The sequence below is a fragment of the Muntiacus reevesi genome, chromosome 15, assembly GCF_963930625.1.
Source record: "Muntiacus reevesi chromosome 15, mMunRee1.1, whole genome shotgun sequence".
Classification (NCBI taxonomy): domain Eukaryota; kingdom Metazoa; phylum Chordata; class Mammalia; order Artiodactyla; family Cervidae; genus Muntiacus; species Muntiacus reevesi.
The window spans coordinates 56601028-56743791 of NC_089263.1; the positions used below are offsets into that span (position 1 = coordinate 56601028).

A 142764-nucleotide genomic window follows, 5' to 3' on the forward strand; every position below is an offset into this window, starting at 1 on the left:
TTCTCTGGCCCCACCCCTCCTGACCTCGCCCACCAGCACACTCATTAACCCTCACAACAGTGTTTTCCTTTTCAAGCCCAGCTTTTAAAAAGAGAGAGAAGTTCATTCTCTTTGCCCTGCCCAGAGTAATCCTCAAATTATGCACAATATCCGGAACAGAGAAATGGCCCCAAATTTAATTTTCTGGTTTCTTGAAGACCTGACTTAATCAAGCCAGGAGTCAAGGAGGGCTCCCCAGGGATATGCCCCAGAACAGTGGGGTGGAGGGGAACTCCCTGTTTAATGACCCATGAAAGGTCGCATGTGTCTCCGTGGGTCTGTGCATCCGTGGTGCGGGGTGTGCCTCTGAGTGTGATGTGTGTCTGCATCTGTGTGTCTGTGATGTCTGGATGTGTGAGTGTGCCTGTATGTGTGCATGTGTGTTTGGTACGTGTGTGACATGTGCACGCTGCCTGCAGGTGTATGTGGAGCATATGTGCAAGGGTGTGCAGGTGTCAAGTGTGTGTAGGTGTGTGTCTGTGTGGGCGTGCACGTGTGCCGCCCTGGCCCCTTTTCCCTGCTCCCTGCATGAAGGACGAACCGTGGGCTCCATCCTGCGGTTCCTCAGCCCTGCCTGGGGCATTGTTCTCTCCATGTGTTCCTTGTGAGGACGTGATCGATGGTCTGAAAAAGGCCAGCGCTGCTGTGGGCAATCTCCAGAGTAATTCACTCCCAAACTCCCCACTCGACAGTGAGGGAATGGAGGAGCAGAAGAGCTGCTTGAGTTAGCCAAGAGTCACAGAGCAAGTTAGTAGCCATTGCCGGGGGCTGGAAGCAATTTCTCCTGACGCCCCGTCCAATGTGCTTTTTCCCTGGTCCCCTGCAAGGGAGTCAAGGTCAACCTGCCAGGGAAACTGGTTTTACAGAAGGACCTGGATGGGGTTGTGTGTGTGGCAGGAGGCGGGTGGTAGTGATGGTGAACAGCCCAGATACATGGAGCGGCTGGATGGGAATTTGTGCAAGCAGTATCATGAGCAGGGGTTGAAAAAATACTCCTCTAGAAGGCCAAAATAGGAAATATTTTAGACTTTGAAGGCTAAGAGGCAAACGTGAAGATGTTACATAGGTGCTTATGTAACTATTTAAACATATAATTATTAAAAAATCTTAAAATAATTAACTGAAATTGACTCACAGGCCAGTCCCTGTTTTGGAGGCTATGAGCATCACAACAAATCTGAACTTATGGAACCAGAAACTGGAGCAAAGGGGACTTCCCTGGAGGTCCAGTGGTTAAGATTCCATGCTTCCAATGCAAGGGGTGAAGATCAATCCCCCGTTGGGGAACAAAAATTCCACATGCCGCAAGGCCAAAAAGAAAGAAACCAGAGCAAAGACAACAGAGTCACAGGAGCTGATGGAAGAGAGATGGAAACAAGAAACCAAGAGCAAGTGTAGGTGTTTCGTGAGAAGGTGCAGAACAATAGTCACAAATTGGTTTTCAGAGATGGAGCGTCAGGTCCCGGGTATAGGAAGCTCTATCACAGAGAGTTGTCATAGGAGAGGCTGCGTCCCAGGAGCACAAGATGGAGGCAAATTCCACAGCAAAGGCATTGCTCAAGGGTCAGAAACCTACCGCTTCATCTTACCATGAGTGGGAACCACACCTTGTCTGACCCCAGTGCCATGGCATCATGAAATTAAAAGACACTTGCTCCTTAGAAGGAAAACTGTGACAAACCTGGACAGTGTATTCAAAAGCAGAGACATCAACCTGCCAACGAAGATACATATAGTCAAAGCTACGGTTTTTCCAATAGTCACATACAGATATGAGAGTTGGACCATAAAGAAGGCTGAGCACCAAAGAATTGATGCTTTTGAACTGCAGTGTTGGAGAAGACTCTTTTTTTTTTTTTTTTTTTTTTGAGAAGACTCTTGAGAGTCCCTTGGACAGCAAGAACAAACCAGTCCATCCTAAAGGAAATTAACCCTGAATATTCATTGGAAGGACTGATGCTGAAACTGAAACTCCAATACTTTGACCACCTGATGCGAAGAGCTGACTCCCTGGAAAAGACCCTGATGCTGGGAAAGACTGAGGGGAGGAGGAGAAGGAGGTGACAGAGAAAGAGATGGTTGGATAGCATCACTGATTCAATGGACATGAATTTAAGCAAACTTCGGGAGATGGTGAAGGACTGGAAGCCTGGTGTGGTGCCGTTCAAGGGGTCACAAAGAGTTTGACGCAACTGAGTGACTGAATAATAATAATGCCATGATCCAGTTCCTGGATGAGTGCCCAGGCCTGAAGTCTTTGCCCACTGCCTTGTTTGGTCACCAAATGAGCCAAATGCTTGTGGTTCACACCCCGGGGCACCTACCCCTGCTACACAGACCCCTTCCCCTCAACCCACACCCCCATGGCCTCACCTGGAGGCTCCTATGACCAATTGTCTTAGGAGGAAAGGATTTGGTCTCGGATAATACATTGTTCCATAGGATCATAACCCTGTGGAAAGCTGATGATGAAAGACAGTGGGGGAGGGAGATTCCCACGTACATCTTTGAGCTGAATTTTCTTGTGAAGTCACTGGGAGTACAAATCTACAAGGATTAATGTAACAACCAGCACTAGAAAGTGAGCTCCAGGAGGGCAGGAGGTTAGTTTTGTTCACCATTTTATTCACACCTGACCTTAGGTATTCTTTACTTAAATATTCTTTCCTTAATTATTATTTTTTTTAATTTATTCATTTATTTAGCTGTGCCTGGTCTTAGTTGTGGCATGTGGGATCTTTAGTTGTGGCCCTGACCAGGGATGGAACTGGGTCCCCTGCTTTGGGAGCAGGAATCTTAGCCACTGGACCACCCGGGACGTCTGTGCATGTGTGCTGAGTCACTTCAGTTGAGTCCAACTCTTTGTGACTCTTTGTGACAGCAGACTGCAGCCCGCCAGGCTCCTCTGTCCATCAGATTCTCCAGGTGTGAATATTGGAGTAGGTTGCCATTTCCTTCTCCAGGGGATCTTCCTGACGCAGGAATCGAACCTGCGTCTTGTATGTCTCCTGCATTGGCAGGCAAGTTCTTTACTACTAGCACCACCTGGGAAGCCTGCAAGGGAAGTCTTCTTAACGATGATCAGGGGCTTGAAAAGAGTTTAAGACTGAGGATTGATAACAAAGAGGAGGGAGGAAGAGACTTGTGGGTCGTCCTTTCAGAATGGATATTGAGTATAAAGGTGTGGGTGGGGTCTAGGAATGTTAACCAAAAGTCTGTCTATGCCAAAGAGGTTCCTGATAGCCACGTGGACAATGTGGTCCATCTCGTGGACATCACGCAGCCTCCTCCTCCAGCTACCCCAGTGCCCGCTTTTGAACCACTTGGGCACGGTGGCAGGAATGAGGGTGTTTAACCTTCTAATTTAAGTTTCGGCCTCCAGGACATCAAGTCGAGATTATGAATGAAACAGGAAAAATGATAGCGCATAGAAATTTTTAAAAATGACTAGTGACATGTTGCTAAGCATGCCCCTGTTCATAAAGAGGTAGCTGCATTAGATGGAGTGTGATCTTATTATTTCTGCTATGGTTTCTGCTTGGAAGTTTAGATGTGGAAATGGGAGTGTACAAAGATATGAAGTCTCCAGAGGTGTGGACTGCGGGGCACTGAATGGATTTTGCTCCTTCATCACTCATTAGACTCCTTTGCAGGACGCCTTCCTGTAAGACAGAAAGGAGAAAGCTAAAATGACATTTCCCAACTCCTTTGCTGCCAGGTTCTAGATGTGACCTAGGTTTTTGCTCATTCAGATTCTCCTACACAACTCTCAGTATGGAAGGGAAGCATGGAGGAGACAGCCTGACATGGGGTATCTGTTTTGCCGCTGAGGATGGGATGGAGACCATGAGACTTCACTCAGCAGCTTCCTGGTTTGGCAGCTTCTTACCATCATGAGCACCTCTTTCTTCCTCATGGAAGAGGCAGAGAGGTTCCAGGGCCAAAACTATTCCTGGATTCTCAGACTGCAGCCCACTACTTCAATTTTTTCCAACAATTTTGCAACCCACCTAATTTTGTTGTTGTTTAGTCGCCAAGTCCTGTCTGACTCTTTGTGCCCCATAGACCTAATATCCCATAATAAATGCTTTCTCCTACTAGTTTGAGTGGATTCTATTGCCTGCAACTGAATCCTGATTCCAGAATCTCCTCCAAAAAGTATCTCTAGGACACATGCAAGCCTACAGGGGATACCCCAAACCCCTAGCACTTGTTACAGGTAAGTACTTTGGAATCAAGTTAAGTATCCTAGAAACTCCAAGTTCAGATGGCTAAAACATGGCACTTCTTCTGAACCTGCCTAGCATGACTGTGGAAGTCGCTAGGAAGGGAGTTGAATAAATAGCTCCCAATGTCAAGTATTTATTCTGTGCCAAGCCCCGTACAAGCTCTTCAGTATAGCCTCATTCATCCCACAACCACATCCCTTTGAATCACTCAGGAAGATTGAAGAACTTTCTCAAGGTCGATTAAGATTGTGATGCAGTTGCTAAGAGCCAAACATAGATCAGGTTGCCTCCAATCCTGTTCTGAGAACATAGCCATCCCCATTTTAAGCGTTCACATTAAGGGCAAAAAAGTATGCTCATATTTTTTTACAAGGCCATAAAAATCTATATTTTAAAAACATTTATTTTGGAATAATTTTAGAAAAGTGGCAAAAGAGCACAAAGTTCCCATATATCCTTCACCTGATCTCATCTAACACTCACATCTTATGTCACGTGGGAAATTTTTCAAAACCAAGACACTAACACTGGCCCAGTATTATTAACTGGGTTACAGACTTCATTTGCATTTCATCGAGTGTTTGGTCAATGTCCTATGATTATTCCAGGATGTAATCCAGGCTACCACCTTCCATTTGGTTTCCCTTTTTAAATTTTACTTTTCTTTTTGTCATCTCATCAGCTTATTCCAAAGCAAAGGGGCCTCAATTATTTGCACATGCTCAAGGATGGGAAAAATGTACCCTCCAAGTGAGAGAGGCCGTGTGGTAGGACAATTTGGAACAATTACCCTTGATGTCCATTGGTAGAGGAGCCCTCCTGTTAGAAATTGGCAGCAGAAGCCACAATGAAGACCAAGCAGGAGCCGGGAGCAGGTCCTAGGATGCATGAGTAAGGGCAATGGCCATACCAGTGATGGAGGCTTCGAGCAAGTGGCCCATCTCAATGTGTAATTGGGGGAAGCAGGGTGGAGAAAGGTCATGGCAGGAGCGGTTGGAGCCAGGGTTGGCGAGACGGTGACAGAAGGGGCCAAGGCCAAGTAGTGAATAATGTCCTCACCAAGGGGTTTCCACAAAAGATGATGAATCTCTCCAATTAAACATGTCACGGCTGGGCTTGGAAGCCACAGATGAAAACAGAGGTAAGATAATTACTTCCATAGCATGCCTGGTTGTGGGAAAAAGAAAAAAAAGCATAGTCATAAAAATGAGTTAATCACACAGCCAGGAGTAGGAGAGAGAGTTCTGTAAAAGTTTAGAAACCATGTGTGTGTTTAATGTAACTTTCACAGTGGGTTAGATTCCCCCAAAGGTGTGAAATTAAAACAAAAGAGACTGAATCTAGTTCTCCCACCAAATCAGTGTTTTAATGCTGAAACTTCCGACCGAAGATTTGAAGCCTCTGCTGTGGAAATAAACATGTATAGCATGCTTAATTACTATATATCATGCCCAGCATACTATTCCATTATGCGAATTAAAGCTTCTTAAAATCAGAAACACCATGACCAATTCTATTTTCACCTACGGGGCAAAGGATATGCTTTATTTTTTTGAGAACTAATTAGGAGATTAGGAGAGAGGGGCTTCTATATCTCTGTCCCCATGATTGTAAAGGTTTGTTCAAGAGTATGTGGCCAGGGCTTCCCTGGTGGCTCAGAGGTAAAGAATCTGCCTGCCAGTGCTGGAGACATGAGTTCGATCCCTGGCCCAGGAAGATCCCACAGGCCTCAGGGTAACTAAGCCCGTGTGCCACCACTACTGAGCCTGCATTCTAGAGGCCGCATGCTGCAACTACTGAAGCCAGGGCTCTGTGGCAAGAGAAGCCACACAATGAGAAGCCCACGCACCACAACCAGAGAGGAGATTGTGCAGCTGCGAATACTCAGCATAGCCAAGAAAAAAGAGGTATTTGGCCTTACTCTGAGACTAGCCGGTGGGTCCTGAGATGCTTGGTGGATTCGGTTCTTTCATTCTAAGTTCCTTGTAGCAAACAAATCTTGTTCTTGTTGGAGTCTGACAGTGAAAAGTCATCCTGTCTTTTGTCACTGGTCTCCTTTCAACAAGGGTGACCTGTGGCCACCAAGCACCCCCTCCGAACAGAACAGACAGTTCCATTCTTTGATCTTTGTCTGCAGGGCTGCTCTCCCAAGTCAAAAACTCAGATGTAGAGTGCAGGGAACTATACTCAATGTCTTGTAATAACCTATCATATGGAAAAGAACCTAAAAAAGAATATGTGTGTGTGTGTGTGTGTGTGTGTGTGTGTGTGTGTGTGTATACAGAATCACTACTATACACTTGAAACTAACACAGCTTTTAATGCAACTATAGTTCAGTAAACATTTTTAAAAAGAAGAAAATAAATTTAAAGTAAAGCATGTTAAGATCAGGGTGGGGGGAACCTCAGAGAGTGATTTCAACAAACCCTAGGGCATGTGCTGTGGAACCCAGTCTTGAATCTAGAAGGTTCCAGGTCTTTCTCATTCACTGTCTGGATGCCACTTAGGTTAAGGAAGAGTCTAGAACCTGGGTCTACCTTTTCCCAGCACTTTAGGAATGAGGGATTACAGACGCATCACTTCTCTCTGTCCTCCCAAAAGGTGAGGGAGATTTCTTAAGATAACAAATTAGAAAAACTATTACATGCATTATTAACACAATGGCAGATTTTTAAATTGTGGGGAATAAATTATGCAAGGGGCAGAGACTTTCTGGTTTTTTTCAGGGCGGTGGGGGGGAGGGTGTTGTTTTTCGGCTGTGCTGGGTCTTCACTGTGTGGACTTAGCTGCCCCGCAACATTCAGGGATAGAATCTGTGTTCTTTGTATTGGAAGGCAGATTCTTAACCACTGGACCATCAGGGAAGTCCTAGCCTTTCTGTTTTAAATCCTTCTCGTGGAACGTGTTCTAGACTGAAGTGCACACATCTGCCTCTGTCAGCAGATTCTGAACCTACCTTTCCCTTTTCTTGGCAAGCTGGGGCCCTAAATTAGGAGCCTTCATCAACTGGGTTTCCTTGCTGGTTTCTTAAGAGTTTTCCTAGAACCTGGGCTTGGGATTGCCCTTTTCCTGATTCTAAAAATGTGTCCTCTGCCTGAAGCTTCCAATGTGCTGTGGGTTAGGAAACCAGGTCCCGGAGCCTAAGAACGGTTTGTTAAACAAACCGTCAAATGGGGCTCTGATCCTGGGGGTTGGGAGCCGTGTTAGAAGAAACCTTCTGTTAGCTCCTTGTGCCTGGATCTGTTTGGGGCCATTTCTCTACTCAGTGTGCATTTTGGAGTTTCTAAAATTTGCTTGGCCTGTTCCCATCCCTGACCCTGTGACCCAGGAGGTCTGGGGAGATGCAGGCAGAGCTTAAGAAGATGCTTCCCAGCTGATGCAACTGAGAGATGCTATTGCCTTGACCCCGCCCCCTGCATTCGCCGGGCCCTTGTTCTGCCTGGAAATCAGGGCTCATCCCTCAGTCAGCCTTGGCTGCACGGCATCCTTCCCCTTATAACCTCTTCAGACACACCCCTTAATCTCAGAAAAAAGAAACTTGCAAACCACACAACGCTTCATAGACCAAAATAGAGATTTTTATTTCCAAACATAAGGCGGATACATTTCAGGAAACATAAAGCACCCACCAAGATGTCAAGCCATCGTTGAGAACACGGCCATTTCCAACTTGAACAACAGGAAGAGGACGGAAGCTTCACACGACTTTAAAACGGAGCACAGAGGAGAAATTCCAAGGGCCCTGGAGTCCCTCCCGGTCCCCAGCAGGGAAGGCAGGGAAGGCTCTTGGCTGCTTTTGGACTTGATATGAACCGAGATAAGACACACATGTTCCAAGGCAGTCACGGGGCTCCCCCTCTGCTTGCCTTCCCAGAAAGCTTAATTTGTTACAAATGCGTGTTTCACCAGCACAAATAATAGGACAGGAGTGAATATGGTCCCCATGCCTACTGTTTACATAGTAGGACATTTTAAACAACGATAACAAGTTAGTTTGCTTTTGATGACAAAACCCACGGACACCGCATCTACACACACACTCAGCTGACCGTGCCCTCACCTGGCTCATCCTGCATTAACCAGACCAGTCCAGCCACATGAATAGCTGGTCGGTACTAGGCTAGCGTCACTGGGTTTCAAGGGCAAGGATGGGCTGATTTTTGCCTCTGTGGACCTGACTGATGGTAGACCGACTGCAGGAAGGTGGTGATGCCTCCACGTGGGGTTCTGGGGAGTTGTGGGACCCTCTGGTTCCCGAGCCCCGACTTGGGAGGGTGCGACAAGAGAAATTAACAAATCTATCAGGCTCATGTGTTTGGGGATGAGAGGGTTGGTCTTCTGGACTTGAAAGGGGCGGGTGGGGAATAGTGATACCTCCAAAGCTCATACTAGAAACTTGCCATTTTTCCCGCTTCTGTCATCTTAGGTGCTCATCATAGTCTATGAACAGCCACTGGTTTCTTCCTTCCTTCATTTGGATCCCGGATACATTCTTTAAAAAATTAGCCAGTCCATTTATTGGTTAAAAATAGATTGTACGCTCAATAAACAGGTTACTGCTAGCCCTACAATGACCGTGTTAGCCATGTATACACTCAAATCTTGCCTTAAACCTTTCCTGAAAGAAAACATGGAATGAATATACATAAGCAAATGAAAAGAATCAAAGCTGATCCTTCCTCAGAGGAGTCCTACAAAATCAAACATAATTGAAAAGAGAACACAGAGTTAGTCATTCCTCATCCACATACATGGAGATCATAAATGTTTTAAGAAATAGTGGTTGAGAGCAGAAAAATGGACAGAAGCCAGCATTCTCGAGCTGTTCGATTATTATTTCTTGTTGCTCTTTTTAGCCTCTTTGAACATCACAGGTTTCTAATAGACACAGAGACACACAGAGTAAGATAGAAATGGGCAAACCAGGACCCAGTGAATGAAGTCCTCCTCTCCAAGCAGATTGTGTGCCAGTCCAATAAAAAAAGAAGGAATGTTTCCAAACCAGCCTCAGGGAGTTTTTCAGAAGGCAGAGACCTCAGGAGTCAGCTGACCTCCCCTTTGTGTGGAGACCAGCCGGTGGCTCCCCTTCAGAGGGCATAAAATGCTGGAATCAGGGGACACGTCCTGGCTCCAGCGTGGTCACCCTGAGGGTCCCAGAGACCATGGACTGGTGGGTCTGTTGTCCACCAGCCCAGGGATGGAAATAAGGGCTGCGCCGCTGTGCTTCTGGGTGGAGAGGAGTGTGTAGAACACACCCATTCCTGCCCCTCGCCACACACACACGTGTACACACATCATTACACATTCACGCAAAACTTCCTCTATCCATTTCTTCTTCACCCATGAAACTTCTAGAACATGCAAGGCCACTGTTTCTGCAGAGAAAACGCCTCTTTCTTCCCTCCAGTAGACGGAATCAGAACAGCCCTACAGGCAGCCACAGCCCAAAGCCGACCCTGCCCTCCAGCTACCCTGCAGAGGTGGTCTGTTCCCATTTTTCCATGGAAGGGAAGCACCCTGCCTCTGTCTCCTGGCACGTCACTCTGGTGTTGCCGGTTCCCGGCTCCCGGGAGTGGACATCAGAAAGAAGTCCTGCTCTGGGACGTTACCCTCAACTAGCCACCGTGAACACGCACTCAGTCGTATCCAACTCTTTATGACCCCATGGACTGTAGCCCACCAGGCTCCTCTGTCCATGGGATTTCCCAGGCAAGAATACTGGAGTGGGTTGCCATTGTCTTCTCAGGGGATCTTCCCATCCCAGGGATTGAACCTACATCTCTTGCGTCTCCTGCACTGGTGGATGGATTTGTTACAGTTGAGTTACCTGGGAAGCCCTTCAACTAGCTAACTGGCTGCCAAAGCTGCAGCAACCCAGGCCTGCGAAGGAAAGAAAAGCAGCTGAGGCTGAAGAGAAGCCTGGAGCCTATCATCCATCATCCAAGTCCCAACTCGACCGCTCAACCCTAGCTGGTTGCTTTTAGGCAGGCTGCTAACCCTCTCAGTGCTCTGGTTTCATCACCTAAAAATAAGACCAGGATTTCATGCCATGGGCTTTTGGAAGAAGTCAGGGTTCAGTTGCAGATCCTCAGTTTGTTTCTTCCCTCTCATTTCCATTAGAACAGGAAGAAGGGCTGCCTCCCTGAGCTCTGGTTGCCGAGCTTAGAAGTAAACTTTCCTGAAAGGAAGCCTGGGGCTTTTTGGGAAAACTGAGGTCCCTCTGTAGGATTCCTGTAGGATCCCGTCTGGACAAGGTGCTTGGGTACCAACCTGTAAGCAGCTGTCCCGTTACCATGACAACCAAAAGGCAGGCACCAAAGGATGCTGAATAGGCTGACTATTCTCAAAGGCTCTGGGTGCTCTGCCTGAAGATCTGCTTTTAGACCGGTGAGCTTTTGTCTCTTTAATTTCTTTAAAAAAAAAAAAAAAAGATTTCCCCTTTTCTCACTTTGACAAACAGAAGGCCTTTCTCTTATAATTGAAAGTGAGGGAGAAATGGTCTAAGTCTTTTGAATCTGCCCCTCTGCTGCAGGCGCGTGGGCTCCGTCAGGCGGATGCTGGGAGCCACCTGGGCTGTGTGTCCTCCCATGTTCTCTTTTGGGGGCTTAGTTGGAAAGTGGAGGGTGGGGGGAAGCCTGGAAAAGCTCAGAAAGCTTCTCTTCCCAGGATCTTTGCCCAGGAGTAACTCATGTTCCAGAAGAAATTAAAGCAACTATAAACTTCCTGGGCTGAATTCAAACACAAGTGTTACAAAGCTTATCCCTGTGTCTACACAGACAGGATGGGGTGGGTGCTAGGGGGACTGCCTTTGCACACACGCTGGTCAAGAAGTGTACTTGATTTATTTGCAAGAAAGTGGGTCTAGAAGTGTCCTGAGTACGGAGGAAAAAACTACAATGCCTCATGAAGGGGGAGGGACTCGAAGGACTCAGGGACCCCCGTCACTGGGGGAGGCAGGTGGGGGGCAGTGTTGATAAGGTCATTCTCACTCCTCATGATGAATGCCCCTGAGTTCTGCTGACAGAGCATGAAACCGAGACACAGAGGGTCTAGATGACTAAGACAGAGACACCTACGTGAGCAAGCATCTTGGGCCATGAGGTAATCATAAGGAAAAGAAAAGAGAGCCACAGAAACCTTGTTTCTGAAATCCTTGAAGTGAGGAAATGATGCCAACAGCTGCCCAGCTCTTGACTTCTCAGGATGAGGGATGAACAATATCCCCTGATTTAAGTCCAAGTCGGCAGAAGAGGAGGTTCTGACATCTGTGACTGACTCTAGAGATTCTGCCTCAAGACAGAAGCCCACCATCATCTTCCCAGAATATCTAACAATGCAAGTAGGGATGGGATGTTCCAGGGTTAATTTCCCCTTTTACCAGGGGCTGCTGGGAGGTGGCAAGTGACGCAGCAAAGGTCACAAGCTCGTAACACCAGAGCGCCCCACCGTGCCCAGACTGAGCAGGGTCACTCTGTCACCCAGTGGGTGCAGAGATCGACCCCCACCTCCTGAACGAATTCTCTGGATTCACTGGGTGAGCAGGAGCTCTCAGGGCCTCAGTTTTCTCATCTGTAAAATGAGCAAAAAGTTGGACCAACACAGTCTACACAAACACTGGCAATTCAGCACTCCCTACTCCGTCTGCTTTTCCGAAAAGTCCTCTGTGATAATTCAGCCCATTATCTGATTTCTGGGGTTGGTTTGTCTCCCCTAGGGCCTAGACTAAAGGGAAGTGATTGGGGACACCCTAATTTTAAAATGAAAAAGGAGGCCAGAACTGAGAGTTTTCTGAGGGGACTAGGATCGGGTACATGGATGTCAAACGGGTTTTTCTCTCATGACAAATGTGAGTGATTGGCAGCAGCTGCCTGGGCTGGTTTTGAGAAGGACAGTGAGGTCCTCTGAGGTCCTTGGGGAGGGGAGGGGCTTGGTGGCCGATTATTGATGTCTGCCGTGGATGCAGCCACGGGGGTAGATGCCCATGAATGTCATGCTGAACCTGCGCCCACCGCTCACAGCCTCATCACCTCTCCCCTGTTGCTGACCCAGACGGGTGCCAATCCGATTGGAGTGAGAGGAACAGGGGGAGCCCCAACTCCAGTAGCTGAGTTCCCACGAGAGAAGGAATTAGGGCACAATCCTGACGGGCCCAGGGATGTGAGAGCCTTGCTGGAGGTCACTGTGTTGCCCCTAGTGGGACAAGCAGATAATAGACCCTCAAAGGAAGCCACGGATTCACAGAGCAGGCAGGGACCTCTCCCCTCCCCACCCCACCCACGTGGCCCAGACCAGGCCACCCTGGGGGCAGGGAGCCCCGCATCAGGGGATCGAGAGACAGCTAAGGAGGGTGACGGCAGCTTTATCAGGCTCCCTGTGTTTCTGTCTTCCTTCCCCCCCTTCTTCATCTTCCTCGTCTCTCTCTCCCCCCGCCCCATCACTTTGTCTCTCTCTCTCTCTCCCCCCCTCTCTCTCCCTCTCTCTGTCTCTTACACACATTGCACGTATGTGCTCACACACACACACACACAGAGACACACACACACACACCACTGGGCCGGGCAGTGAACTTGACACATCTCACCACCTCTCACACTCCGGGGGACAGAAAAAAATAAATGCACGAAGGTCCCACCGCGACACCCTTCTCAAAAGGCACGTGAAAGCGCTTCGAGGTTGGTCCTCAGGAAGCTAGAACGTCATAAAATTCGCAATTATCTGCACCTACTTTTAAGCAAAAGAGATGACACTTGAGAAGCACCAGTTCACAATGGTTATGTCATATCACAACTGTCTTTATATGAAAGTAATGAAAATATCAATTCTTTTTTTAAAAAAAAGTTATGCAAACAAGCTCTATGGTATCAAAGTTTTAAAAATATAAGTTCATTCCCTCCCGCCGCCCACACATTACAGTTTCTCCCTCCCTGGCGCGTAGGACACGTGACCCAGCTGAATTCATGTCACTCGAGCCTTTGTGAAGTTACAGATTTGATGGGGGGGCCACAGTGAGCCAGTCACCACCCAGAGGCAGCAGTGACCAGGATCGGCTCTGGCCTTAGCCGCCGCCGCTGTGTGGCTCTGGGTAAGTTACCTCCCCTCTCTGGGCCTCCACCTGCGTGGAGATGTTCGAAGGTCCCGCCACAGTGCTGACCTTCTCAGGCTGGAATGACACAACCCAGCGAGGATCTGGGCTCAGCCGCCTGGGCCTGAGGTCTTGGTTCATGCAGCCCCAGATTTTCCCGTGGAGAATGGCCTTGTGGCTTGGTTTCTAAACATCTCGAGGAAAATGTGCGTTCTAAGTCAGCCTGGAGGGCTCCTCTCTGTGACCCTGTTTACCTGCCCTGTGAGTGTCCAGCCCTTTCCAGTTGCAGGGAGGCCTGGGTCACCGCGCCGAGCCCCGAGCAGGCTGGGCCTGCGAGCCCCAGACGGCAGTGTGGGGGTGGGGGGCACAGCACTGGGAGCCTGGGCCCTCTGGGGTCTTCAGCTTCCCCTCTGTTTAAAGGCCTTTCTGGGTCTGTGACACTGATTTCAAAGGCCCGAGGAATCCCTTCTTGGTCTCCTATGCATAGCTCAACAGACAAAATTAAACGGTAAAGAGTGGCCCTAAGTATTTTTAAAAAGGACACTTTAGTGTTGATTTGGGGAAAATAGGATCCAGGGATGAAACACTTAGGAACCGTTCCAGAACTCCCCGGGGAGGAAGGGATGTATTGGGTGGCCCAAAAGTTGGTTCAGGTTTTTCCATCAGATGTTACAGACAACCCAAATGAACTTTTTGGCCAATTCAATATTTCCAGCCTCAAGGCCCAGGTGCCTCATGGGCCCGATTGCCAAGCCCTCACAGATAGGACCTGGTTTGGGGTATCTGGACCCTGTGTCCCTTGTGGGCACGTGTGTGGGACATTCATGCCCAGAGGACCCAGCTCTCTCCAAAGTCCCTTCTGGGAGGAGGAGAGAACCCTTCAGACTGGCTGAGCCCTGTGAATGACCCCTCCGTTCTGTCTTGGACCCCTGATCTCTGGTCCCTGGTGGGTCAGATGCGTCCCTCTGTCCCTTCAGCTGGAGCCGCAGATGATGAAAAACTCAGCCTCAGTGCGACGGAGGTAACACATCTTTCCAGCACTGTCAGGCACCTGGGTGCTACACAGCATGCTTACCCTTCTGCGTGGGAATCTTAACAATGAGCTCCTTCTCCTTCATTTTCTCCCGGAGCAGAGCAGAGAACATGGGCAGCATGACCTAACCATTCCCTGAAGACTCAGACCATGGGCCTTCCTCACTGGTCTGGGCTACTGGAGCTCCCCGAGGTCCCCCTTCTTCTGTGCTTTCTTAGCTCTGGGTCTGCTCTTTGGAGTTCTTCTTTCCTCCATTAATTTCACTCAGTCACTTGCCACTTTTCACTGCTGCTCCTGGGCCAGCCCGGAATCAGCCCTTTTTCATCTTCTTACCCACAGCATCTAGTCTGCGGTCACTCTGAAGTCTAGATGAGCACGGCTGCTCTGACTGTGCCCAGACCAAGAGTCCCTGGGCTCTGAGTGAGGGCCAGAGCCGTTCTTCTGTGTCAACGGCTCAGAGTCCTCTTCACGAACATCTGGACGTGGGGCTTGGCTTCTTGGATAGGAGATGGCCATACAAGCGACATGTTCTTGTCTCTGCTTTCCAGGGCTGAATGCAGACCAAGGCCAAAATGCTACAAGATCCCACTGGACAAAAACACTGCTGGGAATTTTCCCAATGACAAACAGAGGTCATATGTGAAATGATACATACTGAGCATATAAAAAAAGATGGCTATGCATTATCCCCTAAGTCACACATAGTACACATTTAGTATAAATAGACTGAGACAATACTGTATAAAAAAGTAATTTTGTTCTGGGAACATCGATATAGTATTTACAGGGATGCAGCCCAGCGGGCTCTGGCCTGCCTCTGTTTCCAGGTCCCCCAGCATCCTCCAGGGGAGGCTGGGGCTGCTGGAAGTTTGGAGAAGGGCGTCCCCCAAGCGCCCCCGGTGTGGGGAGGGGGCTAGGTGGGCGGGGGGCCGTCGTAGCGGAGCATGAGCATGAAGGAGCGGGCAAAGTTGTTGGCCAGGAAGCAGCTGCGGTTCTCTTCCCCGACCGGGAGCAGGAGGAGCAGCAGCAGGAAGAGCAGCAGCAGCAGCTGCAGGGGGAGCGCCACGCAGCACACCTTCCGGCAGAGAGCGCCGAGCCCTCGCCGCTGCGCGGTCTGCAAAACCAAAGGGGAAGACATGAGTGGGCTCGGGGCTGGGGGCTTGGGGCCGGCACAGGAGGGGAGGGAAGGGGAAGGCCCCTCAGGCGACATGAGGAGCCGCACTGGCTCCGGGCTGACTCTCCAACTGCACCCAGCCTCGGTTTTCCCATCTGTGAAGTGGGGCTAACGTCTGTTCTCCCAGAAACAAAGATCTCTAGTTTTCTCAAACCACTCAAGGCAAGAGAGGAAGAGGATAAAACAGTTACAGGCTTTGTCCGTTGTCACATAAATCTTTGCCTGGTTTATAAGAATCCTGGGTGTGAATCTGAAGAAGGTCACTCAACCTCACTAAACTTCAGATTTCTCATCTATAAATAGCGGGAATATGGTACCTACCTGACAGTGTTGTGAGGATTCAGTGAAACAGAGCCTGGCACATAGGAGGGGCTCAAAGCTGCTGCCATTATTATTATGCATCATTACTGTAGTCATCTTCTTTGGTATATGAGTTTGGCCAATGGGGTGAAGCTACCATCTGTGAGGTTGTGACTAAAGACCTCTACGTCAGAATCCTTTCCAGGCAAGACCATACAACAGCCCTGCAGGGCCCCACCTGGCCTTGGATAGCCAGTGGCCCTCTGGGCTCACCATGCACCCCAATGCAGAGTCTCCCTCCCTCTTCCTGGGAAAAATGGGGTGCTGGTGAAAGGAGGCTGTCCCCTTATCTGTTACAGAAGACACATTCAAGGGGGGGGAAGTCAGCTCTTAACACAAGGGTTTGAAAAAATAACAATAAAAGAAAACAAAAATTATTGCCACTATCTAAGTCATGGCCACCACCATCACCACCATAATCATCATTATGATCACCATCACCACCATGACCACCACCATCACCATCGTTGCCATCAGGTTCATCACTGTTTTCTCCATCATCACTTTCTGCATCTTCTCTTCCTCTCCCTCTCCCTTTCTTCTTTTCCTCCCTCTCCTTGTTCCTCATCACCATCTTCATCATCAACAACCTCACATGTCCAAATACCTCATGGGTTTCTTTGCGGCAATATCCATGAAAGCAGTCAAAGGATATTACCCAAATTCTTGAGGGGCTGGCTGAGTTGTACCTTCATGGGAATGCAGGGCCAAGAGCTGGCCACTCAATAAAGTGGAGGCCCCGCCGTCAAGGGACAGCATGGTGCAGGGCAGGGGCCAGCTCTCAGGAACTTGGCCATCTAGGCTCCAGTGCAGACTGTCCCACAATCACTATGTGCCTTTGGGCAAGTCAATAACTTCTCTGAGCCTCAATTTCCTTCTCTGCAAAATGGGGATAAAACACCTACCTCTATTTTCCAGGTTTTGGTGAGGACTCAAAGCAAAGTATATTTATACACCAATTAAAAAGTATATATGATCTTATGACTAGTACTATTATTATAGAATATATCTACTAGCTCCATGAGGAACCAAAGAGTCATTTTCCAGGGTATCAAGTCAAGTGATGATGATGATGATGATGATGATACTGATGATGGTCATGAGGATGAAGATGACCGTGTTGATAATGGTGAGGGGGATGATAATGATGGTGATGACAGTGACGCTGATGATGGTACGTCTGTTGATATATCAGTGATGCTGAGGAGGATGATACTGATGGTGATGATGCTGGTGAGGATGATGATAATGATGGTGATGATGATGCTGGTAAGGATGATGGCAGTGATGATGATGGTGGTGGTGTGGTGGGCATGATGATAATAGGAAATACACAGGTGTTCCTGGGATGTTCTGACCTGAGAACTTCTGCCTCTCTCCCTCATGCCTGAACGGTCTCACCCATACTCCTGCCCCAGCTATCTCCTCCAGGTTGATAACACTTGACCCTATGCCTCCAGCTTTGGATGTTTTCACTCTACCAAAGATCCCAGACACTGATTTTGTTAAAAAAAAACAAAAAACAAAAAACAGAAAAAACAGACTTCCTATAACCCACACAATGGAGAAGCACTCCTGGCTGGGTTTATCTCAGCAGTGACTTCAGGAGTGTGTGCATGTGTGTGTGTAGTAAGTCGTTCAAACAGCTGAATGATGGCCACAGAGGAGACAGACTTTCCCATAGTCTGACCCTGACCAGCAGGGTCAGATCTGGCTGCCAAGGGCTCTTGACCCCACCATGGGGTTCACCTACTGATGCCTCAGTCTGTGGGTACTCTAACTTGACTGCTTGACATTTCAAGCTGACTTTGCCCGACTCCAAATCTCTGACCCACCCAGGAGAGAGAAAGAGGGTGATACACCCTAACCTGGGTTTACACTACAATTGAAAACCTGTAACTAATGGTCTCCCCAGTGGAGGTGGACTTCCCAGGTGCTAGTGTTGGTGGACTTCCCAGGTGGACTTCCACTAGTGCTAAAGAACCCACCTGCCAATACACGAGATGTAAGAGACATGGGTTCGATCCCTGGGTCGGGAAGATTCCCTGGAGAAGGAAATGGCAACCCAATCCAGCATTCTTGCCTGGCGAATCCCATGGACAGAGAGGATCCTGGCGGGCTACAGTCCAGGGGGTCACAAAGAGTCAGACCCGACTGAACTGACTTGCCAGTCAGTGGAGATCTGTGTCTGAGGGTCCTATTTCTGTTTGCCTCTCCCTGCTCAGAGCTACTACCTTGTTTATGTAAGTGACGGCTGTGCCTTGGCCACAATCATCTGGGGCAAACGTCTTTGAAGGTCCAAAGTTCTCTTGCATCTACAAGTGTTGACAAGGAGTGGTCTTTTTCAAGGACTCCTGCCACCTGCCATGTGTCTATTCACTTAGACCTCACATCTTCACTTGGAGGGACCTGGATTTAAAATCCCCTTTAAAATAGAAGGCACATTTTAATAGTATTATCACATGCTTAGAAAACACATATGTGTGTGCACACACACAGACACAGTTACACACAGACACACACATAAATAGGCATGAACTACTGTCTAAGAAGCCAACAAAGAAATTGACCATCTCAGCTCTTCTCAGATCTGGGAGCTTCTCTGTGCCTGAGTTTCCCCACAGAAAGTACTACGTGTATTCTGTGCAGTTACAACTATCCACAGAGAGAAAGGGGCTGAAACTTCCCTGGAGGGCCAGTGGTTAAGAATCTACCTTCTAATGCAGCGGGATGTGGTTCAATCCTTGGTCAGGGAACTAGGATCTCACTCGCAACTGAGCCCATGAGCTGCAATGACTGAGTCCGCATGCTCTGGAGCCCATGTGCCATGACTAGAGAGAAGCCCATGTGCTGCAGCAAAGGATCCTGCATGATGCAACTAAGACCCGATGCAGCCAAAAACAAATAAAGGAAATCAACCCTGAATATTCACTGGACAGACTGATGCTGAAGCTCTAATACTGTGGTCACCTGATGGGACGAGCCAACTCATTGGAAAAGACCCTGATGCTGGAGAAGATTGAAGGCAGGAGGAGAAAGATTGAAGACAGAGCAGGAGATGGTTGGGTGACATCACCGATTCAATGGGAGTGAGTTTGAGCAAACTCCAGGAGAAGGTGAAGTGCAGGGAAGCCTGGCATGCTGCAATGCAGGGGGTCACAAAGAGTTGGACACAACTGAGCAATGGAACAACAACAAAACAGAGAAGGGGCTTCTTCAGGACATTCCCCACTGCTTAGGGTGTGGAAGTAGAGGGTCGACAGCATGTGGTGGGGGGGAGGGAACAGGTCATATTACAGAGGGTGATTAAACACTTGAGTCCTTCAATACCTCCCATGAACCTGGGGCTCTAGAGATTTGAGGAATCCTGGCAGGAAGAATTTATCACAGCAAGGGTGATTGAATCTCCTGCCATTGATGAAAAAGGATGTGGGGGAAAGAAATGATTTGGAGTCCTGGGTTCTAAGCCTGGCCCTGTCACTTCCTAGCTGTGTGGCCTAGGACAAGTCACTCAGCCTCTCTGAGCCTCAGAGGTTTCTTCTACTGAGGCAAAGGGAGCCTGACATCTGCCTACCAGAATCACAAGGATAAATGAGGCAGCACAGTGACGCTCATATGCATAGTTGGTGCTCGGCAAATACCCATTCCTTTCCACCTCCAACTGATGGGACCCAGGGCAGAAGGGTGGCTTCTACAAGCCCCCTAAGCTTCCCCTGCACCTAGGTTCCAAGGACCAGATATTGTCAGCCTCCTTGGCCCCATCAGAGAGAAAAATACTGCTCTCCCTAAACACCCCCTCCTGGCCCCTTAAAGGCCCTCACATCCTCTGACCACAGGGCCTTTGCAAAGCTTACACTTTCCCCTGGAAGACCCATTTCCTTTCTTTCTCCAATGCATCTAGTTCACTCCTACTGATTATTCTTATCTCAATTGGTGAGTCACTTCCTCAGAGGGAACTTCCCTGACTCTTAACCAAAAAAAAAAAAAAAAAAGTCCTTTTACATATTCTCATGAGCCAACACCTTTCCTTTGGGTTACTGATTTCAAAGTCTGTGTTCCCCTTCACTCCCTGGAGGCAGGGTCTACACTAGTTTGATCCATTGCTGTATCCGCAGCAATGTTCGGTAAACATCTGCTCGATTAATGAAATAAAAGGCTCTTTAGGCTCTTTCCCTTCCTGGGCGTCTGATGGTCTGCTCCTCCCTTGATGCCGTGATGTGACCAGGCTCACACCCACTGACCTGTCTGTGAACTGTCCGCACCATCCCGATGGCTCCCCCAGAACATCTGGACTCCATACGTTAATGAACAACACCAAGCATGCTCCAGCCCCATGTTCAGCCCACCTCCACTCGTGCGGATTTCCTGAGCTGCTGCCCAGCTCTGGAGGTACCCTGTGCCCATTTCTCAGAGGAAGAAACTGAGTCCACAGGAAATAAGCAGCCCAAGGCCACAGGGACAGGCTCAAACCATCAGCACGGCTCCTTCTACCACCCTACATGGCACTTCTCATAAGAAACAGCAGCAAGGACTTCCCTGGTGGTCCACTGGTTAGGCGCCTGCCTGCCAATGCAGGGAACACAGGTTTGACCCCTGATCCAGGGAGATCCAACATGCTGTGGGGCAGCTAAGCCCGTGTACCACGACTACTGAGCCAGCGCTCCAGAGCCTGTGCTCCACGACAAGAGAAGCCGCTGCTCTGAGAAGCCCGTGCACCACAACGAGCAGGAGCCCCCGCCTGCCGCAACTAGAGAAAACCCACACAAAGCAATAAAGACCCAGCAAAGACAGAAATGCATGAATGAATGAATTTTTAAAATACCAGCAACAACGACCAAAGTCCCCCTGGGCCTCGAATGAAGCTGGTTTCACCCTGACCTGGGGCCCTGAGTGTGAAAGTCACGTGGCATCATCACTTGGGCGTTCAGGGTCTTTCCTGGGAACTGGCTGGGCCTCATTCTCCAGCTCAAAGATGCCTCCAGACCAGTGCCAAGAGCTCAAGGTGACAGGCAGGGGCCAGCTTTTCTCTGGCAATTCAAGATGGGCCCCACCAGTGACCATCACTAACTCTCACTTAGCAATGAGCTCAGTCCCTCAAGGTCCCTTTCACTGATGCGGAGCCACAAGCTGGCTGGCTTCCCCTCCCTGGGTTTCCTCTAGAACCCAGAAGGGGCATCTCCCTGATGCTCCAGGGAGTCTTAGGGCATCACAGACCCCAGGCTGGGCTCTGCCTACACACTTTGAATATCTTCTTCACTAAGTTCTCGGTGCCGAAGCACTGACTGAGTTAAAGCCCAAACTCACTTCCCAGGAGGGCTCAGAGGCTGTGGAGAGCTCCCACCCAGGGACAGAATGGTAGAGGCTGGGTGGGGCTGAGTTAACATTGTTTCCTCCCCGGGGGGAAGCTCTGTATGTGATGGTCAGGCCACAGAACTGTGTTATTCCAGCCCCCGGCTTGGTTTTGGGGAGTCTCAGGAGGTGGAGGGACATAGAATCTGCCTGCCAATGCAGGAGTTGCAGGAGATTTGGGTGGGTCAGGACGATCCCCTGGAGGTGGAAACAGCAACCCACTCTAGTATTCTTGCCTAGGAAAATCCCATGGACATCGACAAAAGAGCCTGGCAGGCTATAGTCCATGGGGTTGCAAGGGGTCGGACATGACTGGGCAACTGAGTTCGCATGCATGGCTTGGTTTTTGACCAGACGGCGGTGAGACCATCTGAGCTGGCCTTCTGGAGGCAGTTTGGTTCATTGAGGAGAAGAACCTCTGGATGAAACAATTGGAGCGAGGGGTGCTCTTGTCATTACTCAAACAAAAATGGAGCCCCATTCAGCAAAAGATATATGGACACAAGGCTCCCTTCCCTGCCTTTCCTTCCCTCATCTTTCCTCATCTGACATCCATGCACGACCAGGCTCTCCTGAGTCTAGGACAGAACTAAAGTCAGTGACGGTCCATGGTGACCCACAGGCATCCAGCTTGGAAGACTGTGTGGTCAGGATGCTTTGCTTATATGGAGACTGGGGTTGGCTGGACCCAGGGGACACAGTGAGCTCAGCTTCAGACAGGCTGCGTCCGAGCAGTCTCCCAAGTTGATGCCCTTCGGGTTTGGGCCTTGGGACTAAAGCTGGGAGGGAGAGATCTGGACAAGAAATGGATCAGAGAGTGTGAGAGGCCTAGAGTCGGGAACCAAAGCTGGCGGGAAGGAACCGTCAGGGAAAGAGTGAGTCATGGGAGGGAAAGAGGCCCTGGGGAAGCTAGAGGATGCAACCATGTAAGAAAGACGTGCTGTATTTCCAGGGTTGCTGAGCAGTTAGGACCCATTAATTACAAAAGAAATGAGAGCAGCTTCACAGGTGAGAAATCCCTGCAGCTACCACCTTAGTCACGTGATCCGAGTCAGCGTCTCCACTCCTGGGGGAAGTGTATCGAAATCGCACTCTCCCAATAAGATGCACCAGGAACACAGCATCACTTCTAGAACAGTCTTTTCAGAAATTCACAGCAAGGAAACAACCCAGAAACCCAAAACCTGAGGGACATTCTACAAAATATCTGGCCTGTACTCAAGAAGGTCAAGGGCAAGAAAAACCAAGGACTGGTCCCAGGAGAGGAAACTAAAGAAGTGTGATGACTGAGTGTAATGTGTGATCCTAGACAGGATCCTGAACTGAGGGGAAAAGGCTACAACAGACTGTGAATGGTACATCCCCACAGAGGGATGTTATTCAGTGGTAAAAGGAAATGAAATATTAGCCGCAAGAAGACACGGAGGAAACTCAAGTGCATATTGCTGAATGAAAGAAGTAACAAGATCAGCGGTTGCTGGGGGCTCTGGGGGAGGGCAGAGGGGTAAAGAGGAAGCGCTGGGGAGAAGGGCAAGGTAGTGACGCTGGTCTGCAATGTCACTATGCACTTGTCAAAACCCATAGGACACGCAACACAAAAAGTGCACCCTAATGTCAACTATGAACTCCAGTTAACAATGATGATTTTTTTTTTTGGGGGGGCCACATCAGATCTTAGTTGCAGTATGGGGAATCTAGTTTCCTGACCAGGGATCAAACCTGGGCCCCCTGCATTGGGAATGCAGAGTCTTAGCCACTGGACCACAAGGGAAGTCCCGATAATGATGATTTTTGAAACATCATAACAGGGACTTCCCTGGTGGTGCAGTGGTTAAGAATCCACCTTCTAATGCAGGGGATTTGGGTTCAAACCCGGGTCAGGAAACTAAGATCCCACATGCCATGGGGCAACTAATAAGCCTGTGCACCCCAGCGACTGAGCTTGAGCACCTCAACTAGAGAGAAGCCCATGTGCTGCAACTGACACCCAAGAGAGACATAAATAAATTGTTGCTGTTCAGTCACTATGTCGTGTCCAGCTCTGCAGCACCATGAACTGCAGCACGCCAGGCTTCCCTGTCCTTCACCATCTCCCAGAGCTTGCTCAAACTCATGTCCATTGAGTCGGTGATGCCATCCAACCATCTCATCCTCTGTCGTCCCCTTCTCCTCCCTCCTTCAATCTTTCCCAGCATCAGGGTCTTTTCTAATGAATCAGCTCTTCACATCAGGTGGCCAAAGTATTGGAGCTTCAGCTTCAGCATCTGTCTTTCCAATGAATATTCAGGGTTGATTTCCTTTAGGATTGACTGGTTTGATCTCCTTGCTGTCTAAGCGACTCTCAAGAGTCTTCTCCAGCATAAATAAATATATTTAAACAAAAAAAAAACACTGCAGCGACTTTGAGAGAAAGTTAGTGCCTAACATGGAAAACCCTGGTGCTTGCTTTCCTAGACTTGGTATTACAATATTCCATCTGCTCTACCAGGCTCACTGTGAGAAGCACTATTATTTTATACACCACTAAGGAGGAAAAAACCCAACAGTGAAGATGGAGCATCTGATTGGAGACCCCACATAAGACGGGAGCACCGCAGGGCTGCACCTTCAGGGCTAATCTCCCCCACACTGAAGCGGGAAACGAGGAAATCCCAGGTCTTATCTTGGCACCCGGAGAGGGCGGGAAACAGAACTCTGCCCTGAGAACTTGAACCGGAGGCCGGAGCTCCCAGAGCTGGGTCATCTAAATTGGCACAGTCGGTGTGGTCCAAAGGAAAACAAACAGAACACAACCCGCGGGACGTCCCTGGTGGTCCAGTGGTTAAGACTCCCCACTGTCATCGCAGGGGGCGGGGGTTCCATCTCTGGTTGGGGAACTGAGATTCCACATGCTGCATGGCGCAGCCAAAAAAAACCTCCAAAATCCAACCCTCAAGCAGAGATTTTAATTTAAAGAAACCTTACGTGGAGAGTGTTCTGGGTGGCAGATGGAAGCAAATTCCAATCCTTCCCAAACCATAATAGGAAAGGCTTCCCTGGTGGCTCAGATGGTAAAGAACCCACCTGCAATGCAGAAGACCCAGTTCGATCGCTGGGTCAGGAAGATCCCCTGGAGAAGGGCATGGCAACCCACTCCAGTATTCTTGACCGGAAAATCCCATGGACAGAGGAGCCTGGCAGGCTACAGTCCACGGGGTCACAAAGAGTCGGACATGACTGAGCAACTAACAACGGCAACTCCAAAGATGTGAAAACGTGAAGAACTATGAGTCTTAAAACCTGAGAAATATGGCCAAGTGAATAAAATGTCGATTTCCAGTTTCTCCCCATCTGGACCCACCTCCCAGAGCCCACAGCATGGGATGCATAGTGGCATCTGCTCTCCAAGCCTGCACAGGGGCCTGTGACCCTGCCTAGTTCACCCCAGTAAATGCAAACACTGGCGAATCCGCTCAACTCGAAGGCTGACTCAGGTAGGACCGCTCCCCTCCACCAAGGCAGGAATTCAGTTGACTCACAGCCCAATAGCAACTCAAAAAGCAATTGACCTTTCATGCGTCTGAAAGCTGCAGGCAGACATATCCGGTGGCACGGAGCTGGCAAGTGTGTAGGCAGCTGCAAGTTTAATAAATCTTAATTATTCTGTTTATATAAACAAGCAGGCTGAAGCCTCTGACGTAGCTGGAGCTTTCAGTGGCTTGGGGCGCGGAGAGAAAAAAAAAGCGTGGAGGGCCAACGGCTCATAAATAATTAGCTTTGGAGCAGGGTTTTTTTTTTTTCTCCCCTTCCCTTTGGACTAAAAATAACATACGAAATGTTTTTAAGTTGGCAAGATTACAAGGCCAGAAGACAGTGTCTAGTTTCTACCTGTCAGACCTGCGTGCGTCTGTGCACACCTGCACATGTGTGCATACCCCCCCCCCGCAAACAACGTGAGAACCACACCAAGGGGAGGATTCCACCCCCACCCCCATCTCCACTCCCAGAAGTGGCATTAGCTGTCTTCCGTCTGAAAGAGAAGCAGGACATTGTCTGCTAGCATCCAGGTCCTCATTTATAAAGCAATTCAGAAACTGCTGGTTTATAAGAACTCTTAGTTCTGAGGACCCGCATTTCATTCATTGGAAAACCACGGTTAAGAGGCTTGCAAAGGGTAGCACACACTAATGGTGGATCCTGGGTGCAAATCAAGAGCATAAAGCAATGGTTCTCCAAGTTTGGTCCCTAGGGCTGCAGCAACAGCATCACATGGGACCTTGATGGAAACGCAGATCCTTGGATCACCCCAGACCTAACACATCAGAAACTCTGGGGTGGAACCCAGAAATCTGTGCTTAAACAAACTGTGATATAAAGGGGCACCAGATGGGCTCTGAATATTGGCCTCTGAGGTTGCTTGCTTCTTCACAGGGAGTTGAGACCCAAGAGCTCAAAAGCTAGCCAGCACCAAACTCAAAACTTTCACACATCCGTTTGATTTTAAATGTAACGAAATAAGCAGATTTGGGGGCCATTTACAGCCTGCCTGCTCTGCATATCCCACAAAATGGAGTCCAACATCTGCCAGCCATAGATAAGATCAACCCTGCATCTGCGGCTCCCCTGGTGGCCCAGTGATAAAGAATCCGCCTGCCAATGCAGGATACACAGGTTCGATCCTTGATCAGGGAAGATCCCACGCGCCGCTGGGCAACTAAGCCCATGTACCACAACTCCTGCGCCTGTGATCTACAGCCCACGAGGCCCAACTACTGAAGCCCGGGTGCCCTAGAGTCTGTCTTCAGCAACAAGAAAAGCCCTGCAATGAGAAGCCTGCACACAGCAACGAGAGAGTAGTCTGCACAGCAATGAAGACCTAGGACAGCCAAAAATAAATAAACAAAATTATTAAAAAAAACAAACACACCTGTAGCTGTAAAGACCGCAAGCCACTGCTATCCTCGGACGTTCCTTGGCCAGAAACGTGCTATTGTGCTGGGCAACACCAGCTGCGGGAGAGCCTTTCTCCCATCCCCCTCCACCCTGCCCATCCCGCTGGCACGCACAGTCTACCCCGCCAGGCCTTTGCTCTGGGAATCTATCCCAGGTACTTGCAACAGTGCTTGGTACAAAGTCAGAGCTCAGTAAACATCTGTGAAGTCAATCAGTGACTGAGGAGACAGGCAGTGAACAGAGCCGTGAGCACTCCGTATGAAGCCGGTGACGGGCTGCCAGGGACGGGAGCCTGCCCTGGAGGGCTGGCGTCAGCCAGCCAAACAACCCCTCCACTCAAAAACACCAGGGGTCCCAGAAATGACTCCCCCTGAACTCTGGCCTGGGAGCTACTCATATGGGGGCTCCCAACCAGAGTGGGGCTGAACGGGCAGGAGCTGGAGGCAGCCTGGACACGTGGCCCCGGGCCCTCAGGCGCCACCAGGAGTCACAGGCTGGGCTGTGTGGTGACCCAGCCTTCTTGATGCACTCTCCTATTTCACGAGAAGCGCTTTGCTCTTCTAAATTAGGAGAAACCGGGGCTTCAGGCTCTCCTCTCAAGAAGGAACAGCAGCTCACATGATCTTCAAAATTCGTTCATGAAGTCAATAAAGTCAGTGTTGATAGTTCCATTTTACAGATGGGGAAAGAAAGTCCCCAGAGTCAAAGCAACTTTCCCACGGGGCCCCAGAGCACAGCATTGGTCTGCTGACTGCCCCGTCCTGTCCTGGGGACACACACTATCCTGCAGATGGAGACATGAACACCAGCTGGAGACCAAGACCTCTGGGTGGGCAGAGCCCCTGGGAACACAGACTCCACGGCCCAAGAGATCTCGAGGCACCGGGGCTCTTGGGAGCAGAGCACGCCACAGGCTTATGTCGTCATGAGCCAGTGCTTGGCAGGACAACAAGCTTGCTCTCAGAGGACTTCCCTGGTGGTCCACGGGATAAGAACCGGCCTGCCAGTGCAGGGGACATGGGTTCCATTCTTCGTCCAGGAAGATGCCATGTGCTGCAGAGCAACTAAGCCCGTGCAACTATGGAGCCTGCGCATTGTGACTCCTGAAGCCCAGGAGCCTAGAGTCCGTGCTCTGGATCAAGAGACGCCACTGCAATGAGAAGCCCACACACCGCAACTCGAGAGCACCCCCACCCGCTGCAACTAGAAAAAGCCCGCACACAGCAACCAAGACCCAGTGCATCCAAAAGCACTCAAATACAAGTTCAAACTGGAACTCCTCCAAAGCAAGCCTGCTCTCAGAAGAGGTGGCAGCGGGGACGCCAATGTACACTGGACGGTTCCACAAGTGGGGAGAGCCGCTAGGCCCAGGGATGCCTTCTCCAAGGCACTGTGTGGAAGGGCAGGGGTGGGCTCAGAGTCTGAGGCAGAGACCGCTCAGGAGCCGTGTGCCTCCACCAAACACGTCACTGCCGTCTTGTCATGCCTTGCTTCCTTCATGCCTAGCATGGCGGTAATGATGCCTGTTGGATGTCTGGGGGACGGTGACATGAAACGCCCTAGGCACGATCTGGTACAGGTCCTGGCACAGAGTGGATGGTCAACACGTAGCATTTACAGTAACGATCATTATTCCTCATTATTCCTGTAAGTACGGCTCTTACTGCCATGGCTCCGGCCGGCAAGCCCCCAGGAAGGGGCTCTGAGCACTTCTCAGAGGCTGGCAGTGGAGACACCGGCTGGTCGAACATGACTGGCACAGCCCCCCTTCCTCTTTCGGGCCCCATGAACCCCAGATGCTCGTCTAGTACTCAGCTGGCCGCGAGGTCCAATGGCCTGTTGTGGTCCAGGTCTCCTGGACCCTCCCGATTTACGCTTGTTGTCACAGCATAATCACTAACCGTGTCCTTGCTCACAGCCCCGTGTCCTGTCTGAGCTGAGTATGCGCTGTGCGTCCTGCAGAACAAGGACCCCCAGGTCTAGCAGGGCAGCCCAGAGCCGAGTCCCCAGGAACATTCCTCATGGAACCTTCCAGAAAGCCCAGGGGTCCTGCCCCAGCATCCCAGGCCCACCAACCCTCCAGACGCCCTGCCCTCTAGCCGTGTGCAGCAGAAGGCAGACACGGTACCTTACGGAATCCAGTCGGCTCCCCTGGAGGACTCTGCGTCTGTTATTTTAGGGAAGGAGAGGAAAAGGGAAAAGGGAAAAAAAAAAAGAAGTTAAGTGAGTGAAACTTAAATCCCAGCAGAGCCTGTAATGGAATATTCATTTTGTCAGGGGAGTGTTTCTTTAAAACTTCTGGTCATCTGGACAGGCTGAACCAGCAGGTGATTCAATTTAATGAGCTTTTTAACGCACTTGGGGCCCAGGTGGGATCCTGTCTGGGAAGGCCTGGGCCAAGGCCACGGGCGCACCGACCTGCCTGCGGCTGGGCTGACACCTAGTGGCCGATGCGGCTGCTTTCAGGGCCGGCAGAGCTGAAGCCCCAAAGCTTGGAGTACGGGGTCTGCGGGCCCTCGGTGGCCATCCCACCCACCCTTTCCCTGGACTAACCTTCATGCCTCAGTTTCCCTATCAGTTCTCAGGGGATAATAACAGTACCTCCTTTATAGGGTTGTAATGAGGATATAGCATTTAGTAAAGGCTATTACTAGTCTTGGAGAAGGAAATGGCAGCCCACTCCAGTATTCTTGCCTGGAAAATCCCATGGACTGAAGAGCCTGGTAGGCTACAGTTCATGGGGTCACAAAGAGTCGGACACAACTGAGTGTCTTCACTCACTCACTCATTCACTCACTCATTACTAGTCTAGCTGTTATTGTTTTGTGTGAGACGGTGGGCCCCTAGGGGGCTTCCCAGGTGGCACTAGCGGTAAAGAACCCACCTGCTAATGCAGAAGACATAAGAGACGTGGGTTCGATCCCTGGCTCGGGAAGATCCCCTGGAGGCCGGCATGGCAACCCACTCCAGTATTCTTGCCTGGAGAATCCCATGGTCAGAGGAGCCTGGCGGGCTATTGTCCATGGGGTCGCAAAGAGTTGGACACGACTGAAGCGACAGCATGCACGGGGTCCCCCAGGGGAAGGTGCTTTCTCAATGGAACAAGCAGGTTAGTGGAGGAGGCGGCCTTGACCCCAGGGGTCCGAGCCCCCACTCCAGTTTCCCTCTGTTGTGCCTCCATCAAGGCGTGTCTGATGCCGGCTCTGCCCCTGGCTATCCATCTGGGTGAACTCGGGTGAATTTTTAACTCCTCACAGTGTCTCGCCCCCCTTCTGTAAGTTGGAGATGCAATTACTCTGGCGGACGGCTGCTGTGAGCACTGAATTGGGATGATGCCCATGGAGGTTTCAGGTTGGCAGAGCAAAGCTGTTGTTCTTGGAACTCAGCCTCACTGGGTGCAGAATGGCCAAATGACACATTGCAAGTCAAGTGCCTAGGACCTATGCGTCTCCACTGCCTCTCCCTAAGTGATCCCCTAGGTCTGGTCTGTTGAGGTATGGGGTGGAGTGGATGCAGATTGAGCTATGTCTCCCCAGGGCCTGGGACCTGTGCAGCCTTAGCACCTACCAGCAGGTGGCTGGAGTCCTTGAGCTTGGACTTGTAGAGCATCCACCGGTAGCGCAGATCCTCTAGCTCGTCCAATGAGCTGCGGGCTGGCCTGAGATGAAGGAGGTTTTCGAAGAGAAGCTGACCTTCTGGTATTCGAGCCTCCAGCTCCTAGAGGGAAAAGACAGGGTCACGTGCACCTTCCAAATGGCCGAGGAGGCCCCACCTGGTGGTAGGGAGGAACCAATCAAATTCCATTTGCAGGGGCAGCCAACAGAACACATGAAGAGAGAAATCTTATCGTGCAAAGGGAAGTCAAGGCCAGGAATTGCTCTCTGCAACGTTGCAGAATGGACTTCTGCCTGAAAGAAGAGCTGCCATGCTGACTTCCATGGTCACTTCTAGCTCTGGCATTCTATTATACACATGACATAGATTTATACTATGTATGACTAGGGAAAGTGAAAGCCACTCAGTCATGTCTGACTCTGCAACTCCATGGACTGTAGCCCACCCAGCTCCTCTGTCCATGGAATTCTCCAGGCCAGAATACTGAAGTGGGTAGCTATTCCCTTCTCCAGGGGACCTTCCCAACGCAGGAATCGAACCCAAATCTCCTGCATTGCAGGCAGATTCTTCACCCACAGAGCTACCAGGGAAGCCCTCTGGCATTCTAGAACCAAGTTCTGCAGAGGCCTTGACATAAGAGCTATCATCCTTATAAAAGCTACCATTGTTCATCGACAGAGGAAAGGACAAAGATGATGTGGTACATACATACAATGTAATATTACTCAGTCATTGAAAAGTATGAAATAATGTCATTTGTAGCAACACGGATGGACATAGAGATGGACATACTTAGTGAAGTAGGTCAGACAGACAAGGAGAAATATCACATGACTTCCCTTACATGTGGGATCTAAAAAAAGAAATGATACAAATGAACTTACAAAGCAGACAGCGACTCACAGACAAAGAACAAACTGGGTGCTGGGGGAAGGATGAGGGGAAGGGACAATTAGGGAGTCTGGGATGGACATACACACACCGCTATATTGAAATCGGGTGACCAACAAGGACCCGCTGTAGAGCACACGGAGCCCTGCTCAGTGTTATGTGGCAGGCTGGATGGGCGGGGAGTTTCGGGGAGAACGGATACACGTGTATGTACTGGTGAGTCTCTTCGCTGTACGCCTGAAACTATCACAACATCGTCCATCAGCTATACTCCAATATAAAATTAAAATTTTCTTTTTTTTTTAAAGCTACTGCTGTTGAATATGTCTTTCTATTGGCATTTTTACTCCTGGCAGAGTGAGGTTGGGACTGGGCAGATTTTTCTATCAGAATACAGTACTGTGTTCCCCCAGGATGGCATCTTTTATCCTCAGGACTTCTGGGAGGGAGTGCCATGTGAGGGTATGATCTGGGTTCTAAGTCTAAGAGCCTGAGTTTAAATTCTGGCGTGGGGTCCAGAATCTGTCCCATCCCATAGCTGAGAAGCTAGCACACAGCCCAGCTTCTCAGAGCCCTCAGGAGTGGGGACTCTACAAGAACAAAGAAGCTTAACCCGGGGACTGCAAGTCATCTCTGATATGCCTGGGGCTGGGTGGTGGTGGCAGGGGATGAGAGGAGTGGCTGAGCATGAAGTAGGAGGTAGCCTGGGAGAACTAGATAGTTGGGACCAAAGCTCCCACTGAGGACAAAATATTAAAAACATTCTTAAGGCATCAGTGGACAGGGAGGCCTGGCGTGCTGCAGTCCATGGGGTCGCAAAGAGTCAGACACAACTGAGCAACTGAACTGAACTGAAGGCATCAAAGAGTTAACAACAACAGCAACAACAAAAACAGTGAGGCAAGACATGCGAAAGGTTAAGATGCAGAGACATAAGCCCAGTGTTCAGACCGCCTCTTGCACTTAGGATGTATGCTAATCTAGAAAAAATAGCTGTGAAACAGATCTATGCTTCTGGTAGCCTTGAAGGATTCAGGAGACAAAGGTCAAAGTCTGCACCCTACAGAAGTGGAGACTCTGAGAAACCGCTGTCTTTAGCAGAGGCCCCTAAAGGTGAATAGGAAGTAAACCCACACCTTATTTGGATCTGCAGGATCTCAGAAGTCCAAGGAGCTTCAAGTCTTGAAATTGGATTCAGTGGTTCTAGATTGATAAAAGCCTGCACTGGCCTGGCTGTTGCAAACAAAATCCCCTTTGAAGGAAAGATTATTCTTAATCTCAAATTATTCTCACACCTATTTGTTGAACACACTATCCAGCACACAATCGGAGCAGTCACACACAGATATAAGACTTTAAGAAGAGGCAGAAGCTGGGACTTCCCTGGAGGTCCAGTGGTTAAGAATACGCCTGCCAATGCAGGGGAAGTAGGTTCCATCCCTGGTCCAGGAAGATCTCACATGCCTTGGACCAATTAAGCCCATAAGACACAACTACTGAGCCCGAGCTCTAGGGCCATATGATTCACCTACTGAACCCACGTGCTGCAGCTACTGAGGCCCGTGTGCTTAGAGCCTTGTTCTGCAACTAGAGAAACCACCTCAAGGAGAAGCCCTCACACCACAGCGAAGAGTAGCCCCTACTCACCATAACTAGAGAAAGCCCAGGAACAGCAACAAAGACCCAGTGCAGCCAAACACAAACAGAATTAATGAATTCATGAGGAGGAGGCAGAGACAGTACACACAGAAACAGTCTTGACTTGAGATACTGAAATTATTAGACACACTCTTTGAAACAACTATGTTTACTGGTGTTGAAAGAATGAAAGGACAAGCTGAAAAATTTCAGCAAGGACCCCAGAAGCTGTGAAAAGTGGCAAAGCAGATTTTAAAAAGCACCAAGGAGAATTTCGAGGACTGATAAATGAAATATTAAAAACCAAGAACTTAATAACCATGTGAAATAGCACATGAGATACAACTCAAGAGAGAATTAGTAAAGTGGAAGATAAGTTAGAAAAAAGTATTCAGAAAATAATATGAAAAAGCAAAAGGATGAAAAAGTACACAAGAGAGAGTATAATACATAGTAAGAAGAAAGAGCGTATGTTTAAAAGGCATCTCAGAAGGTGAGGGAACAGGGAACAAGGCAGAGGCCACATTTTGAGAGATAATGTTGGAGAATTCTCCAGAAAGATCCCAGGCCACAGATTCAAGAATCCAGAATCTTGCTTGAATCTCAAGCAAGAAAAATAAAAATAAATCCAAACTCTAAGGTATCAAGGTAAACCTCAGAAAAAATCGGGGAAAAGACAGGCAGGTTGGGCCCTAATTGAGAAAGGCTGTGGGTGATAAACTTGGGAAGGTGAACTCTACCCTGAAAAGTTTTCATTACTGGGACGACAAGGTCATATTTAGGATTCCGAAGGGTCACTCTGGCCACAGAATGAGTCATTACTGAGATGGGAACTCAAAAGAAAGGAGGGAGGCCAGTTTGGAGGCTATTGTCAAGGTCAAGGTCAAAAATGATACATGTCTAGATGAAGACAGCGGTAGTGAGGGGAAACAGAAACAACAAATACCCAAGAGGTGGAATCAAGAAGGACTTGGTGACTAATTCGATGTGGGAGTGCAGGAGAGAGATTTGTGGCAGAAGGACTGTCTTTCTACCCTCTTGCCATATCCGTGCCCTTTGCAATACCGTCTTGCAATACTTCCCATCAAGGAGTGGAATCTGTTTTCTCTCCCCTGGAATCTGAGCTGGCACTGTGACTTTCTTTGTCTAACAGAACACAGGAGAAGTGATGTGCCAGTCCCTAGCCTGGGCCTGAAAAGGCCTGCATGTTCCCACTCGCTCTCTCAGACCTGCCCCTGCTCTGGAAAGTCCAGCCTAGCTATAGGAGGATAAGAGATGTGTGGTCCATCCCAAGCTCATCTAGACTAGCCCACCAGCCCCCAGAAGAACAGCCATCCTGCTGGTCTATAAGTCAGGGAGACCAGCCAAGATCAGAAGCATTGCCCAGCGGACCTCAGAGTAAACTGCCAATCCTCAGAATCATGAGTTAAATAAACAGCTGTTCTTTTAAGCTACAAACTGTTGGAATGGCAGGAGTTAACTGATTAAGAGTCGTGATTAGTGGTGGTATTTTCCAAGTTGGGGAATACAGCAGGAGGCTTAATCGATGGATGGATGGTTCTCCCATAATACTGGAAGCCAAAAAATTTAAGAACTATTATTTAGGACTTCCCTGGTGGTATGGTGGATAAGAAACTGCCTGCCAACGCAGGGGACACAGGTTCGATCCCTGGTCTGGGAAGATTCTACATGGTACGGAGCGAGTAAGCCCATGAGCCACAAGTACTGAGCTCGAGTGCTGCAACTACTGAAGCCCGCACACCTACAGCCCACACTCCACAAGAGAAACCACCACAATGAGAAGCCTGTGCACAGCAACTAGAGAGGAGCCCTCACTCGCTGCAAATGGAGAAGGCCCATGCACAGCCATAAGTAAATAAATATATCTTTAAAAAAAACTATTATTTACACATAAGCCATAACAGCTCATAAGCTAGGTATGTGCCTATTTTTTTTTTTTTTTTGAGAACTCTCTGGCAGCAAACACATCTTCGGGGGGCAAATCCTCTGATAACAGGGGCTGTTCCTTGGGCACAAACCTGTAGCTTTGTTTCTCTGGTCCTCGAGTCCTCAGCAGTGGCAGTTTTCATGGCGATGATTCTAACCAGCTTGGAATTCTCCTCCTGCAACCAGTGCTCAAAGTTCCTCAGGGACTGGGAGTAACCCTCCAGGCTGCCTCCTTCCTCCTGGAGCAGACCTGCCTGCAGGAAGCCACAGCACGGTCAGAGCATCAGAGTTTCTGAAAACAGCCCACTGGCCACGTGTCCTGGGGATTCCATCTGAGCAGAGCGTGGGGGATGAGGATGCCCAGAGGGAGATAAGAGGCACCCGGGGGGCGAGGGGATGAGGAAAGCATCCCTACTCAACGTAGACATAATTAGGGACCAAGAACATTCCTCACTGTCACCTCTTTGGTCTCCAGCATCATCCCTTATCAGGATGTCTACGATGTGATCACCTTCTGCCACTTTTGTCCCTCTCCAGGTTAGGCGGCCAGAGAGATCTGTCTAAGATGCAAGTCCAGGGACTTCCCTGGCGGTCCAGTGGTTAAGAATCCACCTGTCGATTCAGGGACCCAGGTCCGATCACTAGTCTGGGAACTAAGATCCCATATGCCACAGGGCAACTAAGCCATGAGCCGCAACTACTAGAGCCTCGGCTCTAGAGCCCGCGAGCTGCAACTACTGAGCCCACATGCCCTGGAGCCTCTGCTCTGCAACAAGAGAAGCCGCCCCAGTGTGAGACCCGCGCACTGCAGCGAAGAGTTGGCCCCGCTTACCACAACTAGAGAAAGCCTGCGCATGGCAATGAAGAGCCCATGCGCTGCAGCAAAGACCCAGTGAAGCCAACGATTAAAAAATAAAAAAAAATAAAAACAATAAATACATAAAACCAAGTCCACTCAGCCACGCCATCACTTATACAGCTGAGTGGCTTCTCACACTCCATGTGGCTGGAGAGCCTCAGATTCCGGCCCTGCCTGGCTCTGTGGCTCTTGCTGCCTGCCCCCATGGTCTGAGCCGGGGCCCACAGACATCTAGCCCCTGGCATTGGAGCTGTCTCCCTCGGGTCTTTCATGCACGGCCTCCTCGGCATGGAACACACTCCGTTCCGCCTCTCCTTGACTGCCACTCAGCCGTGAGGAGCCCTGGACATCTCATTTTTATCTCTCCAGGGAGGGCTTCGCTACCCCAGGTCCTTCACTCTGCAGTAGGCTGCCATGGCCTCTGGGTCTCCTGCCTCCTTGAACGACATGTTCTGTAAACCCTTATTCTATTGCCTTGCGGCTCCTGCTTCCCTGCTCCTCAAAATGTGCTCCAAGGCCTAGCAGGCTTAGCATCGTCTAGGAGCTTGTAGAAATGCAGGGTGAGGGGTCCCAGTCCTGATCTACTGAATCTGAATCTCCAGTTTGGTACGATCCAGATGCACATGACAATCTGAAAAGTTCTGTGCTGGACGCTACATTCTCTGAGGGTTGGAAGGATCTCTGTTTTATTTACAGCTGTGTCCCAGCTCCAAGCACAGTTTTGAGAACACAGAAAGACTCAGTAAGAGCTTTCTGGATGGGGAAATGAAAGAAGGAATGGAAGAATGAATTAATTCGCGTGCTGTCTTTGAAGAACAAGGAATGAATTTCATCTCATTGTGTTTCTGCTTTTTTAAGCCTGTCAAGGACAGGGATGGATGATTTGATATAGCGAGGTTCATTCTTTTTACAAAATGTAGTTTGTGTGTGTTGTGTGTTAGGCGTTCAGTCATGTCCAATTCTTTGCGACCCCATGGACTGGAGCCCGCCAGGATCCTCTGTCCATGGGATTCTCCAGGCAAGAATATTAGAGTGGGTTGCCATTCCCTTCTCTAGGGAGTCTTTCCAACCTAGGGACCAAACTCAGGTCCCCTGCATTGCAGGCAGATTGTTAACCATCTGAACCACCAGGGCACCAAAAATACCTATCTTGTGAACTTTTAGTTTGCAATCTAGCGCCACTAGGAAGCTTCACACCCTGACACTCTCTTCCCTGCAAGGGAAGCAGTCGGATTTTCTGAGGGTGAGGGCCTACCTGCCCGAGAGATGCCCAGGACCTTCCTCAGTGCAGACCCTGGGTCTGGGGTCCCAGCGTCTCTCTGCCCAGTGGCACCTGAGACAGGACAGGGCCCAATCCTGAGCTGAGTGTGTGGCCCCAGGTAGGGAGGGGGGCTTTGCTGGTGACACCTTCCCACCATCAACTGACTCGGATCTGGGCCCTCCTCAGAAGCACATGAGATGGACTTACCTGACGGCGATGCCGGGAAGTAAGATCTGTGGGGAGGATGAGAAATCCAGTCTTTGGGATGTTGTTGGTGAAAATCATTTTCTTCCCTGAATCCACTTCCGTCGTCCTCTGCAGCTGCTGGTTTCTGATCAGGCTGAGAAGTCAAATCAGCCCAGTCAATGTGATGATGAGATGGGGATGTCCCGGATCATGGGAAAAGTAACAGAACTGGGGAGGGAGGTGACTTCTGGTCCTCACAAGCCCGTGCCTGTCCTTCGGGTTGGTGAAGCTCCCCAGGGCACCTGTATTTCCAGTTCCTTGCTTGAGACTCATGTTACCGTCATCAAGGTGTATATATCTACCAATGCAGATAAGGCCCAAGCCAGGAGGGGCTGGAGGCTAAGCTGGGACGTTTCCCTGCTCTTACCAACTCTACTTAGAATTGCCTGGGGATGCCTGGAGGCGCCTGGCACCATGCCTGGCACACAGCAGAACCCCAGCCATCTGTTCTAGGAACATGACTGAGCTCTCCCTGCTGGGAAGGAGGGTTGTCCAAGACCAGGCTCCAATCCAGAAGGCCCTCTCACCTCAGCAGGCTCTCCTCCAGCTGCCTCAAGGCCTTCCATGACTCGGTCAGCTCTTCCAGCTCCCCCTGGACCACAGCAGCCCCCTCCAAAGAAGACGCCTCCATCACCAGCCGACCGAGTGCTTCCATCACGGGCAGCTGGGCTTCCTTCTCCGGGAATTCAGCCAGCAGCCTCTAAAGGACACACAAACACACACACACACACACACACACACACACACACACACACAAAGTTAAGTCCTGGGGTGGTGGGGTGTCTGTTCCCTAGTACGAGAGCACCGTTTACCACCCTCCATCCACCAACTTGCCTTTGGGATGCAAGGGAGAGAATAAGCATCTCCGTGGGGAGATTCATCTTACCTCAACCTCAGCCTCCCGGGACTGGGCATCCCATGGGGCCGTGTCCCCAGAGTGGGCCTCCAGCTTCTGCGTGATCACAGAGATCCACTGCCGCAGCTTCAGCAGCTCGTGGTTGAAGGTGCAGTGTTCCCGCAGGCTCTGCTGGCGTCCTTCCAGGAGGTCCTGTGGAACAGCCCCGGGGGAGCCAGGCTGAAACCCTCCGCTACCCCACCCTGCAGGACCCTCAGTCCTGCCGGAGCCCCGGAGTAAAATGGACCCCAGGGCTCCCCAGCCAGCGAGGAACACGAGAGGTTGATCTCCTCTTCTGCACAGTGCAAGGAACTGACTCTGGAAAGGCCAAGTCTGGTTTAAAGTGCCTCTAAGCCTGTTCTGCTTCTATGGGAAGTACCAAGTCTGGGTGACGGTGCGGGCAATGGATGCTCTCATCCACCACCAGTGTGGGGTGCAAACTGGTACAACCACTTGGGAAGACTGTCAGTCGGCGCCTACTAAAGCTGAACACAGGCATCTGTGTGCACAACCGTTTCACCCCTGCATGTAACACCACAGGCGTGGACTTCACTCTGCGGCTGAATAGACTGGGTATATTCTGACCGCCTCTTATGTCTTTGGCCATCTAGAAGCACTTATTTTATTGAAAAGCATTCTTTTATTTTTTCACTGGTGTATAGCTGAATAGGAAATCAACTCTGACTATTCATGGGCAGGACTGATGCTGAAGCTGAAGCTCCAATACTTTGGCCACCTGATGCAAAGAGCCCATTCATTGGAAAAGACCCTGATGCTGGGAAGGATTGAAGGTAAGAGGAGAAGGGGGCGACAGAGGATAAGATGGTTGGATGGCATCACTGACTTAATGCCCAGGAGTTTGAGTAAACTCCGGGAGATAGTGGGGGATGGGGGAGCCTGGCGTGCTGCAGTCCACGGGGATGAACAACAATGTTGATTTACAATGTTTCAGGTGTGATTTCATTAAATTTCTATCAATATAAATATGCATACATCTATATAGATATATGTGTATATATATATATTCTTTTTCAGAGTCTTTTTCCATTATAGGTTATTATTAAGATATTATTTTCTTATCATTTGTTTGCTTTTATCTCTTTTTGATGATAGAAAAGGCATTATATTAAATTTGTAAATCGTGTGGGTAATTTGTACTACCTATGAATTTCAGGATTGCAAAGACAATGTCAGAAATATTTGTTCTTAAAATAGGGCACACAGGGTCCGGAAGGGTGGAAAATCCTGCCTTAAACAAAACGCCTTCCTGAGCTGAGGCTGCCCGAGAGCTGGCTTTGCACACCTGGGGCTCTTGTTACACATGCAGACCCAGGACTTCACCTGAATCAGTGTCGTCAGGGTAGGGCTGGAACAGGCATTTCGCCTTGTCCTCAGGACAGTTTTGAAGGAGCCATCCCACTACCCACACCGCCTTGCGGTCCCACCATTAAAGGGACATCAGTCCAGCACAGACATAAGAAGGATCCGGGGGCCACCAGAGGGCGCTGCAGACAGAGCTCACGGCCACCAGGACCCAACTTGCAACGGGGCATGAAGGCAGCAGTCACCACGGGCGCTCCCGCGTGGGTGCGCCCTGGTCCGTGCTCCAGGTCCGTGCGCACCTGGTCCAGGTGCGGAACTGTATGTTCACTTGTGGACGCGTATGTCTGACATGTGGAATCACATGTTTAACTTGTTGCTGACTCGTTGTCCGTCTACCCAGCGGCACTTAAACCCCAGGAAGGCAGGGGCCTCCCTGTCCTGCTCACGCCGCCTCCATTCTCAGGACCCAGCATCCTGCCTGGCATACAGGAGGCGCTCAATCATGAATGAATGAGGGAGGGAAGAAAGGAAGGGAGAAAGAAAAACAAGGCTTGGAAGGAATGAAGGAAGAAAAGAAGGAGAAAGTCTTCAGGAGGGTCAGATTCCAGGGACCTGGTCTCTGTTAACACAGACCCTCTCCTGGCCCCTTACCTCCAGAGACCTCTGCAGGGCCTGGTGGTCGGCGGAAAGCTGGTCCATTTTGTGCTGGTGGTTAGGGTTCCCCTGGAAGATGGGTCTCATGGCCTCCACCTGAGACCCCAGGTCCATCCCCTCCTCCTGCAGTCCCTGCGGAAGAGGAAGGAATAAGTGGAGCATCCTTCCTCCTTCTTCTTGTAGATGCTGATCAGGGTGGGGACCCCGAATGTAAAAGACTGGGAGGGCTCAGGGATGGCAGGACTCCCCAACTCCATCGGCCACACCACACAGCTGTCTGATGGGCCCACTCTTAGGACTGGTGAGAATTTTTTAAATGATATGAAAATATTCTGCGACATCATGAAAATAAACTGCTAAAGACCAGAAGGTGTCGCTGGGGGACATACTCATGTCTGGACTCCTACTTGATGACCCCCTCTTCTTAAGGAGAATCGCATCTCAGCTTTAGTTTTAAAGCCCCGAAATGCGTCATTTTTAATACCTTCCAAAGAACACTCCCAGTTATGTATGAGCTGTACCTGGGATTTAAAAAGATAACTGTTGTTTCATGTGCATTTTAAAAACCAGCAAGCTCCTCACCCAGCCAACAATGATTCATGATCAGCCTACCTACAGTCCATGTGTTTTAAAATATTTATCCTTAATCCTCAAATCACTTATTTAATTGAAGGCCTCTGGCCTCATTAGGAGCACTTAGCAGAGTAACTTTAGAAGCAAATATTCATGTTAGACTTTAAGACCATGGAGTAAGCAAAGAGCTTATCATTTTGTTGGGCTCAAGTATCAGTCATTTGGAGGTGCTAAAGGCCTTGCCGAGGCCAGGAACCATCGGGCATACCAGCAGAAATTCGGCTGAGATGCCAGGTCAGATCTCAGGGGCCCAGGGGGAATCACAATCTCTGGCTTGGGCTGACTGCCGCTTGGCTGGCCACTATTACTGCAAGAGGGTTGCTTCCGGCACAGCTGAACATCTGAGTGGAGGTGACTCGGGCCAGACAGATCTCTTACCTGCAACCTCAGAAGCTGGGCCTGTTTCTCAGGAAGGTCCCGCCGAAGCCCATTCTCGGCTTGGACCCGGATTTGGAGGTCTGAGAGCTTTTTCTGCAAAGGCTCAAAAGTTGCCCCGAAATCTTTGTGCTGAGCGAGTAAGCTCTGCAGAGACACAATAGGCCGCACACAACTCAGCTTCCCCTCGGTCTCACTGTGGCACAATCTGACACTCACAGACTGGCTGCCTTTTCTCCAGTCTTCTCCTGGCCAGCTCCTACTCACTCAGGAACCACCCCCTCCAGGAAGCCTTCCTGGAGTTCTTGAGGGGATCTGATGCCCCTCCATGAGGATCACTGTGTCCTCACCTAACAATTGCTCTGCTTCTAGAATAGGTGCTGGCAACCTGCATCTCCTACCACATATCCCAAGTCCCACCAGAGGTCTGTGCTTGTAAATAAAGTTTTATTGACATGCAGTCACGCCAATTCATTTACAGTTGATTTCTTGCTACAGCAGCAGAGCTCAGAAGCTGCAACAGAGATCACAGGCCTTTCAGACCCTAAAATGTATGCTCAGTATCTGCTCCATTGAATAAATCAGACCATCGGTGTGGGGCTTTCAGCAGGTGCCTGGCCTCTAGCCAGTGTCCTAGAGATATCGCTTCGTCATTATCATCATTCTCAGATGCTTAGCAAATAATTGTTACCTAAAAGAAGAAACTGTCCACAACATCCCATCTTATGTCTTTGATTTTGTGCAGCCATTCAGAAGTGTCCCTAATAAAACTATTAATAGCTTCCCTGAATATTCATTGGAAGGACTGATGCTGAAGCTCCAATACTTTAGCCACCTGATGCAAAGAGCTAACTCACTGGAAAAGTCCCTGATGCTGGGAAAGATCGAAGGCAGAAGGAGAAGGGGCGACAGAGGATGAGATGGTTGGATGGCATCACTGACTCAGTGGATGTCAGTTTGAGCAAGCTCCAGGTGTTGGTGAAGGACAGGGAAGCCTGGTGTGCTGCAGTCCACGGGGTTGCAGAGAGTCAGACACGACTGAGCAACTGAACAACAATAACAACAAAAATAGCTTCCAGCTCTCTGCTGCTTTAAAGTTTACAAGTGTTTTTCTCTGCATCTTTCCAGCTAACTGCCCCCCAGCTCTCTGCAGAAGACAGCTTGATTTGATGAGTGTAGAAGGGGATTTGGGGGCAGAGGCAGGAGGCAGACAGATGAGAAGGATCCCACCATAATCCTACCCAGATGATCTAGATGAGGGCTCTGAGGCTGTGTGGAGCAGAGGATATGCCCAGGACCACGCGGTGGTGAGTGGCAGGGCTGGGGTCAGGACACAGGGCTGTGCCTACAGGAGGGCTGAGCTGAGGGCCAAGATGAGGCTCACCTGCAGTTTGCTCTTCCTCTGCAGAAGGCGGTTGTGCAGCAAGTCTCTGTCCCTCACGGAAGTCGCCACCTGCTCCAGCAGGGCTGTGGCTCTCTCCGGGCCGAAGATGCTGCCCAGCAGGTCTTTCTTCAGCTGCAGCATCGTCAGCTGCTCCTTCAGACGGGAGCTCTCCATCAGGGCCGCCTGGGGGAGACAAGGCGTCTGTGAACAGGAGAGCAGGATGAAGCTGGGGCAGGAACGCACCCATTCTGGCTGCACCTTCCCAGGAGGCTGGGCCTCTGTGCTGGTGGCTGAGGAAGCGGTGAATGCAAGGAGAAACAGGCAGGCGGGAAGGTGGCGGGAGGCCCTGAATGTCAGGGTCAGTCTGATCTCCTTCTCACCCCCCACATCCGTCTTGTTACCAATCCCGAGCAAGAATGCTGCCTCCTATGAATGTCAGAAATCTATCTCTGCTCCATTGCTCCCACTGACTGTGGTGCACTCTCAGACTTGCTCACTTGGACCCCTGCAGCTCCTGACCATCTGCTGCCTCCCAGGTGCCCCCCAGATCGACTCTGCACATTGCAGCCAAACCCAAACTGAACCAGTCTGATCCTCTACTCAATGATTCTCCATCACCGACAACAGAGGGCCATCTCCAAGTTGGTGTGTTGGACATTTTGAATACCAGACCACCTCACCTGTCTCCTGAGAAACCTGAATGTGGGTCAAGAAGCAACAGTCAGAACCTCACATGGAACAAGCGTCTGGTTCAACACTGGGAAAGGAGTATGTCAAAGCTGTAGATCATCACCCTGTTTATTTAACTTATATGCAGAGTACATTATGCGAAATCCTGGGCTGGATAAATCACAAGCTGGAATCAAGATTGCCAAGAGAAATGTCAACCACCTCAGATATGCAGATGACACCACTCTAATGGCAGAAAGTGAAGATAAACTAAAAAGCTTCTTGATGAGAGTGAAAGAGGAGAGTGAAAAAACAGACTTAAAACTCAGTGTTCAAAAAACTAAGATCATGGCATCTGGTCCCATCACTTCATGGCAAATAGAAAGGAAAAATGTGGAAGCAGTGATAGACTTTATTCTCTTGGGCTCCAAAATCACAGACAGTGACTGCCACCATGAACTTAAAAGACATTTGCTCCTTGGAAGAAAAGCTATTACAAACCTGGACAGCACATTATAAGGCAGAGACATCACTTGCCGACAGAAGTCCATATAGTCAAAGCTATGGTATCTCCAGGAGTCATGTATGGATGTGAGAGCTGGACCGTAAGGAAGACTGAGCGCCAAAGAATTGATGCTGTCGAACTGCAGAGTTAGAGAAGACTCTTGAGAGTCCCTCGGACGGCAAGGAGATCAAACCAGTCAGTCCTAAAGGAAATCAACCCTGATTATTCATTGGAAGAACTGATGCTGAAGTTGAAGCTCCAATACTTTAGCCACCTGACGTGAAGAGCTGACTCACTGGAAAAGACCCTGATGCTGAAAAAGATTGAAGGCAGGAGGAGAAGAGAGTGACAGGGGATGAGATGGCATCACTGAGACAATGGACATGAGTTTGAGCAAACTCCGGGAGATACTGAAGAACAGGGAAGCCTGGCGTGCTGCAGCCCATGGGGTCGCAAAGTCGGACACAATTCAGCAACTGAACAACAACAAAAGGGCCTAGGGAAGCATGATCAGAGAGAATTCAGGAAGGCCTCCCAGAGGAGGTGGCATCTCAGTGGGGTCGTGATGTGTAGGAGCTCATGTGGCAGAGAGAGGACCAACAGGGAACTCCGCAGCTTCATGTAACGGTTAGCTGGCTCCTATGCAAGTAGCCTGAACTCTGCACAGCCCAGGCCCCACCTCTGCAGGAAGCCTGCCCTGACCACATTCCCAGCTGACACTCACTCCTCCTGCCCCAAAGCTCTTTGCCCGACTTCAGGCAACCAGTTGATCAACCAGCTCTTGGAGGTAAACATGTCTTGCTTCTCTCACCGAGGGCTCAGGAGCCTGGAGGCCAGGGGTTTTGTCTTCAACTGGCCAGAGTCCTTGCACTTATATCTGATGATGTTACAGAGATACTGAGCTGGGCATGGGGCTGGGAGAGGAAGAAGTAAGACCGCAGCTGATGGTGTGGTGACCTGCTGATGATGGTATGTAGTTTGTGATCAGTCACACAGAGGCCAAGCCTCTTGAGGTAGGCGGCCACCTTCATTTCCTTTTTGCTGGACTCAGACATAATATCACGAGGGTGAAAATTTCAGGCTGGGGAGCTGCAATCCTGAGTCTGGATCACACAATAACTGGAGTGGAGGAGGAAATGGCCACCCATGCCAGTATTCTTGGCCTAGGAAATCCCATGGACAAAGCCTGGCAGGCTACAGTCCCTGGGGTCCCAAGAGTCGGACACGACTTAGTGACTAAACCACAGCCACCACTGACCGGGAGAACCTGGGTAATCCCAAGCCTCAGTTTCCTCATCGGTAAATGACCAACAGGCACATCCCAGCTCGTGGGGCTGTCACGAGGCTTAAATGCCTAAAAAGCATTGAACACAGTGCAGGACCCTCACTGGAAGCACAAGAAAAGATAGATCTTCTCAGCCATTATTATTTAACCAGCTGTTCTGGGTTGAATTGTGACCTTCAAAAAAGAAATGGCGGTGGGGGAAAAGGTATGGTCAAGTCTCAACTCCACTGCCTTAGAATGCAAGGTATTCTCTTCTTTGGAGAGAGGGGCTTCACAGAGGCAATCGAGTTAAAATGATGTCATTGATTGGTGCCCTTATAGAAAGTGAAGACTTAGACCCAGATGCATGCACAGAGGGAAGAGGTTGTGGAGATCTTTAGGGGGAGGATGGTCACATGATGACAGAGGCGGAGATCATAGTGGTGGACCTACAAGGCAATGAAGGCCAGCAACAGGCAGGGAACATTAGAAACTAGAAGAGGCAAGGGAGGAATCTCCCCTAGAACCATTGGAGACAGCAAGAGCCTCTTGACACGTCAACTTTGGACTTCCAGCTTGCAGAACTTTAAGAGAATGAAGTTCTGTTGTTTTTATTTTAAAGCACCAGTTTTTGGTGCTTTGTTACAGCAGCCCCAGGGAACTAACACACCAGCCACGCCCAGCTTCTGGCCGGAGCTCTGCTGATCCACAGGGCTTCCCTGGTGGCTCAGATGGAAAAGAATATACCTGCAAGGCAGGAGACCTGGGTTCCATCCCTGAATCGGGAAGATCCCCTGGACAAGGGAATGGCTACCCACTCCAGTATTCTTGCCCGGAGAATTCCACGGACAGAGGAGCTGGGAGGGCTACAGTCCATGGGGTTGCAAACAGTCAGACACGATGGAACGACTAACACTTTCACTTTCAATCCACAAGCTCTGAGGCTAGATGCAGAAGCTGAGTCGAGAAAGAGAGGGCTGGGACTTCCCTAACAGTCCAGTGGTTGAGACTCTACACTCCCAGTGCTCAGGGAATGGGTTCAATTCCTGGCTGGGGAATAGGATCCCACATGCCACATGGTGTGGCCAAAAAAGAGAGGGCTGGCAGCTTGAACCCTGACCTGTGAAATCCCTTCTGCCCAGTTGGCCCGGTGGGAGTGATGCAAGACACACTCCCAAACAGCAAACAGACTCCAAAGGTGAATAAGCCAAAGTCCTGGCCCCACGTGTTCCAACCCACTGCTCAGTGAAAGTCCTGCCGGGGGAGTCCTGGGTCCCACTCTGGAACAACAGGACCTCTCTCCTGCCTCAAGAAGGTCCCAGTTTGCTTTCTGCCTCAGTGGGAAGGACAGGAGGAAATATCCTGACACAGCAGGGAGGGTTAGACAGGCCTGGATCAAAGCCAGCCGTCACTTAATGCTTGCGTTAACCTCAAGCAAGTGGTCCTCAATAGTCAAATGATAAGAATCGTTCTGCTTGTTTCGCAAAGCTGTTCCCAGAAGCCAAAGTGAAAACAGGGCTAAGAACGTTAGCCAAGACTCTATAACCCACCATTCTGGCCCCAGCTCTGCTTCTCTTGAGCAGCCAGACCTTGAACATACTCCCTTACTTCTCCTTGGCCCAGATCCCTCATCAGTAAAATGAGGAGAACGGTAGCAGCAGAAATAAAAATCAGTGTACATACATAAATGTACATTCACTATGACAATGAAAATTGCAAACAACCTCAACAATCTAATTGTGGCTACTTAAAAATAAATAAATAAATAAGGGCATGCCCCCAAATGGAATATTCTGCATCCATTTAAAGTGATTTATTGAGCCATGCTATTGAACCATTTTAAAGGATGCTGAGAAAAAGCTCAGATGTGTCAACTGAAAATATCAGGACATACAGCCATTTATCATGAGCCCAATACACCAGTGAGGATGCACATCGGCAATGCTGGCAGCCACCCTGGGACCATGAAGCAGATGCAGTTTAGAGCTGGAAAGAGCCTGGGTTCTGGAAGATACCACTGAGCTATCAAGCCAGCTCTGGGACCAGCAGAAAGGCTGTGTGCTTTCAGTCAACACTGTCCGGTTTTCTGCCACTTGTCACTTGCATCCCAACTGGTACACAGTAAAGGTAGCGGCCTGGCATCCTCAGACTTCCAGCAGAGCACTGTCTGCAGCAGGGCCAGGAAGAGAACAGGCGTGGGCAGGTCAGGGCAGAGCCCTGGGGCCACACCAGGAACCAGGCTTCGCCTCTCCAAGGACTGAGGGTGACTTTTGCCCCTGATAATTACAAGTGTGCTCTTGGGACTCACCGGACTGCTACAAGGAGCTCTACCCAGATACCCGGAGGCCTGAGAGATGCGTCCTTCCCTGCGGGGGTGGCCAAAATGCCACGCTTGGCCGGTGGTCTCCCCCAGGGGCACCCACCATCCCTCCCGACAGAACCAGGCTTGCCTCGATCTGCGGCAGGAAGGTGTGGATGGAGGGCGGGTCTGGCAGGCTGGCGGTGACATCCAGGAGTCTCTGGGCCAGCTCCCTCCACAGCTGCAGGCCCTGGAGGTGCCGCTGGAAACGCTGCCACAGCTCCGTGGCCGCGGCGTTGCGCAGTCTGCTGCTCTTGGCCTTCATTCTGTGAGCGCAGAGGAGGGGGCACCGAGAGAGGAGAGAGTGGGTCAGTCCAGGGGCGAGGCCTCCCCCCAGACCCCCAGAGCACCCGTGTACCTAGCACCTTCCTATTCCATAGACTGCCGGGGTGTCCAGCGGACCCTGAGGCCCAGGCGTTCCAGATAAAAGTGCACTGGAGGTAAGCCAGTCCTTCAACAGACTTGCAGCCCAGCTTCCAGACCAGGGAAAGAAACAAGCCTCGAAAAGGATGTGTGGAGGCCTCAGACTCAGACTGCCTGCCCCCGACACCTCACAAAAGCAAACAAAATCCCTTCTTGAGTGAGATGCCGTTACACCAGGCCCAAATAATTCCTACAGATGATTTTTCAAATATAAAGCCCATTGTGTAGCACAGGGAACCATATTCAATAACTTGTAACAGTCCGCAACGAGAAGAATCCGAAAAAGGATAGATACATATGCGTAACTGAATCACTTAGCTGTACCCCTGGAAACTAACAAAATACTATAAATCAACTACACGTGCTGTGCGCGCTAAGTCGCTTCAGTTGGGTCTGATTCTTTGCAACCCTATGGACTGTACCTCGCCAGGCTCCTCTGTCCATGGGATTCTCCAGGCAAGAAAACTGAAGTGGGTTGCAGTACCCTCCTCCAGGGGATCTTTCTGATCCAGGGATCGAACCTGTATCTCCTGCATTGCAGGTGGATTCTTTCCCACTAGCACCACCTGGAAAGCCCGTATGTATACACATAAGTATATATAGAATGTCTAGCACTCAGTCATAAATAACCAGCACCTGCCCCCTCAACAAGAGCAGCGAAGGAGAGGGAGACCTCAGCCACCCTGTCCCCCTGCCAACTAGCACCCTGGGGGCAACCAGGTCCCAGCTCTGGATGTACAGAAGGGTGGCCTGTTAACATTGTGGGGGGAGAGACACCCAGCAAGGCAGGAGCTCCCTGAGTTCCTTCTCGAGGAACCTCCTGTCTCAGACAGGGGGATGAGGATGCTACAGAGACGGGGGTGCTTCTCAGGTGGCTCAGTGGTTAAAGAAAAAACAACAACAAAAAACAAAACCCCACCTGCCAATGCAGGAGTTGCGAGTTCGATCCCTGGGTGGGGAAGATCCCCTGCAGAAGGAAGTGGCAACCTACTTCCGTATTCCTGCCTGGGAAACCCCACGGACAGAGGAGGCTGGCGGGCTACGGTCCACGGGGTCGCCAAGAGTCAGACATGACTAAGCAACTAAAACAGCACAGAAATGGGGATGGCTGGGCTGGGTTCCAAACCCCTCTGAGCCTCACGATAGTAAAAACAGGCACTGATTCCAAATTTAAACTGTGCCCAGTGCCACACAGCGTGGATATCTGATCCGCTGGTCTTTGCTGAGCTAGGAGGCTTGAGCCCTGACTGTGCCCAAGCCCATGGGCTGAGGGGAGGTAGAAGCTGGCCTGAAGTCGGGTCCAGGTGCTTCCATCAGCACCGCCAGCATGATGCTGGCCTAGTGGAAAGCCCTCCCCTTGGACCATTACACAGGAGACCTGTCTCTGGTGCAAAGCTGCACAGGGAGACTGAATGGAAATGAGTGAAAAGGCCACTTGGCACAGGGAAAAGTAAAGTTCAGGTCTCGTTCTGGAACGCAGAATGCAAAACATTACAGAAAGGGGTCAGCACATGAGCCCGGGGAGACCCTATAACAGCCAGTCATTGAGAGGAGCAAGAGTTACTGGTTACCAGGCAGCTAGAAGGCACAAGCCCGCTGCAGCTGGTGTCAGACGGGCAGGGGCCCCTGAGCGTGCAGTCCAGGCCCGCCCTCGGCCCGCCCGGTACCTCTGGTACTCCTGGACGGCCTCGACCACGCTGTCCGAGAGTGGCTGTGGGTCCTGGGGGGAGACGAGGAGCTCCTTCAGCTGGGCCTGCAGCCGGTCCACCCGTGGCTCCTCGGCGGCCAAGGCTGCCCGGGTCGCCTGCAGCAACAGATGACGCCGAGGGGGCGGGTGAGGTTCTGAGACAGCAGGGGGTGAACATGACCCGTGGGGGCGGGCCAGTCTGGGGAACACATTCCCCCAGGGCGGTGACGGGGGCCCCGAGAGTTCGGCCCCTGCGCCCCCTGCTCCCGCTCTGTGACCCCAAATAACGCTGACTCTTGATGAGCGGGTCTTTCTCTTTATCATCACCTACCTCACAATGTGGCCATGGACTGGCACCGAATCACACAGATGACTAACATCTAGGGAACCTGGACAACGTGCTCAGGGCTCTGGGGTCCCCTTCACTCAAGCCTCGCCATGATCCTGGAGGGCAGTTCTCTGCGTCTCCATTTTATACACAAGGAATCTCTGGCTAAGCGTTTTCTCACAGTTGCGGAGCTGGGAAACGGTGGACCTGATGTCAGAGCTGACCCCTCTGACACTTCCCACCTTATCTAAAGGAAACGGTGATCTAAAGATGCTTTGTGAGACTTCCCTGGTGGTCCAGTGGCTAAGACTCCACGCTCCCAATGAAGGGGAGCCTGGGTTCAACCCCTGGTCAGGGAACTAGATCCCACATGTTGAAATTAAAATAGAAAAAGATCCTGCATGTAACAATGAAGACTGAAGATCCCACATGCCACAACTACAAATAAAATTTTTTTTAAAGGTGATTTGCGGATGCAACTGTTGCTGTCGACAAGTCAACAGGATATTTCCACCCAGCAACTCCGAACCACGCCACTCAACCATTTGAGTGCATGCATGCTAAGCTGCTTTAGTCATGTCTGACTCTGCAACACTATGGACTGCAGCCCACCAGGCTCCCCTGTCCATGGGATTCTCCAGGCAAGAATACTGGAGTGGGTTGCCATGTCCTCCTCCAGGGGATCTTGCTGATCCAGGGATTGAACCCAAATCTCTGTGTCTCTCCAGCACTGGCAGACAGGTTCTTTACCACTAGCACCACCTGGGAAGCCCGGATCGCGTTTAGATGCAGCCTTTTCCTGCTGTCCCAGGAAGTGATGAGTTTCACCTTGATCTTGCCTCTTGCAGGGCCCACACTCAGCAGGAGGCAGGGTGGGGAAGTGGAAAGCGAATGGGCTCTGGCAGGACGCCGGCTGGCCTGAGAACCCACTTCCCGGCTGCCATGGTAACAGGGAGCCATCACCATGTGTCAGGCACCGAGTACAGAGCAGGAGTGCTTCTTGCTACATAACTGCTAGCTTAAGAAGAAAAGTCCTCTCCTAAGTTCTGAAATTCCCTCTCACTGATTTCCAGTTAGTCACATCTTGGTCATAAGTGACACCTGAATCGGGAGGGGCAGACAGCGCCTGTAGGAATGTGTTCAGCCTCCTGCTCCGGGAAAGGCCTCCTGAATCATAGCCGGGCACAGGGCTCCCCTGGTAGCTCAGCTGGTAAAGAATCCCCCCGCAATGCGGGAGACCTGGGTTCGATCCCTGGGTTGGGAGGATCCTCTGGAGAAGGGAACGGCTGCCCCCTCCAGTATTCTGGCCTGGAGAATCCCATGGACAGAGGAGCCTGGCGGCCTATATAGTCCATGAGGCCGCAGTCAGACACGACTGAGCGGCTCACACAGGCGGGTGACGGTCAGGACAGGGGAGTGTTGCCGGGGCTTTCCAGAACTTACTCTCCCCCGCACCTGCCAAGTTTGCACCCTTTGACCTTGTCCTTCACCTAGAGCTCCTAGTAAAAGCCGTACACTCCCTGAGTGCCGATTCTCTGCTGTTCTGAGCACTCTTTGTCTTCACACATTCATGAGGAATGTGGGAGGCAGGTCCTGTTATCATCACGTCCACGTCACGTTTAACTGAGATTAAAGCAATTTTTACCAAAGTCAGTGATTTGGCAAGGAGAGGAGCCAAGATTTGGACCCGGGCAGTCTGATCCACAAGTCCTTGCCCTTCACCGCTGCACCACCCCACCCCACCCCTGCCCTGTGACGAGGAGGACAATCCCACAGAGGATACAATTCCCACCGTGGTACCAAGTTGACCCTTGAGGTGAATCTGGTCTCCTGCAAGGCTGAGTGATGCTAAAGTGTGTGTGTACTTTGCTTCTATCTATACAGAAATATGTCTACACATAAGCAATATTAGAAGGAAGAGAAGAAAACAGAACAGTGTGGAGTGGAGGTAAGGCCTGAGGGCTTTTCTTTTCTTTTTTTTTTTTTAGGGCTTTTCTTTTAGGTATTTCTCCTAATGGAACTGACGAGCTAGCCTGTTCATGTAATAAGGAAAGAAAGGAGTGGTGCCAATCCTTATTTGAAAAATTTCTCTGTCCTCAAGCCAAACCTCTTGCGAGTGTGCACGAGGGTGGGTATGCACAGGGGCAGGGTGCTCCGATCGGATGTCGTGTGTGGGTTGGAACCCACTCCACCCTCCAGGACAGGCGTCGTCTGCTTGGCCTCTTCAGAGCTCCTGCTGTGTCTGCACCTCATCTTCCCTACACTGAGAGCCTTCCCTCTGATGTCACAGTCCCTGCTCTGTGCTCCGAAAGTGTCCCCCCACATCCTACTATCAGGCACGGAAATGGCAAACTTGGAGCCAACACACATATTTACCCACCAATTTACCATGTCATCTTGGGGATGTTGAGGGAAAAAAATTATCTCTAGGCCTCAGTTTCCTCATCTGGAAAATGGGTACAAGCACTCAATTTTTCCACTATACTCAGGGAACTTAGATGATCCAAAATCAATAAAACCAGAACAAGTGTGCTTGAGACTTCGCAAGATCTTTCCACTACATGGAGGAGCTCCAAGTGGGGATGCCTTGAGGCACACACAGCACCTGATCATCCTGTGGCGTCACCAAACTCTGCTTACCGAGTTGAGTCTCCAGCGGGCCACCAGCTCATCCTCGGTCGCTGCCTTGGCCGTGGTCCCTAGGCCCTCCTCTGCCAGTCTCTGAAGGTCCTTCTTGAACTCTGCCAGCTCGGCTTCCAGCTGCCCCCTCTGTTGCTCGCAGGCTCCCTTGGACTTGACCAGGTCCCGCAACCTGCCCTCCTCCTCCTCCCAGAGCCCACGCAGCTTCTCCAGAACGTCCCGCATCTCTTCTAGGTCTCTGGTGATCTTCTCCGCACCCAGAGGAGAGGTGTTCTGGATGACCCCCACGGCCTGCTGCTCCAGCCTCTTCAAGGATTCCTCACCCTTAGGAAAATCACTGGCAATGCCCTAAAGCGGGGAGAGGATGGGGAAAAAAGACATGAGGGGAAAAGGAAAACATTTGCTGCGTTTCCCAAGGCCCCTGGGAGCATCATGCTAAGTGCTAATTCCTATTGCTGGGCTGGAGCCTGGGCACCTTACCAAGGGGTGGACTGTCTGCCTTTATAACATTAAGGATGTAATTCCCTTTCCATGTCATTTACAAGCTATTTGATTAAGTCAAAGGGAAAGTCTCTGTTGGGTACGTCTCTATTTTCAACACTCTCTGACATCTGTTAACCTTCCTATTTCATTTTAAATTTTTACGTATTTCTTTATTTTTGACTGCATCATGCAGCATGCAGGATCTTCGCTCGCCGACCAGGGATGGAACCCATGCCTCCTGCACTGGGAGTGTGGCGTCTTTAACCAATGGACATGCAGGGAAGTCCCTGATCTTCATTTTTAACAAAGACAGAGGCAGCCTCAGGCTTGGAGCCTTCAGCTGGCAAAAGTACAGACCTAAATAGAACCTAACGACCCCATCTGGCATCATTACATATATTTATATAGTTATCTACTAATTACGAATGAGAACTGGTATTTCATTCATAACAATGATGTAACCTTTCATTTAAAATAATTGTTCATCAACTTTTAACTCTAAAAATATTAACACTTTTATAAAACTTCCTAAATAAACACTTTTAAGTCTGGTTTACTTGAAAATACCTTCGAAACCTTTTTTTCATTTTTTATTGAAGTGTAATTTACATGGAGTAAAATAGAGGCAGTCTCTGACTTAAAATGGTTCGACTTAACAATGTTTTGACTTTACGATGGCATGAGAGTAATATGCATTCAGCAGAAATCTCATTTTGAATTTTGATCCTTTCCAGGCTAGTGATAAGTAGCACGATGCTCTCTCATGATGCTGGGCAGTGGCAATGAGTGTAAACCAATCTATTTTTCACTTTCACTGTAGTATTCAACAAATTACTTGAGATAGTCAACACTGGATCATAAAACAGGCTTTGTGTTAGAAGGTTTTGGGCGAATGGAAGTGTTCTAGGCACACTTAAGGTAGGCTGGCCTAAGCTATGATGCTTCGTAGGTTAGGTATATTAAATGTATTTTCAGTTTACAATATTTTCAACTAATGATGGACTCATCCTAATGCAGCCACACTGTAAGTTGAGGAAATCTAGGCAGCTCTTGAGTGTTACTGTTCAAAGAGTTTTGAGAAATACACATGCTCATGAAGTCCACATTGTTATCAAAATACAGAGGATGTCTAACATCCCAGAAGATTCTAGAACTTCACCTATTTGAAATCATAGAATAAGTTAATTTTTGAAACTGGCTTCTTTCACTCAGTATGCTTTCAGATTCTTCTACGTTGTCATGTATATCAGCATTTTATTCCTTTTTACTGACAAATATGCCTTTGTACATGCTACCCAGGTGGCAGAGTGGTAAAGAACCTGCCTGCCATTGCAGGAGACGCAAGAGACATGGGTTTGATGACTAGATTGGGAAGATCCCCTGGAGTAGGAAATGGCAACCCACTCCAGTATCCTTGCCTGGAGAAAACCAAACAAATGATACAGATGCTGTGGAACTGTGGCAAAAATTATAAAGTGGTCCTGGCATTATTGAAGAGAATCTCCCCACTCACTTTACACTGGAAGTCAGAGCACATTTGAGGTCATGGAAGTCAGGTAGGCCAGAGCGGACCCAGCTTCTCCCCACTGCAGGTTCCATGCCTATACCAGGGTTCCTTATGTTCACATACTGACCAGTGAGGTCAGATAATGCTTTGCTGCCGGGGGCTGCCCCGGCTCCATCCTAGTAAATAAAGCCTAACAGAGACGCACCAGCCCTGAGCACCCTTCCCTCCTCCGGCGGAGACTCGCCGGGGGTCACCTGCAGCGCCGAGAGACGGTCCTGGGTGCTCAGCCGGCACTTGCGCCCCATGCAGCCGTGCACCCGCTCCACCACCGCCTTCAGCCACAGCTGGAACTCGTCCACGCTCGCCTGGAAACACTCATGCTCCCGGGTCACCTGCTCCAGCAGGTCCACTCTGTCCTGTGGGAGGGGAGGAGAGAGTCACGAGGGTCCCCAGCCCAGGCTGTCGCTGGCCTCCCAGGCCTGACTGTGTGTGTGTGTGTGTGTGTGTGTGTGTGTGTAGGGAGCATGTGATGCAACTCACCCTCAACCCTTTCGCTGGACACAAAGATGCCAGACACTCCTCTCTGCCTTATTAGCTACCAGTCAAGACACTCTTGGCTTTGCAGACCACAGCATGTCAACGCTGGGTCTGTCGACCACACAGCTGGCTCTTTTTCCTGCCATGTCCTTGGAATGGGGCTGTGGCAACAACTACATGCGAAGAGCTGACTCATCGGAAAAGACCCTGATGCTAGGAATGATCGAGAGCAAAAGGAGGAGGGGGTGACAGCAGATGAGATGGTGGGATGGCATCACCAACTCAATGGACACGAGTTTGAGCAAACTGTTGGAGGTGGTAAAGGACAGGGAAGCCTGGTGTGCTGCAGTCCACCGGGTCGCAAAGAGTCGGACACGACTGAGCGGCTGAACAACTGCATATCACTACCATCCGCGCACTTATCAAGGCACCAGAGCTGCCCTGAGAACTCTGTGTACATGATCGCTACTGCACGTTTCAGACTCCAGAATCACTGCTCAGGCCCAGAAGGTGGCAGACTCTTTCTTTCTGGCAGAGGGTAGATACCCTGGGGTTAGCTGGCCACATGGTTTCTGTTGCAACTTCTCAACCACTTACGTGCTAGTTACTTTGCAGGACACAAGTAGCCACAGGCAAACACATAAAGAAGGGCTGTATGCCAGTCACGTGAATCATGAACGCCAAAGTTTGAACTTCCTACCATTTTCACAATGTCATGAAATATTCTGTCTTACTTTTCCCCCAATCACTGAAAAATATAAAAACTCTTTTTGGTTCACAGGTCATAAAACACCAGGCGTTAGGCTGGCTTGAGTCCACGTGCCAGAGTTTGCTGACCTCAGCTCTCAGCCACAGGGCCAGGCCATGTTCAGGAAGGTCCTGACCTTCTACGATGCTAAGTCAACAATTCTCAACTGGGAAGGGTAGATAGACACGTGGATTTGAATAACCTCCCTGGCTATCTGGATGTGCCTTCTCCTCCCATGGAGAAGCTCCTCACCAAGTCTAGAAATACTGATTCATTTAAATCTTTAAAAAAATATATGTTTTATTAAGATAGTCTCTAGCTATTTAAGCATGGCTGTGTGTGTTCTCAGCCATGCACGACTCTTTGCAGCCCCATGGACTGTAGCCCATCAGGCTCCTCTGCCCATGGAAGTTTTTCAAGCGAGAAGGCTGGAGTAGGTAGCCATTTCCACCTCCAGGGTGTCTTCCTGACTCAGGGATGGAACCTGTCTTGCATCTCCTATGTTGGCAGGCGAGTTCCTTACCACTTGTGCCACCTGGGAAGTCCCATTTAAATCTTTGCAACTATCATAACAAGTGAGAAATAATATCCCCATTTCGGGAATGGGGAAATCAAGGCACAGGATCAAGTCTTTCAGTAAAGAGCTGAGAATTCTCTTACTTATGGGAGTGAGGCTCAGAACTTCAACATTAGCGCTTGGCGGATGGGAGACATGGGCCGCTTGAATTCCAAAAGTGGACCGAGGCACAGTGAAAGGCTCTTTCACGTTTCCCTTGCTGGCTCCTCCTCCTCCCAGGGTTATTTGCATCCACCAGCATCCTTCCCAGCTTCCTCCCTCCACGGGAAGATTCATTTATAAAACAAAGTGGGTCAAGAATACTAAGCAGAGAATAAAGGCTGGGCCCCTGGTTGACGCTGATGGTGATAAATGTTGTACCAAAGCCAACTCTCCAAGAAAAGTCCCACTAGCAGCTCTGCATGTGTGAAGGACGAGGTGCTGGCGCTCGGGGAAATCCAGAGTAAACAAAAGCCTCTGTGATGGTGAGCAGGCGCTCAGAGAGGAACGCGGCCGAGTAGGGCAGGCGTCCAGCCGCGTTCCGTGCCAGGCAGAACAAGATCACACGACACAATTCAGCCACAGCCAGCCGAGCCACGTCGGAGGAATGTGCCTGACAAATGGGAGAGTGCTCCGCCCCCTCTCATTAGACCCAACAATTAACCCATCTGTGTGGGCAGAGTCGCCAGGAATGTCAAAACCCAAGCAATTAACAAGGGCAGCATGGAATCATGCCTCTGTAGAGAGCTGCAGGAAGGGCCCTGATTCCTGGCTGAGATGCCAAACAAACAGGGCCCCTGCCCCGGGAGGCAGGGAGGAGGCGGATGCTACTATTTGCCTGGCTCTCCGAAAACAGAATCCCTGGATTGAAAACCACAGGGCGAAGTAAACAAGCAGGCCCCGCCCACAGGCAACCAGCCTGCTCTGTCTGTTCCTGGCTTTCAGTTGCTTTCAACTGACTGTGCCATTGCTCATCCCCAGGTTCAGCCCTTTGTCTTGATCAAGAATCCGCCCCACGCCACAGGGTGGTCTCAAAGGCCCCAGTCCAGAGTGGCCCCTACCATGCTTCTGTGGTCCTGTCCGTACCGACACCAGAGGTCTGGCTAATTAACATATCAGAAGCCAAAACTGGATTCTTAGAGGCAATGATAGTGGCCTGTTAACTAGCAGAAGAAATGATGGAAAGAACTCTCCTTGGTGAAAGCTGAGATGTTAATACAAGCATTAGGACGTCCCTGGTGGTCCAGTGGTGAAGAATCTGTCTGTCAACGCAGGGGACACGGGTTTGATCACCGGTCTGGGAAGATTCCAGACATGCGGCAGGGCAATTAAGCCCATGTGCCACAACTACTGAAGCCCGTGTGCCCTAGAGCCCATGCTTGGCAACCAGAGATGCCCACACAACTAGAGAAAGCCCATGAGCAGCAATGAAGACCCAGGGTGGCCAGAAGTAAATAAATAAAGTAATACATACAGTATTTCCTATGGACGGAGATGCAGCTTCCCCAAAATCACCTGTTGAAGTCCTAACCCTCAAAGTGATGATATCTGGAGGTGGGGCCTTTGGGAACTAATCAGGATCATAGGAGGTCATGAGGGTGGGGCCCTCACAATAGGATTAGTGCCTCTGTAAAAACAGATATCAGAGGGTTTGCAAACACCTCCCTGCCACTGTGTGAGGACAAAGCGAGAAGGCAGATGTCTGCAAGTCAAGAAGAGACTCCTCAGTGGGAACCAAATCTGCTGACATCCTGAGTTTCACCTTCCAGTCTCCAGAACTGTGAGAAAGAAATTCCTGCTTTCAAAGCTGCCCTGTCTAAGCTGTTCTGTTCTGTCTGACCTGAGCAAGCTAAGACAATATCCCAGGGACCCTGCCCACCCTGAGAACAGGCCTGGACCTCTAGGGATCCCTGCACGGCTCTCGTCACTGGAGTAGAAGGATTTCAGTTGCCTCCTCAGGGTGGCTTTCTCATCTGCCTTTAACACAAGGCAAGGCCTTCATCAAATGTACAGAGAGCAGGTGACTAGGAGGCATTCAGGTCACCAAGAACCTCAGAGCTTCTGGACATGCAACGTCCCCCACCCTGCATCGGATGGAGCCAGAGTGGTCTCCTTTTGTCTGGGGCTGGAAGGCCCAGTATGGGGTAGGCCTGGGAGGCTGATATCAGGGGATGTGGGAAGGCTACTCCCTATTTTACTAATGAGGAACCTCGCTAAGGGTGTTGCAAAAGTTTGCCCCTCTCTGTAGCTTCTGTCTTCTGAAGGTCACGGCACCATCTAGAATCCAGTGGAAACTGTGGCTGTTCTCTCCAGCAAAGTGCACATTCACACGACAGCTTGAATATAACCTCAGAGGCTCTGTAGGGGCCGACCCTGGCTCCTCCCCACCCAGCACCTTTCAACCTTCTGCAACCAGCTCTGGGACAGACAAGAAACAGCTCCACGCTTGCTACCCCCATCCCAGCCTCCTTCCAAGAGCTACCTGGGCTTCCATGAGTTACAACAGAGTTGCCAAACTTCTGACATCCAGAAAGTGAAAATCAAGCATCTGTGAGCTTCAGCCAACAGCCCAAAAGTCCAAACTGAACTGCTTTCTTTCATAGGGTCCAATCATCCTGCAAGCCCCACTCCCTTCCCCTCAGTTTCCACATCAAGGTCAGAATTCACTAGCTCATCTGGCAACTCCAAGGGCTTCAGCCAGGGCGGCAGCTCCCCCTGCCCCACCCCAACCCCATTCTTACAAGGCAGAGTCCCCACACTCCTAGCCTAGGAGGCTGCTAGCTGGGCTCTGCCTCCTCCGGGGAAACCCTTGGGAAAAAACCTGATCCCTCATCCAGGAATTCGAAACCTCCCACATATCACTGCTTCCGCTTTCTCTCTTTTTTGTTTTGTTTTGTCTTGTTTTTTGCTTCCTCTTTCTAAGCCTGACCCACAAGAGTTCCAGCTGCCCCCCTCCACTCTCCTCTGATGGGCACAGGTGCAGCAGCTCATCCAGGAATTGGGGCTCCATCAAAGGAGGAGCCCACATAGGAAGTCGCCAGGACTTCTAGTTCTTTCTAAGGGGCCAGTGGTATCCGACCCTTAAATTATTTTTTTTTAATTTTTATTAAAGTATAGTTGATTTACGATTTTGTGTTAACTTCTGCTCTACAGCAAAGTGATTCAGTTATACAGGTATATACATTCTTTTTCATGTTCTTTCCCATTACAGTTTATCACAGGATATTGAATATAGTTCCCTGTGTTATACAGTAGGACCTTGATGTTTATCTGTGGATTATTTTTTTAAGTTAAGAGAGTCCCCTGGATGGACAATGAGAAACTCTGAGGTGATCATTTTTCAGAACTGGTGCTCACGGGTGCCCCAAGTATGTCCCTTCCACACACATGTACACACACACACACACACACACACACACACACACACACAAAGCCACTTTCCGCTTCCTGCATGAGTAGCTCTCTGTTGATTGACACAAGAATCTATTTCCTGTAAAGTCACAGCCAGGAGGCATCTCCCCTGCTTGGGCCTACTGGGCAGACCTGGAGAGAGGATTGCTGCTAAGCCGGCTCCAGTCACTTGGATGCAGTGATGGAGGGCCAACTGGTAACATTTCCTAGAGACAAGCTCCACCCACCTGCCTGTCCTCCAAGCCTCCAAGCTGCAGTAGCAGGGTTCTCATTCATCGAGAGAATGGCTCCCAGCACCTGCTCTGTGTCAGACTCCATTGTTGTGGCTATTTATTATCATAACTACTGAGAGCAGACCTCATCCTTTATGCTATGAAAATGCTCTCCAGTCTTCAAAGAGCTCAGGTGCACACGCATTCAGGGTGAGTGGCCCTGGGGCCACACAGCTGGGAAGCAGCAGAGCCTGGCTGGAACCCAGGTCCCTCCCCAAGCATTCAGGGGCCAGAATCCTATTCCTGCTCGTGGACTCCCAGATCTGGGTTTATTATAGAACCATCTCCCATAACTTGAAGGACCCAGGAGACTTCCAGCTCCAGCAACACGGGAGACTAGAAGCCTGAATACCCTTCTACCACAGCTAGCTAGAAATGCTGGATAAAATGTAACAGGCAAGTTTTAAATGCAGAACCACACACACACCACACACACAAAGGTAAGCGATTTCCCGTGGACCAGATGCAACAGATGATGCTACAGAAAACAGGTTACTAAACTCACATGTGTGCTTGACATCTCCTTGGTTGCTCAGGTTGCGGGAGGAAGTAAGACTCTGGGTCCCGGGGGGTGGAGACCACTGCACAAAGGCAGAACCCTCAAGGGGCTCCCCCTCTATCAAAGGGTGAACTAGAGAAAAAACCTTCCCACCAGCACAATCCAGGAAAGATGCACATGTCTTTCAGCCTGGGCTCTGTCTAAGAAAACAAATGAAGAAACATTCACCTTTCAGAGTATGCAGCTAAGAACCTCTGCACCATTTTGGCTGGGGCTTCAAGTGCAGAGAACCCACTTGATTTAGGAACCCCCCAAGACAATTTAGTGACATGAAAACAGAAATCCTGAAGGTAAATTCCCACAGTGCCCTGGCTGGAGCAAACACAAGTTCTCTGAGGACCAGGCCCAGCCACAGGGTTCTGCAGATAGGGTTCACATAGGATGAGCTCACAGCTCAGAATTACGAAGCTGCCATGGAAACCATCCACCATGCTGGGAGACCCAGTGGACGGTACCATCGGGCTTGGAACTTCAGCTACCTGAGCAGTCTGATGACTGTAAAATACGCACGCTTAGAATGACTATGGATAGCATCCTTATCTGGGTGGAGTGCAAAGTATAAAGGAAAAGGAGAATGAAAAAAAGACCAGGCATAATACAAAACCAAACAGAATTTCTTGAAACAAAAGTGAACATAATAACTCAACGGACGATTTAAACCAAGGCAAGAATGAGGTGAGACCAGTCCGAGTTTGACGCATGAAACAAGGCACTCAAAGCCGGTGCCCTGGGACAACCCAGAGGGGTGGGATGGGGAGGGAGGTGGGAGCGGGGTTCAGGATGGGGGACCCATGTACACCCGTGGTTGATTCATCTCAACGTACGGCAAAAACCACCACAATATTGTAAAGTAATTAGCCTCCAATTAAAATGAATATTTTTTTAAAAAAAGAATGAGACGAGAGATAGGGACAAAGAGTGAACAGAAGGATTGTGGGAAGGACAAGAGAGCAAAGAAGGACTAAAGTACAAGAGGACGGAGGGAGGAAGAGGAGAGGAGAGTCAGGCGGAAGTGAAGCTCACGGTACAACAGTCAGTCAACACCCACATGCTAAGTACCCACATGTGTATTAAGCATGAGCAACACTGGCCATCTGAACGGTAGACAATGTGTCAGTGGGCGGATGGATGGTGGAGGGCTGGGTGGATGGGTAGATGGAAGATTGATGGGTAGGTAGCTACAAACTGCTTGAGTGAGTGGATGAAGAGACAGGTGACAAGTAGACAGTAGGTACGTGGGTGAAGGGTGGACAGTGGCTGGTGGAGAAATGGTGAGCGAAGAGTACAAGGGTGGGTTGATGAGCAGGTGAATGAATAGATGGATGGGTGAAGTGGTTGTATAGAGGAAGAGGAGATCGGGTTAGGTTGGTGGGGAGGTAGATGGATGAGTTCGTAAACTGAGGATAAAAAAGAAGGTGGGTAGATGGAAGGTTGGGCAGGTAAGTGGATGCAGCCATGACTGGGTAGACCGTGACTGGGAGCTTTGGTGGTTCATTGGGGAGACAGGTGGTGAGCGGATAGACATGGATAGGAGGGTGGGGAGATGGGTGGCTGGAAGGTGGTGGGTTGATAGTAGATGGTGAATAGGTGGATGGATAGATGTTTAGAGAACAAATGAGTGGCTGGATGGGTAGATGGGATAAACGGATGGATGGGTGAAGACAGCCCACCACCTCACCCACCTGGGCTTTGGCCTTCACTGCGTCATACTCAGCCTTCATGCGCTGCTGGGCGTCGTCGTCCACGCTGGGGTCCCCGATCCGGTTGAACAGGGAGGCCGCCTCCTCCAGCAACCGGTCCAGGAGCACCGCCTGGTGATCCGCGTTGTGCAGCAGCACCTGGGCGTGGTCCAGCTGCCACTGCTTCTCCTTCAGGCCGGGCTGCAGCTCCACGCGGGGCGCGAGCGCCACCGTCATCTTCTGGAACCAGCGGTAGAACTCATCCCGGGCCCGCAGGTACTCGCTCCAGTGCAGCCACACCCACTCGATCCGGCTGTGGGTGGAAGCGGAAGCCACGGGCGCGGTGAGCATCCCCCACCTGGCTCAGGGCGGGGAGTTGTACCACTGCCCCCAACCTGGTACAGGGGGCTTGTGGGTGGGGGGCACAAGGACACCCTCTCAGGCCTCACCCCAGTCCTACTAGACAAGACCCTCCTGTCTGGGAAGCAAGCCCCATGGGGCTGACCATCAGGGTAGCTCAGATCGCAGACCCGCACTGAGAACCCGCAGCCTGCTGATGCCCTTGGCCACCAGAACCCCAAATCCTAGCCTGAAACTCCCATTAGTGATGCACAGAGCCTCCAGTCACTCCTTTCTGGTGTTGGGACTCCGCACACAGCCACCCTGTCTCTTACTACATGGGTTCCCACTAGCTGTCCTGAGAAGGCTGCCATGGGGAGTGTATATATATCATCATTTGCAGAGGAAATAGAATCTGTGGGCTCCTCACTGCTCAGTGGGGACAGAGGGCTGGGGGCCTGTGTGTGGCTCCCAGGCATGTCACGAACTCTGCCTTACTCTACCTCTGCACCCACCTCCATTTCCCATCTGTAACATGGAGATGGCCTATTGGTGCAGCCAACATCCAGCCACTTTGTCTGGAATCCCAATGAAAGAGCTTGAAAAGCAGAAAGCACGAAAGTCCTGCCAGTCCACTCATTCTGATTTTATTAAGATGGAAAGGATGCTGGTAGCTTCTGCCCATCAAAGACCTCCTGTGTGCAAGGGTTGTGCCTGGCTCTTGACATTTGTTTCTCCCGCCATCCTCCTAATGACTTTCTTTAAGAAACACTTAATTACATCCATTGTCCAGATGAGACACATGAGGCTCAGAGAGGTCAAGCAACTTTCCTGAGACCACACAGCAAGTACCCAGCAAAGCAAAAAGCAGTCTCAGGTCAGTTTAAGCCCCCACTCCCACCAGGCTCCCTGGTACAAAGAGAAAATCTGGACTAAAGTGCTAACAAGGCAACAGGGCTTCTTCCCCCCAGGGCCATTCGGCCCCTTCTGCTGGAGGGTGCACACAAGGCAAGCCTCCTGAGAACTAATTGTGGGCAAAACACGGTGGCCTCCCACTGTATATTATCATCATTAAGCTCAACTGTAATTAGAAAGAGGCAGGCAGGCTGGCTGACATCCCAAGACAGCATCCTGTTCCCAGCTATCCCTGAACCCGAGAGTTGTTGCTCGGGCGGGGGCCCCAGGCCCACGTGGTGGGCATAGCGGGTTGGCAGCCGGGCTGCAGAGAAAGGCCTGGCAGGGTCCCCGGCCGCCCTACCTGTGACAGTGGGTCATGTAGGTGACCGTCTCCTCCCACTGGGCCTTGATGTCCCTCAGCCGAGCCAGGATCTCGGCCTTCTGGTCCTCGTGGCAGCATGCCAGAAGGGCTTCGGCCGCCTGCAGCACCACATCCACCTTCACGCGGCCCTCTGGCTCCAGCTGGCATATTTTCTGTCGTGGACACGAAGCCAGTAGTTAAGACAACATGACAACAGGCAGAGCCTTGGGAAGACAGTGGCATGACGCGGAAAGAGGCAGGACGTGGAGACCAGAGGAGCTGGGGTTCGAGTCACAGCCCCTTCCCCTTCTCCGGTGACCTCGGGCAGCCTGCTGAGGGCCTGGGGTGGGAGCGAGCTGTGATGGAGGTTAATTAGCACAGAACTGCCCAGAGCTGTCCGATGATAGGAGTTCTCTCCCTTCCAAGGCTGGCCTGCTTCCAGCTGTGTAAATCCAGACAAGTGTCACTGTCTCCCTGAACTTGGGCTTCTTGTCTGTAAAGTGGGAGTATAGTTGTACTCAGCTGTCAGAAATTTTTCTTTTTTTTTCAGACTTCACTGAGAAAATGCACCCAAAGTGCATGTCCCAGGGTGCGGAGCTGTGAGAATCTGCCTCTCAGGTCTACTGTCCGGAGCAGGCTTGGCCAGGGCCCCCTGCTGAGACTCCAGAATTATCTCTGACTTTATAGCTGGTACCAAGGCCTCAATCCCTCAGCTGCTGCCACCAGTGACCACAAATAGGAATGTGAGGGCAGGCCTGTGCCTAGGGGACCCTGGCCTCCTCAGATGGGTTCAGGATGCCCCCTGGCCTTACCAAACTCCCTTAGACTCGCAGGGCAGCCTAAGAAGCTCCTGTCCTCCTGAACTCGGGGTCAGACCTGCATTGGACTGACCTGGTCCCTCCCAGCCTCCTGGGTTCCCGCTTCATTTTCTCTCAAGATGATTCCCTCTTAAATTTCTTGCACATTTGATGTCATCTTGGCCTTGGTTTTTTTGGAGGACTAAGGCTGACACACAATATCTAGCCAATAGTACAACTCTGATCAGCATTAGCTACTGTCATTACTAACTGTTATTATTCCGGCTCTTTGGCAATTAGAGCCTGGTCTCTGTAGTCAAAACACAACAGGACTCCAATTCTACGGCTACCTGTGTGACCTCTGGGACATAAATTCTCCAGGGCTGTGAAATGGGGAAGACAGTGGTTACGCTACCCAGGTAGCCTGTGTGATAGGAGAGCCATTAGCACATGGCCTGGCCCACGTTGGATCTTCCATCCCTCCACAGCTGTCCACGGTTACTACTACCTTTTACCTACCTTTTGATTGTATTTGCTGACAGCAGAGCATTTCCTAAGGCTCCGGCTGTTCCCCAGCCTGTCTCCCTGAGGCTGGCGGTCGGATTTCTCAGACTGATGTCCCAGCGGGCTGGCCCATCTGAGCCCTGTCTGTGGGTGGGGTTGGGGAGCGCCTCCCGCCCTGCGATGCTGCCTCACTGATTACCGTGTGACCCCAGGCAGGTCACTCGATCACTCTGAGATGGTGATGACAATCCCTGCTTTGTCCACTTCGTAGGGTTATAAAATTACTTTTTAAAAATACTATTAATTAGATCATTGATATGTGAGTATACTTTATAGACCGTTGAGCAATTATGAGAAGACTCTTGAGAGTCCTTCAGACTGCAAAGAGATCAAACCAGTTCATCCTAAAGGAAATCAACCCTGAACGTTCACTGGAAGGACTGATGCTGCAGCTGAAGCTCCAGTCCTTTGGCCACCTGATGCAAAGATCTGACTCGTTAGAAAAGACCCTGATGCTGGGAAAGATTGAAGGCAGGAGCAGAAGGGGATGACAGAGGATGAGATGGCTGGATGGCATCACCGACTCGATGGACATGAGTTTAAGCAAGCTCCGGGAGATGGTGGAGGACAGGGAAGCCTGGCGTGCTGCAGTCCATGGGGTTGCAAAGAGTCGGACATGACTGAGCGACTGAACTGAATTATGTAGACCCTCCACCAACATACATAAATGGGCAATGATCCCATTCCTTTTTGTTACTTCACATGAGACTTCCATGATAGCACAGTTGGTAAAGAATTCGCCTGCAATGTGGGAGACCTGGGTTCGATCCCTGAGTTGGGAAGATCCACTGGAGAAGGGAAAGACTACCCACTGCAGTATTCTGGCCTAGAGAATTCCATGGACTGTATAGTCCATGGGGTCACCAAGAGTCAGACATGACTGAGCGGCTTTCACATGAGAATGGTTAACGATGATGATGATGATGACGACGACCATGATGAGTATAGAGGGCTTCCCCGCCTACATGTATTAGCAAACAATTTTTTTATTGTGATATATATGATATACATACATAAATCATATAAAACAAGCTCCTTCCAAGGGTTGTGTCTGTGTGCTCTGAGTTGGGTGGGTTGGGACCTGCAGAGTGAAGAACGGGGAGGTTCCTCGAGAGAAGGAAAAAGCTTATGTGTGGGGTTTAGGAGCCAGGCTGAGCAGCAGGATTTGCAGGACTCCAGAAGGTAATGGGGGCAGCAAACACCCAACAGGCACCTCCAAGTCCCGCTTAGCAGTGAACAGCAAAGGGCCAGACAAAGACACCATAGCGACTGGTGGCTACTGAGGATCCCGGGCCACCATGGGATGTTCTGGACTAAGTAAGATCATCACCCAACCCCTGCAGAGAACATTTCACACCACTCGGGAGCAACAGTCCCACAGGGTGGCAGAGGATGAATTTCTTGTGATCCAGTGAGATTTATTTTGATTAGAAATAATAATTAAGAATCTGAGGCTCACCCAACCCCTGCACAGAACATTTCACATCACTCGGGAGCAGGGGTCCCACAGGGTGGAGGAGGATGAATATCTTGTCAAGCAGGGAGATCTATTTTGATTAGAAATAATAATAATAAAGAATCTGACGTTTCTGTGCTGGGGGGCAACTGAGCCCATGGGCCGCAGTACTGAGCCCTGCACACTCTAGACCCGCACTCTTCGACAAGAGAATCCACCACCGTGAGAAGAGCAAGCACTGCAGTGAAGTGCTCACTGCATCTAGAGAAAGACCATATGCAGCAATGAAGACCCAGCACAGCCAAAAATAAATTAAAAAAAAAAGGAATCTGATGTTTCTGACACCCAGAGCTGTGGAGGAGACCAAACGTCCACTCCCAAGCCGGCAAAATGGGTACCACCGTGACTCCAATTTTACCAGCAGGGGTGCTGGGGACCCGCAGACACTTCGGCTTTGCAGAACCATTCTCTGCAGCACTTCATGGGGCCCCCTCTACAGCTGCTGCCCAACTTAAGCTCAGTCAGGATCCAGCTCTGTGAATGGAGAGAGCCAGCAGCTTGGGGAAGAAGCGAAGTTCAGTCTCTGCCACGCGCAGAAGGAACCAGCCGAGCCTGAAAAGGCCCCGTGAGGTCAAGGGTCCCAAAGTCCAGTGTCCTGACCGCGTGATCTGCTCCAGGCCTCTGGACCTTTGCCCTCCGATTCCTGGCCAGGGAGGTACAGGCTGGGTGAGGCGGACGTGGGAGACCTCAAGATTCACCGCCCTTTGCAGGGGGGTTTGCCTGTTGCCTCCTGCCAAAGACAGAGGAGCTGGTCACAAAGGCCGGCAGCTCACAAGCCCCACCTGGCCTGATGCAGAAACCTCTGCCCCCAAAGCAGAATATCAGCCAGAGGCATGTCTGCTGCGGGCCTGGGGCCAGGGGATCAGAAGCTGGGGCTGAGCTGACAAACAGCTTTTGAGAAGCAGGTTCTACCTCCCTCTCTGCCCCGTGATTCTGCTCTTTGGCTGGTGTGGGGTTCTTCTACAGCCCGTCCCCAGCAAGACGAAGTCCAGGAGAGCTTGGAAAGAGGCTCGAGCAACTGGGAAGGGGTCACAGAACTGCAACCGCAAAGCACTTCTGATTCAAAGGAGCCAGGTGAGGCCAACAGTCAGGTGGGGCTGGGTGGAGGGAAAAGCTCAGTGAGAAGAGAAGCAGGTCAGGAAAGCAGGCGGAATGTAGAGAGTGAGGGCTTTCCCTCTATACAGTCAAGGCCAGAGGGGCACTCCCCTGGGTACTAGTGCTGAGTACTCTGCTGGGTGCTATGCTCAGTACTACAACGGGCACTCTCCTGAGTACTGTGCTGAGTACTATGGTGGGTACTAGGCTAAGTTCTATGATGGGTACTATGCTGAGTACTGTGCTGGGTTCTAGAATCCAGGATGAAAACAAACATGGCCCAGTGCTTGCGTGCTGTGGTGGGGTCTGTAGATAAAAGCACAGATGACTATAAAAGAGCCATGAGAGACCACAAAATTGGAGCTCCAAGGAGGGATGTGGGCAACCCAAGAAGCCTTCATGAAGAGGCAGCGCTGTCACCGAGCCTCAGTGCTGTACAGACATGTGAGATGGGGGCTCCAGCAAAGCTAGGAACACACGGCATGTTCAGGGCATCAGACTTCTGGAAGCCAAGTCCTAGGAGATGTGGCAGCTCTCTGACCACTAAAGGGGCCTGGAAACCAGTTAGGAAGCAGCCTGGCTGAGGCTCCAAGTGCAGGGCCAAGGAGACTGGGAACCAGGGTGAAGAGACAAGATGCTGTGACCTAGGAGACCAGCCCGGAGACACGGGGCGAGGACTGGAAGAGTCCACAGACTGGTGTTCCCTCACTGACCCCATGAGGAACACTCCTCTCCACTGGGCCGGCTCTGCCAGCGTGCCCCGCACTTTGCCAAGTGTGCCAGCAAGTTACTGGCCTTGGTCCTCCCTCCCCGCTGCAAGGTGACAACTAGCACTTTCCCCAGGAGCTAAGCTGAAGCCCAGGGGGCAACAGAAACTCTCCCCGGGCCCTGTGGCCACAGCGGGAATTCAAGCCCAGGCCTGCCCACCCCAGACCCCAAGCTCTCCCCCTCCCCCAGACTCCTCCATCCCCGCCCCCTGCATCCCCCAACCTGGCTCACTGCTCTTCATTCAAGCCTCAGAAGTGATGTCGCTTGTCCCCCAAGGCCTCTCCTGACCTGCTAGCCTCGGGGTCCCCAGCTTGTCCCAGGAGCAGCCTCTCCAGTCTGTTCCACAGAAGATGCTCACCTCCGGGAGGGACCGGGAGGCTCCTGCAGCCCCTCAGAACACAGGAGGGCGCCCCACAGCCCTCAGAACACAGGAGAGCACCCCACAACCCTCAGCACACGGGACGGCACCTCACAGCCCTCAGCACACGGGAGGGCGCCCCACAGCCCTCAGAACACGGGAGGGCGCCCCACAGCCCTCAGCACACGGGACGGCGCCCCACAGCCCTCAGCACGCGGGAGGGCGCCCCACAGCCCTCAGCACATGGGAGGGCGTGGGCCCCACTCCTGGCCACATGGCTACTAAGCTTCAGAGCTGGACTGAAACTCACATCCGGTCACTAGCAAACAGGCACCGGGGACGTGCATGGCTGAGCGGGTGGAGGGAAGGCACCGGAGACCCCAGGCCCCAGGGGGAGGTCCCACGAACTGCAGGTGGGGAAGGTACTGTGGCTCCTTTTCACCAGGAGGCAGGAGGGAAATGTTTTCTTATTGCAAAATCGATGTTGAAACACTGAAGCACACAGAAAACGCGTGGGTCTGAGCCCCGTGGGAGAGCACAGGGGTGGGGCGCCCGGGATGTGGCCCCCCCATCTAGGCTCCTGGTCCAGCGCTCAGGGTCTCACCTGATGGAAGTGCTCCTGCGGCTTCCGGGGCCCGTCCACCTTGCCCTTGCCCACAGCCCTTCCCTGCGGATCACCTCTGCCTTCGCCCAACTAAGCCTGACCCAGCACCACGGGGTAATGAGCTGCCCCCAAACAGCGCAAGACGCAAAGAGACAGCGTGCTCAGGCAGCAGGTGCCGTGCAGAGCGGGTCACAGACGGGAACGTCAGGAGCTGGGACTGGGGCTGCGGGAGGGCTCAGAAAAGACTCGTGGACGGGCGGCAGGCGCTCCGTTTCACGAGCACACTCGGAGCCAAACGAAGGGCTTCCAAGTAGAGGCAACAGCATGCAAAGGCTTGGTGACCGGGAATCTAGGTTTCCTGCCAACAGGAGAGGATGTGTGCCCAGGAGGTGGGCTGGCAGGGGAAGCTGAGGCTAAAGAATAGAGTCATGTAGACAGATGGTGGAAGACTTTTGATGCCAGGTGGAGTTGGGTTTTCTCTGGTGGGCAATGGGGAGCCATGGAAGGTTGTAGAGGAGGAGAATAGTATCATGAACCCATGTTAGGGACGTACCTCGTCCACACTTGTGTGGCTGCTGGATTGCATGTGTCTCTGTCCCTGTTAGGCCATAAACCCGAGCATAGCGTGTGCCGCATCCCTTCCACTGGTCCAGGCCCCTACACGGGGATGGCCAGTGACGCTCGGAACTCAGCCCTGGGTTCAAGCCCTGACAAGATCGATTGCTTTCATTCTGGCCCATCGCTGTGTCTGGGGATCCATTTCATTATTGAAAAGTGGGGACACGACATCACATTCTCAGGGCTTCTGGGAAACTAAAGATGAAAGCTGACAGCACAGGCTCGAGCACTTAATAGCAGCCGAATGAACGTCACCGCCTTTCTCCCAGTGAGCCGGCAGAGGCACCCATCTGATAAATGATGATCGGTGACAATGATACTGACGACAAAGGCCAAGACTGACAAGGGAGGGGACTTTGGCTGCCAACTCCTCTCCCCTCCAGGCTTGTCCCCTCCCTTCAACACTGACCTTCCCAATCTCTGCCTTGTGCCGGGTGGTAGGTAGAGCTGGACTCCAGCCCCAGAAGAGCCGAGGCAGGGACCTCAGGCACTGGGAAGCAAAGATGGGGTGGGAAGCAGGGCCGGGGCCAGCTAGGGGCAGAGATCACCTGATTGCATGGTGCCTCCTTGGCAGGATGGGTGAGCCAGAGGGTGGGCTCTAGAGCCTTACAATGAAAGCGCAACCCTAGGACCCGCGGCAGGAGCATATCAGAAATGGCACGTCCACCTCCTGGCTGAGTTTAACCTGCACTTAAAACCCCAGAGATCCCAAGACATCCGAGTTTGAGAAACACCAGTCTGTCCACTTCTGCCATGCAACAGCTGGGGAGTAACCTGAGGCCTGAGACGGAGGGACAAGGCCAAGGCCGCAGGGTTCTCGAGGCCACGGCCTCCGCATACCTCGGTCTCCCGCAGCCTGGCCTCCAGCGCCGTGCGGGGCCCCTGGGTGTTGTCATTGATCTGCAGCCGCTCCTGCACAGCCCTCATCCACCGGCGGGCATCCTCCACGCTCCTGTCGAAGCCCTCCTGGGGCTGCTGAGTCATGGCACCTGCGGGGGCTGAAGACAGGACCACGTGAGATCAGACAGACAGGTGAGAATGCTTGGGGGCGGGGTGGGGGGAACAGGGAGGCAGGGGGGAAGAGGGTGCTGTGGAGGGGCCCCGGCTGGCTGATGGGCGCTGGGTAAGAATAGGGGACGCTGACCCTAGGGGTGGGCCCAGACCCCCAACCCCCAACCCCCAACCCCTTCCTGACGCTCTGATGCTTGACTCTGGTGACACAGCCAGAGGCAACTGTGTTTGTCAAAGAGCCACAGGGCTGGAAATGGCCCGAGAAGGAAAACAGGTCTGGCCTCTCCGGTGAGGGGGCAGAGTGCTGCTGCTGGGCAGGGAGAGCGGGCCCAGGGTGTTGGGTTGGCAAAGACTCTTTGTCCTAGCTTCCCTGCGCCCCTCTGATGCTACCGTGGGACTCGGGAGCAACTCTCCTCTCCTTGGTTTGAAACCCCTTCAAAAGCAGATCCTAAAACACACACAGGCTGAGATGTCTGTGACAGATACTGAATCTTGATCAGAATGAATCAAAACCCTCAAACCGAAAAAACACAATTTTTTGGCATTGGCCAGGCTGACGCCAGCCACTAAACCTCACCTGGAATTAACATCTCAGGCTGGGGATACCCTGCGAGCCTCGTGTCTTGTTACTTCTACTGCTCCACCAACCTGGGTCCCTGGCAGAAACTGGCTGAGCGCTTCCACTGACCTACATACCACCTGGGGCTTCCCCAGGGGTTCAATGGTAAAGAATCTGCCTGCCAATGCAGGAGACGCAGGAGATGAAGGTTCAGTCGCTGGGTCGGGAAGATCCCTTGGAGGAGGAAAAGACAACCCACTCCAGTATTCTTCCCTGGAAAATCCCATGGACAGAGAAGCCTGGCGGGCTATGGGATCCCATGGGTCCATGGGATCACAAAGAGTCAGACATGACTAATCAATTGAGCACAAAACATCATGCACCACCTACACCTGGCTGCCTTCAGGGTCACCCGCCCCCGGGCAGATATCTTTTCCTGCTAAACCAATCCCTTTGCCATCCTGCCCCCTCCTCTCTTACCTTCTAGCTGTGGATACAAAGTTCCAGATTTTTCTCCTGTAATTTTCTTAAAATCCCATTAAGCCCTGGAAGAACTCTTCTGTGTTTCAGTTCTAGTTGTCTGCTTATGACAACTATAACCAACTTCGGATTAAAGTTATTTATATCTGCATCTTAGGTGAAAGGATTGTGTCTAGCTTATCCTCCACTCTCCCACAATGCCTTGCACAGAGTAAAGCCTCCATCAATGTTGAAACAGTTCTGCCTTGGAATAAACTGTCATGCGCCCCACACCTACCACAGTGTTTGTTAAAATGGTGAGAGAAAACTAGAAACAGCCCAGATGCCCAGCAATAGGCATAATTAAGGGAAGTATCACATCCTTGTACTTCAGAATATTATGCAGCCAACAAAAGTAAGCTTGAAATGAATTTGTGATGGAGAGTTCTTAGGCTCTAATAATAATATTAAAAAATGCAACAAAATTTATCTTCAGCAACCCTGGCTCAAGGGCTTCCCAAGTGGCACTAGTGGTAAGGAACTCGCCTCCCAATGCCAGAGACACAGGAGATGTGGGTTCAATCCCTGGGTCAGGAAGATCCCCTGGAAGAGGAAATGGCAACCCACTCCAGTATCCTTGCCTGGGTTATCCCATGGACAGAGGTGCCTGTCGGGCTATGGTCCACGGGGTTGCAAAGAGCCAGGCACGACTGAGCCCTGGCTCCACAGCTAATAAAAATAAAGGGGCTTCCCTGGTGGTCCTTGCTTCCACTGCAGGGAGCGCGGGTTTGATCCCTGGTTTCAGAACTAAAATCCCACATGCTGCATGGCGTGGCTAAAAAAGTAAACGATAACAACAAACATAAAGACCAAAACCACAAAAAACTATGCTTCTAGAAAAGGTTGGTAAGTCTCATCATTACAAAGCCCATTCCCAGGGGGTCCAGTGGTTAGGACACCACGCTTCCACTGCAGGGGCCACAGAATCAATCCCTGGTCAGGGAACTAAGATCCCCAAAGCCTCACAGTGCAGCTCAAACAGACAAAAAACAATGTCCACATGATGAACTGGAGAGAGGGGTGTGGGCGAGTGGCAGAAGCCACATCCCACGTGACCTCAGGCCTCTCTGCTCCCGGCATGCTGTCCGTGGAGACCATGTGGTTAAGGACCATTGTCTGGTTGGTGGAATCACAGTTGGAAGTTTTTCTGTTTCCTTATTTTTCATCTCAGGCACTTTGTGAATTTTCCAGGAAGGGCAATCATTAAAATGAAAAAAGAAAGAAAGAAAGAAAGAAATTCCTTAACATTGGCTGAATTGTTTGTTGTTTCTCAGTCATCAGTCGGCTGTTCAACAGGGGTTAACTGGGAATCTGGGCATCCTGCCCCACCCCAGCCCTGCACTGGGAGCTCTGCCATCAGATGGCAAGATGCACGCTGGGCGAGGGGAAGGCAGTGGGGGACCCAGGGTGGGCTTCCCTCTGGGACCTGGGCCCCAGAGCTCAGTCTCCCAACCTGTTGTTTTTCCTTCGGAGCTGTTCTGATGTTTTCCTAACAACTTAATATGTTCCTTGCAGCCACCCCCCTGCCTCTGAAAGCTTCCTTTGAAAAGCACATTAGAATGTGCAGGCGTTTAAATTGGTTCATTGTGGCTTTAATCTCTTGTCTGATGTGTGACTTGACTGACTTCCAAAAGCTCAGCTTTTATGTATTTACAAAGCGATGAATGGGAGGAGCAGAAGCAAGCTCCCAGAGTTTCAGAGGACAGGGCATGGGGAAGCTCTAAGCACCAAAGGGCAGTGTGGTTTTGGAGACTCCTTCTTCTGGTTGGAAATGCCTAGGACCTGGGAGGCGTGGTGGGTTTGGAGACCCGGAAACACGTGGCCTTGAACACTAGGGGTCCAGCAGGGTGGGGCAGGGAGCAGAGGGGCCCCAGACCCACGAATCAGTCTCAGAAGCAGGCTTCTAACCTCGGATGGGGGACCACTAATGGTAAGCTTGGTGAAGTTGCAGGCAGAGTTCAAGAGACCAGGGTCTCTTGGCCCGTTCTGCCAAACCACTTCATTCCAGGTCAATGAAACACATAGGAATTAAGCACACGCTCCTAGCTAGGCTTGATGCTACAACCTCGGGAGCAAATAAGTGGGCGCTATCCCTGCCCCAGGAAGTTTCCAAAAGAAAAGCTACATTTGAACACGTGTAAGGGCTGCAGCCAGATTGAGGATTTGAGGGGAGGGGGATGGACTGTTACTATGCACCCCTTCTCATAATAAAGGCTTTAAACGCTGAGACTAAAAGCTAGAATTACAAGGAAACCAACCATATTAAAACATAGTCAACAAAACACTAAAAATCAGGAATTTCCTGGCAGTCCAGTGGTTAGGACTCCACGCTTTCACTGTTGAGGGCCTGGGTTCAATCCCTGGTTGGGGAACTAAGATCCCTCAAGCTGAGGGGTACAGCCAAAATAATAAATAAAATAAACAGAATTCATAAAGAAAAATTATTATAAAAATTATATTATAAATTATTATAAAATACTAAAAATTTAAAAATACTAAAAATCTAATTCATCACACACATACAATCTTATCAACACATTAAATCACAAGATCTAATAACAATGGGCCCAGTAACTACCAGGCTTTTGAAATAGTGATGGGCATAAACTACATTTCAAGATACCTACAATGACCACAATGCAACATAAAAATATATGTGACAAAGTTATAGCCAGGCTATTAGCAGAGTGGGCTCGGTTTTGGCTTGGCCTCCTGTGCAATTGAAGAGACTGCCTCAGTCAGAGGTCAGCAGCAGTTCAATCTGTTGCCTTCAATCTGTTGTTACCAAGTCCATGGACTTGGGTAACAATCCTGCCCTAAGCCTTCTCCCGGCGGACAGAAAGGACAGCCTGTTTCCTTACGAAAATTTAAGTTTGGACTTCCCTGGTGGGACAGTGGATAAGAATCTGCCTGACAGTGCAGGGGACGCAGGTTCAATCCCTGCTCTGGTTAGACTCCACATGCCTCGGAGCAACTAAGCCTGTGAACCACAGCTACTGAAACCCATGCACCTAGAGCCCGCAAGCTGCAACAAGAGAAGCCACCGCAATGAGAAGCCCTCACTTCGCAACGAAGAGCAGCCCTCTCTCGCAGCAACTAGAGAAAGCCCGAGCAAAGCAACGAAGACCCAGAGTGCCCAAAAATACTTAATTAAAATTTTTTTATTAATTATTTATTTGGCTCTGCCAGGTCTTAGTTGCGGCATGTGGGATCTAGTTCCCTGACTAGGGAATGAACCTGGGCCCCCTGCTTTGGGAGTGTGGAGTCTTAGCCGCTGGAACACCAGGGAAGCCCTGAAATTATTTTTTTTTAATAAATTAAAAATAAAAATTTCAACTTGAAAAGCAAATGTGCAGCTCCAGAAAAACCCACTCATAACTGGTTCATGGACCAAGAAGACCTCCCTCACCAGGAAGGTCACGGACTTCCCTCTGTGATCTCAATGGACTCCAATAAGCTTCTGCCCACCCCCCCATCCCTCCTGGAGGGAACCAGAGGGGGCTTCCTAAAACACCAAGCCAGCTAACCCATGCCCTGTTTATGAGATACAGAGCAGCGAGGCCTTCCGACTGATCCCCAAGCCCTGAGCCTGATCCTGTTTCCAGCCTTGCTTCCTCCCGCATCGCCTCACAGCAACCCCAGGGCAGACGCGGTTCTTCACTCCTCTCTGACACAGCCAACACCAAGACTACGACCTCTGCTCCCTCTGCTAGAAGCAAGCCCCCTCCCCAAAGCCTTGCCTTCTGTTGTGGGACCCCAGAGCATCGTGATCACCAGCTACATTTTCTGGGCAGGCCGCCTCCCCTCTTGCTGCCTTTCCACCTCCACACCCCAGTGCTAGTGAACCGAGTTACCAGCCCTTCACTAAAGTCGAGTGAAGGAACGAATAAGCCAAGGAAATGGCCCATGGAACTGGGCTGAGCAGGGCGGGAAGGCTTCCAAAATTCGACAGGGAAGGTAGGAAACAGAGCCCTGGGCTTGGAATCTGCACATTTACCCTGAACACGTTCGTCTGACTCTGGGCCTCAGCGTCCCCATCTGCACACTGTGAGTATTGAACAGCGGGTCTCTGAGGTTGTGGGTTGGAAGGGTCCTTATTACTAAGGTCTCCATGAGCCATGCCAAGTCCAGTTCTGAGCTGGGTCTAGGGACCAGCCTCCACTCTCAGACTGTCAGCCAGGTCCGGGCCCTGGCTCCCCTCTCCAACCACGGAGCCCCACCTCAGCCAGCACCCCCTTCCAGCATTTGACCCCTCTAAGGCAGGCCGAGATAAACTGCAAGCCTTGCCTTAAACTCCCAGGTCTACATGTAAACTCCAAAGGAGATGGTTCTAGCGACATTTTACAGTGGGCTTCCCTGGTGGTTCAGTGGTAAAGAATCCGCCTGCAATGCAGGAGACATGGGTTCGGTCCCTGGGTCAGGAAGATGCCCTGGAGGAAGGCATGGCAACCCACTCCAGTATTCTTGCCTGGAGAATCCCACGGGCAGAGGAGCCTGGTGGGCTACAGTCCAACGGTTGCAGAGAGTCAGAAATGACTGAAGCAACTTAGCACCCACGCGCGCCCACCTTTTATACAATCAGGGGTGGGAAGGGGGTGGACATGCTTCCTTTGTAAAGGACCAGGCAGTAAATATCTTTAGACTTTGCAGGCCACATTCAGTCTCTGCTACATATTCTTCTTTGATTTTACAGCCCCTAAAAAATGTAAGACTCTTGGGACTTCCCTGGTGGTCCAGTGGTTAAGAATCCGCCTTCCAGTGCAGGGGATGTTGGTTCGATCCCTGGTCAGGGAACTAAGATCCCACATGCCTGGGGCAACTAAGCCCACACACTGCAACTACTGAAGCCCAGGTGCCACAGTGAAGACCCAGGGCAGCCAAAAAAAAAGAAGCCCATTTCACATCACCACCAAACAGACCATCAGCCCAAGTATGGCCCATGGGCTAGTTTGCCAACCACAGTTTTAGATGCTCCAAGGCTACAACCAGCAGCTGCAGGAGCCACAGCAGCCAGCAGGCACAGTTAGCTGGTTAAGCCACCCACAGGCATGCGTCCTGGGACTGGACAGACGCTTGAGGCCCAAAGGACCTATCACTGGTCCTGGTGGCCTTGGCCTCACTTTTCAGTAGCTGTGTGACCTCTGGCCAGTCATTTAACTTCTCTGAGTCCCCACCTCCTCACTCAGAAATGGCGTGTCTGAGTCTGTTTGGGCTGCTATAATAAAATATCACAGAGTGGGTGGCTTACATAGCAGAAATGTACGTTTCACAGTTCTGGAGGCTAGAAGCCAGAGGTCAGGGTTCCAGCTTGGGCGGGAGGGTCCTCTTTCTGGTCAAAGACTTGGCGTATCTTCACAGGAGGAAGATTAGGAAGCCCTTGCAGGGACTCTTTAAAAGGGCACTAATCCCATCCTTGAGGGCTCCACCCTCACATTCTAATCATCTCCCAGATGCCCTAACTCCTAACACCATCACATTGAGGGTTAGGATTCCAGCGAGGGGTTGGGAGGGACATAAATATTCAGACCAGAGCATGGGAACAACACCTAGATCTGATGAATGACAAAACCTCCCAACCAGTGTCTGGAACACACTCCATCCTTGGAAGCAGTTCTTTTTTTACCCCCAATTCCTTTGGGTCAGGTGGAGGACATTCCTTCCTTAGGAACCTGCATCCAGACAGCGGCTCTCACACCATCCCAAGGCTGGGTGTAGGGTAGGATGCAGGTGAGTGGGCACAGACGAATACATCTGTGCATCTCCACAGCTGCTGGGTCCCAAGGATTTGTATGAACCAGGTGGGACTCTAGCCCAGAGGGTTCTGTGCCCAGTGAGGGGACCAAAGTGAGCTTTGACGGGGGGAGTGCAGGCTAAGTGGGAGGCACTGCAGTCTGAGGATACTGGGAAGACTCTGGACACACTGTGGGATGGGGAGGCTGGAGCATGAGAATCAGGGGGAGGTACTGAAGGAAGGGAGGGTGGGGGGCAAGAGCCAGACCAGAGCCACATCCAGGCTGGCCCCTGGGGGCAATCGGGAGCCAGCACACACCGGGTAGAGGTGACAAGACTGATTCTGAGGTTCAGGTGAGTCCCCTTTGCCAGAGTAGGTGCAGAATGAAAGCCTTGCCAATAGGGTCAGTGGAGGTGGATGGGGTCAATCAGAGTCAAGGTGCAGAGTTAAGCAGCTGCGGGAAGCTGAGGATGACGCGGGAAGGCCTCTGGGAGCAAGGGGAGAATTCTCATCTCCCGTGAGTTTGTCCTTCTTGGATTGGTTGAATGGACACAGGATTAAAAAAAAAAAAGGATCTATGCATTTTTCAAATATTTTGGCAAAAAAAAAAAAAATGTACTCAGGCATTCTTTAAAAAGCTGTTTCCATTTCCAAGTCCCTTCTTGGGACGCAGTCCAGCCCTGGGGTGTGGCTGCAGGCAGCAAGGGAATAGGGCTCCGGGTGTGCCTCTGGGCTGTCCCCGAGCAACCAGAGACAGGATGCAGGCCCCTTCTGGTTCAGACTGGCGCTGGTCTGCCAGAGGAGACGGTTGGAAAGGAAGCAGCCTTGGTTTTCAGCATCCCGTGTGGTTATCACAAACGACAGCCGGAAGAGAAATGATCTTTCTTCCTTGATGACAGACAAGGCAGAGCGGGGCAGACACGGAGCAGAGGAGCAGACTCAAGGCACAGCATGTGCCTAGATGGATCCCGGGTCAAAGACACCAGCCTGTGAGGTCAGTGCATCCACAGGAGGTGGACAAGACCCACACATGCGGCTAAGGACACAGCTCTCCCAGGAGTGTCCTTCAGAGGAGGGCAAGACAATACCAGAATCTGAGCTCCAAGCCTGGGCCATCATGTCAAAGGGGAGAGCTTAGTTAGAGTCCCAGGAAAAGGTCAGGGTGAATGAGGAGGCAGAAATGCTAAAGAAGTGTCTGGTGGATAGGGGGTGCTGGAAAACATGATGCGGACTTGAAAATAAAAAAGCCAACCTGGCAAGAGAAGGGCGCTGCCGTTTCTGTAATGATGAAAGGCCTATGTCATGTTAAGAACTTGTCTACAAGTCATTTGTTCGGTCCTGCTGGGTAGGTCATGCAGGAGGCTGCAGAGGTTGAGCAGCAGGGCCTCCTTTGGGACTGAGAGCTTCAGCTGATTGGGGGTGGGGGGACCTGGGAAGAGCTATACAGTCAAAGCTGTGGTTTGTCCAGTAGTCATGTACGGATATGAGAGCTGGACCATAAAGAAGACTGAGCCCCAAAGAGTTGATGCTTTCGAACTGTGCTGCTGGAGAAGACTTGAGAGTCCCTTGACAGCAAGGAGATCCAACCAGTCCATCCTAAAGGAAATCAGTCCTGAATATTCATTGGAAGGACAGATGCTGAAGCTGAAACTCCATGCTTTGGCCACCTGCAAAAAGTCGACTCATTGCAGAAGACGGATGCTGGGCAAGATTGAAAGCAGGAGGAGAAGGGGACGACAGAGGATGAGATGGTTAGATGGCATCACCAACTCAATGGACATGACTTTGAGCAAACTCTGGAGACAGTGAAGGACAAGCAATCCCGGCGTGCTGCAGTCCAGGGGGTCACAAAGAGTTGGACACGACTCAGCGACTGAACCCTGGGAAGAGCTCCCTCCCCCCCCTTCCCGTACCTTTCTCTTAGGATCTGGGGGTAGTTGTCGGGCACCTCCTCAGGACCAGGCACTCAATGGGCACAACCCTAGATAAGAACACTGAGGCTGGAGTGACCAGTCCAGAGCACAGGCCCATCAGGGCAGCACTGAGATTTGAACCTTGTTCTGTTGGATTCTAAATCCCATGCTCATCTCATCTCACTAAACCATCCTGCTTCTAAAACCAAGTCCAACTCCACTGCATGTCCAACTCCACTGCATGTCAGAGCAGCTGGCAGAACTGTCCCAGGAAGGACGGTGACTCTGATTGAGCAGGGTCCAGCTAGGCAAGGTGAATCCATTCTGAGTCCAGCTGCAAACCAGAGGGACCTGGTGACATGCAGGTGAAGGAATTAAGAAACTACCAGGAGACAGAAGGGAACTCACGTGCCATTCAGTGATCCAGACACTCTAAGAATCCTGCCCACTGCTGCTGCTGCTGCTAAGTCATTTCAGTCGTGTCCGACTCTGTGCGACCCCATAGACGGCAGCCTACCAGGCTCCCCCGTCCCTGGGATTCTCCAGGCAAGAACACTGGAGTGGATTGCCATTTCCTTCTCCAATGCATGAAAGTGAAAAGTGAAAGTGAAGTCGCTCAGTTGTGTCCGACTCTTCGCGACCCCATGGACTGCGGCCTACCAGGCTCCTCCGTCCATGGGGTTTTCCAGGCAAGAGTACTGGAGTGGGGTGCCATTGCCTTCTCCAATCCTGCCTAAGACCTAGCCAAATCCCAGTAGTGAATGCCCCTAGAGCATGACACCAGACCCCTCCCAGCAAAGAGAGGGGCAAAGTCAGGTTCCCAGAGTGAACTACTGGTTGACTATTATTTGGCTGATATTATTAGTACCATTTTATAAAGCTGGAAACTGAGACTCAGTAAAGCAAATAGCCTGCCAGTAAGTGGCGGACCCTAGATTAACAATAGTAATTGTAACAGCCCACATGTGTCTTGCGTTCTGTACATGCCTGCGTCTATGATAAAGGGCTGACAGCTATTCATTCATTTATCTTACAAAGACCAATGAGACACTTATCCCAACTTTATAAGGAAAGTGTTAGTTGCTCAGTCGTGGCTGATTCTTTCTGACCCCATGGGCTGTAGCCCACGAGGCTCCTCTGACCGTGGTATTAATATTTTCCAGGTAAGAATACTGGAGTGGGTTGCCACTTCCTTCTCCAGGGATCAAACCCAGGTCACCTGCACTGCAGGCAGCTTCTTTACCATCTGAGCCTGAGGATCAGTGAGGATCAGTGAGGATACTAAGAACAATGCCCAAAGCCAGATAGGTGTTAAATATTGAGGGCAGGACTGAAACCCAGGATGGCTGAGTCCAGAGCCTTTGTTCTTAAACACCACGGTGCCACCTAGCTTCCATGCCCCTGTCTGTAACCCCCAGAACCCCTGAGGTCATCTTCTACAAGCATCTAAGCTCTAGGAAGGTGACTGCAGCATGGAAATCTGGGCCTCTCAACTTAAGAATCTAGACCTGGAGATCCTAGACTGAGTCCTGAACTGCCGGGCAGCCCCAGTTCTGTCGTGCCCAGTCACTCTGGCCCTCTGCCAACCCAGCTGCCCCCTGGCATTCAGCTCTAGAATGCAGAAACTTCAGGATTCAGACCCGAGTAAACTCCGGCTCCCACGGCAGAATTTAGAAGCAGTCAGAGCCCAGTGTGCCTGTTCTGCCAATCAGGCCAGGGGCCCCGCCACAGACTGACCCAGAGCCCTGGCATGGGGCTCACTCCCTTTCCCGTGACACGCTCGCCTTTCCTGTTACTCATTCCGGCCCTGCCACACACAGTTTCCACCCTCACTCGCTCCCACTGCTCTCACATTCACAGATGGAATTTCAGGAAGTGAGCGGGCAGCTGGTTTTAATCCCAGAGCCTCTTCCACGTGGATTCCGGGACCTCTTTTTTGTTTACTTATTGTCAGACAATGTTGCAGAGAGGCCAGGGCGCAGAGCATCGTTCAGAGCACCAGGGTGGTCCTCGGCCCTTCTCTCTCACCTGGCATTCGTGAAAGGTGATTCTGAGAACAAGTGTGTAAAACGCATGGGCTGGAGGGACTTCCCTGGTGGCCGAATGGTTAGGAATCTGCCTGCCAATGCAGGGCTCATGGGTTCAATCCCTGGTGGGGGAAGATTCCACATGGCTGAGGGCAACTAAGCCCGCGAACCACAACTACTGAACCTGTGCACCTAGAGCCCGTGCTCTGAAATAAGAGAAGCCACCACAGTAAGAAGTCTGCACCCCACACCTAGAGAAAAGCCCACGCAGCAACAAAAACCCAGTGCAGCCATAAATAAATAAATACCAGGGGCCAGAACTCTCCACAACATCTTAATGGGTCACTAGACCAGCAATTCTCACATCATCATATTGAATCTTACAACTACCCTCCACGGTAGCTGAATCTAGAGTTGGGAACAATTACTAGGCTTTATCCCATTAGAGGTAACCACCAGCTTGGGGAGATTAGGGACTGGATGGATCAAAGCCACACAAACAGCAGGGCCCCACAATCCATCCTCGTCCAGGGCCTTGTAACTGTTAACACAAGAAACGCCATTTAGGAATAGGGTTGTGGGGTCCACTTTACAATTCTGGCCACAAAGGGGACAGGCCAAGAGTTCCCACAAAAGGGACTGCTTTCAGGACAAGTGCTCTGTCATCACTGATAAATGGTGTTTTGGTACCACTGTTCTCTGGCCCACCCCCTTTCCCAGGCAGCTGACTATGAAACAGTATTTCCAATCACTCTGAAATTAACAAAACCCAACCGCTCCATCAAAAGGCTCAGTGTGGAGGACCTAGGATTTCTACCCAAGAAATGCTGCCCCGCTAACCTGGCAACGCATGGTCAAATATGAACCTCTGGGAGGGGAGAGAATGCGCAGGGCAAGTATGAGAGAATGAGGGACAGAAGACTGGACTGCCCAGAGAGGAAAAGCGTCCCTGGGCAAACCAGCGGCTCCGAGGGGTGGAGCTTCGGATCCTCAGGCCAGGTATGATTGGCTCAAGCTGCTGGGAGGGCAGCCAATCAGAGGATGCGAACCGCAGGGCTCCCTGCGGGGTTCCTAGGGAGCATCCTACCTGCTGCTGGCAGCGCGACCAGAGGCCGGGGAGGCAGGGGCTGGCCATCAGCTGCGGGTCACAGAGCGGCGGTGGGCGGGGCATCAGGGGACTTAGTCTGGGCCTGGCAAGGACCCTGGGTGCCCCAGACCGCAGGCATGAGGATGGGCAGGCCAATCAACGCTACCTGGTCGGACTCTGATTTGGAATCAGGAACTTTAGGTAAGTTTTGGTTTTTCAGTTTTGGTGAGTCAGTTTTGGCCATACTATGGGTCGTGACCCAACCCCAGGCCTCGGCAGTGAAAACGCCAGCTGCACTCCTGAGTACCCTGTAGATGGACTCTCCAAGGGCCTAGAGAGAGGGCTCCATCTGGCCCATGGCAAGGCGCATCCCAGGTACTGCCCCAGCCTCCAAGGCCCCCTGCCTGAGAAGACCTGGCCAAGCACGTGGAGAGCTTCCAGGATGCTGTGTTGGCCCTTTGTCCTGCGCCTCCCTCCCCCTCCTTGTCCACTGGCCCAGGGCAGTGTTCCCCGTGACGGGATGGCAGTGACAGGTGCTTAAGACCCCCGCCCCCAGCCCGCTGCCCCCAGGCCTCTCTCTCATTGGCCCTGGGAATCGAGAGTCCATGCCAAGCCCGCAGCGCCTCATACCTTCTCCTCAGGTAGGAACCTTCCCTGAGGACGGGCGATTCCAACAGTTACTCCTGAACCCCCCAGACTTGCCCTGCCTTCCTGAGCAGCCCAAGGGAGCTGGTTCAACCACAATGACCACACACACTTCCTGTGGCCCTCAAACCCGAATAACACGTCAACAGACCTAAATGTCCTTTGACAGATAAATGGATGTGGATAGAGATGTGGTATATATATATATTATATCTAAATCTATATATGCCATAGGATATTACTCCATCATAAAAGAGAATGAAGTAATGCCATTTGCAGCAACATGGACCTAGAGAGATGATCATACTAAGTGAAGTAAGTCAGAGAAAGACAAATATCATATGATATGTGTTATATGTGAAATCTAAAAAATGGCACAAATGAACCTATCTACAAAACAAAAACAGACTCACAAACACAGAACAGACTTACAGTTGCCAAGAAAGAGGGTGGGGTTGGGGAGGGAGTTTGGAGTTAGCAGATGAAAACTATTATATGTAGAATGGATAAACAGTAAGGCCTTACTGTGTAGCACAGGAAACTAGATTCTACATCCTGAGATAAACCATAGTGAAAAAGAATATTAAAAATGTATATAACTGAAAAGCATATAACTGATGCCTGTGAACTGTGGTGTTGGAGAAGACGCTTGAGAGTCCCTTGGACTGCAAGGAAATTGAACCAGTCCATCCTAAAGGAAATCAGTCCTGAATATTCATTGGAAGGACTGATGATGAAGGTGAGGCCACCTGATGCGAAGAACTGACTCATTTGAAAAGACCCAATGCTGGGAAAGATTGAGGGCAGGAGGAGAGGGGGGTGACAGAGAATGAGATGATTGGATAGCATCACTGACTCGATGAATGAGAGTTTGAGTAAGCTCCAGTTGGTGATGGACAGAGTTGGTGATGAACAGGGAAGCCTAGCATGCTGCAGTCCATGGGGTGGCAAAGAGTCAGTCACGACTGAGCGACTGAACTGAACTGATATAACTGAATTGTTTAGCTGTATAACAGAAACTAACAGAACACTGCAAATCAACTACACTTCAATTAAAGAAACATATAGCTATGAAAAAACTTGTAAAAAGGAAAATTATGGCTGCAATAATATACTTTTAGAACCACCCTTATCAAGAAGGACTTCAGAAATGAGTACTTTCTACTAGGTGAAAATGTCTCTCAATTCAAAAGCACTGCATCACAATATAGGATTTCTAATTCTTGTTTGTCTTTATTAGATAAAAATTTCAAAATTTCTCAGAGAACTCTTGGTCTCTAGAGGAAACTTCCTCATATCCTAGTCTGAGGAGCTCTGCCCTGGAAGATGAAGCCAGCACTCCTTGGGGACCCTCAGGGATGAGGCTCCCACCTAACTTACAGCCCTAACTCACCAGGATGCTCCTGGTCTCTGAGCACCAGCTGCAGCACAACTGCTGAAGCTTCCTCCCATACCCCAAGACAAACCTCCATCTAGCAGACTCTTCCCTGTTCTTTCAAGAGTCAGTTCACAACCAGTAAAAAGGAGAAACCTTTCCAGCCTCCTTCTCCTGCAAAGTAACAGCTCCCTCCCCCTTCCCTTGGGTCCCGGCAGGACCCTATGCATGTTGTCAATTACAACCTGTTTACTAAACACTCTAAATTTTTCCATGTTCCCCTCCCAACAACCCCAGGAGGTAGGTAATATGATCAGTGTCATCTCACAGTGAGAAAAGCTGAGGTTTAGGAAGGCAAGCCATGGATCCAGGACAGGATCCATAAGTTTGACCTCACTGTTCGTCCTTTACTATTCAAAAAGTGAAAGTGTGAGTCGCTCAGTCATATCCAACTCTTTGGGACCCCGTGAACTGTAGCCTGATAGGCTCCTCTGTCCATGGGATTCTCCAGGCAAGAATACTGGAGTGGGTTGCCGTTCCCTTCTTCAGGGGATCTTCCTGACCCAGGGATTGAACCTGGGTCTCCTGCATTAGTGGAAGACTCTTTACTGCCTGAGCCATCAGAGAAACCCTTTTTGTTCATAACTATTGGCACAAACAAGTTCTCTGAAGGAGGGCAGGGTTGGATTCATCCTACTGATTGATTGCAGATGGGGTGACCTTTATTTTTAACAGTTTAAAAATAATTGGGAGTAAAACTGATGAACAATAAACTCATCTCTTAGAAAAGACCCTGATGCTGGGAAAGACTGAAGGCAGGAGGAGAAGGGGACAACAGAGAATGAGATGATTGGATGGCATCACCAATAAGTTTGAGCAAGCTCCAGGAGATGGTGATGGACAGGGAAGCCAGGGGTGCTGCAATCCACGGGGTCGCAAAGAGTCGGACACAACTGAGCAAATCAACAACAACAACAAACACATCCCAACTGTACAATTTGATAGTTTTAACATCAGTTCAGTCACTCAGAGTCCAACCATCTCATCCTCTGTTGTCCCCTTCTCCTCCTGCCTTCAATCTTTCCCAGCATCAGGGTCTTTTCAAATGAGTCAGTTCTTCGCATCAGGTGGCCAAAGGATTGGAGTTTCAGCTTCATCATCAGTCCTTCCAATGAATATTCAGGGCTGATTTCCTTTAGGATGGACTGGTTTGATCTCCTTGCAGTTCAAGGGACTCTTGAGAGTCTTCTGCAGCACCACAGTTCAAAAGCATCAATTCTTCAGTGCTCAGCTTTCTTTATGGTCCAACTCTCACATCCATACATGACTACTGGAAAAACCATAGCTTTGACTAAATGGACCTTTGTCGGCAAAGTAATGTCTCTACTTTTTAACATACTGTCTAGGTAAGTCATAGCTTTTCTTCCAAGGAGCAAGCGTCTTTTAATTTCATGGCTGCAGTCACCATCTACAGGAACTTTGGAGCCCAAGAAAATAGTCTCTCACTGCTTCCATTGTTTCCCCACCTATTTGCCATGAAGTGATGGGACCAGATACCATGTTAGTTTTTTGAATGTTCAGTTTTAAGCCAACTTTTTAACATATATACCTGTTAGTTTTAACATATGTACCTTTAAAACCACCATCCCAGTCAAAGATAACACACACCCATCACCATAAAAATTTCCTGATCCCATCTATTCACCCCTCCCTCCTGCCCACACCCTGTTCCAATCAGCCAACGATGTGCTTACTGTCACTAGAGGTTAGCTTGCATTTTTTAGAGATCTTTACTAAATGAAATGACATATATATATATATAGTGAGGGGGTGGGGATGTGGTTCTGGCTTCTTCAACTCAGCACAGTTACTTTGAAATTCATCCATGCTGTTGCCTCGTATCAACCGTCCATTCCTTTCCATTGCTAAGTAACACTCCATAGCACGTGGAGACTCGCCCACCGACTGTTTTTGTTCTTACCAATAAAGCTGCTCTGAACACATGTGTAAGGACATACTCTTTCTGTTGCAAAAATACCTAGGAGTGGAGTGACTGGATCTGATGGCACGTACCTGTGTACGTTTTTAAGGAGCTGTCACACTATTTGCCAAAGCGGCCACACCACTCTTCACTCCCACCAGCAGTGTGTGAGAGTTCTCGTTCCCACAGAGCCCTCGATGGTCAGTCTTTTTCATCTTAGCCCTTTTAACCGGCCGTGATGATATCTCCTCGTGGTTTTAATTTGCAGTCCCAAACAGCAAACTATCTGATTGCCTTTTGTGTTTGTTCTTTAGGACAGCGGTTCCCAACCTTTTTAGTGCCAGGAACCAGTCTCATGGAAGAGAGTTTTTCCATGGACCTGGGTGAGGGGTGGTTTGGGGATAATTCTTATAAGGCGCTCTCCACCTAGATTCCTTGCACTTGCATAGGTTTGAGCTCCTATGAGAATCTAACACCTCTGATCTGACAGGAGGCGGAACTCAGGCGGGATTGGGAGTGATTGGGGAGCAACTGTAAACACAGGTGAAGCTTGCTGGCCCTGCCACTCACTTCCTGCTGTGCTGTCGGTTCCTAACAGGCCGTGGAGCAGTAGGGTCCATGGCCTAGGGGTTGGGGATCCCTGCTTCAGGACAACTTCCTAAGCTCCAGACTGCACGCAGCACTTCCCAGGTACCTCCTCCTTTAAGACTCCTGTGTGCCCAGCGCTGGGCCCGCTGGCTGGAGGCTGAAGGAGTAAGGAGTTGAGTGATGGGGAGACACTAGCCAACAAGAACCTGCTCCAATTTCAAGGGCGCTGCCAGCTGACTCCTAAACCAACAACCAAGAGTGTGGGAAAACATATAAACAGAGTCCTTCACGTGTGCATGGGGCTCTCAGAGCACCCCCAAAGCGGTTCCATGGGCCCCTAATGCTTCTGTGGGTCCCTGGTTCAAAAGGAACCTGGGCGTCTGCTCAACAACTCGTGTGGCTGCCATGGGGTCTCTTAGCATCAGGGATGGAAATCAACAACTGCCACCAAACTCTCAGGCTGCTGTTCTCATCTGAACGTGAACTGTGTCTGGGACTGGCCCCTGATCATCTTGATCACTGCTGTCTTGATCAGGGCACTTGAGATAAACATTCACACAGAGTCAGTGCTCACAACTATACATGAGCAGATACATAAATCTAGAAAATATCAAGATTAATATTTACCACCATTGGCACTTAGTAGGTGATTTATAATTGCTAGTTCTGTTCTTTTTTATTAGAAGGAAGAAGTGTGGAGCCAGAGGGGCATCTCTCTAGCCTTATTTGGTTCTTGATATATACATGCTTCAGGTTCAGGGATGGGGGGAGGGTGGACATCAGCACACACTGCTAACCCCCTAATCAGAGCCTTCCTTCAGGCCACGGCTGGGGACAGAGCGGGCCCCAGGATGGGATTAGGGAGCCCTGGGTCCAGTGCTGGCTCCACCACTCAGCGGCTCCCAAACTCCAGCCTTCCTGTTGCTCAAGCAAAGGCAAGAACTGTCACCTGACTTGTATCCCATCAGAGATGTGGGAGCTTGAAAAACTGAAAAGTTGTTTTGAACACATCCAGTTCACCTCCAGACCTTTTTTTTTTTTTTTTTTTAACAGAATAGCAGTTAGGAAGGAGAAATATATGCTGCCAAGAAGCCCTGCTTTATTCTAATGCACAGAACTGTAATAATGATCCTCAGGCAACCTGCAGGCTAATTGTACCAAGTTACCATGTTACAGCGCATAATAGCCAGGGGCTGTAATAACCAATTGTGAAGCGGGCCTAGCATATTGGAGTCAGTGCTACACTGTTCCAAGCTCCAAGCTACAGTTCCAACCTGTAATAACCAGAGACCTTAATAAGAGCTGCCTCTTTGTGCCAGGCCATGTTCTAAAACATGCAATGTGTTAGAAAGAAATAGCCTACCAGGAAGGTACTATTATAGGCCCCATAGTGTAGATAAGCTCCAATACTTCGAAAACTCCAGTACTTTGGCCACTTGATGGGAAGAACTGACTCACTGGAAAAGGCCCTGATGCTGGGAAAGATTGAAGGCAGGAGAAGAAGGGGAAGACAGAGGATATGATGGTGGGATGGCATCACCGACTCGATGGACATGAGTTTGAGCAAGCTCCGGGAGTTGGTGATGGACAGGGAAGCCTGGCGTGCTGCAGTCCATGGGATTGCAAAGAGTCGGACACAAACTGAGTGACTGAACTGAACTGATTGTAGATAAGGGCTTCCCTGATAGCTCAGTTGGTAAAGAATCCGCCTGAAAAGCGGGAGACCCCAGTTCGATTATTGGGTCGGGAAGATGCCCTAGAGAAGGGATAGGCTACCCACTCCAGTATTCTTGGGTTTCCCTTGTGACTTAAGCTGGTAAAGAACCCACCTGCAAGCACAGAGATGTTAAATCCTTTCTCCAAAGCATGCAGAGCAGGATTGAAACTTGAGCAGCTTGGCTTCAGAGCCTTCCCATACCACCTTTCTTAAAAACAATTTTATTTTATACTGGAATATAGTTGATTAACAATGTTGTGTTAGTTTCAGATGTACAGAAAAGTGATTCAATTATACATATGCATGTGTCTATTCTTTTTCAAGTTCTTTTCCCAATTAGATTATTAGAGAATATTGAGCAGAGTTCTCTGTGCTATACAGTAGGTCCTTATTGGTGTGTTGTTTTTTTTTTTAAAAAGCAGTGTATACTTGTTCATCCCAAACTCCCAGTCTACCCACCCCCGCACAGAGCCTTCCCTTTATCCACAGCGCCTTGCCTGGAGACAAGTGGTCAGCAGCCGCCTCGTCAGGGCCTTGGAGCTCATTAGATGATAGTAAGAAACAGCTGCGACTGGATGGCAGATGAAAGGGCTGTGACATATACTATACAGCTCACCCCACTGTTCTCAAATACCGCCTAAGCACGCGTTCACATCTGGGCCAGGCCTGTGGCCCAATCGGCTAAGCTGAGTTTTGCCGCCCACCGCCGCCCCTCCTTGCACCTGCAGCCCTTGATACACAGCGCCAACCAGCACACCCGGCTCCACGATTGTTGATGTTTGTCTTTCCATTAGACTGCTGCTCTCAAGGGCGGAGGCCGTGTCTCACCTGCTCTGCATACCCAGGGCTGGAGCACAGACAGCAGGGAGAAGGATAACAATGACGCTTACTAAGTGAGCCTGGCACTAACTTTCTTGGAAAAGCAAGGCTGGCTCCCATGGGGCCGGGCCAGGATAGGGAGTTCCTGAAACTGTCCCAAGAAGCCTAGCGACAGACATCTCTAGGAGCCAGTGAAAAGCACTGCGGAAACCTCCCTGCATTCCACCACGTAATAACCGGACCACTTCTTGGGAATCCTCTTATCTAGCTGTGCCATTTTACAGATGCGGAGACTGAGGCTTAGAGAAGGAGAGACCCACCCAAGATCTTGCCGTAGCTCAGTGGCAGAATTTTTTTTTTTTTTTTTAAATATTATTTTATTAGTTGGAGGCCAATCACTTTACAATCAGTGGCAGAATTATGGCCAAGACGCATCTTGGTATAAAAACATCCTGGGCCTCTGAAGGAAGACATTACATTTCTTCAAAATAACCCACAGATAAGAAACAATCAGCTCTTATATTTACAGACAATTCATTTTCAACAAGTGTGCCTGGACAATTCAGTGGGGAAAGAATAGTCTTTTTAACGAATGGTGCTGGGACAAATGGATATCCACATGCAAAAGAATGAATTTGAATCGCTACCTCACACTATATACAAAAATTAACTCAAAATAGATCAAAGGCCACACTGTAACAGCCCAAACTATAAACTCACAGAAAGAAACATAGGTGTAAATGTTCATGACCTTGGATTAGGCAATGGTTTCATAGATGTGACACCAAAAGTACAAATAACAAAAGAAAAAAAATAGACAACCTGGACTTTATCAAAATTTTAAACTTTTGTGTTTCAAAGGATGCCATTTAGAAAGTGAAATGACAACCCACAGAATGGAAGGAAATTTTTGCAAACCATATGCTAGAAAGACAAAAAACCGAATTAGGAAACGGGTGAAAAATCTGAACAGACATTTCTTCAAAGAAGATGTACATATAAATAGTCAATAAGCAGATCAAAAGTTTCTCAATATTATTAGATATCAGAGAAATGCAAATTCAAGCCAAAATGAGATACCATTCACCCCGATAACAATGGCTATAATCAAAAAGACAGACAATAACAAAGTATACGTGAAGATGCCTAAAGTGGAACACAACTGCTGGTAAGAACGCAAAAGTATAGCCACTTTGGAAAACAGCCTGGTAGTTTCTCAAATGATTAAACATGGAGTTAGCATATGATCCAGCAATTCCACTCCTAGGTATACTCCCAAGAGAAATGAAAATATATGTCCACCCAAAAACTTGTACACAAATGTTCATAAGAACCAAAAAAGTAGAAACATCTCATATGTTCATCAACTTACAAATGGATAAATGTGTTATATTCACACCAAGGAATATTACTCAGTAATAAAAAAGAATAGTGTAGTGATGGGGCTACAGCATACAGGAACCTTGAAAATATGATGCTAAATCAAAGAAGCCAATCACAAAGGACCACATATTGTATATTTCCACTTATATGAAATGTGTAGAACTGGCAGGTCTGTAGAGACAGAAAGAAAATGAGTCCAGCCTAGGGCTGAAGTTGGGTGGCTGGGGGCATGGGCAAACTGGGGCTTGTATAGGTTTTGGGGGGGAGGTAATAAAGATATTCTAAAGATGATTGTGGTGATGTTTGTACAGATTTGTGAATATACTAAGAGGCATCAAATTGTGCACTTCAAATGTACCCATTTAAACTGTATATTTTGAGTTATATATCAATAAAACGGTTTCTTTTCTTAAAGAAACAATCATGACTTCCCTTCTGGTCAAGAGGTTAAGAATCTGCCTGCTACAGAAAACAACAAGATTCTGTAAAGCAATTATCCTTCAATAAAAACATAAATTTTTTTAAAAATGGTGAAATTCATTAAAATAAAAAAAGGATCCACCAGCCACTGCAGGGGACACAGGTTTGATCCCTGATCCTGGAAGATTCCACATGCTGAGGAGTAGTTAAGCCCATATGCCACAACTAGAGAAAGCCTGTGCAGCAATGAAGACCCAACCCAGGCAAAAATAACAAAGTAAATTTAAAATAAATAAAGCCAACCTTTAAAAAAAAAGAAATGCAATGCTTTAAAAAAAAAAAAAAAAGACGCTGTGTCAGAGAGGCAGGCGGGGGGAGCCTGAACAGCTCAGGATTCAAAGGGGTGCGCCAACCTCAGTGTGGGCACTAGGAGTGGTGAGGGTCTGTCTGTGAGCAAGGGAGGCGCAGGCTCTGGTCAGCGACAGACTCACAGGCAACAGAGGGCAGCCTGCCACCAATTATCTGGACACGATGCTGCCCTGCAAAGGCTCCTAGCAACCTGGCACCGTCGCTCACCTGCTAGGAAATACCCTGTGAAGTGCCGTTTGCCCTCAGGCATTGTATTTATTGGAAACCTGCTCTTCCACAAAGAAACCAGAGTTCGGATCCAAGGATCTTTTCCTCCTAGCAGCTGCCTGCAAGTGCAAACATCTGATGAGGGTGTCTGTCCCCAACGTGGTCCCCACGGGCCCCCCTAGCAAAGCCCCCAGTCACGCACCACAGCCAGGGCTGTTTGGTGGGTGACCAGAGCTCTGCCGGCTGCCCCCTGTCCCCACCCCGGGTGGTCCGCGACCCTACGATTGCCCTGGGTGTCAAGGTCCTCGCGAGTCTTGACCGTTGGATGCCAAAGGAGGCCCCTGTGCGTTGGGGAAGATGTCACCCAGAGTTCCCATGAATAAGGCTACCTGCTGGGTGCCAGGCGCTGGGCAGACGTGGTGCATCAATTACCCACCAACCCCCAAGGAAGGGGCGACCGTGTGACCTCACAGATGGGGAAACTGAGGCTCAGAGCGGCCGGCTCTCAGGCTCAGGCCAGACAGCTACTGAGGTGGGAGCAAGCCCAGGCCTGTGGGGCCCCGGCGGCTGTGCCATGCTGCAGTGACCCGCAAAAGGAGGAAGTGAGTCAGGAAGGCGAAAGGAGTGGGGGTTCCTCTTTGAGTCAGAACAGGATGGCCCATCCCACACTCGACTGATTTGGAGGCGGGGGTGGGGGTGAACCCCAGTGGGTCAGACCGACGAGGCGCCGAGCCCAGGCCGGGCCCTCTGAGCATGCCTGAGACGGAGCACAAGCCAAGAGCTGGGCCTGGCTTGCGGGGGCTTTGATGGGCCTGGTGATGGGCCAGGCCTCTCTGTGTAGGCTTGAAACGAATCAGATCAGTCAGGGACACCAACCAGGCTGCAGGAGCCTGACCTGGGCTTCCAGGAACTGGCCGAGAAAAACCCAGCTCTCTCTGGCTTATCCCTCTTTGCATCCCCCACTCCATCCACCTGTGGCTGATGATGAAGGGTGTGCCCTCAAAGGATCCCAGTGAGCAGGCAGAAAGGGAGGCGACCATGTCATCTCACCCAGAACCACACCCGGGTCCTCTCTGCTCCAGGGGTCGGGAAATGCTCAATTCATTTAAAGATAAATCTGGTTTCAACACCTGCTCTACACCAGACACTGTGGTCGGCGCTGATGATCAGAGCGGTGAATAGAACCGAGCAGATCCTGCACCCTTAGGTGACCTAACAGCTCAGGCTGGAAGGTGGGCACAGTGTTCAGAGTGTTCTCAACACACGAGGTCTCCCTCCTGCCCACTTCTCCCCCCTAATCTCTACAGCACAGCATTTCTCAGCCTGCGACCCTCTGAAATCCACTGGCTCACTTCCCAAATGTCCCGCAAGTAGCACTCACTAAATTCACTTTTCAAAATGTCTCTGTGGACCAGAGGTTTTAACCTGCCTCTCCCAACAACCCCAGGTTTCCCCAGTGGCTCAGTGATAAAGATGCCACCTGCAATGCAGGAGATGCAGGAGACATAGGTTTGATTCCTGGGTCGGGAAGATCCCCTGGAGAAGAAAATGGCAACCCACTCCAGAATTCTTGCTGGGAAATCCCATGGACAGAGGAGCCTGCCAGGCTAAAGTTCATGGGGTCACAAAGGGTCGAACACAACTGAGCGACTAAGCATGCAACCCCAACAGCAGGTAGGACCCCTGAGTTGGGCTATGTAGGCTCCGTGGGCCCCTAAAATTTCACACAGCATTTTGTGTTTATGTTTGTTCTCCTGGCAAGATCTACAGGTCCCATCAGCTTCCCAAAGTTCCCTGACTAGGGCTACACCCAGCCCCTGGTGTTAATTATTAACATTTCTCCTTGTAAATGACCCAGAATATTCCCTGGGGAGGATGTCACAAACTTTCCTTAACCATCGCCATTTTGCTGGACGGTTACATCCCATTCTGGTTGTTTCTCTCAGTTCAACTAGAACATTTGCCAATTTATCACCGATTTAACGTTCAAGCAAGATCAGTATTCCTTTGGCCACAAAGGAGAGCCTCATCTATTCTTGTATTATCCCTCCCAAATGGCATTTTTCTGACCAGAAGACATCATTTTTTTCTTCAGTGTCAGCAACTGGCCTTCTTTTGGGGGCTGTTTTCCACTAAGAAACAAAGATTGTGGTCACGTGGCCGTAGCTGCCTGGCATGCAATAAGGAAGACCAGGGACTAAGCAAATCTGAGTGATGTGGGGTGGTCCGGCTGGGCTGGGCTGGGCCGGGCAGGGTGGGGCTCACTCCTGGTGAGTCACTGGGCTGGACATCCCCCTCCACCCCCACACAGTCAGAGTCACAAAGGTCTGCCTCTCCCAGGACTCTTCCCAACAGCTGCTAGGGAGCATAGACTCAGAGTCAAGCGGCAGAGCAGATTCAGACCCAATTCTGCTGCTGAAAAATTTGGTGGATTTGACTCTTCTGACTTCACTTTCCCGTCTGTGAAATGGGAGTAATAATAGTATGAACTTCTCATCATTGATCTGATTGAGTTATATTGATAAACAGCGCTGGTAAGCAGTAGGCATTACGTAAAGTGTTTTTAGATAAATACAAATCTGCCAATTGAGGGGGGGGAAGATGTCATTTAACTGTCCAGCAAAAAGAAAATGGTTAAGGGAATTTAGTGACATCCACTCCATGGAATTTTCTGGGCCATTTACACTGAGAAACGTGATATGACTACTATGGAATACTGTTGTGCCTGAAGAGAAAAAAGATCACGCTGCAACTATTTACAGTGACCAAGACATGGAAGCAACCTAGATGTCCATCAACAGATGAATGGATAAAGAAGATATAGCATACATATACGCACAGACACACTCCCACAGACACAATGGAATACTACTCAGCCATAAGAAACAGTGAAATAATTGTTGGCTCAACATGGATGGACCTAGAGATTATCACACTAAGGCAGACAACAACAAATTCCCGGTGATATCACTTATATGTGGATTCTAAAATACGACACAAATGAACTTACTTACAAAACAGAAATAGACTCTCAGATCTAAAAAAAAAAAAAAAAACAGCAGTAACCAAAGGGGAAACAGAGGTGAGGGATAAATTAAGAGTCTGGCATTAGCAGATACAAACTGCTATACATAAAATAGATAAGTAACAAGGTCCTACTGCATGACACAGGGAACTATAATCAGTATCTTGTAATAAACTATTGATATGATGGCAAAGAATATGAAAACGCATGCATATACTTATATATACATAAGTACATACACTGGAGAAAGAAATGGCAACCCACTCCAGTATTTGTGCCTAGGAAATCCCATGGACAAAGTCTAAGCCTGGTGGGCGACAGTCAATGGGGTCACAAAGAGTCAGACATGACTTAGCAACTGAGCACATATATCGGCACGCATAACTGAATCACCTCCCCAACAGAGGCTAACACAACACTGTCAATCAACTATACTCCAATTAAAACTCTTTGCCCCCTGGACCAGGGGTTGCAAACTTTTTCTGGAGTGGGTGAGATAGTAAATACTTTAGGCTTTACAAAGCCAGATGGTCTCTGTTACAATTATTCAAATTTGCAGCTGTAGTGTGAAAACAGCCATAGACAGTATGTAAATAATGAGTGTGGCCGTGTTCCAATAAAACCTCGTTGACAAAATCATGTAGCATTTGGACAGTGGGCTGCAGCTTGCCAACCCTTGCTGTGCAAATTATGCAAAAACTGTGTCAAAAAAAGATAAAGGCTGAAAGGAACACGGAAAAAAAGTAAGAAGTTCTCTCAGAGCACTGGAATCACAGGTACCTTTTTTACATGTTAATTTCTTTAAGGCTGTAGTAGCCACTTTTCAGAAAATTAAAAAACTTTAAAGCTGTATAAAAGCTATCAATAACAACAAATTAAGAGATTTCACACTTCCATTAGACTTTTAAAAATAAGTTAAAATGGGGAAGCCCAGCTTTCATATTAAGCTGCACAGAAAAGGTGGTCTGCGAAGTGTGGCCAGTGTGGGAATGAATGAATCTAGCTTCTCCATCTACTAGCTGTGTGACCCCAGGCAAGTTGATTATCCTCTCTGTTCCTCTGTTTCCTTGCTTGTAAAGTGAGGGTATCAAAGGCACCAACAAGCATGCAAAGGCTGGCCACTGAGCCTGGGGCACAGTAGACTCTCCATATAAAGCACCACCTCTCAGATCCACGGGACTCAGGCCAGATCGTGCTGACCGTGGTCTCTATCATCCCCAGGAACGAGGTAAGCTTTACTCCCAACTAAGGAAAACCCCTCCTATGGTCTTCAGGTTTGGTTTACAAAAGGATACAGAGCAACTCGAACTCCACTTTCATTTAATAAATCATACCCCACAGGATTTCCTCTGGCAGTTCAGCGGTTAAGACTGCCTTCCAAGGCAGAGGGTGTGGGTTTAATCCCTGGTCAGGGAGCTGAGATCCCAGATGCCTTGTGGCCAAAAAACCAAAACATAAAACAGAAGCAGTGTTGTAACAAACTTAACAGAGACTTTAAAAATGGTCAAAAAAAAAAAATCTTAAAAAAAAATTTTTTTAAGTAAATTGCACCCCAGTTGTGAGAAGAACAGTCTAAGGAAGGCAGTTGGCATTAGTTAATTAATGTTAGTTGCTCAGTCGTGTCCAACATTGGAACCCCATGGACTGTAGCCCACCAGGCTCCTCTGTCCATGGAATTCTCCAGGCAAGAATACTGGAGTGGGTTGCCATGCCCTCCTCCAGGGGATCTTCCCAACCCCAGGATCGAACTCAGGTCTTCTGCATTGCAGGTAGATTCTTTACCATCTGAGCCATCAGGAAAGTAGGTTGGTTCCAAATGGGAGTTTTCAGAGCAAATGAGTTGTTGGAGCTGCACTGGCTGAACCCAGGGGAGACCCACAGCCCTGTAGGGGCTCAGGCACCAGCCTGCTTCTTCCTGGCCAGCCTCGAGGAGGTAGAGGCCCACAGTCCTCTCTTTTTGGCATCTAAGGTTCAGAGCCACAGGCCTTTCTAACTTAATCCCTCCAGGGCTCCACAGCCCACACCTGAGAAAGTCCACAATGCATCCTGGGAAAGTTGTGGTCCTTCTCCATCCATCTCTGCAGCCTCACCTCCCACCTCCTCTTTCTGAGCCAACGCTCCCCGGGGCTCCTTGTATACACCATGTGGCTTCTCCCCTCAGAGCTCCTCTTTACCTGCCAGCATTCTCTCATCAGCGCCACATCACCACCTCCAGGAAGCCCTCCAGGATTTTTTCAGAGGGTAACAAGCTGAGAACTAACACTGTTGAGCATCTACCAGCTGTCAGTCCCCGTATCAGGCGTTTGCACACAGCTCATGGAGGTCTCCCAACTCCCGTTAAGTAAGAATGGCGGTCTTCTTTACATAAAGAAATCAAGGTCCAAAGTGCTTACATGACCTGCCCAAGGTCACTCAGAAGGCAATCCTGCTGCCTCGTTCTCCCCAACAGTCCTTCAGCAGAGCTTAGGAGTTTAAAACCATCCCCCTTCTGCTGGAGCTGCAAGGCGGTGTCCGCTGAAGAGTCCAGAAGAGCCCAGCCTCTGCACCACGAACCCCTGCCTCGAGTTTGGACGCCTCGGAGCACCCTGAGACCTTCCTCCAGGAGTCTTCGCCTCCCTGGGGTCCAAGGTCAATCATTAGCAGGCTGTGCAGATTATAATTAGCACAGGCCGGTTCCTGCCAGAGCTTCAGGCGCCAGATTCACGATGTATTTCTGTAAAGCCAAGGGCATCGGCCTTGGGGACTCGCTTGTTCCTCGCTCTCCGGGGGTAAGGCAGGGGAGGGCACCATGAGGGGGCTAGCCACGTCCTTGTAAAAGCAGAGCTGCCCCCTTGGATGTCAGCACCAGGAGCTGCACCCAGGGAAAAGCCACGGGGGAGCCTGGGGAACAGCGTGTCTCCCAGGGAAGTGGGGCTTGGCCCTCCTGGGCTCCACTCCTCCCGCCTGAACGGGCCTGTGTCTGGGGCTGAGCTCCCCGTCAGCCCCAGCAGACAATACCCTACTGTTGTGTGCAGTCCCAGACTTATCTCCCTCCTTATGCCCGTGATGGGAGGGGGCTTAATCCCTCTCCCCAGAGGAAGCTGGGCTCTCTGACAATCCCTGAGCAGAGCCCCCGGCCCGCCTCCCGCTGCCGGGCAGGGTCACCCACCCAGCAGGGGAGAGGGGCGGTCAGCACGTGAGCCTGGCTCTTTGAACTCCCACCACGAGGGCCCAAGGCAAACACCCGGGGCTTCCCCCACCAGGCACAAAAACACCACGTGGCCTTCTAAACTGCGTTTCCTTCCTCTTGCACAATGCTGGCTTTGGTGGATTTTTTTTTCCTTTTTGACGTTTATTTATTTCTTTGGTTGTATCAGGTCTTAGTAGCAGCCGTGGGGATATTTATTTCATCACGTGGGGTTTTTCGTTGCCGCACATGGACTCTCTAGCTGTGGCTCTCTGGCTCAGTTGCTCCACGGCAAGTGGTACCTTGGTTCCCCAACCAGGAATCAAACCCATATCCCCGGTGTTGCTAGGTGGATTCTTAACCATTGGATCAACAGGGAAGTCCCCTTTAGTGGATTTTCTTGCAGGGACTGATGGCCTACCAGCTTTGCATGAAAGGCAAATGCCACCCTCCTGAGTTGACCACAATCAACAGTAGGACTGCCACCACCCAGGGGAGGGTGCGTCCTTTTTGCATCCACGGGAGTCAAGCCACACACGCTGGGCCTGAACCACTTCCCCTCCACGGACCTGCGGCCTCCAGCCCGCCAGCAGCCGGCCAGGGTTGGGTGATGCCGCTTCTCCTTTGCATCTTCTTCAGAGCAGGTGACCTCCGATGGGGTCTGCTTACTTATCGCTTGCTGGTTGAAGGCTGCTGATTCTAGAACCTTCTAGAATGTAAGTTCCATCAGAGCAAAATATCCAGTTGTGTCCACTCTCCCATCCCTCTGTCTAGGATAGCGTCTGGTGTGCGGTAGGCACTCAGCAAGGAGGTGGCGAGCGAATGAATGAATCTCTTCTCTGTGCATCCAGCGCCATTCATTTGTTCAAGAAAACCTTTCCAGGTGCCAAGTGGTGCAGCAGAGAAAACACAAAGCTAGGATCTTCCCCTGGGGAGCTCACCACGTGTCAGAGGGAAAGATGCATGAACAGAGAAATTACGGGGTTAAGGTTCTGCTCACAGGGGACACAGCGTGGTGAGACTGCCGAGGGTGGGAAGGGCCTGCAGGACAGGGAACATGCAAAGTAGCAAAGCATGAACTGGCTTCCGAGTAATTTTTTTTTTTTCTGTGCTAAGTCTTCATCGCTAAGAGCAGGCCTTTTCTAGCTGTGGCAAGCAGGGGCTACGCTCTCGCGGTGCACGGCCTTCTCACTGCGGTGGCCTCTCTTGTTGCGGTTCTAGGGCACGCAGGCTTCAGTAGTTGTGGCACGTGGGCTCAGCCGTGGCGGCTCCCAGGCCCTAGAGCACAGGCTCAGTAGTCATGGTCCACAGTCTTAGTGACCCCTCGGCATGTAGGATCGAACCTGTGTCCCTGCCTTGGCGAGCAGATTCGTAGCCACGGGACCACCAGGCAAGTCCACAGCTGAGTGCTTTGTCCCCAGCGTGGAGGGACTGAAGGCAGAGACCCTCAGCTCTCAGTCCTTCATCCCTACATCCCTACATCCCTTCATCCCTACATTTACTAACCGCTCTGTGCGCGGGGACAGGCAGGGACCGCCGGAGGACGGGGTGGCTCCCGCCTTCACGTGCTCACAGACGTGGGGACAGCAGAGTCCTTCATCTTTTGTGCACAGGGGCCCACTGCCCATCATGACCCAGGCTGCCCAGAGCTGCAGTCAGGATGGCAGGACTCTGACTAACTAGGGGGACCCACCTGTCCTGGTTTGCCCAGGGCTTCCCTGGCTTTAGCCCCTAAACTCCTGGGTCCCCGGAGCCCCCTCAGTCTTGGGCGAACTGGGACCAGCTGGTCACACTTCCACCTGTATGTCCCCTCCCAACACCCCTACCCCCACACCCGACACCCCTCCCCCTCAAACCTCTCAGCCACTCGCAGGTCAGGGCTGGGTTTCCACCAGCCTGTGTCAAGCGCAGCTTTTCTCAGGTGACCGAGAGGGAGCAGAGGCCCCAGTGATGGGCGAGCCCAGGGCCTGTGTGTCCTCCCTCCTCGGATCAGTCCACCTCCCCCAGGGGCTGCAGGCTCTCGATCCCTTCACTGCTGCCCTCATCTGAGCTTTATCGCCAGAAGCCTCCCGATCCAAGGTCAGGCTTCCTCCCTAGGCTTCCTTTAGTGCTCAGAGACCCACTGTAGGCACTCAACACATGTGCTAAGCTCAAGCAACAGGCAGCTAATGTTGCCTTTTCCATCATCATTTTACAGAAGCGAAAACCAAGGCACAAAACTGGTCAGGAACCCACCTCTGATATTTACTTCCCAAGACCCTAATGATTCCATTCTTCATCCTGCCTTCTAGAACCTTCCCCACTAGCCCTGCAGAGACACACACCAGATGTTCTCTCCCAAGGGGACTCAGAAAAACTTAAGTCTTGCACGGATGCCTATTTCCAGGCTGGGGCTTCTAAACCAGAGCTCCATGCAGAGCAACAATATACCCCCTAAGATATTCACAGAGCCCCTCGGCCTGGTGCCTCCCCAAGCTGCTGGAGGGCTGCAAGGTCCCCTAAATGAGGCTGGTCTCCCCAAGAATCTGAGGCACAGTATGGAGGAGTTACTACAGTCCAACTCTAAAGGAAAAGATGATTAAGTTAACCATCTCCAACAAGACCCTAAAGAAACTAGATTTATTCTCTGCTCTGGTCCCCTGCAAGGGCATCAAATAGAAAAAGCTAGATAGATCTTTCAAGACACCATCTTCTACTCTACCATTTATTGTTAGCTTGCAACCTTGGACGAGCTCTGTAACTTCTCTGGGCTAAGCCACCTGCCCAAGTTTCCACAGCCAACTCAGGAGCTCTCCCATCAGTTTCCTCCCGTCTTCATGCTAGACCTGATATTGCTGACAAACGAACTAAGTAACTAACCCTTGGCTTCCTCCTCCATAAAGTGCCACATAAAACCTACTGTGCAGGGTTGCTGATAAAGGAATAAAGCGTCCCCAGCCACCTGTCCTCTTGAACTCCATGGAAGTGAAAGGAAATAGCCAAGGCTAACCTTTCTGAAGGGTGTGCTCCATGCCAGGAGTGAGCTAAATCTCATAACACTTATTTCCTTGATGTGGTCATTCTCACTACTACTGCCTCTCTACAGATGAAACTACTGAGGCTCGGAGAGGCTAAAGCTTTTGAGCTTTTTTTTAAAGGCTTTAGCCTTGAGATACTGAAACACCACCAGTTGGAAGAAGTTAATTACACGATGACCAGTCTGTAACCATGACAGAAGTTGATCTATCTTCCACAATTCCCAGTACCGACCTCAAGAAAATGGGAACAAACTGGGAATTCCCTAGTGGTCCAGTGTTTAGGACTCCACACTTTCACTGCCAGTGATGTGGGTTCCATCCCTAGTTGGGAAACTAAGTTTCCACAAGCCATGCAGCTTGCCAAAACAAAAAAAGAAAGAAAGAGAGAAGAAAGAAAAAGGGAACTGACCCTGGAACTGAAAATTAACTGTACTTAAATGAGTCAAGATAATGCTGATCAAGACCATTGCATGATCAGTTTCAAGATGATTTTCAGAGCTGACTGTACTGCTCTGCATGTAGCCCCCCACCTCATGTGCACCTCTGAAACTCCCCTTTAGAATTTCTGCCCCTGGTCGACAGTTCTTTGGGACACAAGTCCACCTTCTCCTCAGGATTGTCGGCTTCCTCTAAAAAGCATCTTTCCTTTTATACAATACTTGTCTCTCAGTACTGGATTCTTCAGGGATGAGCAGCTGAAGCTGAGTTCAGCAACAAGATCATGGTAAGTTTGCACTCACCAGGTTTGGTCTCCAAACCTGGTACCTGCTGGTAGCAAGGTCTCCAGGAAAATAGCCCTGGTGGAGTGCTAGACCTGGTTTCAATTCCTGGGTTGGGAAGTTCCCCTGGAGAAGGAAATGGCAACCCACTCCAGTGTTCTTGCCTGGAGAATCCCATGGACAGAGGAGCCTGGCAGGCTACAGTTCATGGGATCGCAAGAGTCAGACACGACTTAGCACTGTCTTCTTTGGAGTACTGGATGGGGAACTCCCCAGGTTTCCTCTCGGATTGAGGGAGGTAGTGATGGACACATGCATTGCAATAGAGCACTAGGTGAACTGTCTGACGGCAGGAGGGGGGGTCACTGAGTAAAGTAAGACAGTGGGACCCTTTTGCTATGCATAGACACCCTCCAGTCCACTCCCTGGTATGAAAACTCCCAGGTCATCTGTCCATCTTTTTAGGCAGCTATGGTGAGCACCCCTTGGATCTATCAGGATGTCAGGCCTTGAGGGGCCCTTCGAGGTCATTTAATTCCATGTTTTCACACATTTTGGCCATTTGTGTATCACATCCATGATTTGGGCCACATCTGGGGATGCCTGCACTATTCATTTGTAAAACATTCAACCCATTGAAACTTAAAATTATTTTAAGAGAGGACCTTTTATTTTTACCTTAAATAAAAAGCCAGGGTGACAATCAATTGCTATGCATAGAACATCAAAAGGAATAAATGCAATGAATATAAACACAGTTTATATAACTCTATCTGGTAGTCAGGGCATGGAGAGAGATGGACAAGTGTCAGAGAGGTGTCAGACCTGACCAGCTCCACACCGAGATGGTCTCCGTACAAAATCCAGTGCTTCCCAACCATTCTGGTGCAACAGCACCACATGGGAAGCTTTTACAAAATACAGATAAGCAATCCCAAGTCCAGAAAGTCACCCATTAGCCTAAGGTGGCATCCAGGTGATTATAAGAACATCAAATAATCAGAAAGATTAAAAGAAAAAGTCGAAAGGAAGATGGAAAAGGGTATTACATCACCTGTAAATTACAGGTAGCCCCTGCCTCCCGCATCCAAACTCAGAGCTCTGACCTAGTTTGAGCCCCTGTGCTGTATTGAGAGGGACCCCGAGGTCGGGCTGGGAGTAGGACAAATGGAACTGGAGTGGTGACATTGACTTTTTCCCCCATAGTTGATTCTATGAAAGAACAAGATTGCATTGGCTGTTAGGAATGGCTGGGACCTTGGGAGCAAAAATGAAAGACTGCGGAATGCTGTCTGCACCCTGTACACCCTAAGAGTCCTCTGAAGTGGAGAGCCTCGGCTGGGTCCACTCCAGCCACTCACGCACCCACGGATGGGCTTCGGCCAAGAACACCTGAGGCTGGGTTGACTCACCAGCAGCTGCGCCAGATCCAACGAGCCCCAGTGCCGGGGTGAAGGCGGGGGAAGTGCCGAGCTCACTTCCAAGTGACCCACACAGTCACCAAAGTCCCCTTCCAGCGAGGGAGCACCGGGGCAACAGGGAGTGCTCAGAGAGGCTGGAGAAGGAAATGACTGGAACCAGGACTAAGCACCAGCGTGGAGCTGGGAATGCCTCGTCCAGCTGTGACGACGCCGGGCCCTCACAGCAGCTCTGCAGGGAGGGTATGACCAGCCCCCTTGGACCGTCGAATCAGCCAGGCCCACGGGGCTTATGTGACTTGCCAAGACCACGCTGCAGGCGGCAGGATCAGGGTCCCAGCCCGGGTCTGTCTCATCCCACCACTCCAGGCTGTTGACCCCACCCCTCAGGGCAAGGAGCAGAGGGGAAATCAGGCAAAGTAGGTCTAACTCTCCACTGCACAGGAAGGCAGGTGACACTTTGCTCTGTGGGCCAAACCATTGATTAAGGATCCCTCTGCAGCGCATGACTCAGGCTCACACATGCCAAGTGCAATTAGGAGTGGAGCACGCGTGCCCCCACTTTACAGAGAAGGGGTGTTAGTTGCCCAGTCGTGTCTTGACTCTTGGCGACCCCATGGACGATAGCCCACCAGGCTCCTCTATCCAAGGGACTCTCCAGACAAGAATAATGGAGTGGGTAGCCATTCCCTTCTCCAGGGGATCTTCTCAACCCAGAGATCGAACCCACGTCTCCTGAATTGGCAGGCAGATTCTTTCCCATCTGAGCCAGGGAAGCCCAACCAAGAAGGGAATTGAGGCCCCAAAGGACAAAATTAAAGGGTTCACTATGGGCCCCCTCCCAGCTCCCCGAGCTTTGCGATCTCTGAGACATGGTCCCAGGAATGGGGCGGTCTAAGGCACCCACCTCCCCAGCCAGACTCCTCCCGCCCAGGTCAAGGACATGTTCATCTCACTCGGGCGAGCTGAAGGGACGTGGCTGCCCAAGGAGAGCGGCTTCCAGGCCGAAGGGCCCAGATCTCAGCCGCAAACATGTGCCTCTACAGCTCCTGAAGCAAAGTCGGCTCCAGCTAGGAGTTGCTTCCAACAGCAGACAAATAGAGGAACTTCTGGGGACCACCCCTCCCCTCCTCAAGGGAGCATGTCGCCAAGCAAAGACCAAGGCCTTCAGGTGGTTTTATCCAGAAGGAAGTGGATAAGAGACACCGCAAAAATGGACTTCTTCAAAAATCCATGTCCTAAAAATACTTGTGAGCAAAGTTGAGTTTGAAATCAACAAACAGATAAATAAGCAAGTTATGCAAACCAGGCTCAATGGCTGCCTGGTTCTGAGGAAAGGAATTTAACCCAGTAACCCCAAACTGGCTCGCGTCCAACCAACGACAACCGCCAGCTTGTGGTCACCAAGTTCTCGACAGCTCTTGGGTCCAGGCTGTAAAAGGGTGTGGGCACGGCAGGGCGCTCCAAGCCGCGCCCCACCTCTGGGGAACCTGTGGCATTTGTGGACCCTTATGACGCTGGCCACTCAGGTTGGGTTTCCTTTGAGGAATGGCCTGGCAATGCGGAAGCCTTTGGGGATTGCAGAGAAAGAACTAGAAGCCTGGTAAGGAGGCCTGAGCTCTGGGTCTGACTCACCACGTCCTGCCCAGAGCGCACGCCCAGCCCGGAAAGGCCAATGCAGACTGATGCCTCAGCCCTGGGATCAGATCATCTGAGTTCAGTTCCTAACTCCGCTGCTAGCTAGCTGAGGACAGGTGAGTCAACCTCAGTGTAAACGGTACTATCGGAGCACACGTCGTGGAACTGTTGAGAAAACAGAGAAAAGGTAGAGTCTTCAGGAAGGGGCTGCATGCGTGGTGAGTCGCTTCAGTCCTGTCTGGCTCTTTGCAACCCTATGGACTGTAGCCCTCCAGGCTCCTCTGTCCATGGGAGTCTCCAGGCAAGAAAACTGGAGTGGGTTGCCATGCCCTTCTCCAGCAGATCTTTCCGACCCAGGGATGGAACCTGCATCTCTTATGTCTCCTGCATTGGCAGGCGGGTTCTTTGCCACAAGTGCCACTTGGCAAGCCCTTGTAAGGGTTAAACGGATGCTAACTGACAGATAACCAGGTGAGGCAGCTCACAGGGTACCCTGACTCCATCAGCTTAGACCTTCATTCATTCTTTGATCCATTCATTCTTCCATTCCGTAAAGGTGTGTCGAGCTGCTACTATGACCAGACTGCTCTCAGGACAGAAAAAAAATCTCACCCTCCAGGAGTTTTCAGTTAGATGAGATAGAAGACAAGCTCCATGGTAAGTAAATAACTTAGATAACTTCAGGTAGTGATAAGCGCTAGAGAGACAATAAAACAGGGAGATAGGGCAGAGTGGTGTGGAGGTTGGGGACTGGGTAGGCTTACCGGGTGGGCAGGACAGTCTCCTGGAAGGTGTGTCTGTGGGTGAGATTTCCATGAAAAGGAGCAGCCTCCCTGAAAGGTCTGGAGGAGGCACTCTTTAGGCAGAGGGAGGAGCAGGAAGGAAGACCCAGTGGGCAATGCTGGGCATGCTGAGCAGAGACAATGAACAGCAGGTCTGTGTCCCAGAGAAGTCAAGGGATGTGCCCAGAGCTCCAAGGTCAGTCCCCAGAGAAGCCAGGCAAGTGGACTGTTCTCCAAGGAGATGGCAGGAAGAGAAGAAGGGGGTGACAAGGCGATGAGATGGTTGGATGGCATCACCGACTCAAGGGACATGAGTTTGAGCAAGCTCCGGGAGTTGGTGATGGGCAGGGAAGCCTGGTGTGCTGCAGTCCATGGGGTCACCAAGAGTTGGACATGACTGGGCGACTGAACAACAACAATCAAGGCCCTGAGGAGGGCCACAAAGGGAGCCGGTGGGTGCCACCTTCTCTCCCCAGCCTCAGGTCACGTCTCTGGAACCCACCTTACTCTTCTGTGTCCTGGGAATTACTCTGATGTGCCCTGCCCACTTCATTCAGGGGTGCTGTGAGCATCAGCTCCCCTCAAGTTTTTAAGATCTTATGTTGTAAAGCCTTTTCATTAAATAATAATAAGTTCGCTCTCTCTGGCTGCGATGTGAGAATAAATAATCCTGTGACCCTGTCTTCAAGGAGGTCCTAAGCTAGTTGGGAATCAAGACATGAAAAATGAAAATTATCTATCACGTGCAAAGTGTAATGAGACCATGAAAACAGAACCTGTCTGAATGGTCGAGGATGGCTTTTCGGAGGAGGTGAGGTCTAGCCAGGTGTTCGCTGGGGAGGTAACAGCTGGGCAGAGGTAACCGAGGTAGCATAGGTCTGGAGGTGGGAAAGACGAGGACAGGTATGGGACCTCCTGGGACCTGGAGGTAGCCCAGTGGTAGAAAGCATGAAATGTCAGCCCATAGGCTGGAAGCCTGGGACTTAATCCTTAGGTCAAGGGGCTCACTGGAAGCAGATAAGCAGGAATCACCTGATTAAGTGACCTGGCCTCTCCTGGTGGGAGAAAGGGGGCAGACTGTAGCTGCCAGGCTGAAGGTCCTCAAACACCTACTGCGAGGCTGTGGTTCCTGGATGAGGAAACATCCAAACTTTAAGATACCTTGCTCAGCCGTGTATGACTCTTTGTGACCCCAGACTGCAGGCCGCCAGGCTTCTCTGTCCATGGGATTTTCCAGGCAAGAATACTGGAGTGGGTTGCCACTTCCTACTACAGGGTCAAGGCGCCTTAGAGATCTTCTAACTCCAACCTCCCATTTTAAAGGTTAAAGAGCAGGAAACAGAGACTGGCCCAGCTGAAGGTCAAGTAGGTCTGTGAATGGCAAGCCCTTCGCATCATCACAGACAGGCCAACTCTTTGCAATAACAAGGAAAGAGGCCCACCCCCACCCCACCCGCTTCAGTGAGTCAGTCCTGCTGCATTATTTCAGCAAATGTCACTAGGGAGGTGTGCAGACCTGTCCAGGTCTCACATAAAACTCCTGACTTAAGAGTTCAACCAGAGGCAGGGCCCCCCGTGCCCACCCCCACCCACTCCCGCCAATTCCAGGTGGACCTAACCCAGAAGATCAGCCTCCCCATCTTCACCGTGCAACCATCCCGAACTGTGTTACAACAAGCAGACGTTTAGGGAAGGTGGTTGTAGGGGAAAGGGTATGGGTCCAGGGGCCAGAAGACACTGTCTCGGGTCCCAGATGGGCCCTGAGGCATGTAAGACACTTGGGCCAGTCACTACTTCTGGAGAGTCAGTGGCAACTCAGTTTCCCCAAAGGTAACATGATGGGCTCCTGTGAGATTATCTCTCAGGTTCTGGCTGGTTCCGGCATTTTTTTATCCTCCAGTGCAGCTGTTGCTGCTAAATATTTCTTGAACACCGCACACTCACGCTCTCCAGGGTCACGCAGTAAGGGTTTGTTTCCTAGTCTCTAGGCTACCTTCCTTGTGTCAAGTTCTTTCATCGCATCCTCACAAAAGCCCTGCCCTACAGGGAGGTATCCCCAGCCCCATCGGCCAGCTCCAACTGACCCGGGACACAGAGCAAGGTTGGGATCTGGCCCCAGGTCCCCGCTGCCCCGGTGAACATCCATGTCCAGGAACAAGGGCTCCCTCCAGGGAAAGCCAACCCCTAAAGCCTCAGTCCTGGGACACCCACCCTGAGTCCTGTTGGTCAGGACAGACACCTCTATACACAGAAGAACATCTTTGATTTGGGCAGAGGGAAGGTGGCCAGGAATCACCAGGTCCCAAGATGGGATGGTTTCCCCCATTCTCAGCACACCCCTGCCCTGTCACAAAGAGAGCAAGTTTGGCTGAAAAGTGGGGATCCTGGTGGTTAGAGCCTTCCGCATCCAGAGCCTCCCTGGATCTGAGGCCACCAGGCCAGGCCATGCAGGGCTCTGGCTTCTGAGGAGTGAAAGCCGTCCTCATACACAGCACATTTTTTAAAAAGTCTCTTGGTAGTCTCCTTAGTTCTCCCTTGGGGTGAAACTCTTGCCCCATCACACACCTGCTATGTGATCTGAGGCAAGACAGCATCTCTGAACAGGTCACCATCTGAAAAATGGGAATCACCACATCCACGGCACTAAATTGCTTTGGTAACTTACAAATATACCAAGCGCTCCCTGCAAAGAGCAGGAGGAGTAAGGAGAGCCCTAAGAGGGCCTCCAGGAGGAAAGGCACAGCTTGTAAATTTCCTTGGATGATGTTCCTGTCCACCTAAGCCCTGGAAGTGCTGCGGCCATCGCATGTTGTAGCTCTCTTCCGACTTGTTAAAATTAAAACGATCGCATCAGTTTAATCTCAGACATACCACTCCTGGTTTCCCTGCCCGGAGGAGGAGGCAGGGGCCCTTGCAGCAGTAGCAGCACAGGTGTGGTGGGTGGTGTCCTCGTAAGTCACACAGGTGTGGCAGCAAACTGTCTTCTCTAACTCTGTGCCTTGCATTCCTTCAGCCGTGAGACCAGCAGATGGGTCCAGGGCACCTGGGGTTCCGCCAGGCTAAACAAGTCAGGATTCTCTGACTCAGAAGCACAATTCGTGAGGCCAGGGCTGTAAAAATTCCTGTTGATCACCTGAGATGTGGAGCATTAAGGGTCACTTTCTTGTTATGACTTCAGAAGAGGGAGGTTACTGCTCCTCAACGAGAAATCACATGTCTGCTAAACAACAGGATTTGTGTGTTTTATTTTTTTAAATCCAGCCAGAAAAAAATAAATAAATAAATAAATCCAGCCAGAATACCATTTGAATCTGGGAAGAGTGATTTTCTAAGATATCTTTGTGAAAACACTCCATATTTTCTTCTAGTTTTATTTGTATGTATGATTTGATATATGAAAGTGAAAGTCGCTCAGTCATGTCCGACTCTTTGCGACCCTGCCGACTATACAGTCTATGGAATTCTCCAGGCCAGAATGCTGGAGTGGGTAGCCATTCCCTTCTGCAGAATATCTTCCCAACCCAGGGATCGAACCGAGGTCTCCTGCATTGCAGGCAGATTCTTTACCAGCTGAGCAACCAGGGAAGCCCTTGTATATGTATATAATGTATATATATTATATACATATATATGCACACATTGTGTGTATATATATATAATGTAAATATATATATAGTACACGTTGTTATATGTATATAATGTATATATATTATATACATACACATTATACACATTGTATATGTATATAATGTATTTCTTATTTCATAAGTGATGAAGCATACATTTTTAAAAATTTATTTATGGCCACACAGCATGTGGGATCTTTGTCCCTAACCAGGGATCAAACCCATATCCCCCACAGTGGAAGCGTGGAACCTTAACTACTTAACTACTGGACCTCCAGGGAAGTCCCAAAAAATATTTTTTAAAAAGGCCCACAAGCCCACAGAAACAGGAAATCGCACTGAGAAGGGAGCTGACTGATCCTGTACCTTCTCCTCCTATCAAAGACTGCTTGCATTATCATTCCCTTGCCTTTTTTTTACCTGCTTAAATTTATGAAACACTATATATGTAGAGAGGAGTGCATGAAATACACCTGTACTCACAAGCAATTACAAAGTGACTTCCCTAGTAACCACCCCCTCCCACCGTGACCCTCTCAATCCCAATCTCCCCTTCCCCAACCCACGGAGACACTTGCCTTTTATTCAAGGTAATCACTGTCTCGATTCTTTGCCATCATTTCACATCTCATGTATCTACATCGCTGAACAACTCGTGTTACGTGCTTGTGTTTCGACCTTCCTAATCTCCTGAGTGGCTCTCTGCCTTTCCCCCGAGTCTTTCAAAGTATTCTGGGGGTGCTAGGATTCCCTCTGCCAAATCTGCAGCCCAGAAACCCAAGCGAGAGGTGCAGGCCACACTCCATTGTTACAATGACATTAGGAGGATCAGCATTAATGGAAACCAGGATAATGCCTCTTTCTGGCGTGTTCCCACCGTCCTGGGCATTCTGCTGAGCTTGTCCTCAATTGTCTCACTCACCCTCCCAGCAATCCCACAGGGGGGTGTTGGGACCTCTTAACTGTTGTAGAGATGACAAAATCAAGGCTTCCGCTGCCAGGACTGTCCCCCATGTACTTCCTAGCTGCTTATTGCAAGGGAATTTATCCCTAAGTCTTGAAGCAAAGCTTCCTTGGGGGATGGGCAGGGGTGGGGAAGGTGGCACATACTTCCCTAACTTCCAGTGGCTCCCCCCAGCTTCTCTCAGTGATCCAGCTGGGCCACTTTTAGATGTTATGGGGGGGGGGGCGGGGAGGGAAGGTTTGGAATCCACTTCTTCCAGCAAATGCCAAAATCTTAATGGCAATTGGATCCTGCCTCATCAGTACTGTTCTCCCAATAATTAACATGTAAGATTGTCCTGAGACAGGCTGTGTGGTTGGAGTGAACAGCATCAAGCCCTGAGTTAAAGTCCTGTGGTGGCCAACGGGAGGGGCCTGGGAAGGCATGGAGTGGAAGTCTGGGGTTAGCAGATGGAAGCTATTATATATGGAATGGATAAGCAACAAGGTTATACTGCATGGCACACAGAACAAAATTCAGCGTCCTGTGAAGGTGACTCAAATGATAAAGAATCTGCCTGCAATACAGGAGACCCAGGTTCCATCCCTGGGTCAGGAAGTTCCCCTGAAGAAGGAAACGGCAACCTACCCCAGTATTCTTCCCTGGAGAATTCCAAGAATAGAAGAGCCTGGTGGGCTACAGCTCGGGGTGGGGGGGTCGCAGAGTCGGACATGACTGAGCGACTAACATTTCCACTTCACTTTCATGATAAACCATAATAGAAAAGAATATATATGCATAACTGAATCACTTTGCTGAGCAGCAAAAATTAACACAACATTGTAAACCAAGTACACTTCAATTAAAGAAAGAAAAAGAAAAGAAAAGAAGCTGCCCTGAGTTTAAATCCTGACTCCACCAATCCTGAACTCAGAGGAGTCTCTCCCCTCATCTGTACCTGGGCCAGGAGTGGCAGCCTGGCCTGCAATCAGAATCCTAAGGGGTGAGAGGCAGGAAATGCTTCCTAAGAGTCCAGAGTCCTCTGGAGTCCCTGGCTGGCCCCTCTCTAATCTCTCCGCCTGGGTCAAGGACCAGCTTTCATGGCTGGAAGAGCTCAGAGGGAGATGATCCAAGGCCACCCGCCATTTGACAGACATCAAGGCAAAGGGGAAGAGGGCGGAACTGAGGAGTGGGGAGGATGCTCAGGTATCCCAACCAACCCCTGCCGCCACTCCAAACTGTGACACCGGTTCCCAGGGGCTGAGTCTGACACCCCAGAGAACACTCCTGAAGGCGAGTCCCGTTTAATTCTCTCGGCAGGCACTACAGTCATCCCATCTCTCGATTAAGGAAACTGAAGCTCTGAAAGGTGAAGGGAGGTTTCCACTGTCACACAGTTGGGGAAAGGTTAACACAGGGCTGGACCAGTCAGTCTGACACATCCACCCCCATTTCTAACATCTGAGCCACACGGGAGGCCCCTCTGCCCACAGGGCTCCCAGGGGCTCTAGGCCGCTTTGGAGGTGATGCTGGGCCTGCCCGGCCTGGCGTCCCCAGAATGGAGGTCACCCCGCAGCCAAGCCACGACCCCCTGAAAGCCCCCACCCCAGGTTTCTGTATCCGGAGGCCACCCAGACAAGGACAGGTCCCCAGCTGTGGCAGAACACGCAAAGCACCCGGGCTAGAGGTTTGTTCCCATGGAGACGGAAGGAACTCAAACTTCCCCTGAAGGGTGCCTGCACAGGGGCTAGAGGCCAGCCTGCACCCCCAGGCAGAAACCTGAGCCCAGATTCTCACCACTCCCCCTCTGAGCCACCAGCAACTCCTTGGGCCTCTCCTCAGGACCCCCAGCAAGAGAGGAATGAGTTCCAGAAATAAGCCTTCCTGGCCCACACCCGCTCCAGCTGCCCTCCAAGGGGCCTCTCTGGCTGCAAACGATGCCAGGGGGCCAGCAGGCTTGGCACAGCTGTGGCCGTCTGATGAGGAATGCACAGAGCTACACGTGTCAGAGAGTCCTGCGCAGGGCACAGTTCCAGGAAACAGACCAAAACCTCCTGTTTGCACAGCACACCTCCCCACTCTGCCTCCCAGGTCCTGATCCCTGATAGCCAGCCATTGGCTGTCCCCCCAGTTGTGCAGGAGGCGAGGCTGGACCCTTGCAGAGTTAAGTTCTGTTCTTGGCTGTGTGGCTCTGGGCAAATCACTCGCTCGCTCTGGACCCGTTTCCTCTCCTCTTAAGGTTTGAAGGAGGCAGTGGCGCCAGGTTCAGAAAAGCAGTGATTTTGTGACATGCCCCTTTTCTAGGACAGTCATTTTTCCCCACTGTCTCCTCTTTTCCTCATTCCGAGAAATGTGGCATGCCGCTCTGGGCATGTCAGGCTCCCCAGCTGGCAGCCGTTGGCTGTAAAAGGCCCATCAGTAGTGCCAGGAGGAACCTGGGAGAGGGTCCCAGGGCAGTCCTGAGCCAGCGCTTCAGGGCCAAAGTGGTAAAACAATGACATTCATAATCACCCCACCCGAGTTGTAATCCCTGCCTTAGAGTTTTGGAGCGGAGGTCAGTGGGCTGTGCAGGGCACTCACTATTAATGGGTTGACCAAAGGACCATATCCACCAGGTCTGCTGTTCGGAATCAAGATCTGAAGATTCTTAAGAGGAATCGGCATCCCTTTGGGGCTCCTTCAGGCCCTACAGGAGATTTCTGGCCTCACTCTCCCCGCCTTTAGAGATACTGGGTTGAGGCTCAGAGAGGCTAGGATGCTCGCCCAAGGCTGCACAGCCCCGGGGATTCTGAATGAAACCAGTCCTGCCTGCGAGTGCGACTTCCCCTTCCCACCGCCGGTCCTGGGATCTGTCAGGCAGACTCTACGGAGCGAGCTCGCGGTGGCCGGGAGCGGGTATTCCTGCCGGCGTTCACCGCCCGGGTCGGGGACACGCGGCGCAGTGACAGGTCCGCTGGCCCCAAGCGGAGGCAGAATGAAGACTGGAGGCGGCGCCCGACCCTGCGGGGACGCGCTGCCCGGGGCTTTCGGGCTGCTTCTTGGGGACCGAACCCCCAGAGTCGGGGAGCGAAAACGTTCGGGGATTTCGCAGGCGGCAGGGAACGGTTGGGTTTAAACTAAAAATACGCGCCCGCCCGCAGCTGTCACACCAGGGCCCCCGCCCCCGCGACCCGGCGCGCCTCTCCAGGTCCCCTTGACTTTCGGCGATCACGATTCCCGGCGGGGGAGGCGCCAGGGCTGGGCCGGGGTGGGTGTTGACCCCCGGCGTGGGATCCGACCCTCCGGTCCTGTTCTGGTCCCCCGACCCCGCGCCACTTACCCGGACAGGAGCTTGCAGGAGCGCGGCGCCGCGGGCAGTGCGGATCGAGCCACCCTCCGCCTCCCTGCGTCCCGGGCGGCTCCGGAGCGGGGCGGGGCCGGGGCGGGGCCCGGACACTCGCCCCCGCCCCGCCCAGTCCCCTCGGGACCCGCCACGCCAGCCGCCCCCAGGGCCCCGCCGAGGTGGCTGGGCGAGAAGGAGGCGCGCGGCAGTCCGCGCGCTCGGCGGAGGGCCCCGGGGCCCGGCCTCAGCCCGGCGAGCGCCCTCGCAGACCCCCTTCCCCGGGGGGAGGCGGGGAGAGCGCTGTCATGGGGACTCCCCTCTCTCATCCCTGGTCCCGCGCCCAGGGCTGCCCTCTCCGGCTTGGGAGCCGCCCTAAGCCCCGGCCACCCTCCTGCTTCCGCCTGGGTCTCATCCTTAGAGACGGAGCGGAGCCGCCTCTCCCCGGGGTAAAGTTCGATCTGCCGAATTCCTCTGTGCGCCTAGCCTTAGGGAGCGGGTTGGGGGCCTGGTGACCCTAGTCCTCTCTGAGCCAAGGTGGGGGCAAAGGCTGGGACACCCCCCTCCCGGAGGCGCGAAATCCAAGGAGGAAGTGACACCTATCAGCCAGCCTGACGGTGGGGGCGCCCCATCCGGCCCTTCCCACTCCACCGTCCCCGGAGCCTCCGAGCCAGGGACGTTCGCGCCCCAGGTTCGGGTGGGAGAACCCCAGGATACCGAGGGGAGGCGATGGGGGCTGAGTCACCAGGAATGTGAATCCCACCCAAGATCAACCTCCCACAAACTCCAGGTCCAAGAATGTGTCTCTCCTCTCGCTCTCCCCGTGCGCCCCGCCCCCCAGCGGACACTTCCTCCCACGCGTATGCAAATCCCAGATCCAGGGACCCACAACTCTTTAACCTCTAAATTTTATCTGCCTTTGCCTTTGTGCTCCCAGCACTTGCAGGCCTTTGGACCGTCCTCCCCGCCAGCGCTGATCTTTGTCAGAGTAGTAATTAGAGGTTTGCACGATGGGTTCCGTTTCCTTTGAATGGGGATGAAAGCGACTCAAGAAGGATACAACTTGCAGAACTCTTGTACCAGGTGGACTCCGGTCTCCACAATTTAGGTGTGGCTGCGCCCATTCTGCAGATGAAGAGTTAGGTGGTGGTTCAGTCCCTCAGTCGTCTCTGACTCTTTGTGACCCCATGGACTGCAGCAGGCCAGGCTTCCCTGTCCTTCGCTGTCTCTAGGAGCTTGCTCAAATTCATGTCCACTGAGTTGGTGATGCCATTCAACCATCTCATCCTCTGTCGTCCCCTTCTCCTCCCTCCTTCAATGTTTCCCAGCATCAGGGTCTTTTCCAACGAGTCAGCTCTTGGAATCCGATGGCCACAGTATTAGAACTTTAGCTTCAGCATCAGTCCTTCCAATGAATAGTCAGGGTTGATTTCCTTTAGGATTAGGGCTTCCCTGGTGGCTCAGAGTCTGCCTGCAATGTGGGAGACCCCAGTTCAATCCCTGGGTCAGGAAGATCCTCTGGAGAAAGAAATGGCAACCCACCCCAGTACTCTTGCTTGGAAAATCCCATGGACGGAGGAGCCTGGCGGGCTGCAGTCCAGAGGGTCGCAAAGAGTCGGACACAACTGAGTGACTTCACTCACTCTTCCTTTAGGATTGACTGGTTGGATCTCCTTGCTGTCCAAGGAACTCTCAAGAGTTTTCTCCAGCACCACAGTTCAAAGGCATCAGTTCTTTGCGCTCAGCCTTTTTTATTGTCCAGCTCTCACATCCGTACATGACTACTGGGAAAACCATAGCTTTGACTATATGGATCTTTGTAGTCAAAGTAATGTCTCTGCTTTTTAATATGCTGTCTAGGTTTGTCATAGCTTTTCTTCCAAGGAGCAAACATCTTTTAATTTCACGGCTGCAGTCACCATCTGAAGTGATTTTGGAGCCCAAGAAAATAAAGTCTGTCACTGTTTCCATTGTTTCCCCATCTATTTGCCATAAAGTGATGGTAACTGTCCCAAATCTAAGGCTTCCCAAAGGGTGTTTTCTTCTTTTGGTTCCTTAGTGAGGCTGGTAGGCTTTCTTTCAATGTTAGTTGAATAAATCTGTAGAAATCAGTGTCCTAAGAGTAAATTGTAAAGCAAGACCAGTGTGTGAGTGTGTGTGTTTTCCAAATGGAGGGCAAGGCAAACTGTTTTCTAAATGCCAAAGCTCAAGAGTTAAGGCTGGGTTAACTAGCTTGAGTTAAATGCCTGAGTGTCAGCCACACCTCCTACTCAGAACCCATTCACTAAGTTGTAATTATTCACAGGGTCAGAGGAGATACACACAAAGGGCCTCTTTCATCCTTGCCCTGTGATTGTTCTAGATGTCCAGTTGTGTTTCCTATTATCACCCTGACTCCTCTGGGCTTTGGGGGTTACAGCAGTCTAGCTGAAGGTACAGACGGCGTTCAACAATTATTATAATCCTGGGCATGTGAATAATGTGCTTTTCTTTTCCCAATGCTTCCACATGTATCTCCTCGTTAAATCTCTGCGAGGATCCTCTCGGTAAGTTACGAAAAGTTTAATGAGTTCTCTTCTGATGGAAAGAGGTCAGGTGATTTGCACCAGGAGGATGAAGACAGCTCTGACAATGCTCCTGAAAGGTTGCGGCTGAGAGATGGTTTGCTGCACTGGGGAGCCAAAAGCTCAGGCTCTGGTGCCAAACTGCCCAAGTTTGCAACTTTCAGCTCATTACTCAACCTTGGTTTCCTTTTCTGTTAAATGGGTCTAATAATAGCAAGCTCTCTTGAATGGTTTTGTGCCTGGTATTGTGAGCACCCAGCTCATGCGAACTGTTCTGGGAGCTGTAGGCTTAGGATGGTTTCTGGCAGACAGCTATTCAGTCTTTTTATTTGATTATATTCTGAGCCACGTGGCTTGTGGGATCTTAGTTCCCGAAGGGGGTTGAATCTGGGCCCCCAGCAGTGGAAGTGCAGAACCTTCACCCCTGGACTGCCAGGGAATTTCTTATTCAGTCTTTCATCAGACATTTCCCGAGCACTACGACGTGCTAGTTCCTGGGAACATGGAGAAGGATGAGTCAAGGACGGTCACCCGGACAGAGGTCACAGGGCCCGGATTCTGTGTCCAAGGGGCTGTCGCCTGAACAGGCTAGTGTGGTATAGATACAGACTCTCCCTCTCACTACAGAGCACCAGCCAAGGCTGAGAGACCCAAATCCCAGGCCCAGCTCTGCTGTGTGACTGAGGGAACCTTAGCAAGTAACCTTGTAGGACCTTATTTTCCCACCTGTTAAATGGGGATAGCAATAATATTTCACAGGCAAGAACATACGGGATTAAAAATATTTTATAAACTGCAAAATACCATGCAGATGTTACTAGTTTTATTATAGTTATTAGCTTTAGCTTTACAGGGCTTAGTGCTTTTCAGGATAGTCTCCTGTTGCTTTCTTTAAGCCTGACATAAAAATGGGACCGTCCTTTTTGTTCCTTCTCTGGCACACAGGCCACTCCAAACAGTGCATATGGAAGGGGGAAAAGTTGAGTAAGCAATGTAGGAGAACGGGGGAGTTTGCAAGTAGGAAGGCTGTAAAAACTTCAACTCATTTGTCTTTTCAGCATTTCCCACTGCTACAGAAAAGAGTGAAGCTTATCTGGAAAGAAAATTCTGGCAAGGACGACGGGAGAGCCCCTGTGCCGTCTCTGGAGTGGAGTACAGGAAGCCCCACCCAGGCCTGCCTCTCAGAAGTGGCCCAGAGAGGGAACCACATGGAGGCCCTCAAATGATGCCTTTTGGAAATTCTGACTCATTTGGCGGCGGGGGTTATTTATGCAACGTTCAAAAGGTCTCCCAGGGAGTGAAATATTGACTGTTCCTCCGCCATGTCTCTTCTCTGTGGCCAGCGTCTCCACCACTGTGCCCCCAGAAGCAGGGGCCGATTTCAAAAGCCTGGAGAGGTTGTTCAGGTTTGTTTTACATTTGTCTCAGCTCGCTAACTGCAGCAGCGATCCTCTACAAGTCTTATTTTCTGTGGCTCTTAGTTGTTTGTGTGGTCAATCTCTACAGAAAGAGTACAACGAAAGCGGGAATGAGTCTTCTGGCTGATCGAAACCCCTGTGTGCGAATGGGTAAACTGAGGCAAGAGCGCAGGAAGGAGGGACCCTACCTGTACAGTCCCAAGCCTGGTAACTGGTGTTCTGGAAATCTGTGTTCCCTCTGGCCTGGGGAATTCCGTGGACTGTATAGGTCACGGGGTCGCACAGAGTCGGACAGGACTGAGAGCCACTCATTCTTCACTTTCACTTTGTTTCATCTCTAGGCTGGGGATCCACCTCTTTCCACCCCTTCCCCCTTAGTGATGACTCACATTGGTGCTGCTGGCTGAGCAGAGATGGAAAGCTTGCACTGGGGTAGCCATTTCTGGGACGCCTCATCAGAGACGTGCCCATCTGGGCATGGAAAGCTGGTTCTCATCCTGGTTCCGCTCGCAGCTGCTTCTTTCTTCATTTCCTCCTTTGCTGCTCCTCCAAGTATGAGTCTATCTTTTCTCCCTCTGGTCCTACTGTGTGCTGGTAGGGTGAGCAGACCCACCAGCCCAGTTTGTTCATCTCTCCAAGTAGTCTGCCTTCCTCACTGGCAGCTGCCACCCCAAAACCAAGTAAGCTCGGGAACTGAAGTAATTCAGGCTGTTCTTCCAGATGCACGAATTGTGGTGCTTTTATAAAATTAAAATACAACATGTGTTGGAAGCAAGGGCTGGATTCTGGGATGACTGGGTTCTAGCCCTTGTAAATGCTGCTCACTAGCTGTGTAACTGGGTCATTTCTGAGTCTCTGACTGCGAAATGGGAGAACTGGAAAAGATCATCTCCAAGTTACTCCTCACAATTTAAAAAATGTGTATCTTTTTTTGTTCTTTTCAAATTTAATTGATTTATTTATTTGGCTGCATTGGGTCTTAGTGGCGGCATGAAGGATCTTTGGTTGTGGACTCTTGAGTTGTGGCGAGCGGCCCTGGAGCTTGGGGCTCAGCAGTTGCAGTATGTGGACTTAGCTGCTCCCCAGCATGTGGGATGTTCCCCGACCAGGGGTCAAACCGACATGTCCTTCAGTGTAAGTGGATTCTCAACCACTGGACCACCAGGGAAGTCCCCAAATAATATGCATCTTGATTGTACTGGATAATAATGCCATTGAGCATGGCTATTAAACACTACTATTATCTTACAATAAAGCGTAAGTAATTACAGAAACAAACATGTTAAGGTAAAATTGACAAACTTTATTCTTAACAAAATAAAATCCTTCTGAAAGAGCCTGGCCACATTTCTCTCATCAGTGGGCAAGCCAATCTACTCTCTCCGCTTTTGCTTAAGGAACACCTTAAGTGGTTTTATTTTTTTTTTTTACAATTACATGAGGTAATTGTGGGTTATGCAGTTGTAACATTATACGGAGAAAGCCCTCTGCACCTTTTACCAAGTTTCTTGCAATGGCAACATCTTGCAACTGTAGCTAATACAATATCACAACTAGGATACTGACACTGACATCAAGATGCAGAGCATTTCCATGGCTACAAGGATCTTTCATGCTGCTCCTGTCTCCTGCCCTCATCCCTTCCTTCATCCCTGGCAACCATTAACCTGTTCTCATTTCTATAGTTCTGCCATTTCAAGGATGTTATACAAATGGAATCATAAAGTGTGTAATCTCTGGGAACTGGCTATTTTCACTCAGCATAATTCACTGGTGATTCATCCAGGTTGTTGAATCCACATCTCTTTATTGCTGAGTCTTATTCCAGAGTATAAACGGACTGTAGCTCATCTAACCATTGACCTGTTGAAGGACATCAAGGTGGCCTCTAGTTTGGGGCTATTTTGAATAAAACGGCTATGAACATTTAGTACAGCTTTTCATGTCAGTGTAAGTCTTCACACTTTAAGTTTTAACTGGTATGGTACCTGTACACAGTACCACACCACCAATTTTTGTCCCATTTATTTATAGTGATGAACACACTCCAAAGATGTTGAAGTGTCTAGTAATTGCCCAGGACCAGGCTGTGAGTTGCGGAAATTCAACAAAAGCAAACTACGCGGTTCCTAATCTTAGGAATTTGCAACCTATTGTGGAAGCAACATTAAAACTGAAACACTGAAGTAACATTGAAATCACAAGACAGCACCGCACATGATCAGATGCTAGACGGCAGGGTACAGAAGTGACTCTTACAGGAATCCAGAAGGGAGAGAAGGGTGAAGGCTCCCGTGTTTGGGGAAGGGCGTTGTGGATAAAGTGAGATGTGAGTTACATCTTGAATGATGGAGACCAGTAACAATATCTAGCATTTATTAAGGGATTACTACGTGCCAAGCACTGTCCTAAACCTTTATACTTATATTAACTCATTTAGTCCTCATCAAAGTAGCTATTATTATCTAATTTTACAAATGAGGGAACACATCTATCATGAGGCTGCCCTGGACTACAACCCAGGTCCTGTTATGAATAACCACTCTCCTTGGTTCAGCTTACAACTCTTAGGAATAACCACTGCCCCTACTGTCTGTCTGGTAGCCATAGTGGAGGACCATTTTCTGATCATGATTGAATTCCAATCTATTTTTTACACAGAGCCACACTGAACCCAAATGTTACAGCTCCAGCTCTATTAATGTGATGAGTTCCTTATGGGTCCACGTTACTGATGAGAAATTACTTTGTAAAGAATAGCTCCAGCCTCAATAACAGGAGAGAAAGCATAGTGCACGTGCTACAAGAGGGAGAGAACCAGCCTGGACGTCTGCTCTGTGTGTGTGTGTGTGTGTGTGTGTGTGTATCGGTGTGTGCAAACAGCAGGGCTGAACCCTCCAGTCACATTGCTTACCTGCAGTGAGAAAAACACCAGAGCTTCAGCTTCGTACGTACCGGGAAACTCGCAGGGCAGTCTGAGATCGTTTCTGATAATGACTGTGGTTTTGTGTTCTCCGAACCGCTCTGTACCAGGGAAGTCACAGCCACGCTCAGCGATTTCCTTGGTTGCTGAGCAGGTGGGATGTGTGATTTCTCTTCGTAAACAGACTTGAGCGCGGCTCAGCCTTCCAGCCTCCCTGTTTTGGCCTAAACAATGGCAGCACAGCACTAGGAACCTGGCTTCTTTGTTCGGTTTTGTTTTGAAACCTAAATGCAGCCTTGAGAAGGTCAGTGTTGCCAACCCAGGGGTGGTAGGGGGAGGGAGGGAGAAGGAGACGTGGGGAGGGGGGAGGCGTGGCAGAGGGGTAAGCTCACGGATGGAAATCTGCTGGTGTGGTACCTCTGGGGCTCGGCATCCCCCGACTGGCTGGGTCCAGGGTGGGCCGTCTCCCCTCCCGTGTCCCCACACCTAGAAAATAGGGCTGCTTCGTGTCCTGACTTCCCTGTGGGAGCTGTCCTCAGGATTGCTGAGAATAAGGGCCGTGGGAATGTGTTACAAACTTGAGGTTCTGTGCAAGTGTGTCCTATCGTGGGAAATGGAATCCTCCCATGACTAGCCTTGCCAGTCGGAGTTCACAACTGAGACCGACTCAGGAAGAAGCTGTGGGTGAGGGAGAATCTCCACTAAGGAGGAAGAGAGAACTTGCTTTTACTCCCTGGAGACAGGGCTTGGAATTCTGCTGCAGTGTTCCTGCCTTGCTTTGGGCAGGCTTGGCTGTCCTGAACGTGTGATAATGTTAGCGGTGCACTGTAATAGGCAGCATGCCCAGGAAGCGGGGGCGGGGGGAACCTGCACCTGACTTAGGGCAGCAGAACATGCCAGGCATTTGTGCCCCTCCCCCATGAGCACCACGCAAGCGGGCTAGGCTCTCCTGGGGGAAGCCCACATCTGGGCCACAGCTGGCCCCTCTCCTGGACAGGCAGAGGCCTGGGTCAAACAGGTCCACATGCCTGTAAGAAACCTGTTGCTCTTGATGACAATTCTTGATGTTTTCCCAGCCGCGAAGGTCATTTCACCGCAGAAGCCTCTTTCCATCAAATGTTAGAATCCTGCTGTGAACTGACCCCAGACACATGCCGAATGAACACTTCTCAAACCGACCGCCTCAAGTCCTTGCTCTGCATGAGGCCCAGCACCTGGCCTACAATCTTAAAAGAACTTTAATACTCAATTTTTTTTTTAATGCTGTCGAGATGGTCTGCAGAGAAGAATGACAAGGGTCACCAAATGCACCTCCTGGCTCTACAAAAGCCGGACGCGGTGGACAGAAGCGGCCCCTATAAATGGGCAGGAGAGAGAGCAGTGCAGGCACTGTGTCCTTGGGTATTTACAGGTCCTGCTGGTGCAGCGCCAGTGGCATTAGTTCACCGGCTTCAGCGATCAAGGCTGTTTCATCATCCAGGCTGAAATATTTGTGTCACTGGTGAATCTGGGCAAAGGCCGAGATCCTGTCTGCTCAGTTTACAGTCTCTAGGACGGCCTGACACACAGGTGCACAGACACAAATAGCAGCCAGGAGACTCTAGAAATTCACTGGCCCAGCTCCTTCGTGTTCCAGAGACTCAGAGGTTCGGGAGCTGCCCAAGGTCAGGGAACATGAGCCCTCCCCACCCCCCTGCTCCCCGTGGCTCAGCCCACAGCCACGCATACCTCCACTGCCAAACCCAGGGCACGCTTGGGTTCTTACCTGGCCTCTCTTGTGGCTTCTGACCACCCTGATGGGGCCTCCCTCCTGGAAGGAAGCTTGTTTCTCCTCTGGCCTCTTTGCTAGTCTTCAGGCTTATCCTTCCCTAACAGCATACATCTCCCAGCTTGCGTTGCTGGTTTTTTCCTTTTTCTTGCTCTCTCTGCCCAAATCTTTTTCTTTTTAATATCTTACTTTGGCTGTGGTGAGTCCTAATTGCAGCGCTCAGGATCCCGATCTTTGTTGTGGCATGTGAGACTTTTTAGTTGCGGGCTGTGAACTCTCAGTTGCAGTGTGTAAGACCTAGCTCCCCAGGGATCGAACCCGGGCCCCCTGCATCGGGAGTGTGGAGTTTCATAGCCACTGGACCATGAGGGAAGTCCCCAAATCTCTTTTATTATCAGGTCCAGACCTTCCGGGGCCATCATCTGAGTAATTTCCCCCCATATTTCAGATATAACCTAACGACTTAGATGGACGCCCCTCAGATTCCTCAGACTCAGGATGTCTGAAAGTAATTTGTTCTCACTCCTCCAATCCTTCTCCCTCCTCTCCCTGTGTTCCTTGTATTCGCTAGCCGGGAGGAGCTCCAGGGCTAAGGTAGAACCTGGAGGTGGCCTGAGTCCACCTCTTCTTCCCAGCCCCCTCCCCACGTCCAGCCAGTCACCAGATGACATCCACCCAGCCTTCAAAGCATGGAATGAGGCTTGCACGGGTGACCTTCACTCACGGCACACAAGTAGAGCCCAGGAACCGCTCCATCTTCCAGCGGTCTCCTGACCGGTCTCCCTCGGTCAGTCTGGGCCACCTCCAGTTCATCAGCATTCCTGCCAGGCTCATTTCTCGAGAACTCTGCAGCGGACACCCTTGCTATGACCTTCTCTCATCCCAAGGACAAAATCCTAAACCCCCAGCTACACTCACTTGCCGGCACGTCTACCGGGGAAGCACCCTGGCACCCACCTGGGCCTTTGCCTTGGCGGTTTCCTCTCGCTGGAATGTCCTTCCCTTTCAAGTAGCAGCTCTCTACCCTTCGTCAACACTCAGTTCAAACACCATCTCCTCTAACTTTCTCTGAGGCCCTGCTGTGAGGGCCTGGCAGCCCCACCCCCTGGCGGTGCTTAGCGACCTTCTTGCTAAGGCTGAGGTCCTGGGAGGTGGGCGTGTCTTACCCCACTCTGCGGCCTGCTTAGCACAAGCTCTGTGGTTGGATGGTTCTCTCCCTCCTATGGCATCTGTGGTCCCTAGTAGTGAGTCTCAGGTAATTTGGGATTTGAGATACTGTCCTACGTTGTTTACGTTGTCACGGGTTCTCCATTCAAGAAGCATGCCTTGTGCACAAAGGAGGACCAGGGTGGGAAAGAGTTCCACTGGACTAGAGGCGGAAGGTCTGTTGGGGTGGGAGGGGTGTAAAATTAAACTGTGATACATACAAACCCCTGAAGGGTTTTTGGTCTCCAAAAGTAGTGAAATAGGGCTGGGTGGTAGGACAGCGAAGTGCTTCTGTCCTTTGATGCCTCTGATGGTGTAGCCAGCGTTTGCAGAACTGCTTTATGGACATTGGCTAGCTGAGTTCTTAAGCCCAGCACGGGATTCGCAGTTTAGAAAAACCCAACTTTATGCCAACATAATTCAATACCTCACCACCTAATTAAACATAGTATTTTTAAGGGGCTCATCCTGGACTAATATGAGATATATAACAGGAATAAAATAACACTGCTTTTCTGGCATTAATGAGGGAATTATGCCTCTGAAATTTATCTTTTAACCCAACCCACTTAGACTATGCCTTCCCTGATGGCTCAGACAGTAAAGCATCTGCCTACAATGTGGGAGACCCGGATTCAATCCCTGATTTGGGAAGATCTCCTGGAGAAGGAAATGGCAACCCACTCCAGTATTCTTGCCTGGAAAATCCTATGGATGGAGAAGCCTGGTGGGCTACAGTCCATGGGGTTGCAAAGATTCAGACACGACTGAGCGACTTCACTTAGACCATGAGTCTGTATACTTTTTGTTGGCAATCTAACATACACTATGTTTCCTTGACTTCTTAACCAAAGCACATGGAATACCATTTTCTTGTCTGAGTGACTTGGAATTACTACACAGGGGCTCTAACGCTCAAGGAACTGTGACACCTGAGGACCATGAACCTCCACTTACACCCAATGCTCCCAGAATCAGTTCAGTTCAGTTCAGTCGCTCAATTGTGTCCGACTCTTTGCGATCCCATGAATCGCAGCATGCCAGGCCTCCCTGTCCATCACCAACTCCCCGAGTTTACTCAAACTCATGCCCATCGAGTCGGTGATGCCATCTAGCCATCTCATCCTCTGTCGTCTCCTTCTCCTCCTGCCCCCAATCCCTCCCAGCATCAGGGTCTTTTCCAATGAGTCAACTCTTTGCATGAGGTGGCCAAAGTACTGGAGTTTCAGCTTCAGCATCAGTCCTTCCAATGAACACCCAGGACTGATCTCCTTCAGGATGGACTGGTTGGATCTCCTTGCAGCCCAAGGGACTCTCAAGAGTCTTCTCCAACACCACAGTTCGAAAGCATCAATTCTTCAGTGCTCAGCTTTCTTTATAGTCCAACTCTCACATCCAAACATGACCACTGGAAAAACCATAGCCTTGACCAGACGGACCTTTGTTGGCAAAGTAATGTCTCTGCTTTTTAATATGCTATCTAGGTTGGTCATAACTTTCCTTCCTAGGAGTAAGCGTCTTTTAATGTCATGGCTGCAATCACCATCGCAGTGATTTTGGAGCCCAAAAAATAAAGTCTGACACTGTTTCCACTGTCTCCCCATCTATTTCCCATGAGGTGATGGGACCAGATGCCATGATCTTAGTTTTCTGAATGTTGAGCTTTAAGCCAGCTTTTTCACTCTCCTCTTTCACTTTCATCAAGAGGCTTTTTAGTTCCTCTTCACTTTCTGCCATAAGGGTGGTGTCATCTGCATATCTGAGGTTATTGATATTTCTCCCAGCAATCTTGATTCCAGTTTGTGCTTCTTCCAGCCCAACATTTCTCATGATGTACTCTGCATATAAGTTAAATAAGCAGGGTGACAATATACAGCCTTGACGTACTCCTTTTCCTATCTGGAACCAGTCTGTTGTTCCATGTCCAGTTCTAACTGTTGCTTCCTGACCTGCATACAGGTTTCTCAAGAGGCAGGTCAGGTGGTCTGGTATTTCCATGTCTTTCAAAATTTTCCACCGTTTATTGTGATTCACACAGTCGAAGGTTTTGGCGAACAAAGCTAGTGGATGTGATGGAATTCAAGTTGAGCTATTTCAAATCCTGAAAGATGATGCTGTTAAAATGCTGCACTCAATATGCCAGCAAATTTGGAAAACTCAGCAGTGGCCACAGGACTGGAAAAGGTTAGTTTTCATTCCAATCCCTAAGAAAGGCAATGCCAAAGAATGCTCAAACTACTGCACAATTGCACTCATCTCACACGCTAGTAAAGTAATGCTCAAAATTCTCCAAGCCAGGCTTCAGCAATACATGAACCAAGAACTTCCAGATGTTCAAGCTGGTTTTAGAAAAGGCAGAGGAACCAGAGATCAAATTGCCAATATCCGCTGGATCATCAAAAAAAAGCTCCCAGAATATAGCTGTCCAAAAAGAGAAAAATCCCCAAATATCTGCTTCTCAGTTTTTAAAATCTCCTGGTGGTCATGGGTTCTTCCTGCATTTAGTGTTAACCTTTTAAATTTACTTCTAATCTGTTGTGGCTGTAATATTAGAAAACTAAGCAAGTATACCGCTCCCTAAAATAAGCACAGGCCTTGGAAGGGAACCAACAGCGTCTTCCCAGAATCCGGCAGCTCCCAGACTCCTGTGTCCCGACAGGGGCAGCACTTACAGGCTTTTGCTGCCCGGCTTCCCATGGAAGATAGACTAGTGCCCCCTACCTGCCTTGCGGGGTAAGGCCAAGACTCATGAAACGCTCCAAGTTTCTCAAAGAATAGAGTGATTTTGAAAGTTGATGAGTTATTTTGCAATAATAGGGATTATTAAGCAAAAATCCCTTCAAGGAGGATGATAGCACTGGCCCTGGCCCCTGCAGTGTGGGTGAACCCCCCGAGCCGCAGCTGCGCAATAGGAAGAGATGAACAAGGCAACAGCTCACCCACCGGCCTGACATGCAGGCTTAAGAGTTACATGGAGTGCAGATCTGGACGTCTGCAGAGGGGAGGAGGCCTGACATATTTATGTCACCTTCTTCTCAGGGTGTTATTTTTTTTTAATAGTTTTTATTTATTTAATTTTGGGCTCTGCTGGGTCTTTGGTGTTTCTAGTGCTTTCCTCTAGCTGTGGAGAGCGGGGGCCACTCTCCGGTTGGGGTGCTTGGGCTGCTCTTTGCGGTGGCTTCCCTCGTTGCGGGGCACGGGCTCTAGGGCGCTCAGGCTTCAGTAGTTGGTGGTGCATGGCTTTAGCTGCTCTGAGCCTTGTGGGATCTTCCCGGATGAGGGATGGAACCCCTGTCTCCTGCACTGGCGGGCAGGTTCTTTACCACTTAGCCACCAGGGAAACTCTCCTCAAAGTTTTAATACAAAATTCTCTTGGTGACCCAATTTTATAAGTGCAGACTATGCAAAATGCTCCCCCCTTCTTTATTATTTTTTTTACAGAGTATAATTGATTAATGATATAGTCTTTTTATTAAAGTTCCAAAACTCTGGTTCACAGAAATTTATTATCAAACTAATTCTATCTCAGTAGGTTACACTTTCAAAAACTGTCAAGTTTAGAATAAGCAAGTGGCTAATTTTTCTGGCCATTAGAGTAGAAAAAATATTATTTAAAATCCTCGTTATTTTTCCTGCAAAAGGAAAATAAACAGTTAATGTCATACCACTTCCAACCCACTCCCCTACTCCAAGAAATTAGGGTCCTTTGCTGGCTACTCTGGTGAAAGAGGCTAGAGCTATGGATTCCCAGGAGAGCAAGATTTAATTCTGAAGCACAGAATTATTAAGGCTCAAAGGGTGAAGTATGAAGTGAAATCCTGACTCAACGTAAAGAGTACTGATGGCCTTGGTAATACATTAGTCATCATTGAAAGGAAAACAATACAATTTTCTCAGTGTTCGTCTAGCTGTGAGCTCAGTGATTATCAGAGGGAGACACAAGACTCCTGCCAACAGATAAAGCGTCCTAACATGTGACACAAAACAGCCCTGGCTCCTTGCTATTGAAATTCTGTGGTCTAGGCACCTTCTCAGAAGTCCCTGGAGCGTAGTAACAGTTTGAGTTATGGAATCTACTTGTTGGTAAAGAAAGAAACATAACACAAAACATTAAAATGTTTCACTAAGCAGCTGAGCAGAATTCTTTTATCACCTTTACTCAAGTCGTAGCACGCTTTACGATTAACTTTTAACTTTTAATATGACTTTATAGGAGATATCATTTGGGCTCTTTCCCTCGAAATGAAATAAGGTTCTCAATAGAAAAAAGTCCAGCAGATGTCTGATTTTAAAGGCCTATGTGTAGCCAGGGAGTTCAGTCCTCACTGAGAGAAGAGCATGTGGATAAAAGGGAACATAACTTTCAGAAGGAAAAACTATGGCTTATTCTTCCAATCGGAGTTTTGCACTGAACTTGTCATTTTAGTTTCAAAAAGCATGAAAATCACATTTGTGTCCAGTACATACTCATATCCTGGAGATAATTCAGGAATATTTAATTTTCTGTCAGACTTACTGACTTTTCTACAATTCTGAATTAAAATTTTTTTAAAAAAATGCTTGTGAAGGTAAAACAAAACAAACTTAGGAACCCAAAGTGCTCAAGTTTGTCCAAAAGTTGTTACTAACAAAGAGTGGAAAGAGAATTTAGGAGCAAAAATGCCCAAGAACAATTATCCTAGGTCTAAGGCAAGTTTCAAATGAATTCCTGTACAAAAAACCTGTTTGTTGTGTTACACACGCACAACAGTATTTGGGGGGTAAATGTATAATAGCAGAGGAATAGGATGCAAAGAAATTCATTAAAACTCTGCAGTCCTTATATAGAGACACCACCCTTGTGGCAGAAAGTGAAGAACTAAAGAGCCTCTTGATGAAAGTGAGAGTGAAAAAGTTGGCTTAAAGCTCAGACATTCAGTTTTAAGCCAGCTCTTTTACACTCTTTCATGTTATTATGACTAGATAAATGCAACTGACATTTAGGGCCATGCAGTAGGCCATGTTTTCCCCTTGCACAATAGGTGTGTTTTCTCTGGTGCTAGTAACCATCTTGTTGGAGGCCTGGAGTGCTGCCGTCCATGGGATCACAAAGAGTTGGACCCGACTGGGCAAGTGAACAAAATAACAGTAACATGAAATACTGATCTGGCCACAGTTACGAGACAACGGAACGAGAAAGTAATGGGAAGAGATATGCACACACGGAGGAAGTTAAATTCTCATCTTTCTCAGTGGGAGGGCAACAAACACCTGAACATTAACAGTTAAGAAAGTAGCTAAGTAGACAAGTTCTTTATACAGGGATAAGCACCAAGGAAATTGACTAAGAGATGAACATTATCACCTAATGAAAAAGCTTATAAAACCTACTTGGTTATTTAATCTATGTGCATATCTAGATTTGATTAAAATAAAAAGTGAACTAAAAATGAAAACAACAAAAAAGCTCAACATTCAGAAAACTAAGATCATGGCATCTGGTCCCTTCACTTCATGGCAAATAGATGGGCAGACAGTGGAAACAGTGGCAGACTTTATTTTTCTGGGCTCCAACATCACTGCAGATGGTCACTGCAGCCATGAAATTAAAAGACGCTTACTCCTTGGAAGGAAAGTTATGGTCAATCTAGACAGCATATTAAAAAGCAGAGACATTACTTTGCCAACAAAGGTCCGTCTAGTCAAGGCTATGGTTTTTCCAGTACTCATATATGGATGAGAGAATTGGACCATAAAGAAAGCTGAGCACCAAGGAATTGGTGCTTTTGAACTGTGGTGTTAGAGAAGACTCTTGAGAGTCTCTTGGACTGCAAGAAGATCCTACCAGTCCATCCTAAAGGAGGTCAGTGCTGAATGTTCACTGAAAGGACTGATGCTGAAGCTGAAGCCCCAACACTTTGGCTGCCTGATGCGAAGAGCTGACTCATTTGGAAAGACCCTGATGCTGGGAAAGATTGAGGGCAGGAGGAGAAGGGGACAGCAGAGGATGAGATAGTTGGATGGCATCATCGACTCAATAGACATGAGTTTGGGTAAACTCTGGGAGTCAGTGATGGGACAGGGAGGCCTGGTGTGCAGCAGTCCATGGCGTCGCAGAGTCGGACACAACCGAGCAACTGAACTGAACTTCAAATGTCACAAATATATTCTTCACAAATCAAGGAAGGGGGGAAGATGTGAGGGGCAGGAAATTCCAGGGACAATCCCAAAAAGCTTGCACGAGATGCTGAGGACTGGAAGCCAGACCCCACACTCTACATCCCAAATCCCAGAACAGAATCAGTTTCTGCTGTTACACCCAGGCTTTCATAAAAAGCTTCTTCAAGGATCCATTTTCACTTGAATCTCCCCCAGTTTGCTTTAGACTGAACTAACTCAATTTACAACATTTATCTTCATTTTAACCAGGTGGAGAACAGGACCTCTGCGGCAGAGAACGGGGTGCCTGAACAAAGCCTCCTTTCCTGTCTCTAAGCTGAACCCACATGATGTGAGAAACTGCGATTAGCAAAACTGAGGCCACGCCCAAGGCCAGAGAAGTATTTATAAACTCAGCTGTCTTGTCAGATAGAGAGGCAGTAAAGGTTGCAAAGGCATTTCTATCTTTGCTTTACCAGTGAGCAAAACTCCTCCTGGGAGACTGGGCACTGCTGCACATTTTCTGACACATCATTTTTAGGGAATCAAGTTAATTTCAGGGTTGCAGAGATGCTCTAAAATGACTCAAAAGCTAAGGTCATCATGGAGAAAGGTCTTGGGTTCTGGCTCAGGTCTACAGAAATCTGGGTCTGGAATGCTATTCTAGCTCAGGAACGTCTAGGGGCCCCCGGCCATCCTGCAACACAAGTAGCCACTTTTCTCTTAAAATAACACAGAATGCTCTGGCCAGCTTAGACCTACTGGATGTTTCTGGGTCATGTGTCTTATACAAAATAACCATACCCTGTCAGAAGGCGGCATGAACCTCAGGACTGAAGTTAGGCTATGAAAACACTCACATGCCGAGTGTTCAAATAGTTTCATCTTTAGGCTGGATAATCCTGACTTTTTGTTTAGGGCTGACATATAGGAAGAAACAATGTCAAATTTGTAAGGTTTTAACTATGAGTTCAACCTGTGCATTTGCTTTAGGGGTGGGTAGAAAGGAGAAATTTTACTAAATATAGTAAAGCCTTATCTATAAATAAACATGGGGAAGAAAAACATTTTTAGGATGCCTGAGTCAGCATGTTTACATAGTAGGATTATTTAGTTTGGGGCCAAATTACACTTTGTGACCCAAATGCCAGGATTCTCAGTTCCCTGTACTTCCCATCCCCACCTCCCTGTTAATGTCCACAAGGGAGAGATCACAAACTGATAAAGAGGGTGACGTCCCTGTTCAGAACACCCAAAACGCACTTGCATACAAATGCAGACTCCTTACAACTGTTTAAAAAGTGTATTTTTGTCATAGGTTCACTATAGAGTCTCCAGTGAGAAACTTGGTAATTCAGATGCCAAGTTATATACAAGAGGCTGGTGCTTTGGAGGAAATATTCTGAATACTATTTTCTTTGATTCTTTAAATCACTGATGTTTGGTGCCAACACCTGATGAGTGGTTTTAAGTCAAAGACAGAAAGGAATAGATTCAACACATACAACATTTTATATTATAGGTTACTTTATTAAAAACTTAAATTTCGGTGTATTGTTTCAATTTCTTTGGTGTAGATACATGATCTCTTTCCCTTCATCATTCTATCAAAGCCATCCCACTTGGCTCTTTGAAAGAACCCCCGCTTGCTTTTCCATATCCTTGCCTTTCATGGACAGTCTCACCAGCAACTCTACCGTAAGTTTGGAAAACATAGGGTTCATATTCTTTCTGCTCAAGGATTATTCTTAGTCTTTAATGACAGCTATATTCTCAATTTAATACAATGTCTGTCAATTGTACTGGCAAAGCCAATATTACACACCAGGTAAACAACAGGCTACTCCCCATGACCCAGTTTTACATTTCAGATTCTTATAATCGGTTTCCAAATTCTTCTCCCTATTCCAGTGAACACAAGAAGAGAATCAGGCAGCTTAGAGCAGGCAATGAACAATTTAGGTTTTCTGGAACAAACTGTCAATATTCATTTAAAAACAACAACAACAACAACAACAACAACACTGTAAGTATTGGGTTGGCCAAAAAGTTTGTGCGGGTTTTTCCAGCTTACAGGAATACCGAATGAACTTTCTGGCCAAGCCAATATGAGTAAAAGTTAGGTGACCATGCAAATGATACAGTCCCTAATGTTACATGCCACAGATGCTGGACTTCTGGAACAACAGTTAAACTTCCACATCACATCACTTCCTGTATTATTTCTGTTCATGATGTCTGTTCCTCTGATTTACCTGGAATCAATGACTCTGGGGGAGAAAAAAGGATTCTTTAAGAAGGTGATCAATCATGGGTCCCACATTAGTAAAGTACTAAACATCAATAACATCAAAGGGGGATTAAATAAATATGTCACTGGGGAGCATTTCTCAGGAAAGTCTTGAGTTTAATTTTCAGCTTACGGGGCTCAAGTTTCATGCTAAATGGTTATCTGAGAGCTCATATACTAATTTTCAGATTTTTTAACCTTGAATGCAGAACGAGGTCACCTCGAGACACAACTTTTAAAATACTTAGGGTTAAAAAAAAAAAAATAAGAAAGAAAGGTAATTTGTAGCAGTACTTAAGTGTCCAACAGAAACCACTTCATCTGTTAAACAATATCTGACTGCCAAAGTTTCTCTTCCTGTCGGTTGATAGACAATGACATGGCACAGCCATTATCGCCGTGGCAACAGCACTGGGAACTATCAGAGGAAAATTGCACATGGCCCTGCCGGCCCTTGAGCAGTCATGCCTCAGCTTCCTCTGGAGGATGCTTTCTCTGCAAGTCTGGGATGCTCCAGGGTACCATCAACCCAGTGCGACACCAAGACTACAGATCACGTGGCGATTTCACGGAGCCTCGCTCTTCGGGGATCACTCTTGTTACCAACCAGATCACTCGTTTTACGTACTGAAGATGCAGCGGTGAATGAAGTCGAGGGTCTGGGAGAGAAGGCAACAAACAAGCGAATGATGCACGACAAGGTGTGAGATGCACAATGATGAATGGAGAAAGCGGTGGGCCTCGGGAGGCTTCCTTTCCCTCCCCTGTACCCCCACATTGCTTTGTGCCCGCCTCTCATTTATCCACCTTTGGACACAGGTCTCAGTGGACGTCTCGCCCCGGCGCCCTGCCTTGCACGCAGCAGTTGCTCGGAAAACATTTCTCGAACGAACCAATTTCTTTCTTAAGTTTCCCATTCAACACATCTTTCCTGGGGCCCAGGCCCAGAGGCTTAAGTAGACCGGAGAAGTCGGCGAAGCCCCGACCATACAGACAAGAGCGCCTCGTAAACTTTAAAAATTAAAAGCTATTTTAGTGAAATAATCGAGGTGCAGAGGGGAGAAAGGGTCTGGGTTTCCCACGTGGGCAGCGGGACAGACGGAGGGCCGGGACTCAGGCCCCGCGCGCCCCGACCTCGTAACCCCGGCCGGGCGTGGCCGCCAGAGGCCCGCGCGGTCCCCGCTCCCGCCGCGGCCTCACAGAAGCTCCGACAGCTCACCTAAGCGGACAACGCAGGACCGAGGTCAACTCCAACTCCAACTCCTCCAACACCGCGAGCTCACCACTCAGGTACCGGCCCACCGCGCTGCCGTGGCAACGCCGCCGCCGCCGTCTGCACCGGAACCGGAACCCTCATCTGGACGTGACCCCTTCCCGGCGTTCCGCGGAGCTGCGAAAACCCCGCCCAACGCCTGACCGAGTCCTCCCGCAGTATCCCAGTAGGCCCGTCTACCCTTCGGAGGGAAGTCGTCTTTCCGATTTCGCCTCTCCTTACCGCGAGAACGTCGTGACCCTGATGGACATTCACTTCCTCCAATCAATTGACGAAGCGGTTGCCGACGGCCAATGGTAAGGGAGTGGGTGGTGGCTTAGACGTAAGGACACACTTCAACCTGTAGGATCAGGACGAGCAATCTGATTGGTAGAATCAAGTAATTGCGGGCCAGCGCTCTCCAATCATGGAGAGCTATTCGGAGCCGGTCCAATGAGGGCCTCCGGGGGGCGGGCCGAGCCACGGGAAGGCTCCGGCTGGCTAGCCCAGGTCGCCGGCGGTCGAGGGCTTGCGGCCAGCGTGCCGGGATGAGCGGGTCCCTGGGCCGGGCGGCGGCGTCGGCGGCGACGGCTCTGCTCCGCTGGGGGCGCAGCGCAGGCGGCGGCCTCCGGGGCCCGGGCGTGCGGGCTGCAGGCTCGGGCGGCAGCGGCTCATCGGAGCATCTGGACGCGTTGGTGAAGAAGGACAAGGTGGTGGTCTTCCTCAAGGGGACGCCAGAGCAGCCCCAGTGCGGCTTCAGCAACGCCGTGGTGCAGATTCTGCGGCTGCACGGCGTCCGCGACTACGCGGCCTACAACGTGCTGGACGACCCCCAGCTCCGGCAAGGTCAGGGCCGGCTGCGGGCGGGGCTGGGGGGCGACCTCCCTTGGCCGCTCTGCGGGGCCTAGGGTCTGTCGGGCAGGTCCGTCCGGGGGCTCGAGGGGAGGGGGCTAGGGCACGGGTTTCCACACCGCATTAGAGCATCTAGGGTGGGGGCACGATCGAGTTGGAACTGGGTTTTGAAGATCTGGGGCTCTGGGCCAGTTTGTGCAGCGGGGTTAAGCACTAGCGGTTCTCCGATCCTCGCTCTGAGCTGCAATAGGCGTTTCGGCGCGAGTTCTCTTCGGCTGAGTCCCAGGAACATGGTCAGCAGCCCGACTCCCAGCTCTGCAGGAGTGGGGAAGCGGGGCAAAGGGATACAGGAAGAGGCCCTAAGAAACAGGCACTTGGGGACAATTTGAGGGAGTGGCTTGTCCCGTGGATAAGGGGCAGGTGCTGTTTATGGTGTGAGAAGGGCCGAGGTTGCCCTTTTCTGAGGCTTGGGGGTTCAGAGATTGGCCTGTCCTGCCTCAAGGCTGGGGGTGGTCAGGGACAGTCCTCTGCCGTTGCTTACAAGGAGGGGCTTGACTCAGCTTTTGGAGTCTACTTAGCTGACGTCTGCTGCTGTGGGAGAAAAAGACATGAAAATTTATGTTCAGATACTCAAGGATGGGGGAGTTTTGTGGGGGATAGGGTATCTTAGTGAGGTTTGTGGGGAGAGGGATGAGGAATGACCCCAGAGGCCTGGCAGCTGGCAGCTCCAGGAGCCAGCCAGGCTCTGGGGCAGACTCTGCAGTCTGTGACTTGTCACTGGCTCGGGAGGGAGGGAGGAGGGCCTTGACAGTTAATTAGCATCTTTGCTGTTGAGTCTCCTGCTGTGAACCTTACCTGCATTCTTCTGTTTCAGGTGAGTTGAGTAGGAGGACTGGAGAAGGGAATGGCAACCCATTCCAGTATTCTTGCCTGGAACACTAGGCCTGCCCTTTGGCTGGGGTGGATGGGGTTGGCAGAGAAATGGGGGGACTGTCCGTGTACCCGCTGAAGGGTGGCGTTCCAGTTAGACTTTCAGTGACTGAGTTCTCCCTGAGTCTTCCTGAGGTTGTTTAGTGACAGTGTCCTAGAGAGAGTTTTAAGGCACCAAGTTCTATGGTAGTCTCCATGCAGAATTCTGTATTTTGCTGCTCTGCATTTGAAGCTGTCCATCATAGTCATTCCAACATGGACAAGACAGGTGGGTGTCAGGGAAAGGCTTCAGGTTAGAATCCTTTGGCCAGTCCATTCTGCAGCCTGAAGCAAGTCTCAAAACTGCATTTTCCTTTTCAATAACATGAGGATAATGAAACCACATGTGCCAGAGTGTTTGTAAGGAACAAAGAGAAAGGAAAACTTTTAGAAAGTGCCCGTCATCTCACCTGGCACAGGGAAGGCACCCAGTAAGAGGTAGCTGTTTTATTATTAGCAGTCTATGACTTTAAAAGTATTTTTCCCAATATTATCTAATCCCTATAGAACTCTTGGTTTTGGTGGGTGGAAATGAGGAGTGAAGGCAGGTTAGCATTACCAGGAGGTATGGGATCGCAAAGAGTCAGACACAACTGAGTGACTAAAAATTTTAAAAAAGTAATATTACCATGTATTATGCCCACGATCCTTTTGCCTTCCTGATCCACTGGAATGCTACCAAGTGGCTGGCCTTTTTCACATACAGGGTGAGCTTCAGTCTTCACCCAGCATCAGGGTGTTTCTGCGTGTAAGATAAGATAGGAGTAACTGCAGTCTCTCAGCTGGGACCTTGCCTCGCCCCTATGGCCCTTAGTAAAAAGTTGTGTTGTTGATATCTTGCTCAGCATGAAGTTTTGAGAGCCTCCAGTTTGTGACTTTCAGTTCTCCTGTTTAATATAATCAGCGGATGGTATGACTGAATCCATTTGCCTGTATACCTGAAACATTATGCATCATTTATTTCAATTTAAAAAAATGTTTTTAAATATAACCAGAAGTTGGCCCTCCTGCAGTCTGGCCAGTGAACTAAAGTAAGAGCAGGAGTGAGAATGTGTTTGCTAAGAGCACTTACGTGTCTGACTTTCGGTCTTCTGTTCTTAAGTGTTCAAACAATAGCAACGGGAATTTAACCCCTACATTTCTTGACTGTTGACCTTCATCAGACCATTACTTTAGTTAGTGAATGTGTTACATGTATATTGAACATAATACATGTCTTTCATTGCCTAGAAAAGTAAGCGTTAGTGTAAGTCTATACCTGCAGATTTAGGGCAGGGTGGTGTGAGCAGGTTTTCACAGTGGGGATTAGTTTAGCCTGGGTGAGGCTTTGAAACTTGGAGACTCCATCTTTCTGCTTGCCACAGCTTTGAGTTTACCACGAGAGACTGACAGGCTATCTGATCCTTGCTTCTGCCAACCAAGGTCATGCCTATGCGCCTTTCCCAGACCCAAGCTCACTTCCAGTAACAGGAGAGTTCAGTTCAGTTCAGTTGCTCAGTCGTGTCTGACTCTTTGCCACCCCACAGACTGCAGCATGCCAGGCTTCCTTGTCCATCACCAACTCCCGGAGCTTACGCAAACTCATATCCTTTGAGCCGGTGATGCCATCCAACCATCTCATCCTCTGTCATCCCCTTCTCCTCCTGCCTTCAATCTTTCCCTAGAGGGCATACAGAATGAAAACCACAACAGGAGAGGGACTCCTGCAAAACTGGCCTTTCCTGCTTTCTTATGCCAGCAGAGGCTGAGCTTTATAAAGAGCCCGAGCTGGAGGAAGACCCTCAGACACTGTCTCCTAGTTCTGGGCGCTGGGTCCATGGAGTGTGGTGCCCAGAGGTGTCAGGCTGAGACCTGAGAGCCAGGGAACCAGGGTGACTGTGAGGCAGCTTTGTACTTTGTCCTTCCTCATGTTTTTTTTTTTCCTTTTTAAAACCTGGAGCATGTATCGAAGACAACCACAGTGGGATCCAAAGAGATAGGGTCCCAGTGGGTAGATGTCACCATATCCCACTCCTGGTCTTAACAAAGACTAATCTTTACTTTCAGTTGCAAAAGAAACATGTGCTCATGGGAGAAACTTGGAAAACAATGATGAAAACCTAAAGCAAATGAAAATCCCCTGTAATTCTGGTAGAAACCATAAACCATTATTATTAACATTTGGATCTAGCTTCTAACAGTTGGGTTTTTTTTTTTTTGTAGTAGAGTTGAGATCACACATGTCTCTATGTAGCGTTTCGCCCTCCTGAGAGTGGGGAACGTGTCCTTTGTGACTCCTGGAGCACTGTGTGTATTGCTTATTACAAAGCGAGCTTTCAGTGAGTGTCTCAATGAAAACTGCTTCCTTTCTTTATCATTTTATCATAAACTGTATTCCATCCTCGTAAATACATTATGGACACTGGAATTTCTGCCTCCTCGGATCACTCTTGTATTCCTCGCATCCATCAGGGGCAGTGTCTGTTGAATGAATAACCATCATTCTTTGTTGAATGGTTCTTAAGCATTTGAAAATACGCTCAGCCTCGCCAGTGTCAAGGACTTGAAGGCCGTAGTAAAGCTGTGATGTTAGCAAGAAGTCAGATTAGGGGTGTGCGTACGTGTCTGCGGAGGGCGGGTTGTATGCTGCAGACAGGCAGATAACGTGTGCCCACCCTCTGGAGGAGCTCTCGGTACCCGGGGAGGTTGAAGGTGAACAGACCTGAAGACCCATTTGTTTCGCTCCTGGGTATTTAGTCTACAGCAGGGATCGACAGGCTTCGTTTGTGAAGAGCCAGCGAGTAAATACTTGGCTCTGGGGGCCCAGTGGTCTCTGCTGGCACCTGTTCAGCTCTGCTGTTACAGTGTATAGCAGTCAGGGACGACGCCTAGATGGACGAGAGAGGCGGAGTTCCAATAAAACTTTATTTATAAAAACAAGGACTTGGAGCGGGTTTGGCCGAAGGCTGTGGTTTGCCACCCCTTGGGCCGGAGAGGCCGTCCCCCGCCTGTGAACTGGGAGGCTCCTGTAAGGATGTGCAGCTTCTTTGTAGCAATGAAAAGTGGGCAAGAATGGACCTTGGTCTCTTAGTAGCAGACTGAAGAAAGCAACTGTGTGATGTGATGGGAAACTAAGCTATGGTGAAAAAATTAACTAGATCTAGATGTATTTAATCTGACTGAATCTCAGAAAAGGCAGTGTTTAGACAAAACGGTGGCTCAGTGGTAAAGAATCCACCTGCCATTGCAGGAGATTCGGGTTCAGTCCCTGGATTGGGACGATCCTCTGGAGAAGGAAATGGCAACCTCCTCCAGTATTCTTGCCTGGGAAATCTCATGGACAGAGGAGCCTGGCCGGCTACGGTCCATGGGGTCAAAAAAGAGTCAGACTTGAATTAGTGACTAAACAACAACCAGTTGCAGAAAGGTAATTGTGACTTAATGCCATGTGTGTATGTAAATGTTTAAGATGTGAAGCAGTTCCATGGATTGCAGATCTGTGTGTCATGCAGGTGGGGCTCACAGGTGGGCAGGAGTGACCGATGCCAGGACCCAGCCAGAGGCCACCTCTGGTGATCAAGAACCTGGCCCTTGGGCTCCCAGGCACCTGGGCGCAAATTCTGGCCCCACCATATGCTAGCTCTGTGACAGTGGTTAAGTTATTTAACCTAAGAGCCCTTATTTCTTCATCTGTAAAATAAGGATAGTTACACATACCTCTGTAAAGGTGAAATGAGATTAGATGTGTGAAAAATGCAAGCGCATGAAACTCAGGAACCCGTAGCTCAGTAAATGGTATTTTTATCACTGCATGGCATACTTCATGGGTGTTTTCCCAGCATTCTTTCCCTCTGCTTTCCCCACTGCATATATTGTCAGAAGAGCATCACTGTCAGTGGGGTAGAGGATACTGACATGGAGAGAGAAGCCCCAGGGCACCTGGCACTATAGGAGCTTAATTCATTTCACCAGTTTTCACTTATTTAATCTTCATAATAAATCTGTGAGGCAGAGTTATTCCCATTTTACAGAAAAGGAAACTGAGACTAAAATGCGATTTACCTGAGGCTGTATTTACAAGCCAGCCAGCCAGGCTGACTCCTGAACCAAAGCCTCACATCCTCTTGTGCCTGTTTAGTCGCTCAGTCGTGCCAGACTCTTTGCGACCCCGTGGACTGTAGCCCACCAGACACCTCTGTCCGTGGAATTTCCAGGCAAGAATGCTGGAGCGGGTTGCCAGTTCCTCCTCCAGGTCCCTTCTCGTCACTGTGATTTACTTTTCCTCTCTTGAAGCTCTGCTATTTTCGTGCTTTTAGCTCACATTATCTCAAGCAGTCCTAACATACCCTTAAGTTAGGGAGTATGGAGAACTAGGTGACTCCAGAGGAGGTGACGTAACCTCACCAAGGAGTAGAGTCCCCTAAATGGCAGAGTTGCAATTAACCTGCATCAGGCTCTGAAGCTCGTGACCTGAAACTCTACCGGGAAAAAAGAAAACTGTAGTCACGGCGCTCTTCTGGTTGATTGTCCAAAGCAGGAATGATGTCCAGTGTTCTGAAATGTCAAGAATTTTAGAAGCACCTTTTGAAAGTTCTGGAAGGGAATTTTCTAGAACATTTTCTTCCCTCTGACTTGATACTTTGGAATATTAAAATTTTTGGTGGAGCAGTGGGTGTATATAGAACTGATTTTGTGAGACTCCTAAGTCCCAGTCCTGGTTTTACCTGTTATATAACTTTGCATTCAGCATTTTCTGTCACAAACAGAATCACATTTTATCATCTATAAAGTATGGTTATCATTAAGATCCATTCTTGGCTATGATTTTCTAATTTTTCAAGAATTGCTCTCTGATTCTGAGTTATTCCAAGCGATAGATGTAAGAACTACACAAATATTGTCACTTACATTGTAGTTGCCGAAAATGTAAAGGGTGAGAAAAATTAGCCGTATTTAATTGATTGTGACTTGGTAGAATTTTAGTTCGCGGTTTATGATTCATAGTCTTTTGTTTTCGGGTTTCTCACTTCACTCTCTAGGAAGCAGTTGGGTATTTCCTTTAATATTTAAACTTGTAATCAGACTTTTTAATACATGGAAAATGGCATAGTTTTTAGGAAAGATGCCAGAGCTTTGCTTTGACATCAGCCACCCACGACACTTGACAATCTAAAAATGAAGGAAGCAGGTGAGTTTGACTGTGATAAACTCTCGGCAGTGTGGGCAGCTTGGGCACTGTCACAGTGCCACCCTGGGCTCCGAGGGGGCTTCTTCTGAGTTCTTGAAGTGTAAGTGATTGGGGCAGTCACGGGCCATGGGGTTTGCAAGGCATCCGTCTCCCTTGCACGTGACTGTGTTGGATGTTCAGAGTGGTTCGAAAGCCCACTTGTTTTGGCAGTGTTGGTGTTAAGGATGGATTCCCTTCCTTCCTTGTAGTTGGGATGATGGTCTGCAGCAACATAATATTCAGTGAATGGGACAAGCCTGATGCTTTGGTTGAGCATGGTTCAACCATGGTCGAGCATAAAAACAACTGATGAAAGCAAGTCATTCTTTTATTCAACGAAGGTTTTATTTTAAAACATCATACTTTTTAGGATCAAACATGTGGTTTTGGGTGGCCTTCAGATGGCAGATTTTTTCACCTTTGGAGAGTTTCAAAAATTGTAGGCACTGGGATTTCCTTGATGGCCCAGTGATTTAAGACTACACTCCTAATGCAGGGGGCCTGGGTTCAATTCCTGGTCGGGAAAAACTGAGATCCCGTGTGCTGCAAGGTACGGCAAAAAAAAAAAAAAAATTACAGGCAATCATCAAAAGAATCAGTAGATATTTATTGCCATGGAAAGTTTAATGCATGTATTATTAATTGGATAAAAAACCCATAGTGTTGTGCAGATAAATGGTTTATGTACGTAAATGTAAAAGATGTTTAAGAAAGTTTAGAAGAGGCAAAAATTTCATACTAAACGTTTCTTAATCCCCCCATCATAAAGTAAAAAAGATGACTTATTGGAAACATAAGTAAATTCTGATAGTCTCTTTGTGTTTGAGGATAGAGTTAAAAAAAAAAATCCAAAACATGCAACTTACATGCCAAGTAATTATTTATGTAATACCAAACATCAGAGTGATGAAAAACCTGAATTCATCAGAGCATTCCAGTATAAAGACATTCTGATGGTTCGTGGAATTTGCCCTTTATTGATAATCTCCAAACCTCCAGCTGACTTTTTTTTAAAATAGAAACCCAGAGCGACTTAGAAGCAAACTTTTCGGAGCCTATAATGTTGTAACCATTTCTTCATCCTTGAAGTCTGTCTGCAGAAGAAAGATAAAACTCTCCACAGGTGGCCTTCTAGGTCTGTCCTGGCGAGTAAAGTTGCTGGTTTTTTTTAGGAGGCAGTGACTTACAAGAGAAAAACACGGGTATCTTGGGACTGTTATTTGTAAAATAACTCATATTAGCCATCTTATTTGGTTAAACACATCTGATAATAAATGATGGGGCATCAAGCAGAAGGTTTTGTATTATTTGTTTACATAAAAACCACCACTTGACCGATTTCTAAAATTTGCATAATACAATCTTTGGCTTGAAGAATCTGTTGACTTTTCTGTTTCATTTATTTGTATGTTTGAAAAAGTACACTTCAATCTCAGGCTCTGAGTCAAAAAGAAAGTAAACAATGAGGAACTCAGAAAAGGGTTTTTTTTTAATGTTTGAAGATGAAGCCATGTTTCTTTCCTAACCATCACCTCGTGGCCCAGCTCTGAACAGAACCGTCGGATGGCTGCCCCGTCCCAGGAGGCGCGTCATCTTGGAGTGTCCTTGGCGCCACTGTCTTTGCCTCTTGGTGCGGGGAGTGGGTCTCCCTCAGCCTGTGGCTCTGTGCCTGGCCCAGGACATGGGCCTTCGTGAGCCCTGGGCCCTTCCTTTATTTTCCTCAGTCCCTACGAGTTCTGGCTGAACCGGCTCAGCTGTCCCATCGAGGGGCTGAATAGGGCCAGGGCCGTAGCCTGCAGACACAGGAGAGGGATTTTGGCTCGGGTAAAAGGATCATTAAAGATAAAAAGCAGTGACTCAGTGTCTTACTTCACCAGCCAAGACAGGCGTGAAGAACATTAGGTGGGGGCCCTGTCTGCCGGTGAGTCACTGATGGGCCCGTGTTCAGTTGTCCACGTGGAATCAAAGTTGTGGCACTTCTTTCTCTTTTTTTTTGCTGAAAACATGGCTGGCACAGCATGGGGAATATCACCTTGTGTATCTTGTGTAACTAATCAAGTTCTCTGCCATGATCCAGGGTCAGTTGTGAGTCAGGTCATTTATGAGCATTTTCCTTACCTGATTCTCATAAAAACTTTGTGGGGTGAAGGTAGAAACAGAGGACGGAGGCTTCTCAGTTTATAATAGGAAGAATCCAGCTTTTTTTGTTGTTGTTGTTGTTTTTTATTTATTTGGCTGTGCTGTCTTAGTTGCAGCATGTGGCAACCCTTGAACCCTGGCCCTCTGCCTTGAGAGCTCAGAGTCTTAGCCAACGGACCATCAGGGAAGTCGCAAAGAGTCAGGGTTTACACAGCGGTTCCTTGGACTCTAAAGCTTACGCTGTCCCCAGGGATGGGGAGCAAGGGAGGGACACGGGGTGTTCTGCTCAGAGCAGGGAGACGTGTCGTCATGCAGGTTCATCTTTGCTCATTCCAGTGACCCTTCAATGTTCTTTCCCTGTAGGCATTAAAGACTACTCCAACTGGCCCACCATCCCGCAAGTGTACCTTAACGGCGAGTTCGTGGGGGGCTGTGACATTCTCCTGCAGATGCACCAGAACGGGGACCTGGTGGAAGAACTGAAAAAGCTGGGGATCCGCTCTGCCCTCTTAGATGAAACGAAAGACCAGGACTCGAAGTGAGGGACGGTGGCCCCGGGCGAGGAGCCGCT

General features: G+C 49.9%; 2 protein-coding genes, 1 long non-coding RNA gene and 1 other non-coding gene across 6 annotated transcripts in view; 1 reads left to right on the top strand and 3 right to left on the bottom strand.

The window, feature by feature from the left end:
- Window positions 1–7831: 7831 nt before the first annotated feature.
- SYNE3 (spectrin repeat containing nuclear envelope family member 3) lies at window positions 7832–114132 on the bottom strand. Of its 3 annotated transcripts, none has more exons than XM_065906133.1 (18): window positions 114068–114132; window positions 70305–70462; window positions 63145–63317; window positions 61551–61860; window positions 54040–54201; window positions 51796–52143; window positions 48808–48944; window positions 46809–46983; window positions 41921–42103; window positions 40540–40683; window positions 39526–39660; window positions 37543–37704; window positions 37184–37356; window positions 36618–36750; window positions 34383–34544; window positions 29767–29916; window positions 28328–28366; window positions 7832–15498 (listed from the first exon to the last, which is right to left on the bottom strand). In XM_065906133.1, the coding sequence occupies exons 2-18, from the start codon at window positions 70446–70448 to the stop codon at window positions 15298–15300; spliced, it is 2931 nt and encodes a 976-aa protein (XP_065762205.1). In that variant the 5' UTR covers window positions 70449–70462; window positions 114068–114132; the 3' UTR covers window positions 7832–15297. The 3 variants fall into 3 exon arrangements, with proteins under 3 accessions (XP_065762205.1, XP_065762203.1, XP_065762204.1); XM_065906131.1 differs by lacking the exon at window positions 114068–114132 and adding an exon at window positions 113469–113598; XM_065906132.1 differs by lacking the exon at window positions 114068–114132 and adding an exon at window positions 104796–104922.
- Window positions 114133–131484: 17352 nt separating this feature from the next.
- LOC136147109 (uncharacterized) lies at window positions 131485–133317 on the bottom strand. The gene is made up of 3 exons (XR_010659115.1): window positions 132995–133317; window positions 132404–132434; window positions 131485–131755 (listed from the first exon to the last, which is right to left on the bottom strand). It is a non-coding gene; the product is annotated as an uncharacterized lncRNA (long non-coding RNA).
- LOC136147690 (small Cajal body-specific RNA 13) lies at window positions 132056–132330 on the bottom strand. Its single transcript, XR_010659345.1, has one exon. It is a non-coding gene; the product is annotated as a small Cajal body-specific RNA 13 (non-coding RNA).
- A 195-nt stretch (window positions 133318–133512) lies between the features above and the next one.
- Window positions 133513–142764, top strand: part of GLRX5 (glutaredoxin 5) — a 10162-nt gene continuing 910 nt past the window's right edge. Inside the window, exons 1-2 of the mRNA XM_065906768.1 lie at window positions 133513–133873; window positions 142557–142764. The exon at window positions 142557–142764 is cut by the window's right edge and continues 910 nt beyond it. Coding sequence (XP_065762840.1) covers window positions 133576–133873; window positions 142557–142735 — 477 coding nt within the window. The 5' untranslated portion in view covers window positions 133513–133575 and the 3' untranslated portion in view covers window positions 142736–142764. The remainder of the gene's footprint in view (window positions 133874–142556) is intronic.

Bases quoted from the DNA above. Each gene is read 5' to 3' on its own strand.
- SYNE3 (XM_065906133.1), bottom strand. From the start codon at position 70,448: ATGACTCAGCAGCCCCAGGAGGGCTTCGACAGGAGCGTGGAGGATGCC. The intron at 61,861-63,144 runs GTAGGGCGGCCG...TTCCACCCACAG, and splicing joins TACATGACCCACTGTCACAG to CCGGATCGAGTGGGTGTGGC. The intron at 48,945-51,795 runs GTAAGCAGAGTT...CTGTTGCTGCAG, and splicing joins CCCGCTGGAGACTCAACTCG to GCGACCCGGGCAGCCTTGGC.